The 144,179-nt window shown below is 39.3% G+C and overlaps 2 protein-coding genes across 3 annotated transcripts; one reads left to right on the forward strand and one right to left on the reverse strand.

Moving 5' to 3' along the window:
• Positions 1–2,218: 2,218 nt before the first annotated feature.
• On the reverse strand, positions 2,219–121,182 carry LOC116909618 (ankyrin repeat domain-containing protein 20B-like). Of its 2 annotated transcripts, XM_032913244.1 has the most exons (15): positions 120,560–121,182; positions 119,710–119,883; positions 117,667–117,773; positions 106,773–106,834; positions 89,723–89,759; positions 81,673–81,734; positions 61,370–61,406; positions 52,567–52,639; positions 47,950–48,153; positions 36,710–36,946; positions 34,579–34,692; positions 18,233–18,481; positions 7,287–7,517; positions 4,829–5,080; positions 2,219–3,133 (listed from the first exon to the last, which is right to left on the reverse strand). In XM_032913244.1, exons 1-15 carry the CDS (start codon positions 120,626–120,628, stop codon positions 2,582–2,584), a joined length of 2,460 nt encoding a protein of 819 aa, XP_032769135.1. In that variant the 5' UTR covers positions 120,629–121,182; the 3' UTR covers positions 2,219–2,581. The 2 variants fall into 2 exon arrangements, with proteins under 2 accessions (XP_032769135.1, XP_032769136.1); XM_032913245.1 differs by lacking the exon at positions 36,710–36,946.
• Positions 31,186–32,965, forward strand: LOC116909619 (CTP synthase 1-like). Its single transcript, XM_032913246.1, is given in 3 exon segments — positions 31,186–31,945; positions 31,947–32,144; positions 32,146–32,965. Coding segments are annotated over 3 exon segments (1,680 nt in total). The 5' UTR covers positions 31,186–31,283.
• Positions 121,183–144,179: the final 22,997 nt, after the last annotated feature.

Below are 144,179 nucleotides of genomic sequence, written 5' to 3' on the forward strand. Positions count from 1 at the left end.
AACACATGGGCACTGGAGAAAATTTCCTGAACAAAACACCAATGGCTTATGCTCTAAGATCAAGAATCGACAAATGGGATGCCATAAAACTGCAAAGCTTTTTAAGGCAAAGGACACTGTGGTTAGGACAAAACGGCAACCAACAGATTGGGAAAAGATCTTTACCAATCCTACAACAGATAGAGGCCTTATATCCAAAATATACAAAGAACTCAAGAAGTTAGACTGCAGGGAGTCAAATAACCCTATTAAAAATGGGGTTCAGAGCTAAACAAAGAATTCACAGCTGAGGAATGCCGAATGGCTGAGAAACACCTAAAGAAATGTTCAACATCTTTAGTCATAAGGGAAATGCAAATCAAAACAACCCTGAGATTTCACCTCACACCAGTGAGAATGGCTAAGATCCAAAACTCAGGTGACAGCAGATGCTGGCGAGGATGTGGAGAAAGAGGAACACTCCTCCATTGTTGGTGGGATTGCAGACTGGTAAAACCATTCTGGAAATCAGTCTGGAGGTTCCTCAGAAAATTGGACATTGAACTGCCTGAGGATCCAGCTATACCTCTCTTGGGCATATACCCAAAAGATGACCCAACATATAAAAAAGACACATGCTCCACTATGTTCATTGCAGCCTTATTTATAATAGCCAGAAGCTGGAAAGAAACCCAGATGCCCTTCAACAGAGGAATGGATACAGAAAATGTGGTACATCTACACAATGGAATATTACTCAGCTATCAAAAACAATGACTTTATGAAATTCGTAGGCAAATGGTCGGAAATGGAAAATATCATCCTGAGTGAGGTAACCCAATCACAGAAAAACACACATGGTATGCACTCATTGATAAGTGGCCATTAGCCCAAATGCTTGAATTACCCTAGATGCCTAGAACTAATGAAACTCAAGACGGATGATCAAAATGTGAATGCTTCACTCCTTCTTTAAAAGGGGAACAAGAATACCCTTGGCAGGGGATAGAGAGGCAAAGATTAAAACAGAGACAGAAGGAACACCCATTCAGAGCCTGCCCCACATGTGGCCCATGCATATACAGCCATCCAATTAGACAAGATGGATGAAGCAAAGAAGGGCAGGCCGACAGGAGCCGGATGTAGATCTTTCCCGAGAGACACAGCCAGAATACAGCAAACACAGAGGCGTATGCCAGCAGAAACCACTGAATTGAGAATAGGACCCCAGTTTAAGGAATCAGAGAAAGAATTGGAAGAGCTTGAAGGGGCTCGAGACCCCATATGTACAACAATGCCAAGCAACCAGAGCTTCCAGGGACTAAGCCACTACCTAAAGACTATACATGGACTGACCCTGGACTCTGACCTCATAGGTAGCAATGAATATCCTAGTAAGAGCACCAGTGGAAGGGGAAGCCCTGGGTCCTGCTAAGACTGAACCCTCAGTGAACTAGATTGTTGGGGGGAGGGTGGCAATGGGGGGAGGATGGGGAGGGGAACACCCATAAAGAAGGGGAGGGGGAGGGATTATGGGGATGTTTGCCCGGAAACCGGAAAAGGGAATAACACTCGAAATGTATATAAGAAATACTCAAGTTAATAAAAAAAAAAAAGAAAAAAATGCTATTGCATATATAATATGTTAATATGATGAAATGTTTAACTTTTGAAACAATGCTCTAGTAACTGAGATGTTGATGAAAAGATATGTCAGTCTTTATTTTGATTTTGCAGCAGCTTGAGGCTACACAAAACACTACCGAAGGAAGCTGTGTATTATAGCATTTTCTGGCAATTAACACTGACTATGAGAATGTTCTCTCATTTTTCTTTTTGTGTTTTTAAGACAGGGTTTCTCTGTGTAACCCAGACTATCCTAAAACTTACTCTATAGATTAGGCTGGCCTCAAACTGACAGCAATCTGCCAGCCTCTGCCTCCAGATTGCTGGGATTAAAAGCATGCACCACTATTGCCTGCCTGCAGCTACTTTTTAGCATCATTCATTCACTTGATGTTTATCATTTGACAAATTAACAGTTATTCAATGAATCTTAATCATATCTACCCGACTGTCTCTATTCCATTCCTCCTAGATACTTCCCAAATATGCCCCATCTTGTTGTCTTTCTGTACAGCCCCCTGCCCTCTGTATGAGTGTGGGGTATAAAGAGGACAGTGGACTGAGTGTGGACATTTCTTTATTTCCATATATGTTTTGGGGTCCAACCATCAAACTTGATGTGAAATCCTTCTCTCTGCTAAGTCATGTTCCTGCCAGGGAAACTCCTCTAATCACATTTTGAGACAGTCTAGCATTGCCTTTTTTTTAAAAAATATGGTGTATCTTCAATATTATTGGCAAAAAGAGAATTTTTTCCTGATACCAGGTAAAGTTTAGAAAGCCCTATATGAAGCATGGAATTTATTAATCATAAGTTTTAGTACCAAAAAAATTAGTTTTCAAGGACAGAAATCATCTTCTATTTTAAACCACTGTTTGTATGGTAACTTACCCTGATCATCATTTTTCTTACTAGTAAACAGCTTCTTGGTTAGAGTCCCCCAGACCACCCTTGTAGGATTTGGTGTATCAACCATCAGTCAACAACAACAGGAAGGGCAGATCCCAGATCTGTGCCATTATCATGATCAGTGGTGTCGCCTCTGCCACAAGCAGGAGCAGGCCTGGTATTGGTGTTCATGCTTTGGGTGAAGTGGTCATTTGAATGTGCAGCATGGGCATCTGGGTCAGCATCATTACCAGGGTCCTCCATGTCACAAGGGCCACAAAGAGGAGCAGATTCAGGATCAGTACTGAGCCTGTCACCCTTGCCTGGAGCAAGAAGACAGGAGTTAAGAGCAAAGTCAACATTGTGATCAGGGTCAGTGATCTCATCAGAACAGTACTGAGGAACAGGCTCAGGCTTAATTTGTCGTTGGCCCCCTGGGTGCTCAGTTTGAAGAGCTAAAGCAAGTGGGAGAGCCAGTTCAGACTTTTGAGCTTTATCCATGTCACCCATGTCACCTGCACCACCAGGGCAGGCAGCAGGAGCTGGTTCGATGTGTGCAGTAGCTCTCAAGGCAGCGAGTCTATGCTCAAAAGAGCTAAAATGGGGTACATACAAATACCCTGTCTTCTTTTCTTCAACCTTTAAAGAAATATTGAGATGTTACTTTCCATTAAAATTTTATGGTTTTCATTCATTTTATCATTTGTCTGTAAATGTTACAGTCTTGGTTTTAGTCCCCAGTTGCTCAATCTACATCGGTCATTACAGTCACCAATATCCTGTGACCTCTGCTTCTTTTTTGCTCGAGCAAAAGTTACAGAGTTTTCAGAAACTTAGCAGTCTTCTTTTTCCTTCTATGCAAAAATTGCTAATGGTATATGCTTCCTCCTCATTAGTAATCTTAAACCATTTATAAAAGGAATGCTTTGTTTTCCAGGACACATGACACATGGAAGAGAAACACTAAAGATGACAGAGAAAGCCCTGAAGATATTTAATTCTGAATCATTATTTACAGACAATAGTACTAATGAATTCTAGAAGACATCACTTATTTATTAGAATATGCAATTTTATATGAACTAGCCTAAAATGCATTTATTATTGTAATGTGTATATATATGTGTGTGTGTGTGTGTGTGTGTGTGTGCATTTGTGTTTGTGTGTATGTTAGGCTGCTGCATGTGTGAAGGCCAGAGGATGGCTTTCAGGAGTTGGATCCCTTTCCTAAGTGAAGTAGTTTCTCTCACTGTTTCTGTTGCTCTGTGTGTTCCACTCTGGCTAGATTGTGTTTTCCAAGACAGTTCGACTCTCTTGGCCTCCTATCTGGATTTAAAGGTTCTGGGATTACATATGTGAAACAATTGCCTCTTGTGTTTTCCAGGATGAAACTCAGATTGCTATGATGCACTGGGCCCATACATAAATATGTGTTTGTTTGTTAGCAGTTCAGAATAAAAATGATAAAGAGAAAAACCTGAAGAGCAGCAATTCCTTGGAATGCTTTTCTTTCTCTCTCTCTCTCTCTCTCTCTCTCTCTCTCTCTCTCTCTCTCTCTCTCTCTCTCTTCTTTTCTTTTTTTTTCGAGCTGGGGACTGAACCCAGGGCCTTGCGCTTCCTAGGCTTCTCTTTTTCTAAAGCAAGACATGGTCCTTGTAACCTGCTTGTGGCATTTAAAGCTTGTGTTATTTTACCTCTTTACAAAGATCTGTTAGTCTGTGATAGAGAACTGACATGATCTTGGTCTGTGATATTATACTTTTATACTGCAAGTAGCAGGTAATAGCTTCAGGGAAAGTTTCATGCTAGCTTGGTTTTGTGTTTAGCAGCAGAAAAGTGGTTGCTTTTTTGTTTTATTTAAGACACATTGTTCATTTGTTTGAAGGATGAAAACTACAGCCCTTTTGGATTAGTAGATTCAGGCATGTCTAATATCAATCTGTAATTAGTGACAATGGAGTTTATAGTCTAATCATCTGAATATCAAAGTTGTTGGTTCCTCTCATGACCATTCTAATTACTCCATTGTCTTTATATTCAACCCAATTATCATTTACTTTCTGTATTATAAAAATCCTATATTTGTATACACATCTTCTATGTGTATTAAACATGTTAACTACTTTAGTTGTTCTTACTTTCTAATGAATCTTCACTTAAGTCTTAGAATATGGCTGGCAAATTAATTTCTGTGATGAAGAACATAAGAAAGATGGATGAACATTTTCAGGGGGGTTGGTTAGGCTTGGGGGGTCTGGAACACTCACAGCATTGCAGAGAAACACCATGTATCTTACAGTAAAACAGTGTACTTTTCAATGAGGTGGGAATTACCTTTATGTGCCTTACTCCTCTAGAGTCATCAGGTGGCTTCTCTTCCTTAGGATAAAGAAGAACTTCAGAATTTTCAAATTGTTCACGAACCATCTCCTTTAAGTCTTTTTGGAAGTGCTCTTTCAGATGTTTGTGCTGTAGTAAATTCTGTTCGCCTACTGTTGCCTCATCTGTTCTCATAGGAGGCTGTGACCAGAAGGATGCATATCCGACATTGTACTCCTTCTCCATTTCTTGTTTTTGGGATACTTTCTGCACATGAGACAGTGGAGGGTTTCTGATTGATTCAACCTCATGAGTTTTGTATTTTGGGGTACCGGTTTTCAAAATGGAGTTTCTTTTGGTCATTTCATTATAGGATACAGGCCCAGAAATAAGGAGTATAAAGTGCAGTTTTTAGATGGTCTAGTTCTATTGAACACATTGCATACAACTTTCATAATAATAATTGATTTGCTGTATGGAAATGAACAACAGTGGCACAAATGGTAACGGGACCTATTGGATCACACTTTTGAGTGCTTGGCGTACATTTGGTGCAGCTGCTTTGTTAAGGATTCAGAGGCATGGTCTTGTTAGAGAAGCTATGTCACTGAAGGGCTTACCCACTCCACCTCTGCCTCATGCTTCTGGATCAGACATAAGCTCTCAGCTGCTGCTTCATTGCCATGCCTGCATGCCTGCCGCCAAGATACCAAGTATGATGGACATAGACTATCCGTTTGAAACTGTAAGCAAACCCCCAGTTTAATGCCTTCTGTGGTAAGTTGCCTCAGTCATAGTGTCTTCTCCACCAGTAGAAAATGCTAAGACTATAACCTATATTAAGAACCACTGTGCTGTTTTATGCCTTCTCTTCCTCCTCCTCTTCCTCCTCTTCCTCCTCCTCCACCTCCTCCACCTCCTCCTCTTCCTCCTCATCCTTCTTCTTCTCCTCCTCCTCCTCCTTCTTCTTTTCTCTCTCTCTCTCTCTCTCTCTCTCTCTCTCTCTCTCTCTCTCTCTCTCAACATAGACAAAGAAAACATTTTTCTAGAGACCACTAAGTAGACAAAATTACCTAAAACAGCCCTGAGTGACTGGTAAGAGGGAACTACAAATTTAACCCCTGGAAATGCTCTTTTTAGTTCAACCTGACTTAATGTCTATTACTGACACATTGTTAATAATGCCAATCTTTATTCAGATGTCTTAAATTTGAAGATACATGTATCATTTGGGAACATTATACAAATGGGTAGAAAACATATTGAGAATGAAAACTGATATGGCCAACCAACATTCCAGCATTACTAAGGGAGAGGCTCATTAAGTCTCACCCCTAGGTAAGTAGCTATAGGCAACTGATGGCTGCTAAGGGAAGAAGACAGCCTTCTTCCAAGATGCAATCCTGTGAGGCTATTCATGAACCAGTAATTTTCCATCATCTGCACTTGTAAGTGGACTCCATGTTTTTAAGAAAAGATGAATTTGAAAAAGAATAGTGTTGGTGGCAAGTAGGGAAGATTTGGAGGGGAATAAAGTATGGGTGGATCTGATTATGCATTTATAACATTTTTCAAACATTAAAATAAATTAGTTAAAAAATAATGTTCTCTTTTTCAATGGAGACAGAGTACAAACAAAGAACTTAGTGACTGGGTTAAGGAAAATAGGTGGAGCCCAAAACTGCCCCAATATCAGTATTTCAAAACAATTTATATGTCATTATTTGATTATATGTGATGTTATTAAATAAAACGGAGACAACAGCTAACAGAATAGAATAATAAACAGACATATGTACATTGTCTTCAGTTTTTCATATAAAATTTGAAGCACAGGACTTGAAAGAACCAAATCACTAGAATAGAAGGAGGTGTCCATACATGGAAAAAGTATATGGATTTAAGTACATAAATATTTGCAAAATTATTTAAACTGCAAACTTACACAGAATTCTGAAATATTACATATGAAATTCCAAAGGCAGGAGAGCCACAGATCAAGTTACCAGTGACATAGCGCTTTCCAATAGACTCACATGCTGTTTTATAATCTTTGAATTACAGGAACTACTGTTCTTATGGTTTTCTACGGTTAATTATGTTTTTATTTATGATGTACTCATTTGCATGTCAAACATGTTAGTTCCTTTCATTTCAACTGTAACTGCTCTAGAAGTCTTTTATCATCATCCCTGTTATTGTTACTTTTATTTATCACTTTAAAGGAACTGTCCCCATTTGTATAAGGAGTTTGTAACTTTCCGGTTCTTTACATTCATAGTCTAATTTGTTTTCACATAGAATTTTAAGGAGCAGTGAGAAGGATGCAGCTGGAACTGAGAGTGTAAAGGAGGTACAGGATATGGGCAAAGCTAGGGTCCTATTGTCTAAACAATTTGTAACACTGCAGACATGGGCTCATAGACGCATCTTTGCACTCAAATTAAATATACAGTTTTGTAAATTAAGTTACCTTAACTCTTGTTTTTCCTTTAAAAATGTGATGTATTCCTTCTTCCTTAGGACAAACATTGTTTTCCTGTTGTTCAAGAACTTCACAAATTTTCACTTTGAAATCTTTTTTATCAATTTCTTTAAGATGTACACACTCTACTTCCTTTGCTGTCTTGGCAGAAACCTGCTCACCAGGCTGTTGGGATTTGCTGTCATATTTATTCTTTAGCTGTTGTTCCTTAGGTATTTTCTGAAGATGAGAAAGTGGAATGTTTCATGTTGCGGGGGCTTGTTTGCAAAATGACTCAGACCTTACATATTACATTATATGGATTAAAAAAAGGAGCAGCTAGTTATTATGTATCAGTCAATTGCTAAACATCATCAAAAAGCAAAATAAGTTGCTAAATTTTACATTGTGTTGTATACTGTGTAGTTTATACTTACAAGGAATAGTGAGTAATGAACATTAACAAATATAAATTAGAAAATGAATCTGCTTCTTCTAAGATGAAAAAACAGGTGGTAAATGGCCACAGGAAACTACTACATAGAAAGGTATAAGTAGACTTCAACCAAAAGTCATCAAAAAAAGATATGGAGGACACTTCATATTCATCAATGGAAAAATCCACCAACATGAACTCTCAATCCTAAATATATATGCTCCAAATGCAAGGGCACCTACTTTCATAAAGGAAACCTTACCGCACATTGCACCTCACACAATAATAGTAGGAGACTTCCAAACCCTACTCTCATCAATGGACAGATCATGGAAAGAGAAACTAAACAGAGACAAAGAGAAACTAACAGAAGTTATGAAACAAAAGGACTTAACAGATATTTATAGAACATTTCATTCTAAAACAAAAGAATATACATTCTTCTCACCACCTCAGGCTACCTTCTCCAAAATTAACCATATAAATCAGCCACAAAACAGGCCTCAACAGATACAGGAAGATAGAAATAATCCCATGCATCCTATCAGATCACCATGGTCTAAGGCTGGTTTTCAATAACAACAATAACGACAGAAAGCACACACGTATATGGAAGCTGAACAACGCTCCACTCAACAACAACCTACTCAAGGAAGAAATGAGGAAAGAAATTAAAGACTTTTTAGAATTTAATGAAAATGAAGGAACAACATACCCAAATTTAAGGGACAAAATGAAAGCAGTACTAAGAGGAAAAAGCATAGCTCTGAGTGCCTGCAGAAAGAAACAGGGGAGAGCACACATTAGAAGCTTCACAGAACACCTAAAAGCACAAAAAGAACAAAAAGTAGCAAATACACCCAAAAGGAGTAGAAATCAGGAAGTAATCAGACTCAGGGCTGAAATCAACCAAGTAGAAACAACAAGAACTATACAAAGAATAATAATAATAAAAAAAACCAAAAAAACAAAAAAAAAAAAACCAGGAGCTGGTTCTTTGAGAAAATTAACAAGATAGATCAATCTTTTGCCAGACTAACCAGAGGGCATGGAGAGAGTATGCAAATTAACAAAATCAGAAATGAAAAGGGAGACATAACAGAATACGAAGAAATTAAAAAAATCATCTGATCCTACTACAAAAGCCTATATTCAACAAAACAGGGATATCTGAATGAGATGGCCAATTTTCTAGACAAATACCAGGTACCAAAATTAAATAAGGAACAGATACACCATCTAAACAACCTCATAACTCCTAAAGAAATAGAAGCAGTTATTAAAAGTCTCCCAACCAAAAAGAGCCCAGGACCAGATGGTCTTAGTGCAGAATTCTATCAGACCTCTAGAAGACTTCATACCAATACTGTCCAAACTATTCCACAAAATAAAAATAGAGCACCACCCAATTCCTTCTAAAAATCCACAATTATGCTTATATCTAAACCACACAAAGACCCAACAAAGAAAGAGAACTTCAGACTAATTTCCCTTATGAATATTGACTCAGAATACTCAATAAAATTCTCGCAAACTATCTAAGAACACATTAAAACAGTCATCTGTCATGATCAAGTAGGCTTTTTCCCAGGGAGACAGGGATGGTTCAATATATGGAAAACCAACAATGTAATCAACTATATAAACAAACTCAAAGAAAAAAGCCACATGATCATTTCATTAGATGCTGAGAAAGCATTTGACAAAATTTAACACCACTTCATGATAAAAGTCCTGGAAAGATCTGGAATTCAATACCCATATCTAAACAGAGTAAAAGCAATATACAGCAAACCAGTAGCCAACATCAAACTAAACAGAGAGAAACTTGAAACAATCCCACTAAAATCAGAAACTAGACAAGGCTGCCTACTCTCTCCCTACTTATTCAATATGTACTCAAAGTCCTAGCCAGAGCAATCAGACAACAAAAGGAGGACAAAGGGATACAGATTGGAAGGTCAAAATATCACTATTTGCAGATGATAAGATAGTATACTTAAGTGACCGCAAAAGTTCCACCGGAGAACTACTAAGCCTGATAAACAACTTCAGCAAAATGGCTGGGTATAAAATTAACTCAAACAAATCAGTAGCCTTCCTCTAATCAAAAGATAAACAGGTTGAGAAAGAAATTAGGGAAATGAAACCCTTCACAATTGTCCCAAATAATATAAAATACCTTGGTGTAACTCTAACCAAGCAAGTGAAAGATCTGTATGACAAGAACTTCAAATCTCTGAAGAAAGAAATTGAAGAAGACCTCAGAAGATGGAAAGATCTCCCATGCTCATGGATTGGCAGGATTAATATATCGAAAAATGGCAATTTTGCCAAAAGCAATCTACAGATTCAATGCAATCCCATCAAAATTACAACTCAATTCTTCATAGAGTTAGAAAGAGCAATTTGCAAATTCATTTGGAATAACAAAAAACCCAGGAGAGCAAAAACTATACTCAACAATAAGAGAACTTCTGGGGGAATCACATCCCTGACTTCAAGCAGTATTACAGAGCAATAGTCATAAAAAACTGCATGGTATTTGCACAGAGACAGGCAGGTAGATCAGTGGAATAGAATTGAAGACCCAGAAATGAACCCACACACCTGTAGTCACTTGATCTTTGACAAAGGAGCTAAAACCATCCAATGGGAAAAAAGATAGCATTTTCAACAAATGGTGCTGGTTGAACTGGGGGTCAGCATGCAGAAGAATGAAAATCAATCAATTTTTATTGCCCTGTACAAAGCTTAAGTCCAAGTGGATCAAGGACCTCCACATTAAATCAGACACACTTAAACTAATAGAAGAAAAGTGAGGAAGAGTCACAATCACATGGTCATTGGGGAAAATTTCCTGAATAAAACACCAATGCCTAATGCTCTAAGATCAGGAACTGACAAATGGGACCTCATAAAAGAGCAAACTTCTGTAAGGCAAAGGACACTGTCATTTGGACAAAACGGCCACAAACATATTGGAAAAAGGTCTTTACCAATCCTACATCTGATGAGGGCTAATATCCAGAATATACAAAGAACTCAAGAAATTAGATTCAAGAGAGCCAAATAACCCTATTAAAAATGGGGTACAGAACTAAACAAAGAATTCTCAGCTGAGGAATATCGAATGGCTGAGAAGCACCTAAAGAAATGCTCAACATCCTTATTTATCAGGGAAATGGAAATCAAAAGAACCCTGAGATTCCACCTCACACCAGTCAGAATGGCTAAGATAAAAAACTCAGGTGACCACAGATGCTGGTGAGGATGTGGAGAAAGAGGAACACTCCTCCATTGGTGGTGGGATTGTAAACTGGTACAACCACTCTGGAAATCAGTCTGGAAGTTCCTCATAAAATTGGACATTGTATTACCTGAGGACCCAGCTATACCTCTCCTGGGCATACACCCAAATGATGTTCCAACATACAACAAAGACACATGCTCCACTATGTTCATAGCAGCCTTATTTATAATAGCCAGACACTGGAAAGAACCCAGATGCCCTTCAACAGAGTAATAATACAGAAAATGTGGTACATTTACACAATGGAGTACTACTCAGTTATCAAAAACAATGACTTCATGAAATTTATAGGCAAATTGATGGAACTAGAAAATATCATCCTGAGTGAGGTAACCCAATTACAGAAAACCACACACTGATAAGTAGATATTAGCCCCAAAGCTCAAATTACCCAAGATACAATCCATAGACCACATGAAACTCAAGAAGAAGGATGACTGAAGTGTGGATGCTTTACCCCTTTTTAAAAGGGGGAACAAAAATAGTCATAGGAGGGGATATGGAGGCAGAGTTTGGAGCAGACACTGAAGGAAGGGCCATTCAGAGCCTGCCCCACATGTAGCCACCAAAACTAGGTAAGATTGATGTAGCTAAGAAGTGCATGCTAACAGGAACTGGATATAGATCTCTCCTGAGAGACACAGCCAGAGCATGTCAAATACAGAGGTGAATGCTAGCAGCAAACCACTGAACTGAGAATGGGAACCCCATTAGAGGAATTAGAGAAAGGATTGAAAGAGCTGAAGAGACTTGCAACCCAGTAAGGACAACAATGCCAACCAAGCAGAGCTCCCACTACACAAAGACTATACATAGACTGACCCATAACTCCAACTTCATATGTAGCAGAGAATAGCCTTGTTGGGCACCAGTAGAAGGCAAAGCCCTTGTTACTGCCAAGGTTGGACTGCAGTGCAGGGGAATGTCAAGGATGAGTTGGTAAGGGAGGTTAATGGGGGGGCACTGTTATAGAAGAAGGGGGGGAGACGGAATAGGGTGCTTATGTCAGGGAAACCAGGAAAGGGATAGCATTTGAAATGTAAATAAAAACATATCCAGTAAAAGAAAAAATATAAAGAAAGAAAAAAGATATAGAAAGTAAAAGGGTAAAAAAACAGTTTTACATGACACAGAGACTATCAGGAACAGTAAATAAAACATGAGGGCAAATGAAAAATAGGAACTGAATAAAAAACACGGTTTTAGTTCTTCCTAGAGAGTTTCGGTTTTTACATCTACTTATAACTAGTGTGTGTGTCTTATCTGAAGTAGTGTTAATTTACATTTATTGGTATACCAATTGTAAATATAAGGAATAGAACTAGTTATTGTGCAACCAGTGTTTACTCTGGTGTCCACCATAGCAAAGTCCCCGGCAAAGAAGTAGCTCTTATGGCTTACAGAGCGCTATAAGTACATGGCGGGGCAGGCATATGCACCAAATCCATGTCTTCTCTGTTTCTGCCACACAAAAATGTGATCAGTTGTTAGGAGAGTACCTTTTTTGCATGTCATATTTCAATGAAAGGAGGTTGTCAAATTAAAACTAGAGGGCACCTAAAAAAGGTATAAATAATTAGATGACTATGGAGACCAAGGGACATTAACTGGCAGGTACAACAGGGTCTAAATTGTACTTCAGATTGTATACCATTACAGTGTCCTGCACACAGTATATCTGCATTGAGTCATCTGAGATAGTGTCCACATTAGCTAATGAGCAATGTACCTGATGATCTTTAACTGTTTCTTCAGCATAATAAGGTAAATGCTATTGTGTGAATCCTAATGTCATTAAATGACTCTGTTTTCTCCAGATTAAAACACTTTAAAACTAGAACTTGGTAACTAGTTGGTGCTTTGAAGTAGGACTAGATTTACCAGCTTCTATTTACTCAAATAGAGAAAGAAGCTGACAGAGCAATGATCAGTCAAGAAAGTAGGGAATGGTCAAGGATATTGTTAGTTTGTAATCTGAAATTTAGACAACCATAGACCTCAGAAGATACAACTGTGTGGATAGGAGGATGTAGCCCATAATACATACATACATACATACATACATACATACATACATACATACATACGTACGTACATACATACATACATACATCGATATCAACATAGTCATAGATATAGATATAAATGTAGATAGATAAAAATATAGATTAGAGATAGAGATACACAGATAGGTAGGTAGGTAGATAGATAGATAGATAGATAGATAGATAGATAGATAGATAGAAAGATAGAAGTAGATGTGGCATATATATATATATATATGAATTCAAGAAGATAAACATCGGTATATAGTGCATTGGTCTTATGCTCCTTGTATTCTAATGCAAAATACTAGTTCCTCAAACTGTGGAGCCCCTCCATGAGGGATTCCTCAGGTACCCAAGAGTTGCAATGTGATCCATCTCCCCAATTTAACTGGTCAATAAAATGCTAGAGCCTGTAATTGGGCAGTAGAGAGAGAAGAGTGGGACTGGAGGTTCATGAGAGGGGGTTATAGGTAGAGAGACGGGGGAGAGGAGGAAGGAGGAGGAGGAGGGGGATGCCATGGACCAGAACCACAGGGCCAGGAGAAATGGCAAGTAATAAGGGGATTTATAGCTGGAGAGTAAGTTAATATAGGCCTAGATCTGCTCATTCTAGCCATTTGGCTTGTAAATAAAATACCTTATTTTAAATATGTGCTTGTTATGATTATAAATATATAATACATTTGTAAATGTAATTCATATTAAAAAACTGCAATATTCTGAAATATTTTAAATGTAAGGCAGAAATGCTAGGGGATCCAGTCACCTGCTAATGTGGGCTTTTCATTGGAATCATATTTTGTTTTTAAAATCACAGGATTGGCTAATCCAAGCTACCCTGACAGCCTGACATCCCAGGCAGGACTTCAATTCTCTGGCTATCTCTCTCCCACCTCCATCAGTCTCCAGTACCATACAAGAAAGCTTCCTTTAGTCACCCATCTTCCTTGCTAGCTGATCCCTCTGGGCCAAGAAAAGCTGCCCTGAGCAGCCTGACATCCCACGGGGACCTCAATTCTCCTGCTGCATCTCCTAAACCTGCATCAGACTCCTGAGTAATACAGGCAAGCTTCCTTACTCCACCCATCTCTCTTGCTGGCCGAGCCCTCTGGGCCAAGCAAACCTACCCTAAGCAGACTGACATCCCAAAGTTACCTCCATTCTCCTGCTACCTCTCTTCCGCCTCCATCAGACTCCTGAACTATACAGGTAAGTGTCTCACATACCACCTATATTCCCTGCTCTTTGAAGTCTCTGGACCAAGCTAAGCTGCTCTGAGCAGCCTGAAATCACAGGGGACACCCATTCTCCTGACACCTCTCTGCTCACTTTCATCATAACCGAGGCTCCTGAACCATACAGAACTACAGGAACAGAACCATGCAACCCAAGAATACAGGAAAATACAATTAAGTAGGTGAAGAAAATGAATAAAACCATGCAAGACCTGAAAGTAGAAATAGAAGCAATAGAAGCAAGAAAATGCAAACTGAGGAATTCCTAAAAATGGAAAGCCTAGGTAAGAGAAGAGAAACAATTAATGCAAGCATCACCAACAGAATATAGGAGACGGAAGAGAGAATCTCAGGCACAGAAGATAAAATAGAAAGAATTGATATGCTGGTAAAAGAAAATATTAAAACCAAAAAGTTCCCGACACAACATCCAGGAAACCTGGGGTACCATGAAAAGACCTAACCTAAGAATAATAGCAATAGAAGGCAAAGAGTCCCAGGCCCAAGGCCCAGAAAATATTCTCAGCAAAATCATAGAAGAAAGCATTGCCAACCTAAAGAAAGAGAGGCCTGTAAATGTAAATGTGGCCTATAGAACACCAGTGAGACCTGTAAATGTAAATGTGGCTTATAGAACACCAGTGAGACCTGTAAATGTAAATGTGGCTTATAGAACACCAGTGAGACTTGCCCAGAAAATAAAATCCACCTGGCACATAATAATCAAAACACAAAATCTACAGAACAAAGAGAATATTCAAAGCACAAAGGGAAAACAGCCAGGTCACATACAAAGGCAGATCTATAAAAATTATGCCAAAATTCTCAACAGAGACTCTAAAAGCAAGAAGAGTCTGGCAAACTCTAAAAATCCTCTACTATATGCAGTACAACTCAATAGATACAAGAAAATTGAAATAAGGCCTTGTGTCTTATCAGACCACCATAGATTAAACTTGGACTTCAACAAAAACAAAACCAATGGAAAGCCTACACACTTTTGAAAATTGAACACCTCTCTGATCTCTGGGTCAGGGAAGAAGAAAGAAAGAAATTAAACACTTTCTAGAATTCAATGAAAATTATGACACAACAACCCATGTTTATGTGTTGCATAGAAAGAGGTACTAAGAGGAAAGTTCAAAGCAATCAGTGTGTCCATAAAGAAATTAGAAAGTCCTCATATGAGCAATTTAAAAGCACACCTGAAAACTCTAGGGAAAAAAACAGAAGCAAGCACACAAAAGAGAAGTAGAAGTCAGGAAATAACCAAAATCATGGCTAAAATCAGTTAGAAACAACCAACCAACCAACCAATACAAGAATCAACAAAACCAAAAACTGGCTCTTTGAGAAAACCGACAAGATAAACAAAATCTTTGCCAAACTAACTAAAAGATAGCATCCGAATAAACAAAATCAGTAATGAAAGAAGAGAGCTTCCAGTTTCTGTCTGCACCCAGAGTTGACCCTGTGTCACAGCTCTCGGTACCTAGATCCTGCTGGGATCTCTCAGAAGTGCTAACACACCCAAAACACAGGTGATAACCACCATTTCTGCACACATTCCTGGCTGAAGAGGAACCCTTAGGAAGCCCTCTGGACACAGGAATCAAGGAGCAGTGTGGGACATGATCCTTCCGGTTTCTGCCTGTGCCTGGAGCTGATACTGTGCCACAGCTCTTTGTACCCAATCCAGCTTGGAGAAAACTGATCTCCCAGGAGTTCTGACACAGCTAAGACCAAAGGTGAGACCACCACTTCTGTTCTGAGGGACCAACCTGGAGCCCTCAGGACAAAAGAATCAAGGATCAGTCTGGAACAGAAACCTTCCAGTTTCCGTCTGCACCCTGAGCTGACACTGTACCATAGCGAACTGAACCCAGATCCCGCTGGGAGAGAGCTAGCCTTACAGAAGTGCAAACACAGAGCACAGGTGAAACCACAACTTTTACTCATATTCCTGGCCCAAGAGGAACCTGCCTGGAAATCTCAGAACACAAAACTGAGGAGGAGTCTGGGACAGAATCCTTCCGGTTTCTGTCTGAACCCTGAGCTGACCCTGTGCTGCAGCTCTCTGTACCCAGATACCTCTGAGATAGAGCTGATCCCCAGCAGTGCTGACACACAGGCTTACAGAAGGGTCAAGCCACTGTCAGAGACGGCAAGACCAGCTAACACCAGATAGAAGCAGATGGAGAGAGGCCAGAGCAAGAACCTAAGCAACAGAAACCAAGGCCACTTGGCATCATCCAAACCCAATTCCCACACCATAGCAAGCCTGAATATACCAAGACACCAGAAAAGCAAGATTTTGATTTAAAATCACAACTCATGATGATTGTAGAGGCATCTTCAGGAGAAGACATTGCCTGGTACAAAGGAAGCACCCAACACATTTTGGGAGTGACATTAGGGTATGGAACCTGAAGAGGCCAACTCCTATAGCCAGACAGGAACCCCAATGAAATAGTCACATCTACCACCCACAAAACTTGCAACCAAAAATTTATCCTGTCTACAAGAATGCAGGCATGGGGGAGGGAGCAGAGACTAAGTTAATGGCCAACCAATAACTGGCCCAACTTGAGACCCATCCCATGGGCAAGTACCAATCCCTAACACCATTAATGATACCCTTATGCTTGCAGACAGGAGCAAGTTGTCCTCTGAGAGGCTCCACCCAGCAGCTGACTCAGACAGATACAGACACCCACAACCCAACAGCGGATGGAGCTTCAAGATTCTTATGGAAGGATTGTGGGCCCCAAAGGGTATAAAACTCCACAAGAAGACCAACAGAGTCAACTAACCTGGACCCTTGAAGCTCTCAGAGTATGAATCACCAAAGAGCATACACAGGCTGAAACTAGGCCTCACAAGTCATATGTAGCAGAAGTGCAGCTCGATCTTTATGTGGGTCCCCAAAAACAGGAACAGGGGCTATTCCAAAGCGGTTGCCTGCATGTGTGATTATGTTCTTCTAGCTGGGCTGCCTTTTCTGACCTCAGTGGAAGAGGAGGCACCTTTCCTGGAGACTTGAATTGTCAGGCTGGGAGCAGGGATACCTAGGGGGGCACTGTCCAGAAGAGAAGGGGATGCGGATGGGGGAAAGATTGTGGGAGGGGGTGATCGAGGTGGGGGGCAATGAGTGAGCTGTAGACTGAATAAGTAAAAAATTAAATTAAGAGAAAAGGCACAGCTGAAAACAATATCATGATTTCTATATTTGAATTATGTGAGCCACAGTCCTTTTGGTGTACTAGACTTAGGCACATATCTAATATTCAATTTCCAGGTCATTTTATATTTGACTTATGGTGATATTTGCATAGCAAGCATATTCGTTCTTTTCATTGAACTGCAAATCCTGTAATGACTTTATCATTATTTTTCTATACTATCTTTATATAAAAATATTTTCATCTATCTTAAAGGCACATTTGTCATATTTTTATAGACCAATATTTTTCATTTAAACTTGAGAAGAAGAATGTGAGGGTTCTATGTAGTGGGTTATCCGGATGCTATTTGTATTCTGATGTTAATTCTGTTTCCTCCACAGGGGTTTGCCCCAACAAGCATGTACTCAGGTGATCTCCTTTGACCCTTCTCCCCATTTTGACTGGACAATAAAGGCTAGAGCATGTGATTAGGCAGTGGAAGAGAAAGGTGCAACTGGGTTTGAGATCTGCTGAATCTAGGCATATAGCTTATAATTATAATAACTGGATTGTAGGGGTTTTATATGGGTTTATTGAGGTTGGAAATTCCTGAAACAGTCTTGGGAATGGCAAAGTGCATGGCAAATGCAAGGCTGTAGTCCTGTTGTCTAGAAGCTCTGCAGCACTGCAGACAAGGGCTCACAGATGCATTTCCCAGAACACATGAAATGTATTGCATTTAAAATGAGAGGAATTTACCCTTAGCTGTTTTCTTTCTTTAGAGACATGAGGTAGTTCTTTCTTCAAAGAGGTATCGTATTTATTTCTTTCAAATATTTCACAAAATGCTTCTTTTAATTCTTCTTTGATGAATTTGTTTAGAGGCATACAATGGGAATCACTCTGCCTGCCCTCATCAGTTTGCATCAAGGACTCTTCTGAATGTGAAGGGAAACCGTCATGGTCGTCTTCATATTTTTTCTTTACTTTTTGTTGTAGAGATGGTCTCTGCAGGAGAAAAGATGGAGGGTTAATTTGCTTGGTTTCCCAGCAGAAGTTCTTTTTCTTGAGGTGATTGTTTTTTAAATTACTGTTTTTAAAAGTCACAGGGTATAGACCCAGAAAAAGTTATAAGTATTTAATTTTTAACACTTAAACTTTTTAAAATATACTCAGGTGGTCTTACGTCACATGACTTAACCTATTCTAGAATGAACTAAAAATCATTAACCTGTGGCCTTAATTGTGTCAGTGTTGTTTGTAGTAAACCAATGTCATGATGTGTGACATATCCAAAAACATGAATTAGATGAGATTTAACATGAAAAAACAATTCTCACATCCAAAGATTTGACCTCACCTACCTCTCTCATCAGAGAACTTGTAATATTGCCCCTTAGGAGTGTTTATTAAACTATAATTCTCTTTCTCAAATTAATGATAATGGTGTCTCAAATTAATGACTTTTTCTTGATAAACATCAATATGATATGTTTTTACTTTATACTGTTAGCACATAGCACAATTTAATTACCTTTTTTTTTTTTTTAAATCCAGCACGGGGTAGAGTTGTTTAATTTACCATTAGGTGTTCTGATCTCAGGATTCTTTTTCCTTCTTTTTATTTAATCTTGTTTTTTTACACTCCACATTTCATTCCCCTCCCAGTCCACCCTCCAACTGTTCCACATGCCATACCTCCTCCCTGCCCCCACCCATCTCCACACGGATGTCCCCCCCACCATCACCCCCCAGACTTTTAATTACATATATAAACAGAAGAAAATGACTTTTAAAAGTATCATGTAAGATTTTTCTTCAGTTAAAAACTTAGCTTAACTATTTTTTAATTTTTCCATGTTTACAACACTTTATAAAGTGCTGTTGGAGGAGTCATATTTCATTTTTAATAGCACATATCAGACTGGTTTGAAGTCACAAACAGTAGAATAGAGTTCTATTTAGTGTGTCAAACAGCTAGAGACACATGACTGTATGAATTCAGCTGCATCTGAGAGAGGGAAGAAGCAGTTTGTAAAAAAGAAAACTTTGGGGCAATGATGAATAAAGCCATGTATGCCTATTGTTCAGAGACAGACAAATTAACAAACAATAGAAACAAAAAGTGTAAGAAAGATCAAGTCTGTTCTACAAAATATTTCAGCATCAGTGTAAAGCTTTTTTTAAAAGGTGGGGGAGAAGAGATCAACAAATTCATGTCCCTTTCACGAGGGCTCAAGCAGTAGGCACAACAAACACAGAATTTTATTTCAAACTGCATGCTGTGACCATGTTGTACAGGACGATTTGTGCTACATCAAGTTCTAGTACTGTCTACTGTCCACTTGTGACAATGCAACCAGTAAATAGAGTGACTCTAACTTCAAAGGTCATATTCTGGAAAGTCAGACTCTCTTTCTAAACATTGGTGATGATTCAATTTCTCCTAACTGGGCTGCCTTGTCTAGCCTCAATAGATGTCCCTCAGCCTACTGTGACTTGATATATCAACCTGCTTGATATTAACAGAAGGGCTCTCCTTCTCTGAGGACAAAAAAAGTGCAAGACTGAGGGAAAGGAGATGTGAGAAAGGGACTGAGAGGAGAGGAAGGAGAAGAAACTGCGATTGGGATGTTAAGCAAATAATCAGTGGAAAAACCTACCATACACTTTGAAAAGAAAAAGAAGATAAACATTTGTAAATGTCTATACTAAACCTGTAATGTAAAATGCAAAAAAATGCAAATATACACAGAAGTCAGAAACATTTAACATAAGCAAGAGGGAAGATATAACAGAATTATTTCATGCAACTCTATAATCTGTCTGCATTTGTTGCTATAGAATATGGTTGTATTTTAGTCATATGATTTATTTTTTTGAAATATGTAAAATGATGTCTCGTTTTCTTAGACTTTAGCATGCACTTACTGCATACTTCTAATTCTACGTTTGTTTGTACACTTACCACTTCCACGTCTAACAAGTCTCTTCTTTCCTGACAGCTATATTTACTGTCTGGTTTGTTATTATTCCTTATTTTACATACTTGATGAGAAATGTGTGCATTTGAATTAACATCATGCTCACTTCCTAATCTGTTATTGTCATATTTCATGGACGCTGAAAATTGTTCAGTGTATTCTTGGAAATGAGAACATGAGGTGCTAGGACATGATTAAGGTTGGGTGCCTGGAGGGGAACTCTCTGCAGCACTGTAGGCTCAGGTGCACAAATGCATCTTTCCCCTGCTGACCAAACACAGACCATTCCACTGAGGAGGACCTACCTGTAAGTCTGCAGTTCCTTTAAAGGGACCAGGTAGTGGCTTTTCTTTAGGACAAATAATAGACTTTTTACTCTGTTCATGAACCACCTCCTTTAAGTCCCTTCTGAAGAGGTCCTGCTCCTGCTGTGTCTCCGTCACCTGTGCTTGCAAAAGAGCCACCTGTTCACACACATTTGCCTTAATTCATTCCTGAGTAGTTCACTAATTTTCTTCACATCCTCTCTAAGGAGTTTCCTCATCCTTGCATGCTCTGTAGCCAATTGCTCCATCAGTATTTCCTTTATGTCATTTTTGAGGAGTTCTTTCAGTTGCTCATGGTGCCAGTCAGCTTGCTCCTTTATGTATTCATTCCTCTTGACTGAAGAATGTCTTGAATGCATGTACGCATCTTTTCCTTCATGTTTCTTCTTTTTCTCTGTCATTTTCTGATAATAAGAAGAAGGGAAATTAATTTGCTTGGCTTTATTCTCAGATTTGTCGTTGTCATTGTTTTGTGACACTTGTTTTCAAAATGATTTTGTCCTTACAGGTTATAGGGAACAGAAAGGGAAAGTAGAAAGTACATTTCAAAAATTCTTCATTTCTTAGGTTACTCACAAATCACTAGGCTATCATCAGCAACTGAAAATGATTATCTACACCAAGAGTAGGAGACAAATGATGAATCAGCAAGCTTTCTCGGTCCTGCTTGAAGTAAACAAATCTTGTGGTATGTTAAATTTACCAAAAATAGAGGATGTCATTGTCCAGCATCAATAGGAAGAAAATCCCTTGGTCCTGTGAAGTCTCATTTCCCCAATGTAGGGGAGTGCCAGGGCCTTGAGGTGGGAGCAGGTGGGTGGGAGTGAGAGCATCTTCATAGAAGCAGGGGGAGCAGGGGTAGAAGGGAGAAGGGATAACATTTGAAATGTAAATGCATAAAATATCCAAGAAAAATAAAATTTTTAAAAAGTCAATAAACCAAACACTAGTCTGAAAAATAAATCTTTTATGTGAATCTACTGTTGCAGTAAGTTGAACCATTAGAGTCTGACAAGATTGAAAACTAGGTCTTAAAAATCAACCCTGCAAGACTAAAACGATATTTTTCACTTTGAGTATATTTTTAAGGTCATCTGGGACTTCAGACTGGCAGTGTGCTTTACTTTTAAATTGAAATTTGGGCTTTCAGCCTCATGTTTCAATAAGAACTTCTGTAAGCGTTCTTGTTTTCGCTCATTTAAAAGCCATAATAAATACTAAGGACATACTTTCACTTGAAGGGAATGACTTAAAATTTTCATCAAAAAATGATAAGATAGCTTGAGAGTAAAGAAGATATTACTCTTCAATCATAAAAGACTTGAAACATGTTTCAAGGTGTGTGTGAAGAACCATTGTCCCAGTGGACAGTAGATCTTGGGCACTTGTGGTTTGAACACCACCAAACAAAGGCCATTGGCACTAATGAAAGCGACTTCACCAAAAACCCCTTTCATTTTGGTGTTGCTGTTTAGAGAAAGTGAATGCTTTGATGAAACCGTTGGAAACATTCTTCCAGTTATAAATTTTATTATCAACATTATTTTAAAGGGCTTCTAAAACATAATTAAAATAACAGAATAATATTGCATGATTTATAATAAAGATTATAAGATTAAAAAATTACCAAAAATAATGAATTGTATAATTTTAACATAACAAAAAAATTCTCAAGCACAAAGATTTTTAGACCCCCTCATATCTAAAGTATTGTAATCCAGACTCTACATGCAAATATTTTCTGGACATTAGTAAACTTTGAATTTTGCAAATGATTTATAAGTCAAATCAGCAAACCCATTAAAAAAGCAAAGCAAATTTCTATTTTAGTGATGAAAATAGATTTATTCGATGGAAATAACCTGTAACATTTGAAAGTTTATGGGATCTCACAAGTCAACAGATCTGAGCTAACCCCTTCTTGACAATGGGCTTCGTATTGTTAACGATTGCTAACCTGAAGTGTCTAATGAGCATCATTGTTGCCTGTTTTAATAAATCCATTTTATTTCTTTTTATGTATGACTATGTATATATACACATGTATATGTATAAATGTATGCACACATATACATATATGTATGTACATATATAGACATTTATATATGAATGTGTGTGTTTTAGGTAACTGTGTACATATTTCTTGAATATTTGCATGTAGAGTCCGGATTACACATTTTTAGATGTGAGGGGGTATAAAAACTTTGTGTTTGAGAATTGCTTTGTTATGTTAAAATTATGAAATTCATAATATATATATATATATATATATATATATATCTTCACCATGCTAAGTATGTCAGTGTTGATTTTATCTCTAAGCACTGGCACTAATGACAATTAGAAACATGTGGCCCATACATATACAGCCACCAAACTAGGTAAGATGGATGAAGCAAAGAAGTGTAGGCTAGGGGTTGGGGATTTAGCTCAGTGGTAGGGCGCTTGCCTAGCAAGGGCAAGGCCCTGGGTTCGGTCCCCAGCTCCAAAAAAAAAGAAAAAAGAAAAAAAAAAAAGCAAGAAGTGCAGGCTAACAGGGATGTAGATCTCTCCTGAGAGACACAGCCAGAATACAGCAAATACATAGGCAAATGCCATCATTAAACCACTAAACTGAGAACAGTTGAAGGAATCTTAGAAAGGACTGAAAGAGCTTGAAGGGGCTTGAGACCCCATATGAACAACAATGCCAACCAACCAGAGCTTCCAGGGACTAAGCCACTACCCAAAGACTATACATGGACTGACCCTGGACTCCAACTGCATAGGTAGCAATGAATATCCTAGTAGGGGCACCAGTGGAAGAGGAAGCCCTTGGTCCTGCCAAGACTGAACCCCCAGTGAACGTGATTGTTGTGGGGAGGGTAGTAATGGGGGGAGGATGGGGAGGGGAACACCCATACAGAAGGGGAGTGGGAGGGGCTAGGGGGATGTTGGCCCGGAAACCAGGAAGGGGAATAACAATCAAAATGTAAATACGAAATACTCAAGTTAATAAAGATGAAAAAAAAAAGAAAGAAAGAAAGAAAGAAACAAAGAAACAAAGAAAGAAACAAAGAAAGAGAAACTAAGATAAAACTAACTCTTTAAACTTGCCATATGTGTGACTGGAAAGAGACTACAAATCTTAGTCCCAGGGAATGAACCCTTTTAGCCTACCCTCACATGCTGGTTATCACAGACACATTTTTCATAATGTCAGTAACAATCAGGAGGCTTAAACTTACCACACATATAGCATTAGGGGACATTGTATAGGTGAGAGAGTGCAAATTATTCTGAATTAAATTTACCTCAATTATAGACAGTCTACAGATAAGGTTTAGCAGAATTTTTCTAGATTCTAAGAGTTTGTTTATATAAATATACACCTAGGTGTCTTCATGCATGTGCTGGAGCCCTTGGAGGCATGAATCAGCCATCATAACCCTTGGAATTTGAACTACAGGTGCTTGTATGTTACTATGGGGATGCCGAGAATTAAACCCAGGTTCTTTTGAAATAGTAGTAAGGGTTTTCAATTCAGAGTTATCTCTCCATCCCTTTGAAAATGTGTTACAGTTTATGTGTAAACATATTATGCCTTATAAAATATTTCTAGATAATTATTTGTCAAAATTTAGTCAGAAATAAAGATACAATGGTTTACGAAGGAAAATTCAGGTATAATTGGTATGAATTGCATATAGAATGAAAAACTGTTCAAGTCATGTACACATTTCAGGAATGAAAATAAAGAGATGGATATAATATGTTTGAGAGTCATGCATAACTTGTCCAAATACAACCACTATATGCTTTATGGATATATGATTATATATAGTATATATATAGTATAAATGAAGTACAAGCATTGGATTTAAGCCACTGTTTTATGCTAGGAAAGAATTCAAATGCTGAACCACCACCACTGTCTTGTAATCGAAAGTTCTTAAATTAACAAATTCTAGCACCAGGTATGCAATCCTATATTCCAGAATGAACATGTAATTCAAACCTTCTTATATAAACTCATATAAAGCACCTTAAAAACACTAAAATCTTCATCACAGTGTATGACAAAGTGTTAAGATACTTATAGAGGGAGAGTAGATGACATTTGCTGTGAGTTGAGAGATCAGAGTAGCTACACCCACTGAGTTTTATCAACATGAATGCCTAAACACGACCTAAACAAATATGACACCAACTAATGTGGAAAGGGAAAGCATTGGGCCTCAACTCTATATGAAGAACTATGAGCAAATGCCAAGAGGGGAATAAATCGTCTTCCCCAGGGAAGAGCCTCTCTGAATGAATTTATCAAATACAAGTGGCCACCCCTGACATCATATATGTATATGTAAAATTATAATGATTGAGCATGTTGTATTTATGTCCTTAGGAATATGTATGTATGCATGTATATATGTTTATATGTATGTATGTATGTATGTATGTATGTGTGTATGCATGTGTGTATGTATGTATTATGTATGTATTTGGCAACTAAAGAAAAAGAGGCCATGGATTTGAAAGCTAAGGGTCTATGGGAGGAATTGTGGGGAGAAGAAAGGGGAAATAATGATGTAATTGTATTATTATTTCAAAAACTTTTAATTAAAACAGCACAAATTGGATCTTTAGCAAACAGATGCACATATGTGCCTCATATGTAAAAGGAAACTTGTATACACACTCAAAACACATTGGATTCAGCTCCTTGTAGGTAACTGAAAATCCATATTGTTGAAGTCTTTGAAATTTTGGTGGCTAATTCAGTTTATGTAAGCAACTATGTGTGTCATCTCTGGGACACATTTCTGTTTTAGACACGTCATTTTGAAATAGTATGTACAAAACAAATATATGAGTGTGAAATGTGTTCTTGTTTTAATATCCAGTTTTCTCTAAAGAAGTGGAAGATGAGATGAGGTTGGACTAATGGCTGAAAGGATGTCTCGGTTTGCTTCCTGATGCTGTGGTAAAGATGCATGAAAGAAAGTAACATGGAGAGGAACAAAATTACTTGGCTTCTATTTCTCAGATCAGAATCTATTGAGGGAGGTCAAGCAGGAGTTCAAAGTAGGAACTCAGGCAGAAGCCATGGATTCTTAGCTGCTCACTGGTTTGCTCCTTGTGTCTTTCTCAACCTGTTTTCATATACAACCCAGGACTGTCCACCCATGGGCAGTACTATCTATATTCAACTACCCTCCCCCAACACCAATCATTAAGCCAGAAAATATCCCCACACTCTTGTCTACAAGCAACCTGATGAAGACATCTTCACAACTAAAGTTTCTCTTCAAGGCCGTGATGTTATTTACTTGGTTGGAGAAAACAGAAGATAGAGCAGAATAATGGGCAGGCAAAATTCAGTAAAGGATAAAAGCCAATGTCTTCAGTTTGTTACATGAAATCTGAAGCACTCAGAAATGTTTCGAGCAGTTTTAATAACTCTTGCTACTGCTTTTATGTGGGACCGTGTAGCCCGCACTCTTGCCCATCCCAGCTTCCTTTTGTTCCACCAGCCTTATCTCCAGGATTGGCCACTGCTAGTCCTGACCTGGCTTCTCTTTCCACTTGTCTTTGCTTGGGGGGAGGTAGGAAGGCTCACTACCAGACCACTCCTGAGACTCTTGAATATGTGAGTAAAACACACACACACACACACACACACACACACACACACACACACACACACACACACACACACACAGCCTTATTACCTTAACTTGTTAGGGCACAATTGTTAGGAACAAATATCTCCTGCCTGGAAATATGTGCCCCTGCAATTTTATTTCCTCCGTCTCTCCTACCCTACACTTCGTGGCTTGTTCCACTAAGACCCTCCCAAATTTTGGCCTCCTGCCTGTAGTGGAGGCCACAGGCCCCTGAGGCCTGGCATGATTGCTGTCCTTTTTCCTCTGAAGCATGGCAGAAAAAGCCTTTCTCTTTCCTTGAGTCTCCCTTTTCCTCCTGGGATCCAGAAATCTCACCTGTACCTTCCACCCAGCAACCCAGCCCCTGCCAGCTTTCTTTATTGACAAATTAAAAACCAACTGAGAACAGGATTTTAACTTCAGGACCTCCCTCTACACAGAAAACTTAGAAAGCACAACTGAGCTAGTGCACACATAGTAAAAGGTGAACTTATTTGTAGAGATGTATAAGGACCTAAGAATGTATGTATCTGTAAAATTCAATAAATTTATACTTCTATGATTCAAACTGATATAAATTCTGGAATATTTAATTTAAAAATGCAAAGGAGAAACAAGTCAGAGTATTCAACTATTTGATTAGGTAAATCTAGAGTGGAAAAACTGTGGTGCGGTTTTCATTTTAGTCACATGACCCTGGATGCATTAGATTTACTAGAATTTGCTATGTGTCTACCAACTAATCCCCACTTCCTTAGAATATTGTTTGTTCTATTATCACTTGCAGAGCCTCCATGTTTGGTCTTTTCATATCAACTAGAATGATCCATGGCCTTTATTTTTACTATTATTAACTTTCAGCACATTTGTATGAATTTTTCCTCTGGTGTTTGCTTTTCAGTTTGGAATCTTCAGAGCCCCTAGAATCTATTGTTTTTGCTTAAACCTTAGATGATGACTGGCTAATGTATTCCTAGAAATGGGAGCATAAAAGAAATGAAAGTTTTTTTCATGATCTGGGTTTTTCTGTTGTTTGGAAAATATTTACCATACTGCAGAGACACGCACACCAGATGATAACTTTTCCTTCACATTCAAATATGCAATTTTTCAGATCACAGGGAAAAGAATTACCTTCAAGGGTTTTCTTTGTTTGGGCTTGTCAGGAATTGGTGCTTTACTAAAACAGACATTACTTTCAGAGTTTTCAGACATTTTACTAATTTTCTTCTTTAAATCCTGCCTGAGCAGCTTGTTAAGATGTGCATACTGGAGTGCACTCAGCTGGGCCCAACCCTCCTCCTCACTCACTTTTGCAGAAAGATGTTCTGATTGTGTAGATGTGTATTCTCTGTCACAGTTAGTCCTTACTTTTTGGTTTGGGGGCATTTCTTGCTGAGGAAAAGATGGAAGATTAATTTGATGATTGTGTTTTTCTGAGTGCCCTTTTTTTTGGAGCGCTTAAGTTTTTAGAATGACTAACTTTACAAGACAAGGTTTTGGACACAGAGAAAGCAGAAAATGGTAATTGACAGGTAAATTTATGCATATCTATGATCAGCTACACACGTCACTAGACTAGCATTAAATTCCACATTCAGTGTTTCAGCATACCACGTACACCTACACTGATGGGAAAAAATGATAACACAGAATACTAGCCAGAAAAGTATCAGGGAACAGTAAAGGACATTGTCTTCAGGTTGGTCCATGGAATCTGAGATACCCAGAATACTTGTAAGGCAAAATTGAATTCATACATGAGAAAAAGATAGCCTTAACTGTAAAATGCACATGATTTACAGAAGATATATATATATATGACACACTGACACCTGTGCCTGGAGCAGATGTGATCCCACAGCTCTCTGTAACCACATCTACTGGGGGAGAAAACTGGACTCTCAGTAGTGTACACAATCCTGAGAGCTCAGGGTAGGCCACCACTTCTGCTACATTTCTGGACCAAAAGGAACCTGCCTAGAGTCCTCTGGACACTGGAACCAAGGAGCAGTCAGGGACAGGGTCCTTCCGATCTCTGCCTGTGCCCAGAGATTAAAGCCAGTCTCTAGGAGCTCTTACACATATGAGAGCAGAAGAAAGACCACCACTTCTGCTCCAAGGGAGCCAAATGGAGTCCTCAGGTCACAGGAACCCAGGAGCAGCCTGGAACAGAATCCTGCCAGTTTCTATCTGCATCCAGAGCTAACTGTGTGACACAGATCTCTGACTAGACAAGGCTTCCCAATTATCTCCCTACTTTTTCAATATAGTACTCAAAGTCCTAGCCAAAGCAATCAGACAACAAAAATACATCAAAAGGATACAAATCGAAAGGGAAGAAGTCAACATATTACTATTTGTAGATGATCTAATACTATACTTAAGTGACCCCAAAAGCTCTACCAGAGAACTGCTAAGCCTGATAAACAACTTCAGCAAAGTGGCTGAATATAAATTAACTCAAATCAGTAGCCTTCCTCTACTTAAAGGATAAACAGGCTGAGAAAGAAAGTATAAAAACTACACCCTTCACGATACTCACAATTAATATAAAATACCTCAGTGTGTCTCTAACCAATCAAGTGAAAGATGTGTTTAACAAGAAATTCAAATCTCTGAAAAAATATATTTAAGAAGATCTCTCAGGCTCCTGGATTGGGAGAATCAATATTATAAAAATGGCCATTTTGCTGAAAGCAATCTACAGATTCAATGCAATCCCCATCACAATTCCAACTCAATTCTTCATAGAGTTTAAAAGAGCAATTTGCAAATTCATTTGGAATAACAAAAAACCCGGGAGAATGAAAACTATCCTCAACAATAAAAGAACTTCTGGGGGAATCACCATCCCTGGCTTCAAACAGTATTACAGAGCAATAGTGATAAAAACTGTATGGTATTGGTACAGAGACAGGCAGGTAGATCAGTGGAATAGAATTGAAGATCAAGAAATGAATCCATACATCTATGCTCACTTGACCTTTGACAAAAGTGTTAAAACCGCCCACTGGGGGGAAAAAGATAGCTATTTCAACAGATGATGTTGGTTCAACTGGCAGTCATCATGTAGAATAATGAAAATCAATCCATTCTTATCAGCCTGCACAAAGCTCAAGTCCAAGTGCATCAACAACCTCCACATAAACCTGGTACACTCAAACTAATAGAAGAAAAAGTGGGGAAGAGTCTTGAACACATGGGCATTGGGGGAGATTTTCTGAATAGAACACCAATGGCTTATTCCTTAAGATCAAGAATTCTCAAATGGGACCTCATAAATTGCAAAGCTGCTGTAAGTCGAAGAACACTGTCATTAAGATAAAACGGCAACCAATAAAATGGGAAAAGATCTTTACCAATCCTACATACCATAAAGGGCTAACATCCAATATATAAAAAGAACTCAAGGTAGATTCCAGAGAACCAAATAACCCTCTTAAAAATGGGGTACAGAACTACACAAAGAATTCTCAGCTGAGGAATAGCTGAGAAGTATCTAAAGAAATGTTCAAAATCCTTAGTCTTCAGAGAAATACAGTCAAAATAACCCTGAGACTCTACCTCACACCTGTCAGAATGGCTAAGATCAAAAGCTTAGATGAAAGCAAATAGTGTCGAGGATGTGGAGAAAGAGAAACACTCCTCTATTGTTGGTGATTGCAACTGGTACAACCACTCTGGAAATCAGTCTGGAGGCTCCTCAGAAAACTGGACATTGTACTACCTGAAGACCCAGCTATACCACTCCTGAACATATACCCAAATGATGCTCCGTCATATAACAGAGACACATCATCTACTATGTTCATAGTAGCCCAATTTATAGTAGCCAGAAGCTGGAAAGAACCCAGATGCCCTTCATCAGAGGAATAGATACAGAAAATATGGTACATCTATGCAATGGAGTACTACTCAGCTATCAAAAACAATGACTTCATGAAATCCATAGGCAAATGGATTGGATGGAACTAGAAAATATCATCCTGAGTGAGGTAACCCAGTCACAACAACAACAACAACAACAACAACAACAACAACAACAACAACAGCAAAAACCCAACACATGGTATGCACTCACTGATTAGTGGATATTAGCACAAAAGCTCAAATTACCCAATATACAAATCACAGATCACTTGAAGCTCAAGAAGAGGGACAACCAAAGTGTGAATGCTTCAGTCCTTCTCAAAAAGGGGAACAAAAATATTCATAGGAGGAGATATGGAGATAAAATTTGGAGCAGAGACTGAAGGAATTATATGCATACATTCTAAAAGCATATAGCCACCTGAGTTTTGACAAAGAGGCCCATATCACACCTTGTTGCAAAGACAGCATCTTCAACAAATGGCAGTGATTAAACAGGGAAGATACATTTAGAAGAATGAAACCTGATTCTTATTTTCTCACCCTGAACAAAGCTAAAATCCGTAGATATCCTGTTAGATATACATGTTTTAATTGGAATAGCCTTAGAGGTCAGCACTAAACTGACACCTAATGACATAACTATCTCATTCAGTAAGTCCATAATTAGTGTGTGTACATGTACACTCATCAGAGAAGATTAATTTGGCAACTGATGGTGATTAGCAGAGACATACAACTTGTCTCTGCAAAATGTCCTAAATGAAACACTTATCCCCCTACCCTCTCTTACGGCTCGTGAATCATTGCAGAAGAGTGGGGAAAAGAATATAAGCACCGTGCACCGCCTAGAGCCCGCCTCTCAGAAAGACGGCTGGCGCATGCGGCCTGGCTGAGCACTGGCTCCTCGAGTCACGGCGCACGCGTTGGCCTTGCTGTGGCTGACACGAGACTCTGAAGCCCGCTCCAGGTTAAAAGAAAAATGAAGTACATTCTAGTTACTGGTGGTGTTATATCAGGAATTGGAAAAGGAGTTATCACCAGCAGTGTGGGCACAATACTCAAGTCATGCGGTTTACATGTAACATCAATTAAAATTGACCCCTATATTAACATTGATGCAGGAACATTCACTCCTTATGAACATGGAGAAGTCTTAGTGCTGGATAATAGCGGAGAAGTTGACCTTGACTTGGGAAACTATGAGCGGTTCCTTGATATCCGCCTCACCAAGGACAATAACCTGACCACAGGGAAGATACACCAGTACGTCATTAACAAGGAGCACAAAGGAGATTACATAGAGAAAACTGTTCAGGTTGTCCCTCACATCACAGATGCAATCCAAGAGTGGGCGATGAGACAGGCGTTAATACCTGTAGACGAAGATGGCTTAGAACCTCAAGTGTGTGTTATTGAGCTTGGTGGCACGCCCTTCATTGAGGCCTTTCGCCAGTTCCAGGTCAAGGTCAAGAGGGAGAACTTTTGTAATATCCGTGTCAGTCTGGTTCCTCAGCCAAGTTCACCAGGGGAACAGAAGACAAACCCCACCCAGAACAGTGTTCGGGAGCTTAGAGGACTCGGTCTGTCTCCAGACTTAGTGGTGTGCAGATGCTCAAATCCTCTTGACACATCTGTGAAAGAGCCGGGTACCCTTGCTTTTAGAAGAGCAAGGGGTTGTGGACTACCTTCTTCGGAGATTTGACCTTCCTGTTGAGAGACAGTCACGGAAGATGCTGATAAAGTGGAAGGAGATGGCAGACAGATATGATCACTTGCTGGAGACCTGCTCTATCGCTCTTGTGGGCAAATACACCAAATTCTCAGACTCGTGTGCCTCTGTCAAAAGCTCTAGAGCACTCTGCATTGGCTATTAACCACAAGCTGGCGATCAAGTACATCGATTCCACAGACCTGGAGCCGAGCACCCTGCAGGAAGAGCCTGTGCGCTACCATGAGGCCTGGCAGAAGCTCTGCAGTGCTCATGGAGTGCTGGTTCCAGGAGGATTTGGTGTTCGGGGAACAGAAGGAAAAATTCAAGCAATTGCCTGGGCTCGGAAACAGAAGAAGCCTTTTTTGGGTGTGTGCTTAGGAATGCAACTAGCAGTGGTAGAACTTTCGAGAAATGTGCTGGGATGGCAGGATGCCAATTCTACAGAGTTTGACCCTAAGACTAGTCATCCTGTGGTCACAGACATATCAGAACATAACCCTGGGCAAATGGGTGGAACCAAGAGGCTGGGCAAGAGGAGAACCCTGTTCCAGACCAAGAACTCAGTCACGAGGAAACTCCATGGAGACACAGACTACTTGGAAGAAAGGCACCGCCACCGATTAGAAGTGAATCCAGTCCTGAAAAGGTGCTTGGAAGAGCAAGGCTTGAAGTTTGTTGGCCAGGATGTTGAAGGCGAGAGGATGGAGATCGTGGAGCTGGAGGACCATCTGTTTGTTGTTGGAGTGCAGTATCACCCCGAGTTCCTGTCCAGGCCTATCAAGCCCTCCCCACACTACTTTGCCCTCCTGGCCTCTGTGGAGCAGCTCCCACATTACCTTCAGAAAGGTTGCTGGCTCTCACCCAAGGACACTTACAGTGACAGAAGTGGGAGCAGCTCCCCTGACTCTGAAATCACTGAACTGAACTTTCCATCAATAAGTCAGGACTGATCTGGGAGTGCCACAAAGCACTGAGAGAGTGGCTCTTCCCTACATAACTACCTCACAGTTTAAGACAAGTGAAGCATTGATGAGGAAACACTTGAGGACTAAAGGAGGGTCATGTGGAGAACTGCTGACATCGTGCTGTTTGGCAACAGTGCACTGCTTCACTCACTGCCTTATTACACAGACATGGCAACAATATCCACACATTGTCTGGAACGCTTAACTTTATGTGGGAAGCTCTAAATTACTCCAAAAATTAAGACTTGGTTCTGTGTTTTTAAAGAAAGGTAAAATTGTGACAGAGTTGTTGAACACAGGAAAATACTGCTCTATATTCAAGAACTACCTAAAATCCACAAATCTCTTTTCTATCTCTCTGAATTAAGAGCTACAGGGAAAAAAAAGACTCAGTATAATTAGTAACCTTGGAGGAAAGAAGATGTTACTTGGAATGAAGTCAGGGAGATGCCTGGTGCTAAATAAAACTCAGTGACCAACTTTAAAAAAAGAAAAAAAGGAATATAAGCGCCAAAAGTGATGGATGACTACAAAGAAGCAATGTTTTCTGAAAGAAACAGGGCAGTTGAATATATGAGCTTCACAGCAGTTGTGATAGCTTCTGTAAGACCTGTGTGAGTCCAAGTCACAGAAGAAAAACAACCCAGTTTGAAAAAGAGAGGTGACCCTGAAGTGTCACCCCTGCTGTGGAGCTAAGGGCAGTAGTTGCTGTGAGAAGGACAGTTAGTTTTCTTAAGGGTGTAAGGGACTCATGTTCCAGTGGCAAAACAAATCTGACTCTAAGAAATTTAGAAGCCAAACTGAGGATACAAATTTGATTAGTAGGAAAGAGGAATGTAATCTTTGAGGGAATGTGTGATGAATGTGATAAAAAAAAACGTTGTATGAAATTCTCAATGACCTAAAAAGACACGTAAATCTAGAGAAATTTCTCAAACATTTAAAGTAATTCAGGGAAGGGTTGGGGATTTAGCTCAGTGGTAGAGCGCTTGCCTAGGAAGCGCAAGGCCTTGGGTTCGGTCCCCAGCTCTGAAAAAAAAAAAAAAAAAAAAAAAAAAAAAAAGTAAAAGTAATTCAGGTAGAATGTTAAAACAAAAAAAAAAAAACCAAGAATTCAACGATGTTAGCCTTACCTCTTTAATACAGAAATATGGCGTCTTCTCTCAATTACTGACTTGTTGCTTTGAAGCATATAAGCCACTGCACGTGAGATCACAAGACTTAAGCATATATCTAACATCAAATTTTCAATTACTTATGTTTTGGCTTACTTACATCAAATATCATTTCAATTATAACAATTCTCCATTCCCTCACTAGTAGTATCGCCATTTATTTTGTGTGTCAGTGCTGGAATTCCTGTTAGTGTTTAAACCATGGCAGATTTAAGATTTGTTATCCTTATAGTATAAATTATTTGCGTATAAATCTTGGATGACGACTAACAATAGTGTTCCTGTGACAAAGAGAACAAAAGTGCAAGGGCATGCTCAAGGCTGTGCTCTTTTGTTCAAAATCCCTTTGCAGTACCTCGGAGAGACCTTCTACATTCATACTTCATGAAACAGACCACTTTCAAATTAGGGGAAACTACTTACCATCGAATGTGTTCTTCCTGCAGAGGTACTGGGAAACGGTTCTTCATCAGAAGCATCAGATTCAGAGTTTTCAGTACCCTCTTTCATCCTCTCCTTTAATCTTTCCTTCAGGTACTGGTTAAGAAATGAGTATTGTGTTGCAACTAGCTGGGCCTGTTTTTCTTCATTTGAGTCCTCAGATCGAGGCTGGAAATGGACAGTTTTATATTCCCTGTCATACTGACTTTTATTTTTTTTAGTTTTAAGCTATTCTCTACATATAAGAAAGGTATAATATATATTTGCTTGTAGTACTCTCAGGGTTTGTTTGTTTGATTGTTTGTTTGTTTTGGGGCACATGTCTTCAAATGATTTCTGTGCACTTACTAACCACCAGATAATAACAAAAAAATAGAACTAATAATATTTTCATAGTTACATGTCCTTATATATACTTAGCTACTCAAAATTAATGATTTATCATTAAGAAGTAAAAATAGTTACATCCTACTCTCATGTAGCCATCTCAACACCCAAGGATATACTTTAGACCCTCATTGTCTGATGTTAGCTGATGAGTACCCTCCTTTACTCTCACCTCTGCCATATCTACACCCATAGGTATAGCTCCAGACCATGGTTCACATTGGCTTTGCCTGGTATCGGTCCAGTCTAGAAGCTCATGCACCAGCTTTTCCTGGTCTAGCTCCAGTCCACAGCTTTCATATTGGCCCTACTAAGACAGGCTAAGATCTGACACCAGGCACACAACCAAAGAAAGGCTATAAGATAACATCAGGCAAAAAAAATTCACTTGCTCAGAGATTAATGAACTAGAAACAAAACAATAGAAAGAATCAATGAATCTAAGACTGGTTTGATATTTATTTGTTTGTTTGTTTGGGTTTCAAGACAGGATTTTTCTATGTACTCTTGACTGCCCTGAAACTCACTCTGCATACCAGGCTACCCTAGAACTCTGAGATCTTCCTGTCTCTGCATACTGAGTTCTCAGATTAAAGTCATACACCACCAACTAGCTAGAGTTAGTTCTTTAAGAAGATAAATCAACAGACCTTTACCCAACAAACTAAGAAGGAAAGAGGTGAATTGGGAAACATTATAACAGGCATCAAGAAATTCAGAATATAATAAAGGAATTATTTCAAATAATGTGTTCTGTGACTCAGATGCTAAGAGCACTGGCTGATTTTAAGGCAAGAAGAAAAAGAAGCTCTTTCAAATTCCTTTCTGTGAAGCCAATATTACACTTAGAATCAGGACAGGACACAACAAAAAGTAAAACTATAAGAAAAGCAAAGATAATACAAATATAATAAATAATAATCCTAGAAAGTGAGTAGCCTTTTTATATACCAATAACAAGCATGTTGAAAAAGACAAACAAAAAAATTCAAGAAAACATATCTAGAAATAAACCTAACCAAGCATGTCAAGGAAGCCTCATTAATGAAAATGTTAAGACACCAAAGGGAGGAAACATTGAGGATAATATTAGAAGGTGCAAAGATCTTTCATGGTCATGGATTGGAAATTTTCAACATTGTGAGAAATGGCTATTTTACATAAGCAATCTAGAGATTCAATACAATTATAGTTGAAATTCCAATGGAATTATTCACAGAAATTGAGGAAAGAATTTTAATCTTCATAAAGAAGCACAAAACAACCCTAAATAACCAAAGAAATCCCAAGTAAAATGAACAATGATCTGAGTGTCACCATATATGGTTCCAAGTTATTCTACAGAGCCCTTGTAATACAATTACCATTATACTGACACAGACACATTCAGAGATTACTGGAATAGAATAGAGAACCTAATTATAAGGCCATGCAACTAAAGCCACATGCTTTTCAACCAAGACACCAAAAATATACATTGGTGTAAATGTAGCACAAAGATTAAGGCGATTCAATGAGTTTTGAATTAGACTTGAGGCCTGTTTTATAGGCAATGATTCATTCTTAGTACTGAAAACCAAGCCAAAAGACAGTGGCTAGGAAAGTAACAGACTCTAGGGAAGAAGCTAATGGTGTTGTCTTGCTAAATGAACATGTTCTCAAATTGCTTTCTAAAAATTTATGATTAATCACAGAGAAGAGCACTTTTCAAATTAGTGGGTTTTACCATAGAATATGTTTTTCCTTCAGAGGTACTAGGTAGTATCTCTTCTTCAAGAGTAACATTCACTTCAGTTTTTCTAGAGAGCCTACAAACCAACTTTGGTGTCTCCTTTTGGATGGGGCTGTCACCCTGAGTATTCTTTTGCACCAGCAACATATCATCACTGTTGTCCTCAGGAGGAAGTCCCAAAGGTACAGATTCTCTATCAAGCATCTCTATTGCTGAGTCTGTAGATAGATTCTGCAGATGAGAAGGTGAATGATTAGTTTCTTTGGTCTCAGTGCCAAACATTTTGCTGTTTTTATTTAGAAACACTTGTTTTAAAAATGACATTATCCTTCAAAGTCATAGGGGTATGGACATACCGAAATAGGAACAAATTAGTAATTAACAGCTAAATGTCTCTGTAAATGCTTAGCTATTAACACAAGACTCTTATTGAGAAGTCAGGATAATTTAAATTATCCTGGAATAGAAGCAAAACAGAAACCACAAACATAACTCAGTTTGGATTGGAATAAACAAACCTAAGTATACATTAACTTTGCAAAGAGTGAGTTGTATGGTTTTAACATGGCAAAGCAATCTGTGCATTAAAAGATTACACCATTCTCTATAATGTGGAAAACTGACTTAAGACACTTAAGTCAAGAATCCATCACAACATGAAACTACATATTTAAAGCATGAAGAAAGAACTTCTTTTCCTCAGCTCTACCATACTGGCAATCAAGGTCACATTGCTCATAACTTCAAACACCTAGATAGTGTTTCAAAGTTGATCTCATCTTCATTTCATAAGGAAATTATACACATAACTGCAGAAAGGCTATCAGGAAAAGAAATTGGCCTTGAGCCCACCCAGCCAGAGAAATAAAATCCTTCTGGTTTGTACCTGCACCCAACAGTGGAGCCTATGCTTGGAATCCTCATTCACTCATCCTACATCCAAATGAAGCTTGACCCTCAGGAGTTTTGACACATTCAGGACAGCAGGTAGGGCACCAACCCCTACCACAATGCCTGGCCTAACTGGGACTCACAGTACTCCAGGGAACACAGGATCCCCAACCAGCAAAAGACACAAGCTCCTTAGAGTTTACATCTGTACAAGAGATAACCAGATGTTGAGCAGCAAGCACAAGAACATGAGCAACAGAAATCAGTACTACTTAACAACATCAACCACTAAAGCAAGCTCTGGATATACCTGAAAAGGAAGATTCAGACCTAAAATCACACCTCAGGATGGTGATAGGACATAAATAGCTCCCTTTTTAAAAAAAATCCAGGGAAACACATTTAAACAAGTAGAAGCCCTTAAAGAGGAAAGACAGATCTCCTAAAGAAATACTAGAAAACACAATCAAACAGGTGAAGGAACTGAAAAAAATTACCCGGGATCTAAAAATGAAAATAGAAACATTAAAGAAAACACAAAGGAAACAATTCTAGAGATGGAACACCTAGGAAAGATAGCAAGAGTTACAAATGACAGATGCAAGGATCACCAATAGAATACAAGAGATAGAAGACAGAATCTCAGGGGTAGAAGATATCATAGAACTCACTGATACAACAGTCAAAAAATGCAAAAAGTAAAAGGCTTGTAACTCAAAATATTCAAGAAATCCAGGACACAGTGAAAAGACTAAACCTAAGAATAGCAGGTATTATTCCAAACTCAAAGGGCCAGTAAACATCTTCAACAAAATTATACAAGAAAATTTCCCTAACCTAAAGAAAGAGATGCCCATAAACATACAAGAAACCTATAGAACACCAAACACATTGGACCAGAAAAGAAATTCTTCTTGTCACAAAATAATCAAAGTGCACCAAATGCACAGAACAAAGAAAGAATATTGAAAGCCATAAGGGGAAATGGTCAAGTAACATATAAAAACAGACCTACCAGATTTCTTAACAAAGACTCTAAAAAACAGAAGATCTTGGAAGAGATGTCATACAGACCCTAAGAAAACACAAATGCCAGCCCATTTGCTACTATGTCTAGCAAAATTCTCAATTACCATAGATGGGGAAACCAAAATGTTTCAGAAAAAAAACAAATTTAAATAATACCTTTCCACTTACCTAGACCTACAGAGGATAATGGAAGGAAAACTCAACACAGTGACAGAAAAAAAACAATAACAAAAAACAAGAAGAAATTACTCTTTTCACAACAAACCCAAAAGAAGAGAACCACACAAAAATAATTCGACCTCTGACAAAAATAACAAGAAGCAACAATTACTGGTCTTTGATATCTCTCAATATCAATGGACTCAACTCCCCAATAACAAGACATAAGTTAACATACTGATATGTAAACAGGACCCCGCATTTTACTGCATGCAAGAAACACACCTCAATGACAAAGACAGTAACTACCTAAAATTAAAAGGCTGGAAAAAATTTTCTAATCAAACGATACCAAAAAACAAGCTGAAGTAGTCATTCTAACATCCAATAAAATAGATTTTCAACCAGAAGTTATGAAAAATATGGTAAAGAATCAAAGGAAAAATCCGCAAAGATGAACTCTCAATTCTGAACATCTATATCCCAAATGCAAGGGCAGTCACATTCATAAAAGAAACTTTACTAAAACTCTAAACACACATTAAACCTCACACATGAATAGTATAAGACTTCAACACCCCACTCTCACCAATGGAAATATCATGAAAACAGAAACTAAACAGAGACACAGTGAAACTACTAACAGAAGTTATTAACCAAAAGGATTTAATGGATTCCTACAGAACACTTCACTCTAAAACAAAAGAATACACCTTTTTTTCAGCACCTCATGGTACCTTCTCCAAAATTGACCATATAATCAGTCACAAAACAGATAAAAGAACATTGAATTGATCTCATGAATTCTATCAAACCACCACAGACAAAAGATGGTCTTCAATAGCAACTAAAACAACAGAAAGCACACATATATATGGTAACTGGATAACTATCTACCCATGATAACTTGGTCAGGGAAGAAATAAGGAAATCAAAGACTTTCTAGAATTAGAGAAAATGATACTGAAACTTATGGGACATAAAGAAAGAAGTGCTAAGAGGAAAACTCATAGCTCAGAGTGCCTCCAAAAAGAAATTGGAGAGATCCTACACTGGCAACTTAATGGAACATCTGAAAGTTCTAGAACAAAAAGAAGCAAGACACCCAAGAGAAGTAGATAGCAGGAAATTATCCAAGTCAGGGCTGATATCGACTAAGTAGAAACAAAGGCAACTGTACAAAGAATCAACAAAACTGGAAGCTGTGGGGGTTTTTTGTTTTTGTTTTTTGTTTTTGTTTTTGTTTTGTTTTGTTTTGTTTTTTGAGAAAATTGACAAGATAAATAAACCCTTAGGCAAACTAACTAGAGGTCACAGAGACAGTACTAAAATTAACAAGATGGTGCTCTAGGCTCTGTTCTGAAGCTGGGTGGTTCTGTGACCCTGCAATGAGCTCAGAGGGGTGTAAGTACAATCTAGGAAGACAGGCTATGGGGTTTTCAGCATCCAATGAGATAGTCAGGCTTCCGGTCCCACCTGTGCCCAAAGCTGACCCAGTTCCACTGAACTCTGTACCCACATTCCATGGGGGAAGAGAGTTGGACTCTCAGAAGTGTGGAGAATCCTGAGAGCACAGGTGAGACCACCACTTCTGCTCACATTCCAGGGCCAAGAGGAAACCACCTGCTGCCCTCTGGACACAGGAAACAAGCAGCACTCTGGGACAGGATCTTTCCAGTTTCCACCTGCACCCAGAGCTGACCCTGTGAGACAGCTCTCTGTACCCAGATCCCAAAGGAGAAAGCAGGTCTTCAGGAATGCTGACACACAGGCTTATAGGAGGGTCAAGCCACTGTCAGAGACAGCAAGACCAGCTAACACCAGAGATAACCAGATGTCAAGAGGCAAGCACAGGAATCTAAGCAACAGAAACCAAGACTACTTAGCATCATCAGAGCCCAGTTCTACCATCAAAGCAAATACTGGATACCACGACACACCGGAAAAGCAAGATTTGGATTCAAATTCACATCTCATAATGATGATAGAGGACTTTAAGAAGGACTTAATGAAAATAGAAAAAAATAAAGAAATCACAAAGGGAGACAACCTTGGAGATAGAATACCTAGGAAAGAGATCAGAAGCCATAGATGCAAACATCACCAACAAAATACAGGAGATAAAAGAGAGAATCTCAGGGGCAGAAGAAACCATAGAAAATATTAAAACAACCATCAAATAAAATGTAAAACACAAAGAGCTCCTAACCAAACACATGTAGAAAATCCAGTACACAATGAGAAGACCAAACCTAAGGAAAAGAGGTAGGTATAGAAGAGAGTGAAGATTCCCAACAAAAGGTACAGTAAATATCTTCAACAAAATTATAAAAGAAAACTTCCCTAATCTAAAAGAAGAGAAGCCCATAAACAAAAAAAAAGAAGCCTACAGAACTCCAAATAGATTAGACAAAAAGAGAAATTCCTCCCATCACATAATAGTCAAAACACCAAATGAACAAAACAAAGAAAGAATTTTAAAAGCAGTAAGGGGAAAAGGGCAAGTAACATATAAAAGCAGACATATTGGAATATACCAGACTTCCCGCCAGAAGATCCTGAGCAGATGTCATACAGACAGAAAGACAATACAAATGCCAACATAGGTTACTGTGTCCAGCAAAACTCTCAATTAACATAGATGGAAAAACCAAGATATTCCATGACAAAACCAATATTAAACAATATTTTCACAAATCCATCCCTACAATAGATAATAGATGGAAAAGTCCAAGGAGGGAAACTACACCATAAAAAAGCAAGAAAGTAATCTTCTTGCAACAAATCCAAAAGAACAGAGCCACACAAACATAATTCCACCTCTAACAAAAAAGTGACAGGATACAACAATCGCTATTCCTTAACATCTCTTAACATCAGTGGACTCAATCCCTCCCCAAAAAAGACGCATTAACAGACTGGAAAAGTAAAAAGGACCCAGCATTTTGCTGCATACAGGAAACACACCTCAGTGACAAAGACAGACACTACCTCAGAGTAAAGGCTGGAAAACAATTTTCCAAACAAATGGTCTGAAGAAACAAGCAGGAATAGCCATTCTAATATCCAATAAAATGGAGCTTCAACCAAAAGTTATCAAAAAAGAAAAGGAGAACACTGCATATTCATCAAAGGAAAAATACACCAACATGAAAACTCAGTCCTGAATATCTACGTTCCAAATGCAAGGACACCTACATTCATAAGAGAAACCTTACTAAAGCTCAAAGCAAACATTGCACTTTACACAATAATAGTGGAAGACTTCAACACCCCACTCTGAACAGTGGACAGATAATGGAAATAGAAAGTAAACAGAGATACAGACAAACTAACAGAAGTTATGAATCAAATGGATTTAACAGACATCTCTAGAACATTCCATCCTAAAACAAAAGAATATACCTTCTTCTCAGCACTTAATGGTACCTTTTGCAAAATTGACCATATAATCTCTTATTAAACAGGCATCAACACATAGAAGTTTGAAATAATTCCATACATCCTATCAAATCACCACAGACTAAGGCTAGTCTTCAATAACAACAAGAATGACAGAAAGCCCACATACACATGGAGGCTGAAGAATGTTCCACTCAATGCTAAATTGGTCAAGGAAGAAATACAGAAAGAAATTAAAGACTATTTGGAACTTAATGAAAATGAAGGCACAACATACCCAAACTTATGGAATACCATTAAAGCAGTGCTAAGAGGAAAACTCATAGCTCTCATTGCTTCGAAAAAATAAACTGCAGAAAGCATACACTATCAGCTTGACAGTACACTTAAAAGCTCTAGAACAAAAATAAGCAAATACTCCCAAGAGGAGCAGATGACAAGAAAATAATCAAACCCAGGACTGATATCAACCAAGTAGAAACAAAAAGAACTATACAAAGAATCAATAAAACTAGGAGCTGGTTCTTCAAGATAATCAACAAAATAGATAAACCCTTAGACAGACTAATCAGAGGTCACAGAGAGAGTATCCAAATTAACAAAATCAGAAATAAAAAGGGACACATAACAACAGAATCTGAGGAAATTCAAAAAATCATCAGATCCTACTACAAAAACCTATATCAACAAAGCTTGAAAATCTGGATACAATGGACAATTTTCTTCACAGATACCAGGAAAAACATTAAATCATGATCAGACAAACCATATAAATAGTTCCATAACTCCTAAAGAAAAAGAAACAGTTATTATAAGTCTCCTAATGAAAAAGAGGCCAGGACAAGATGGGTTTAGTGCAGAATTCTATCAGACCTACATAGAAGATTTAATACCAATACTGTTCAAACTATTTCACAAAATAGAAACAGAAAGAACACTACCAAATTTCTTCTATGAAGCTACAATTACACTTATACCTAAACCACAAAAGACCCAATAAAGAAAGAAAACTTCAGACCAATTTCCCTTATGAATATTGATTCAAAAATACACAATAAAATTTTCAAAAGTCAAATTCAAGAACACATAAAAACAATCATCTATCATGTTCAAGTAGGCTTCATCCCAGGGATGCAGGGATGGTTCAATATACAGAAAACCATCAATATAAACAAACTCAAATTAAAACACACACACACACACACACACACACACACACACACACACACGATCATCTCATTAGATGCTGAGAAAGCAATTGACAAAATTCAACACCCCTTCATGTTAAAAGTCTTGGAAAGATCAGGAATTCAAGGCCCATGCCTAAACATAGTAAAAGTAATATACAGCAAACCAGTAGCCAACATCGAACTAAATGGAGAGAAATTTAAGCAATTCCACAAAAGTCAGGGACTAGACAAGGCTGCCCACTCTCTCCTTACTTCTGCAATACAGTATTCAAAGTCCTAGCCAGAGCAATCAGAGAACAAAAAAATGATACAATTGAAGGAGAAGAAGTCAAAATATCTCTATTTGCAGATAATATGATACTATTGTTAAGTTACTCCAAAAGTTCAACCAGAGAACTACTAAGCCTGATAAACACCTTCAGCAAAGTGACTGGATATAAAATTAACTCCAACTAATCAGTAGCCTTCCTCTACACAAAGGGATAAACAAGCTGAAAAAATATGAAACCAACATCCTTCATAAGTCACAAATAATATAAAATACCTCAATGTGACTCTAAACAAGCAAGTGAAAGATCTGTATGACAACAACTTTAAGTCTCTGAAGAAAGAAACTGAAAAAGATCTCAGATGATGGAAAAAAATCTTCCATGCTCATGGATTGGCAGGATTAATATTGTAAAAATGGCCATTTTGCCAAAAGTCAATACACAGATTCAATGCAATCCCCATCAAAATTCCAGCTCAATTCTTCATAGAGTTAGAAAGAGCAATTTGCAATTCATTTGGAATAAAAAGAAACCCAGAATAGGAAAAACTATCCTTCTGGGGGAATCACCAGCCCTGACCTCAAGCTGTATTACAGAGCAATAGTGATTTTAAAAACCACCTGTTATTGGTACGGAAACAGGAAGGTAGATCAATGGAATAGAATTGGAGACCCAGAAATGAACCCACACATGTATGGTCATTTGATCTTTGACAAAAGAGCTAAAACCATCCAGTAGAAAAAAGATAGCATTTTCAACATGGTGCTGGTTCAACAGAAACCAAGGCCATTCAAAAACTCATCAGAGTCCTCAGCTCTGAAAAAAAAAAACCTCATCAGAGTCTATGACAAAAGCCTATAGTCAACAAAACTGGAAAATCTAGATGAAGTGGATGATTTTCTAGACAGATTTTAGGTACCAAAGTTAAATCAGTATCATACAAACCATCTTAACAGTTCCATAACCCCTAAGAAAATAGAAGTAGTCATTAAAATTCTCCCAGCCATGATGAAGTCCGGGGCCAGATAGTTTTAGTTCAGAATTCTCCAGTGTGTGGGCCAAACTCTTAGAGCCTCTGTTGAAGTGACTGCGCCTGACACCGTTTCTCTGCCATCCTTTGTAGATCTTAGTCAAGGAATCAACCCCAACATTACCACGGAGGTACAGGCGCTGTGCTGTGGAAGCAGTTCTCATCATATGGGGCGAGCTCTTTATGTTTGATCAGCTTGACTGTGTCCACATATTCGGGACTTTCAGCTTTCCAAACTTTTTAAGGAAGGCTGCCAGAGCTCTGACAAACTCCTGCTGGTTAATGTCTGTTAAGGTAACACCAGGCATTATGCGGTCTCCATGCTGCCAGCCAGGGGAAAGGGTTAAGATTGGTTTTTTAAAATGATTTTTGTGGTATCTGTAAATTAATACATTTGCCTATGAAGGCCTGAGCTGTTGCATTGTCTGATCCTGGATTCCAGGCAGTTATGAGTCACCTGACATGTTCTAGAAACAGGACTTGGGTCCTGTGCAAGAACAGTATGTGCTCTGACTCTCTGAGCCATCACTCCAGCTCCTTAATAAGTCTTTAAATAACCTAAATATGCTCTAAAATTCCCTACTTCTGTCATCAGGGATTGAGGACAACATGCCTGCCAAAAGACAGATTGTTAGCCATGTTTTACCTAACGTGTCATTGGCTCAGATGATGTGTCTGAGATCTAGCTCCCTGCTAAGTTCCCTTCGATCAAACATTACTGAACATCATCACATATTGTCTTAGTTAAGAATTTATTGCTGTGACAAAACTCCATGACTATAGCAACTTTTATACAGGAAAATATTTAATTTGTTCTTAGAGGTTCATGGGTTTAGTCTATTATTATTGCAGAAAGCGAGGCAGCACTTAGGCACACATAGTACTGGAGAGGTAGTTGAGAGTTCCATGTCCAGATCATCAGGTAGCAAGAAGAGAGAGAAACACTGAGACTGGCTTGAGATTCTGCAACTACAAAGCACACATCCAGAGATATCTTCCTCCAACAAGCCCGCATATACTCTAACAAGGACACACCTCCTAATAGCACTCCCTATGAGTCTATCCATGTTCATTCAACCAAGCACACATAAAATAGTGAATATTAATTTGAAAACCAATTTGAATTACAGTTCAAAGAAAGATTTAGCTTTGATTTCTGACCATTATTAGTGAGTAATGAATTCATTGGGTGTAATAATTATGTCTGACCTGCCCCCCCCTTTTCCTAATGTTGAAGTTATACACTTCAAGGCAATTAGCTACTTGCAGTGAAGATGAGCATTTGGTGTAAGTGGACTGCAAAAAGAGCTATCATTTCTGCTTGCTTTCTACCTTCTAAGTGGGCCTTAAAACAGAAAAGAGGGATATTAGTTTTTAGTTGCTTTGACAAAATTCTAACAGAAATTACATAAGGAAGGAAATCTCATGACTGCCAGAAATTTCAGTGTATTACAGTGCAGAAGGCAAATAGGTTGGCTTGGTCTGTGTCAGTTGTCGGCTGTTTCTTATACTTTGGTAGATCAGGAAACAGACAACTCAGAAAGGTGCCAGAATGTTGATGACCATTAAGATTTATCATAGGCAACTTTCTTCTGGGGAGTAGGCCATATTCCAAAGGTTAAACAATTACCCAAGACAGGAACCAAGTATTCAAACACAGAGGCCTTTGTATTTTGGTTGTGTGTGTTGTGTGTGTGTGTGTGTGTGTGTGTGTGTGTGTGTGTGTGTGTGTGTGTTAATGCTAAAATGTTTTTAGTCAGAGTAAATTAGAGGTCCATGATGAGATGGCTAAGTGGATAAAGGTACTTGCTACCAAGATTGACAACTCAAATTTGATTGAGCCCAGAGACTGACATGGTCTGAGGAGAGAAATGACAACCATAAATCATCCTTCTTACCCTATTATTATTGCAGAAATTATTTCTGCAATGGCACACATGTACACTGCCTTCTATTCTGCCAAATAATTAAGTCTAGATTGTCTTTGTACTCACAGAGGCATGGTTGCCTCTGTCTCCTAAGTGCTGGGATTAAAGGCATGTGCAACACACCCAGCTTCCTATTGCAGATCTTACTGCCATATATTCTCTGGATTTCCACGTCCATAGGAGGGAATATGGAAGCAAAGTTTGGAGAAGTGACTCAAGGAATGGCCATTCAGAGCCTGCCCCATGTGTGGCCAATATATACACAGCCACCAAAACTAGATAAGATTGATGAAGCTAAAAAATGCATGCTGAAAGGGACAGGATATAGATCTCTCCTGAGAGACACATCCAGAGCATGCTCAATACAGAGGTCAATGCTAGCAGCAAACCACTGAACTTAAAATAGGATCCCCTTGAGGGGAATTAGAGGAAGGAGTGAAAGAGTTGGAGGAGCTTGCAACCCCATAAAAACAACAATGCCAACCAACCAGAGCTTCCAGGGACTAAACCACTACTGAAAGACTATACATGGACTGACCCAGGGCTCCAACTGCATATGAAGCAGAGAATAGCCTTGTTTGGGCACCAGTGGAAGGGGAAGCCTTTGGTCCTGCCAAGGTTGGACCCCCAGTGCAGGGGAATATATCTAATAAAAATTAAAAAAAACTAGAAAGACAATGATGCCAGGGCTCCAAGGGGTTAGCAAAAATTCTAAGAATGTTTACTTATTTCCACTTCTTATATCTTTGCTTATACTGTAAACATTTGTATATCAAACACATTGGTTTTGGGGCCAAGGATATGGCTCAGTACTTTAGAACATGTGATGCCCTTGCACAGAAGCTGGGTTCAATTCACAGCATCCACATGGTGGCTGACAACCACCTGTATATCTGATTTCCGGGCACCTAATGCAACAGCCACACACATAGTACCCAGATATAATACAGGCAAAACACCCATGTACATAAAAATATATAAATCTAAAGCACAAACATGTTGATTATTCCCAATGTTAACTGTAACTACTGTAGGAGTCTTTACTATTTATTACCTGTATTTTGATGACTTCTCCTGACCTGGGTTAAAAGTATATTCACTTTCTGAATTTTTATTTCCATAGCCTAACTTATTTTTATTTACACCTTAGAAAGTGACTGGCAAGGTGTTTCCAAGAATAAAGCTGTGAAAGAGGTACAGGACATGCTTGAGGCTGGGCTCCTCTTTTCTAACACCATCTGCAATACTGCAGGTATAAGTACACCCATGCATCCCACAAACACACATATGGACACACACAAGCAAGTATATCATTTCCCAAATTAGTGGAAATTACCTTTATAGGTGTTTTTCCTTCAGAGGTAATAGGTAGTGGCTCTCCCTGAGAACAAACATTAACTTCATGTCTTCCTAAAAGTTTTCGAACTCTGTTCTCTACTCTTCTTCTGACCAGCTTGCTCTGATGTAAAAACCTCGATGAAGTTTTTATAGAGATACACTCAGTGTTGTTTATATTAATTTCTGGGTCTTTAGATACTTTCTATAATGGAAATATAGAGAATTAACTTTCTTAGTTTTGTTCCAAAATTAACTTTTGGGGGTGGGGTGAGGAGGCATATTTTTAACACTTCTTTACTCTTTCATAGTTACAGGGCATTGACACACAAAAAGTAAAAACAAAAACAACGAAATATCATCAAATATGTTTATTCATGTATTACTAGAATATCATTAAGAAGTGAAAATATTTATGCTAGGCTAGACTACAAGAAAATCATGAACTGGGAACCTTGGCCTTGTCATTGGAATTTGAATTAAACTTAATTCATTATGTTTCAAAACTTCTACACCCTGTATAAGATGATTATTAATATTAATAGTCCCATTTTCATCAATCTTTGTCTTCTTTCATGATTGTGAAGTATAAATTCATTCTATCTACCATTTGTATATTTATTTAAATAATTAAACAGTAGGTTAATTGCTAGTGTTGTCCATGTCGTAGCACCTGTGAAACTGGTTTACAAACCCATTTGTCCATTATCCACAGTCAAAAATCATGAAAAATGCAACTTATAATTCATATAAACCCCCACTTTGGGGTTCTAGGTAACCTCTAGAAGCTCATGGTTATGAAGTCACTTGAAAGTGAAATGTATTATCTAAATAAAAACCTTCTAATATTTCAAATCCTAAAGTGTAGCACAAATAGTGTAAGTTTATATTATCTCAAAATGCAAAAAAATATAAAAAATTAAAATGTTACTAAGGTGTGTGAATCATTACTTCCAAAATGGACAACTAATTAGAGGAAACTGGAGAAACTGTTTAACTGGATGAAGAGATTTAAACATAAACTTAGTGGAATCAAATAGAAAACACAGTGTAGCTTCTGGTCTCCACATGCACCCCAGAGCTCCATACAGAAATCCCAACGTGAGAGAGCTGGTGTCCCAGGAGTGCTGTCACTCCTAGGCTTACAGTTAAGATCACCACTTTTGCTCTCCTAACTGTCTAAAGAGGGACCCACATAGGGCACAGGAACTGAGGAGCAGCTGGGGACAGGATCCTTCCAGTTTCCATCAGTGCCACAAAGCTAACTCTGTGACACAGCTCTCCATACCCAAATCCCAACCAGAGAGAACTGGTCTCCAAAAAGAGTTTACATACCTAAAATCACAGGCCCTCAGGGGACAAGCTGCAGTCAAAGACAGCAAGACCAACTAACACCAGAGATAACCAAATGATAAGAGACAAGCTTAAGAACCTAAGCAATAAAAAGCAAAGCTACTTGGTATAATCAGAACCCAGTTCTCTTACAACAGCAAATCTTGAATAACCCAACACACCAAAGAAAACCAAGATTTGGATTTAAAATCACATCCATGATGATGATAGAGAACTTTAAGAAGGACATAAATAACTCCCTTAAAGAAATACAGGACAACACGGGTAAACAAGTTAGAAGCCCTTAAAGAGGAAACACAAAATTCCGTTAGAGAATTACAGAAAAATAAAACCAAAGAGGTAAAGGAATAGAACAATATCATCCAGGATCTAAAAATAGAAATAGAAACAATAAAGAAACGACAAAAGGAGAAAACCCTGGAGATAGAAAACATAGGAAAGAGAACAGGAGTCATAGATGCAAGCATCACCAATGGAATACAAGAGATAGAAGAGAGAATCTCTGGGGCAGAAGATACCATAGAAAACATTGACACAACAAATAAAATGTAGAAGGCAAAAGATCCTAATACAAAAACATCCAATAAATCCAGGACACAATGAGAATACCAACTTAAGGATAATAGGTATAGAAGAGAGCGAAGAGTACAACTTAAAGGGCCAGTAAATATCCTCAACAAAATCATAGAAGAAAACTTCCCTAACCTAAAGAAAGAGATTCCCATAAACATACAAGAAGCCTACAGAACTCTAAATAGATTGGACCAGAAAAGAAATTCCTCCTATCACATTATAGCCAAAAAAACAAAATGCACAAAACAAAGAAAGAATATTAAAAGCAGTAAGAGAAAAAAAAGTTAAGTAACATATAAAGATAGACCTATCCGAATTACACCAGATTTCTCAACAGAGACTATGAAAGCTAGAAAATCCTGTGCAGATGTCATACACACCCTAGGACAATACAAATGCCAGCCCAGGCTACTATATCCAGGAAAACTCTCCATTACCATAGATAAAGAAACCAAGATATTCCATGACATAACCAAATTTATACAATATATTTCTACAAATCCAGCTCTACAAAGGATTGAAAACTCCAACACAAGGAGGGAAACTACAACCAAGTAAAAGCAAGAAAGTAATCTTTTTTCAACTAACCCAAAAGAAGATAGCCACACAAAACAATTCCACCTCTAACAACAAAAATAACAGGAAACAACAATCATTGGTCCATAATATCTCTCAACCTCAATGGACTCAATTCACCAATAAAAAGACATAGACTAACAGCCTGGATATAGAAACAAGAGACAGCATTTTGTTGCATATAGGAACTGCACCTCAGCGACAAAGACAGACACTTCCTCAAAATAAAAGTCTGGGATAAAAGGTTCCAAGCAAATGGTACTAAGAAACAAGATGGAATAGTGATTGTAATATCAAATAAAATCCACTTTCAACCAAAAGTTATCAAAAAAGATAAGAAAGGACACTTCATGCTCATCAAAGGAAAAATCCACCATAATGTACCTTCTATTCTGAAAATCTATGCTCCAAATGCAAGGGCACCCACATTCATAAAGAAACTTTACTAAACTACAAACCAGACTTCAACACCCCACTCTCATCAGTGAAAAGATTATGGAAAGAGAAACTAAACAGAAACACAGTGAAACTAGCAGAAGTTATGAACCACATGGATTTAAGAGATATCTATGGAACATTTCATCCTAAAACAAAAGAATATAACTTTATCTCAGCACCTCATGGTAACTTCTCCAAAATTCACCACACAATAGGTCACAAAACAGACTTCAACAGATACAAGAAGATTGAAATAATCCAATACATCCTATCAGGTCACCTTAGACTAAGGAGACTCAAGAACAACAAAAATGAGAGAAAGCCCACATACACATGGAAACTGAACAAAATTTTATCTACTCAGCGATAACTTTATCAAGAAAGAAATTAAAGACTGTTTAGAATGTAATGATAATTAAGGCATGAAACGTATGGGGCACAATGAAAGCAGTGCTAAGTGGAAAAGATTGATGAAGCTAAAAAATGCATGCTGAACAGAACCAGATATAGATCTCTCCTGAGAGACACATCCAGAGCATGTCCATTACAGAGGTCAATGCTAGTAGCAAACCACCGAACTTAAAATAGGACCCTATTTGGGGGAATTAGAGGAAGTATTGAAATAAGTGAAGGAGCTTGCAACCCCATAAAAACAACAATGCCAACCAACCAGAGCTCCAGGGACTAAACCACTACTGAAAGACCATACATGGACTGACCCAGGGCTCCAACTGCATATGTAGCAGAGAATAGCCTTGTTGGGGCACCAGTGGAAGGGGAAGCCCTTGGTCCTGCCAAGGTTGGACCCCTAGTGCAGGGGAATATGGAGGATGCAATAAGGGGGATGTATAGGGGGAATACCAACATGGGGGAGGGGGTAGGGGAGAAATGGGGGCTTATGTACAGAAAATCAGGAAGGGGAATAACATTTGAAGTGTAAGTAAAGAAATATATCTAATAAAAAATTAAAAAAACTAGAAAAAAAGAAATTACATATAGCTAAATTTCCATAATTTCTGTTATTCTCCATACAGGTGTAAAGATGGGAACAGAAGTGATGCTCTCATGTGTGATACTGAAATATGAGTGTCCGAGGAGAGAAAACACCTAACTGCATTTATGCTGACGGTAAATCATTAAAGTAACTGGAGTCATTAAACTATATTCCCTCTAATGTGGATTTATTTCTGCAACCACCCTTGGTAAAATATCAGAGATATCTTTTGCTGAAGAACTATACTCAATCTCCACTCCCTGTGTATTTACAGGCCGTTCTCTTACTTAGGTACCACTAGCTACAAGAACTTACAGCTCACTTCGAATTTATAGAATATATAGAAAGGTCCACATTGGGCTGGAGAGATGGCTCAGTGGTTAAGAGCACTGACTGCTCTTTCAGAGGTCCTGAGTTCAATTCCCAGCAACCACATGGTGGCTCACAACCATCTGTAATGAGATCTGATGCCCTCTTCTGGCCTGCAGTCACATATGCAGGCAGAATGCTGTACATAAAATAAATAAATAAATTTTTTTTTAAAAAAAAAAAAAAAAGAAAGAAAAAAAGGTCCACATCTAAAAAAATGGTTTTCTCTGACCATCTTTCCAAAACTGAGATATGCAGGCTACTCTAATTTTAACAAAATTTGTAAGATAATAAACTTCACAAACTAGTATTTACCTTTATAATGGAAATACTGTCATTGTTCTCTGTTGAAGGCCCAGGAATATCAGGGTCAGGTTTGTCAGGGAGCCTTTAGAATAAAAACATAGTTTGATCATTTGAGCAATTCTCATGAAATATCTATTACCTATATATTGAGTGACATTTCTGTATTTATATAATTCAAAGTCAGCAGGTATTTTAAAACTTTTGGTTGTCTTGGTGTTCAACAGATAAATAAATACTTGGGCATGCTCTTGTAACCCCAGTACTGTGGGTGGCACAGACAGGGGTATCATGGGGACTTGTTGACTTCAAGTAAAGCTCCAGGTTCAATGAGACACCTTAGATAAGGTAGATTGATAGAACAAGACACCAATATCCTCTTCTTACCTCCAAGCGTGCACACAAATATATGCAACATATGCAGTACACATACACAGAAAGAGAGCCAATGTATTGACTTTTGCCTGTATAAATCATCTGTCTTAAAGTTGAACCGATAATTTTCTTAACAAGTACATATGTCTGCTACCTGAACTGAAATTAATCCATTGCTTAAAACAAGATAGAATATTGGCTATGTCTGCTCCAATGGCTAACTCTGGCTGAAAACTCATCTCTGCATGTCCTGTCTACTGTCTACATCTCAGTAAGATTAAGTGCCTTATTTATGTAAATTGATAAAGGAATATAAAATACCACAAGCATATCTGCTATAGAGATCTCTGTAAGGGGTTCAAATTACCTTAACACCTTTGGGGATAGGGGGAGGATGCACATGTGTATAGATATATGGGTTTGGGGTGTGTGTGTGTGTGTGTGTGTGTGTGTGTGTGTGTGTGTGTGTGTGTGTGTTCTTTTTACTGGAATTTTTTATTTACATTTCAAATGTTATTCCCTTTCCCAGTTTCCCCTCTATAAGCCCCGTCCCATCTCCCTTCACTTCTTCTATAAGGGTGTTCCCCTCCCCAACCACCCCACTTCCCGCCTCCCCACCAACATTCCCCTACACTGGGGGGCTCCAGCCTTGGAAAAACCAAGGGCTTCTCCTCCCATTGGTGCCCAGCAAGGCCATTCTCTGTTACATATGCAGCTGGAGCCATGGGTCTGTCCATGTGTTCTCTTTGGGTAGTGGTTTAGTCCATAGGACAGGGGACATCAGTGTTCTTCCTCCTTGGATTCCATCTACCACACAATGGTGTCTCACTAAAACAGGAGACAAATCAATTCTTTACCCCCACCCCAGAGGTTTGTCCTTTATTTTTTTTTACATATCCAATTTAATACAACAAACCTGTGCATTAAATACATGCCCATGTGATAATTAAAACTTGCTGAGGTCACTTGGGAGAGAGTAGGAGAGAATTACATTTCTGATACACCTGCTTTCCCCTGGCAGGTACCACATACCTCCCCATCCTCATGCTCTCTTAACCACCTGAATTCCCTTTAATGGCACTTGGTAGACCATTGGGTGCTGGCAGAGCTGGAGTGAGTCTTGGTTTTAGGGCCTCCCTGGGTTGGGTGAATTATTTAATCTCTGTAAATTTGTTTTTCTACCCCTACAAAGTGGAGCTAAACTTTCAGAGCAACTGTGATGGTCAATGGGGGTGAAGTGGGGGGTGGGATGATTGACAGCACATAAGACCATGATTAGTCTGTAGTACTTGGGCAATGATGGAGGCTGCCCCTTCTTATTTATTTATTTATTTATTTATTTATTTATTTATTTATTTATTTATTTATTTTACTTTAATATAATTATCCTTCATTTTGAAAATATTCAGAACATAACAATATTGTTAAGGTAACATTGTGTCTTTCACATAAATGTAAAATTAACTCATGTTAAATATTTTATTTATTTATTTTTATTCTTCTTTTTACTGGAATTTTTTATTTACATTTCAAATGTTATTCTCTTTCCCAGTTTCCCCTCTATAAGCCCCGTCCCATCTCCCTTCCCTTCTTCTATAAGGGTGTTCCCCTCCCCAACCACCCCACTTCCCGCCTCCCCACCAACATTCCCCTACACTGGGGGGGCTCCAGCCTTGGAAAAACCAAGGGCTTCTCCTCCCATTGGTGCCCAGCAAGGCCATTCTCTGTTACATATGCAGCTGGAGCCATGGGTCTGTCCATGTGTTCTCTTTGGGTAGTGGTTTAGACCATAGGAGCTCTGGTTGGTTGGTATTGTTGTTCTTATGGTGTTGCAAGCCCCTTCAGCTCCTTCAATCCTTTCTCTAACTCCTCCAATGGGACCCTGTTCTCAGTTCAATAGTTTGCTGCTAGCATTCACCTCTGTATTTGTCATGTTCTGCCTGAGCCTCTCAGGAGACAGATATATCAGCCTCCAGTCAGCATGCACTAGATTTGGTGGATATATATATGTATGTATGTGTATATATATATGTATGTATATATATATGTATATATATGTATGTATGTGTGTATATATATATGTGTATATATATATATATATATATATATATATATATGCTGAATCCCGAGTTGCGGTAGGTTCTAAATAGCCATTCCTCAGTCTCTGCTCCAAACATTGTCTCCATATCCCTTCCTATAAATATTTGTGTTACCGCTTTTAAGAAGGACTGAAGCATCCGCACTTCTTGAGGTGCATGTGGTTTGTGGATTGTATGCTGGGTAATTTGAGCTTTTCGACCAATATCCACTTATCCATGAGTGCATTCCATGTGTGTTGTTTTGTGACTGGGTTACCTCACTCAGGATGACATTTTCTAGTTCATTCCATTTGCCTATGAATTTCATGAAGTCATTGTTTTTGATAGCTGAGTAGTACTGCATTGTGTAAATGTACCACATTTTCTGTATCCATTCTTCTGTTGAAGGGCATCTGGGTTCTTTCCAGCTTCTGGCTATTGTAAATAAGGCTGCTATGAACAGAGTGGAGCATGTGTCTTTGTTGTCTGTTGGAGCATCATTTGGGTATATGTCCAGGAGTGGTATAGCTGGGTCCTCAGGTAGTAAGTACTATGTCCAATTTTCTGAGGCACCTCCAGACTGATTTCCAGAATGGTTGTACCAGCTTGCAATCCCACCAACAATGGAGGAGTGTTCCTCTTTTTCCACATCCTTGCCAGCATCTGTTATTACCTGAGTTTTTTATCTTAGCCATTCTGACTGGGGTAAGGTAGAATATCAGGGTTGTTTTGATTTGCATTTTCCTGATGACTAAGAATGTTGAATATTTCTTTAGGTGCTTCTCAGCCACTCGATATTCCGCAACTGAGAAATCTTTGTTTAGCTATGTACCCCATTGTTAATAGGGTTATTTAGCTCTCTGGAGTCTAACTTCTTGAGTTCTTTGTATATATTCAGTATTAGCCCTCTATCAGATGTAGAATTGGTAAAGATCTTTTCTCAATCTGTTGGTTGCTGTTTTGTTATATTGACAGTGTCCTTTGCCTTACAGAAGCTTTGCAGTTTTATGAGATCCCATTTGTTAATTCTTGATCTTAAAGAATAAGACTTTGGTGTTTTTTTTCAGCAACTTTTCCCAATGCCCATGTGATCAAGATTCTTCCCCACTTTTTCATCTATTAGTTCGAGTGTATCTGGTTTGATGTGGAGGTCCTTGATCCACCTGGACTTAAGCTTTGTACAGGATAATAAGCAAGTGTCGATTTGCATTCTTCTACATGCTGACCTCCAGTTGAACCAGCACTTTTGTTGAAAATGCTATGTTTTTTCCCACTGGATGGTTTTAGCTCCTTTGTCAAAGATCAAGTGACCATAGGTATGTGAGTTCATTTCTGGCATCTTCAATTCTATTCCATTGATCTACTTGCCGGTCTCTGTAGCAATACCACACAGCTTTTTATCACTATTGCTTTGTAATACTGCTTGAGATCAGAGATGGTGATTCCCTCAGAATTTCTTTTATTGTTGAAGATAGTTTTCACTATCCTGGGTTTTTTTTGTTATTCTAAATGAATTTGCAAATTGCTCTAACTCTACAAAGAATTAAGTTGGAATTTTGACGGGGATTGCATTGAGTCTGTAGATTGCTTTTGACAAAATGGCCATTTTTATTATATTAATCCTGCCAATCCATAAGTATGGAAGGTCTTTCCATCTTCTGAGATCTTCAATTTCTCTCTTTAGAGACTGAAAGTTCTTGCCATACAAATCTTTCACTTGTTTGGTTAGAGTCCACCGAGGTATTTTATGTCATTTGTGACTGTTGTGAAGGGTGTCATTTCCCTAATTTCTTTTTCAACCTGTTTATCCTTTGATTAGAGGAAGGCTACTGTTTTGTTTGAGTTAATTATATACCCAGCCACTTTGCTGAATGTGTTTATCAGGCTTAGTTGTTCTCTAGTGGAACTTTTGGGGTCACTTAAGTATACTACCATATCATCTGCAAATAGTGATATTTTCACTTCTTCTTTTCCATTTTGTATACCTTTGACCTCCTTTTGTTGTCTGATTGCTCTGGATAGGACTTTGAGTGCTATATTGAATAAGTAGGGAGAGAGTGGGCAACCTTGTCTAGTACCTGATTTTAGTGGGATTGCTTCAAGTTTCTCTCCATTTAGTTTGATGTGGGCCATTGGTTTGCTGTATATTGGTTTTACTATGTTTAGGTATGGGCCTTGAATTCCTGATCTTTCCAAGACTTTTAATATGAAGGGGTGTTGAATTGACAAATCAACTCTTCTAGGTTGGTTTTTTGGCAAGCCATAAGAGATAACTATAACACAGCCTCCTCAGTGATGGATAGAAACAACCATATGCAATCATGCCTGTGTTTTTATTTGTATGCTGAGATCAAACTCAGTACCCTCTGTTTATAGCAACTCATTTCATTAAAGGGTTTGTCTCCTCAGCTCCAAACTGGTACTTTCAAGAGACACTTTGATATTTTCAGGTCTTCCAGTTGGTCAGTCTAAACAGCAACAGCATTTTCAGTAGTCTTCAATTTTTGTTTTAAAATTTCGAGGGGTTGGGGATTTAGCTCAGTGGTAGAGCGCTTGCCTAAGCGTAAGGCCCTGGTTTGGTCCCCAGCTCGAGAAAAAAAAAAAAAAAAAAAAAGAATTTTGCAATAATTTTAGTACTCTAGATCTGAATTTTATTATTTTCACTGTCAAATCTGTCGTATACTCTGTTGTTGTTATCACTTCTCTAAGACTCTCACTTCTGCCCAAACTAATGTTCTTTAATCCCCACTATTCACAAATTCCTTCTCAACATCCTTTACTAGATTAACTTACTATGTCCACACTCACCCTCTTCCATGTGCCTTGCTACTTGTGCTTTTCTATTTTATTACTAAATATCCACATAACTGTGAATAAATAAAGTGACTATTTCCTTTACAACTAGAGCTAGAGTACAAATTCCATTTCTGACACATGCTGTGTTTGACATAAGTTTCTTTCATGTGTTTGAACTTCAGGACCCCCAATAGAACAATTAAACACAAGAAAGTTGTCTTGATTAGGATTTCACTACTGTGAACAGACACTATGACAAATACAACTCTTATAAGGACAACATTTCATTATCACCAAGGCAGAAACATGGCAGCATCCAGGCAGGCATGTTGAAGTAGGAGCCTTCATCTGAAATCTGTTAGCAGAATACTGACTTCCAAGCGGCTAGGATGAGGGTTCTAAAGCCCACACCCACAGTGATACACCTACTCCAACAGGGCCACAAATACTCCAACAGGGCCACACCTTCTAATAGTGCTACCCCCTGGACTGAGCATATACAAATCATCACATTCCACACCCTGGCCTCCATAGTCTTATTCAAACACATGAGTCTATGGGGGCCTCAACTAAACATAGCATATGAAAAATACATTTAGTTCAACTTCCAGAATTCCCATAGTCGATAGCAGTCTCAACAATATTACAAGTTCAAAGTTCAAGGTCTTTTCGGAGATTTATCAAATCACTTAACTGTAATCCCCAAATCAAGACAGAAAAACCACTGGGAAAACTCCAAACTCTGCATCTCCATGTCTGATGTCAAAGTGCTCTGGATCTCCAACTCCCTTTTTATCTTTGTTGACTGCAACAAACTTCTTTCTGCTGGTCTGGTTCCAATCCCTCTTAGCAACTTTCCTTAGCAAATAGCCCATGGATCTGGCATCTCAAACATCTTGAGGTCTCCAAGGCAACTTCAATGTTACAACTTCTTGTTTCAGTGTCTGGGATCCACACATTATCTTCTGAGCTCCTCTGAAGGGCTGGCTTCATTTCTCCAGCTCTGCCCTCTGTAGCACTTGATCAACTCCATAGCTGCTGCTGTCCTTGATGATCATCCCATGGTACTGGCATCTCCAATACACTTCTGCTGCAAGTAGGCTTCACCAGTAGCCTCTCAGGATCTCTTCATGGTGCCACGCCTCAAATCCTTTGCATGACTCCTTCAGTCCTGGGTGGTCAACTGCAACTGGGGCTACACCTTCACCAATGGCCTTCCATGGTCTCTTCATGGTCTCAGCTGCTCTTCATGACTCCTTCATGCCTTAAAAAATAGTACCACCTGGGTGACTTTTACACATCGCCAAGTACAGCTGCAGCACAAGGTACAACCTTGACTATCTCTGGAACACAGCTTCTATGTGCTTTCAGAATAGACTTCCCAGAAAATTTCACCTCAGTGATGCTGGTCTCTTCTTAATCACTGCTAATTTCTTAGCTCCAGCTACCCAACATCAATCGTCCCAGTAGTCTCTTTCTCCTCTTGACTCTAAAGCAGAGCCATATGGCTAAAGCTGCCAAGTTCTGCTATTTGCAGGAGGTGGAACTTGACACCTTTTTTCTAATTACACTATCACTAGCTTCGTTCTTTTCCAACTCCTTCACTGCTTAAACGTGGCTGTCCCGGATCTTGCTTTGTAGATTGATCTTGAACTCTTGTATCTGCATGCCTGTCTCCTGAGATAAAAGGTGTGTACCACCATGCCTGGATTGAAGCTTTTCTTCACCTAGAACTTGCTCTGTCTCAGGCTGTCCTTGAACTCAGAGATCTGTTTGGCTTTATCTCCTAGGATTAAAGGTGTATACCACCATGCCTGAATCTATGCTTAGCTGGGTAGGATCTTACCCCAAGGTCACTATTCCCTCAATTCAATTTACTATCCTTGAACACAGGATTCAGCTCCATTTCCTTCCTGGTGCCTTTTAATACTTGAAACACATAGTTTATATTTTTCCTACCTCATCTTGCTGCTTTTCATTAAAATGCTCTTCATAAGAGTAAACTTTAGTAATCACACAACAGAATTTACACCAGGCTGTTTTAAGACTTCTTTTGTCAATTCAATTAATCTTAGTCTCTTCACCTTAGCCTTAGGGAAACTCTTCAGACAAGGGCAAAAATTAGCCACATTCTTTACCAAAATATCACAAAAACAGTCTCTAGGTCACATATTGAAATTCTCCACTGAAACCAGATCCACACAATTTAAATCACTGTTAGTAACAAAGTTTTTCATATTCATGCTAGGATTTAAGCCCCCATTTAAAACATTGCACTGCTTTCAAAATCCAAAGTCCCTAAATCCACATTCTTCCAAACAAAAGCATGTTCAAGCCTATCACAACAATACCCTAGTTCCTGGTACCAACTTCTTTCTAAGTTAGGGTTTTACTGCTGTGGGCAGACATAATGATCAACATAACTCTTACAAGGACAACATTTAATTGAGGCTGACTTACAGGTTCAGAAGTTCAGTTCATTACCAAGGCAGGAACATGGCAGCACCCAGGTAGGCATGGTGCAGGAGGAACTAAGAGTTCTATGTCTTTATCTGAAGGCTGCTAGCAGAATACTGACTTCCAGGCTGCTAGGATGAGGGTCTTAAAGCCCATGCCCACTGTGCCACACCTCCTGCAACAGGGCCACAAATACTCCAACAGGGCCATACCTTCTAAAGATGTGACTGAGCATATACAAACCATAACAGAGGTTAAACACAAGAAGCACTAACAGGCATTTTGCTACATTTCTAAGAGTCCTTAAATCCTGAAACTGTAGATGTTTTTAATCTGTCTACAAAAGAAAATTAATGCTTAAGTTTTCACAAATGAAAATTTCACAAATTCAAGCTCTTGGGAAAACAGTTATCTAATTGGTTCTATAGAGGTTATAAGAACATTGATATTGAACATATGGTATCCTGGATGAGACAGAAGCAAGTTGTCCTCTGAGAGGATCCACCCAGCAGCTGATTCAGACAGATGAAGACACCAAACAGTGGATGGAGCTTAAGAACTCTTATGGAAGAATAGGAGGAAGGATTACAGACCCCAAAGGGGATAGGAATTCCACAGGAAGACCAATAGAGTCAACTAGCCTGGACTGTTGGGGCGCTCAGTGTTTGAACTACCAACCAAAGAATATACATAGGCTAGACCTAGGCCTCCCTGCTCAATGTAGCAGACGTGCAGCTTTTTGGGGGGCATCCCAAAAGCTGTTGCCTGTATATGTGGTATGTTCTACTAGCTGGACTGCTTTGCCTGGCCCCCCTGAGATAGGGAGTGCCTAGCTTCACAGAGATTTGAAGTATCAGGGTGGGGAGGGGGAACTAAGTGGGGAAGGACTGTGGGTGGGGTGACCAGGAGGGGGGAAGTGAGTGAGATGTAAAGTGTGGATAAGCAAAAATAAAATTAAAAAAATAGATATTTTGCAAACTGGCCATGGTTACTATAAGCAAGCATTGAGCACATAGTATTGTGCCTATATCAAAGTACACTCAACAATAATACTTTCTTACTTTGGACTTACCAATTTCATCATTTATTTTTAAATTATATAGGCTTACCTGGATAAAGACTTCTCTTCCATATTGTTATCCACTTCTAAAAGTAAATGAAAATGTATTTTAGAACAACCATGTAGGCTACCTAAAGAACTTTTCTGATCTCTCCCCAAATTTAATCTAAGTCTCATCCCTAGTGCTATAATAGAATATCTGCTGTGGTCTCCCTTCCACTCCTGTCTATATCTCCTGTGGATTTCACAGATCATCTACTCCTTACCTCCCTACCCACACTAATTGTTGTGAATAGCCTGCAACTGAAGCAGGCACCTTCTGCTCAAACACAAACCACACTTACCAGAAAAACAAGTAGGCTGCCCGCAAAACTTCTCAGCTCTCTCTGTCTCTGTCTCTCTGTGTCGCTCTATTTCTCTGTCTCTCTCTCTGTCTCTCTCTGTCTCTCTCTGTCTCTCTCTGTCTCTCTCTCTGTCTCTCTCTCTGTCTCTGTCTCTCTCTCTCTCTCTCTCCTTTTCTCTCTCTCCTCATAGACCTATTCATTCAGTCTCGTTCCTAAATTACCAGCTACATTCCCCCTTTCCCTTATCTCCTGTGGGTCCCACAGAGCATCCCCCACTCCCAGTCTTCCTCTCCTAGTTCATCATTCCACCCCAGCCTCCAACACCAGCAGCCATTTCCTGTGAACACACCAGCTAAGTAGTCCAGTAAAACAAGCAACACACAGCCATCATACTCTCCAAAACTCTGGACAACAAATAGAAATCAAAGAACAAAGCACCCACCCTGCAAATACAAACCCAGAAATCAGCACATAAGTCTAGAGTCATCCCAACCCCACTGTGCCTAGATGGCAGTGTAGGAACATAATCAATAACAGCCAGGACAAATGCGTTCACTAGAAACCATCATTCCTATCACTGCAGGCAATGAATATTCCAATATAGCTGAAGCACAAGATAAAGACAAATATATGAAGATGATAGAGGTCCTTAAAGAGAAAAATCAATAAACTCCTTAAAGAAATCCGGGAAAATAAAAACAGTTGGAGGAAATGAATAAATCCTTTAAAACCCAGGATAGGTGGACAAAACAATTGACAGAAACAAACAAAATTATTCAATATCTCAACATGGAAATAGAAGCAATAAAGAAAATACAAAATAAGGGAATTCTGGAAATGAAAATTTTAGGAATTCCAACGAGAACTTCGCCACGAGAATACAAAAGATGAAATAGAGAATCTCATTGGGTTATCCAAGGCAATGTCTTAATTTGGGTTTAATTGCTGTGAAGAGGCACCATGACGAAGGCAAACACTTAATTGGGAGCTGACTGTGTCCAGGAAAACAGTACTAGGGGAGCCTAGTACTTGATATGAAGGCAGCCAGTAGGTGACAATCTTCTGTAGGCAGCCATGGAGAGGATTTCTTCCACACTGTGCAGAACTTGGTCACTAGAAAACTTTAAAGTCCACCTACACAGTGACATACTTCCGTCCACAAGGTCATACCTGTTCCAACAAGGCCACCCCTCTAAGAGTGCCTCCCCATGGACTAAGCATATTCAAACAACCGCATTCCACTCCCTGCATCCTTTAGCCTTGTCCAAACACATAAGTCTATGGGAGCCATACCTAGATGTAACAAAGTGCAAAATACATTTAGCTCAATTTCATTAGTCCCCATAGTCTATCATAGTCTCAAAAAATGCTTAAAAGTCCAAAGTTCAAAGTCTCTTCTGAGATTCAGATAATCTCTTAAGAGCAATCTCCTATAATTTCAAAATCAAAAGCAGACCACATACTTCCAACAATACAAAATATGCATTACCACTCCCAAATGTCATAATGAGGAAATATTGAACCAAAACAAGACAGAACACCAGCTGGGTAAATTCCAAATTCTACATCTCCATGTCTGATGTCAAAGCACTCTTCAGATCTCCAACTTCTTTCACTTTTGCTGACCACAACAGACTTTGTTCTCTTGGACTGTTTCAGCTCCCTGTTATCAGCTTTCTTCAGCAGGTATCCCACAGCTCTAGCATCTTAGGGTATCCAAAGCAACTTGAATTTTACAGTTATTTGTCGTGTCATGTTCATGTCAGGGAGACACACATGATCAGGGATCCTGAAAGGGCTTCAGTCACATCTTCAGCTGTTTCCTTTGTAACACTCTAGACTCTAGTTGATTCAAGTCCACTGCTGCCATGGTACTGGCATCTCCAATACACTGGTGTCTTTCACTAAAACTAGGATTCATCAATAGGCTGTTAAAGGCTCTCTTTATGGTGCATTCTCAATTTCTTTGCATGACCACTTCAGTCCTGTGCTGTCAACTGCAACTGAGGCTGTACCTCTGTCAATGGTCTTTCCTGATCTCTCACAGTCTTAAACTTCAGCTGTTCACCAGGTCCCCTTTATGTTGCCAAAACCAGTACCACCAGGATGATTCTTACCAAGGATGATATTACCAAGTCCAGCTGCCAGCATGATGCTGATCTCTAGACCACTGCTTTTTGTGCTCTCAGAAAACACTTCCCAGAAGACTTCACCTCAGTAATGCTGGTCTGTTCATAATCACAGCTAATTTCTTAATTCCAGCTAACTCGCATCAATTGTGCCAATAACCCCTTCTATTCTTGACTCTAAAGCTGGAGGCATGTGGCTGAAGCTGCCAAGTTCTGCTGCTTACTGAGGCTGGAACATGGCCTCTTTGATCTATTACATCCCTCACTGCCTCTTCTTGTCTATCCTAGAACTTGCTCTGTAAAGTGACTTTGAACACAGAGATCTGGGCTTATATCCAAAATATACAAAGAACTCAAGAAGTTAGACTGCAGGGAGACAAATAACCCTATTAAAAATGGGGTTCAGTGTTAAACAAAGAATTCACAGCTGAGGAATGCCGAATAGCTGAGAAATGTTCAACATCTTTAGTCATAAGGGAAGTGCAAATCAAAACAACCCTGAGATTTCACCTCAGTGAGAATGGCTAAGATCAAAAACTCAGGTGACAGGAAATGCTGGCGAAGATGTGGAGAAAGAGGAACATTCCTCCATTGTTGGTGGGATTGCAGACTGGTACAACCATTCTGGAAATCAGTCTGGAGGTTCCTCAGAAAATTGAACATTGAACTACCTGAGGACCCAGCTATACCTCTCTTTGGCACATATCCAAAAGATGCCCCAACATATAACAAAGACGCATGCTTCACTATGTTCATAGCAGCCTTATTTATAATAGCCAGAAGCTGGAAAGAACCCAGATGCCCTTCAACAGAAGAATGGATACAGAAAATGTGGAACATCTATGCAATGGAATACTACTCAGCTATCAAAAACAATGACTTTATGAAATTCATAGGCAAATGGAGGCAACTGGAAAATATCATCCTGAGTGAGGTAACCCAATCACAGAAAAACACACATGGTATGCACTCATTGATAAGTGGCTATTAGTCCAAATGCTTGAATTACCCTAGATGCACAGAACACATGAAACTAAAGAAGGATGACGAAAATGCGAATGCTTCACTCCTTCTTTAAAAGGAGAACAAGAATACCCTTGGCAGGGAATAGGGAGGCAAAGTTTAGAACAAAGGCAGAAGAAACACCCCATTCAGAGCTTGCCCGCATGTGGCCCCATACATATACAGCCACCCAATTAAACAAGATGGATGAAGCAAAGAAGTGCAGACCGACAGGAGCTGGATGTAGATCGCTCCTGAGAGACACAGCCAGAATACAGCAAATACATAAGCGAATGCCAGCAAACCACTGAACTGAAAGCAGGACCCTGTTGAAGGAATCAGAGAAAAAAAAGGATTGAAAGAGCTTGAAGGGACTCGAGACCCCATATGAACAACAATGCCAACCAACCAGAGCTTCCAGGGACTAAGCCACTACCCAAAGACTATACATGGACTGACCTGGGCTCCAACCTCATAGGTAGCAATGAATGCCTAATCAAAGATCACCAGTGGAAGGGAAGCCCTTGGTCCTGCCAAGACTGAACCTCAGTGAATGTGATTGTTGTGGGAGGTAGTAATGGGGGAGGATGGGGAGGAAGCCCATATAGAAGGGAAGGGGTTAGGGGGATGTTGGCCAGGAAACCGGGAAGGGGAATAACAATTGAAATGTAAATAAGAAATACTCAAGTTAATAAAGATAAAAAAATAAAATAAAAGTTAATGCATCTCAAAAAAAATACCCAAGTTAATAAAGATGAAAAAAACAAAACAAAACGCAGAGATCTGTATGTTCCATCTCCTGAATGCTGAGACTAAAGGCATCTATACCACCTAGCCTTTCTTACATTTTCACAAGATCATTATAAGTTCTGGATTGTAGCTCAATCTAAATATAGTCAAGTTGACAACTGATAATAGTCATCACAATCCATCCCTTGTCAATTTTACACGTAATCATATCTCCTTATGTCCAAATAAAAATAACTAGTTCATAATAATACCTAACATAACTATCCCTTTTTCAACTGCAAAAGCATAAACAATAAGCTTAGCTGTGCGGGATCTTGTCCCTTAACTACATTTAATGTCCTTGAACACAGGATTTAGGTTCATTCCACTTCCCCATGTTCCTTTAATTACTGAGCCGTACATTTTGTATTTTTCCTTTTTGTTTGATACATCTGATAAAAAGGTTCTTCATAAGGGTGCACAACAGGAGAGAGTCAATGCTAGGCTATTTTGAGAACTCCTTTTTCAAAGTAATCAATCTGAATATCTTCACCTTATCCTCTGATAGACTCTCCAGAAAAGGGAAAATTCAGCCACATTTTTCACCAAAAGATGATAAAAGTGGTCTACAGGAAACATACCAAAATTCCTCCCTGTGAAACTTCTTGAGCCACGCCTCCCAAGTTCAATACCCTCAGCACCAATGTCTCCTTATTTCTACTAGGATGGCCTAGTAAGCCTCACTTGAAGCATTCCATTGCTCTCCAAATCCAAAATCCCCAAATCCACATTCTTCCAAACAAAAGCATGGTCAGGCTTATCACAGCAATATCCCAATCCCAAACCCAAACACCTTAGTTTGGGTTTTATTACTATGAAGAGACACCATGACCAAGGCAACTTTTATAAAGGCAAACGTTTAATTGGGGTTGGCTTATGATTTCAGAGGTTCAGTCCATTATCATCATTGTGGGAAGCATGACAGTGTTCAGGCAGACATGATACTGAAGTAGCCCAGAGTTTTACATCTTGATATGGAGGCAGCCAGAAAAAAGACTATCTTCTACAGCCAGGAAGAGGGTCTCTTCCACTGGGCAGAATGTGAGCAGTAGGAGACTTCTAAGCTAAGCTATACAGTGATATACTTGCTCAAGCAAGCCACATCTATTCCAACAAAACCACACCTCCTAAAAGTAGCATTTCCCATGGTCCACACTTATTAAAACCACCATAGGAATTAAAGATAAAATATACGATATGGAAACAATAATCATAAATTTAAATCTAAAATACTACTGACACAAAACATCCAGGAAATCTGGGACACTAGGAAAGAACCAAACTTAAGAATAATGGAAACAGAGGAAGGAGAAAAATCCCAACTCCAAGGCCCAGAAAATATTTTCAACAAAAATCATGGAAGAAAAATTTCCTAATACAAAGGAGATGCCTACAAAGGTTAGAAAAGCACACAAAACATCATATAGATTTAAACAAACAAACAAAAAAAGGTCCTCTTGCCACGTATTAATCAAAACACTAAACATGCACAACAAAAAAATTATAAGCTTCAAGGAAAAAAAATGAAGTAACATATAAGGCAGATTTGTTAGAATTTGTCTTAGTTAGGGTTTTACTGCTGTGAACAGACATCATGACCAAGGCAACTCTTAATTGGGCTGGCTTACAGGTTCCAAGTTTCTTCAGTACATTATCATCAAGGCAGGAAGATGGCAGCATCCAGACAGACCTGGTGCTGAGAGTTCTACAACTTCATCTGAAAGCTGCTAGCAGAATATTGACTTTTAGTCAGTTAGGATGAGGTACTTAAAGTGCATACCCTCGGTGACACACATTCTAATAGTGCCAAGCATATTAAAAAAATCATAGAACTGTACCTGAATTCTCAATGAAGTCTCTAAAAGACAAGAGAACCTGGAAAGATGTCCTTCAGACTCTCTGAGACAACAGAGGCCAGCCCAGACTACTATCTCCAATAAAACTTTCAAAAGATGGAGAATATAAGATAGCCCATGGTAAAGTAAAATTTAAACAATATATACAAAGCCAGCTCTACAGAAAGTGCTAGAAGGAAAATTCCAACCTAAGAAGGTAAATTTCACCTATGAACATTATGGAATATATAATCTCACATGAGCAAAACTAAATGAAAAGAAGTGTACACAAACCACCGTCACCTCTACTAGTAGCATCACCACTACCACCAACACTACCTACAACAACAACAAATAACAGAAATCAACACTCATTGATCATTGATATCTCTCAATATCACTTGTTTCAATTCCCTTATATAAAAAAAGATTAACAGATAAATGCAAAAACAGAATCTGTCCTTCTGTTGCATCCAAAACCACAACTCAACAGGGATAGACATCATCTCAGGGTAAAAGGTTGAGAAAAGATAATCCAAAGAGATGAATCTACATAGCTAACTGATGTAGTCATTTTAATAATCTTCCGAAATAGACTTTAAATGAAAACTAATCAAAAAAGATGGGGAAGCATACTATGTACTCATCAAAGGAAAAAATCCTACAAGAAGACATTTAAATTCTTAAAATCTATGCCACAAATGAAAGGGCACCAAAGTTTCTGAAAGAAACATTACTACAGTTCAAATCATATATTGACTGGCACATGATGAATGTTGAAGATTTTGATACTGCAGTCTCATTAATGTACAGGTCATCCAAACAAAGACTAAACAGAGAAACCATGAAGCTAACAGACATAATAAGCCAAATAGACTTAATAGGAAGTTACAGAACATTAAAGCCATATTCAAAAGAATATACCTTCTTCTCAGCATGGATCTTTTGACAAAACTAAACATATACTCAGACACAAAACAAGTCTCAAAAGATAAAAGAAATAAATCCCACCAGACCATCATAGATTAAAGATGGATATAAAGAAAACAGAGAGAGCTGAAAGCCAGTCACCAGGAGTACTGATACACATCAGAGCAGAGGTAAGACCACTAATTGTGCTCTGAGGGACCTGCAATGGAGTTTCAGGACACACAAACCCTTGAGGGACAGGACGCTCCCAGTTTCTGCCTGTGCAAGGAACTGACCCGGGGCCCACAGCCCTCTGTACTGACATCCTGATGGGACAAAATTAATCTTCAGAAGTACTGACACACAGGCTTATATGAGGGTCAAGTCTCTGTCAGAGACAGCAAGACCAGCTAACACCAGAGACAACCAGATGGTGAAAGGCAAGCTCAGGAACCTATGCAAGAGAAACCAAGACTACATGGCATCAACAGAGCCCAATACTCAGACCAAAGCAAATACATGATATCCTAACACACCAGAAAAATCAAGATTTGGATTTAAATTCACATCTCATGGTGATGATAAAGGACTTTAAGAAGGACATAATTAACTCCCTTAAAGTAATGCAGGACAACAGAGGTAACCAAGTAGAAGTCCTTAAAGAAGAAACACAAAAATTCCTTAAAGAATTATAGGAAAACACAATCAAGCAGGTGAAGGAATTGAACAAAATGATCCAGAATTTAAAAATGGAAATAGAAAATAAAGAAATCAAAGGGAGAGACAACTCAGAAGATAGAAAACCTAGGAAAGAGACCAGAAGTCATAGGTGTAAGCATCACCAACACAATAAAAGATATAGAAGAGAGAATCTCAGGGGCAGAAGATACCATAGAAAACATTGACAAAACCATCAAAGAAAATGCAAAATGCAAAAACCACCTAACCCAAAACATCCAGGAAATCCAGGACACAATAAGAAGATCAACCCTAAAGATAATAGGTATAGAAGAAAGTGAAGATTACCAAATTAAAGGACCAGTAAATATCTTCAACAAAACTATAGGCAAAAATATTCCTAACCTAAAGAAAGAGATGTCCATAAACAAACAAGAAGTCTACAGAACTCCAAATAGACTGGACCAGAAAAGAAATTCCTCTTTTCACATAATAGTCAAAATACCAAATGCACAAAACAAAGAATATAAAAATCAGTAAGAGAAAAAGGTCAAGTAACATATAAAGACAGACATATCAGAATTACACCAGACTACTCAACAGACACAATGAAAGCCAGAAGATCTCAAATAAAACCAAATTTTCACAATGTCTTCCACAAATCAATCTCTGCAAAGGATAATACATGGACAACTCAAACACAAGGAGGGGAAGTACACCCTAGAAAAAGCAAAAATGTAATCTTCTTGCAACAAACCCCAAAGAACAGAGCCACATAAACATACTTCAACATCTAACAACAAAAACAACGGGAAACAAAACTCACTACTCCTTAATATCTCTGAATATCAATGAACTGAATTCCCCAATAAAGAGACATAGACAAATAGACTGCAAATGGAAAGAGGACCCAACATTTTGCTGCATGCAGCAAACACATTTCACTGACAAAGGTAGACACTACCTCAGAGTAAAAGACTAGAAAACAATTTTCAAGCAAATGGTCCTAAGAAGCAAACTGGGGTAGCCATTCTTATATAGAATAAAATCGACTTTCAACCAAGAGCTTTCAAAAAAAGATAACGACACCTTATATACATAAAGGAAAAATCCACCAAGATGAACTCTCAGTCCTGAATATCTATGCTCCAAATGCAAGGGCAACTCCATTCATAAAAGAAACCTTACTAAATCTCAAAGCACGCATTGCACCTCACACAATAATAGTGGGAGACTTCAACACCCCACTCTCACCAATGGACAGATCATATCACTACAGACTAAGGCTGGTCTTCAATAACAACAAAAAGAACAGAAAACTCAGATACATATAGAAATTGAACAACACTCTACTCAATGCTAACTTGGTCAAGGAAGAAATAAATAAAGACACTTTAGAATTTAATGAAAATGAAGGTGCAACGTACCAAAACTTACAAAACACAATGAAAGCAGTGCTAAGAGGAAACTCACAGCTCTCAGTGCCTTCAAAAAGAAACTGAAAGAGCATAGACTAACACCTTGACAGCACACCTGAAAGCTCTAGAACAAAAAGAAGCAAATACACCAACAAGGAATAGATGGTAGGAAATAATTAAACCCAGGGCTGAAATCAACCAAGTACAGACAAAAAGAACTATACAAAGAATCAACAAAACCAGGACTTGGTTCTTTGAGAAAATCAACAAGAAAGATAAACCTTTAGCCAGACTAACCAGAGGTCACAGAGAGAGTATCCAATTTAACAAAATCAGAAATGAAAAGGGAGACATAACAGAATCTGAGGAAATTCAAAAAATCATCAGACCCTACTACAAATGCCAATATTCAATAAAACAGGCTAATCTGGATGAAATCAACAATTTTCTAGGCTGATAAAAGGTACCAAGTTAACTCAGGATCAGACAAACCATATTTCCAGTCCCATAAATCCTAAAGAAATACAATTATTAAAAGTCCCCAAACAACAACAACAAGAACAACAACAACAAAAGCCCAGGACCAGATGGGTTTAGTGCAGAATTCTAACAGACCTTCATAGAAGACTAATGCTCACACTGTCCAAACAATTCCATGAAATAGAAATGGAAGGAACACTACCAATTACCTTCTATGAAGCCAAAAATATGTTTATACCTAAACCACACAAAGACCCAACCAAAAAAAAAAAAGATCTTCAGACCATTCAGACCAATTTCCATTATGAATATTGAAGCAAGCATACTCAATAAAATTCTCACAAACTGAATCCAAAAGCACATCAGGAGTTCCCAGAACACAAATCCCATGGTGAAGAGAGCTGACCACCCAGGAGTGCAGACATCTGAGACTGCAGGGCAGACTGCCACCTCTGCACACCTCTGCCCACATCTGTGGTCCAAGGGGAAACTGCACAGTGCCTCTGGACACAGGGATATAGGAATAGACAACCGCCTGTACCCATGGTTCTGGTCTGCGCCCAGGACCAAACTGAACTGGACAAACAGTTCCCTGCACCCAAATCCCATGGGGGAGAGGGCTGGAACCTCAGAAGTGTGGATACTCCTGAGAAGTCAGAGGAGAATACCCTCTGCCCACAGCCCAGACCCAAGAGAGAATCACATAGTGCCAACTGTGCCCACTGGGTGCAAGGACCTTGGCACAATCAGGGGCAGGACAATTTGATTCCTGCCCACACCTAGAGCTGGAAGACAGTCTCCAGAGGTGCCGCCACACATGAGAGCAGAGGTAAGACCCACTTTTCTACTACAAAGTGACCCACCTGGTGGATTCAGGACACACAGAGGCAGAAGTCCTCTGGGTCTGGGCACTGCCTGTTTCTGGCTCTGCCCAGAAGTGAACTGATACCATCCCACAGGTCCCTGCACCCAATCCCATGGTGCAGAGAACTGACCACGCAGGAGTGCAGACATCCTGAGACCACAGGACAGACTGCCACCTCTGCACACCTCTGCCCACATCCCTGGTACAAGGGGAAACTGCACAGTGCCTCTGGGCACAGGGATATAGGAACAGACAGCCACCCATACCTGTGGTTCTGTTCTGCTCCCAGGACCACACTGAACCAGCCAAACAGCTCCCCACACCCAAATTCCGTGGAAGAGAGAGCTGGACCCTCAGAAGTGTGGATACTCCTGAGAAGTCAGAGGAGAATACCCTCTGCCCACAGTCCAGACCCAAGAGGGAATCACATAATGCCAACTGTGCCTGCTGGGTGCAAGGACCTGTGAGCAATCAGGGGCAGAACCCTTTGATTCCTGCCTGCCCCTAGAGCTGGAAGACAGTCTCCAGGAGCACCAACAAACATGAAATCAGAGCACCTGTTCTCAGGAAGGGCTGAAAGAAAACAGGAAAACAGTTCTACAGGAGTGCTGACACAGAGGCCTATAGCAGGGCCAAGTCACTCTCAGAAACAGCAAGACAAGCAAACACCAGAGACAACCCAAGGGCTAGAGGCAAGCACAGGAATCTAAGCAACAGAAACCAAGACTACTTGGCATCATCAGAGCCCAGTTCTCTAACCAAAGAAAATACCAAATATCCAAACACACCAGAAAAGCAAGATTTAGATTTAAAATCACATCCTTTGATAATGATGGAGGACTTTGAAAAAGACATAAAGACAAAAACAATGACTTTATGAAATTCATAGGCAAATGGAGGGAACTGGAAAATATCCTGTGTGAGGTAACCCAATCACAGAAAAACACACATGGTATGCATTCATTGATAAGTGGCTATTAGCCCAAATGCTTGAATTACCCTAGATGCACAGAACACATGAAACTCAAGACGGATGATCAAAATCACAATGCTTCTCCTTCTTTAAACAAGAATACCCTTTGCAGGGAACAAAGAGGCAAAGATTAAAACAGAGGCAGAAGGAACACCCATTCAGAGCCTGCCCCACATGTGGCCCATACATATACAGCCACCCAATTAGACAAGATGGATGAAGCAAAGAAGTGCAGGCTGACAGGAACTGGATGTAGATCTCTCCTGAGAGACACAGCCAGAATACAGCAAATACATAGGCGAATGCCATCATCAAACCACTGAACTGAGAACGGGACCCCTGTTGAAGGAATCAGAGAAAGGACTGAAAGAGCTTGAAGGGACTCGAGACCCCATATGAACAACAATGCCAACCAACCAGAGCTTCCAGGGACTAAGCCACTACCCAAAGACTATACATGGACTGACCTGGGCTCCAACCTCATAGGTAGCAATGAATGGCCTAGTAAGATCACCAGTGGAAGGGGAAGCCCTTGGTCCTGCCAAGACTAGCCCTCCAGAGAACAGGATTGTTGGGGGGAGGGCGGTACTGGGGGGAGGATGGGGAGGGGAACACCCATATAAAGGGGAGGGGGAGGGGTTAGGGGAATGTTGGCCCAGAAACCGGGAAAGGGAATAACAATCGAAATGTAAATAAGAAATACTCAAGTTAATAAAGAAAAAAAGAGAGAGAGAGAAAAAAAATCTGTCAGCTTTTTGAAACAGTTTATGTTCCTTGTCCTCCAAGAGAGTCTGATTGAAGTACATCCTTTACAATGGATTGCTGGAGTTCTGCAAGCTTTTTTCAATTTTACATGGATTTATCTCTTCAGAGAGTTTATTACTAGAATTTGAGTGACTTATTTTTTTAATTTTTATTAGATATATTTCTTTACTTACATTTTAAAAGTTATTCCCCTTCCCAGTTTCCTGTTATAAGCCCCCATCCTCTCCTCTCCCCCTCCCCCATATGGGTATTTCCCCCATACATCCCCCTTACTGCCCATCCCCCATATTCCCCTGCACTGGGGGTCCAACCTTGACAGGACCAAGGGTTTCCCCTTCCACTGGTGCCCCAACAATGCTATTCTCTGCTACATATGCAGTTGGAGCCCTGGGTCAGCCCATGAATAGTCTTGCAGTAGTGGTTTAGTCCCTGCAAGCTCTGGCTGGTTGGCATTGTTGTTTTTATGGGGTTGCAAGCTCCTTCAACTCTTTCAATACTTCCTCTAATTCCCCCCAAGTGGGTCCTGTTCAGAGTTCGGTGGTTTGCTGCTAGCATTGACCTCTGTAATGGGCATGTTCTGGATGTGTCTCTCAGGAGAGATCTATATCCGGTCCCTTTCAGCATGCATTTTTTAGCTTCATCAATCTTATCTAGTTTTGGTGGCTATATATACATTGGCCACATGTGGGGCAGGCTCTGATGGCCGTTCCTTGAGTCACTGCTCTAAACTTCGCTTCCCTATACCCTCCTATGGATATTTTTTCCCCTTTTTAGAAGGAGTAGGAACATCTGTATTTTGGTCATCTTCTTCTTCAGCTTCCTGTGGTCTGTGGATTGCATCTTGGGTAATTTGAGCTTTTTGGCTAATAGCCACTTATCAGTGAGTGCATACCAACTGTGTTTTTCTGTGATTGAGTTACCTCACTCAGGATGATATTTTCCAGTTCCATCCATTTGCCTATGAATTTCATGATGTCATTGTTTTTAATAGTTCAGTAGTACTCCATTGTGTAGATGTACCACATTTTCTGTATCCATTCTTCTGTTGAAGGGCATCTGGGTTCTTTCCAGCTTCTGGCTATTATAAATAAGGCTGCTATGAACATAGTGGAGTATGTGTCTTTGTTATATGTTGGGGCATCTTTTGGGTATATGCCCAAGAGAGGTATAGCTGGGTCCTCAGGTAGTTGAATGTCCCATTTTCTGAGGAACCTCCAGACTGATTTCCAGAATGGTTGCACCAGTCTGCAATCCCACCAATAATGTGTTCCTCTTCCTCCCCTCTTTTTCCACATCCTCGCCAGCATTTGCTGTCACTGGTGTGAGGTGAAATCTCAGGGTTGTTTTGTGTAGGGCCCCCTCCTGTGGTAGACAACGGTGCTGCGCATGGGCAGGCTTTGCACCTGGCATCAGTTGGCCGGTAATATGCTAATGAGTTAATTCATGCTCCGCCAATCCCAAAAGGACAATTAGCATAGCCTCAGCCTGCTGTCTATATAAGGCGAGTGCTCTTGCTGCTTGGGTCCCCCGTATCAGCAATGAAGGTGTCCTGCAATAAAGGCTGTTGACAAGGATCCGACGGTGTTGCGTCTTCCTTACTGGACGAGGTGGGTGCGACAGTTTTGATTTGCATTTCCCTTATGACTAAAGACATTGAACATTTCTTTAGGTGTTTCTCAGTCATTCGGCATTCCTCAGCTGTGAATTCTTTGTTTAGCTCTGAACCCCATTTTTTTTCTATTTTTTTTTATTAACTTGAGTATTTCTTATATACATTTCAAGTGTTATTCCTTTTCCTGGTTTCCGGGCAAACGTCCCCCTAATCCCTCCCCCTCCCCTTCTTTATGGGTGTTCCCTTCCCCACCCTCCCCCCATTGCCGCCCTCCCCCAAACATTCACATTCACTGGGGCTGAACCCCATTTTTAATAGTGTTATTGTGACAGATCTTTTTATGAACCTTACATACAAATACACATTGATCATCATTGCAAGAAATATGTCTTCAATTAATGACAAAAAGTTGTCACACAGTTCTCATTCTGAGGCACTTTGCACCAAATTAGGTGTTGAAACGGTTCAAATTTTTAAAATGGGAAATAATATTGTTATATGAAATGCCAAAATATTCTGATTTTCATTATGTTAAATTATTAAACAATTATTCTTCTTTAAAAAAAAGAACACATCAAAATGATCATCCATCATGATCAAATAGGTTTCAACCCAGGGATGCAGGGATGGTTCAATATATGGAAATCCATCAATGTATTCCACTATGTAATCAAACCCAATGAAGAAATGAGGAAGCAATTGACAAAATTCAACACTTCTTCAAGTGAAAAGTCTTGGAAAAAAATCAGGAATTCAAGGCCCATATGGAAACATAGTAAAAGCAATATACAGCAAACCAGTAGCCAACATTTAACTAAATGGAGAGAAACTTGAAGCAATCTCACTAAAATCAGGGACTAGAGGTTGTCCACTCTATATACTTATTCAATATAATGCTCAAAGTCCTAGCCAGAGCACTCAGACAACAAAAGGAGGTCAAAGGAACACAAATTGGAAAGGAAGAAGTGAAAATATCACAATAGTCACAAATAACATAAAATGCCTCTGTGTGACTCTAACCAAACAAGTAAAATATCTATATGACAAGAACTTCAAGTCTCTGAAGAAAGAAATTGAAGATCTCAGAAGATGGAAAGACCTCCCATGCTCATGGATTGACAGGATGAATATAGAAAGAGCAATTTGTAAGTAAAGAAATATATCTAATAAAAAACTAAAAAAAAAAAAAAGAAAATAGGTTGCTTAAAAGTTACTTATTTTATATATTTATTTATTTTATGTATATAAGTATACTGTAACTGTCTTCAGACACACTAGAAGAGGGCATCAGATCCCATTACAGATGGTTGTGAGCCACCATGTGGTTGCTGGGAATTGAACTCAGGACCTCTGAAAGAGCAGTCAGTGCTCTTAACTGCTGAGCCATCTCTCCAGCCCAAAAGTTACTTATTTTATAGCAGTAACTTTTAAAATAGTAAACTAAGGGAATGATAAAAATGTGTTAAATCATTTTTAGGCTCTGGATCAGAAAAAAAAAGAAGGAGAACATAACAATAGACACCAAAGAAATCAAGAAAAGCATAAGAACAGGTTTTAAAATCTGTTCTCCAACAAATTTAAAAATCCAGAAGAGATAGTTTTACCAATAAATACCAGTTAACAAAGTTAAATCAAGATCAAGTTTATTTACATTAAATAAACCTGTAACAATCAAATAAAGGCAGTCATTAAAATTCTCCCAACCAAAACAAGGTCAGGACTTTAGTGCATAATTCTACCAGATGTTCATAGAAGAGATACTGCTAATACACCTCAAACTATTCCACAAAATAGAAATAGAAGGAACGGGTCCAACTACCCTGATACTCAAATCAAAAAAAAAAAAAAAAAAAAAAAAAAAAAACTCAACAAAGAAAGAGAATTACAGACCAATTTCCCATATGAATGGAGATACAAAAATAATTAATAAGATGCTTGCAAACCAAATCCAGGAACACATAAAAAAGATCATCCTCCAAGATCAAGTAAGCTTCAACCCAGAGGTGCAGAAATGGTTCAACATTTGAAAATCAGTAATTGTAATCCAGCATATAGCCAAACTGAGAAAAGACACATGATCATCTCATCAGATGCAATAAATGCCTTTGACCAACTCCAACACACCTTCATGATAAAAGTCTTGGAGAGTTTATGGATACAAGAAACATACCTAAACATAATAAAATCAACTTACAAAAAGCCTATAGCCAACGTCAAATTAAATGGAGAAAAACTCAAAATAAATCCATTAAAATCCGAAACAGGACAAAGTTGTGCATTCCTCCTATATCTATGTAAGATACTACTGGAAGTTTTAGCCAGAGCACAAAGGCAACTGGAAGAGATCAAGGGGATACACATCAGAAAGGAAGTTAAAGTATTGTTATTTGCAGATGATGTTATAAAATAAATAAGTGACCCTGTATGAATTCTGTAATGGAACTCTTACAGCTGATAAACACTTTCAATGAAACGGCTAGATACAAGATTAACTCAAAGAAATTATTAGTCCTATTAGATACACATGACAAATGGATGAAAAAAGAAATCAGAAAGCAAATCCCTACACAATAGGTACAAGTAATGGAAAATAGTTTGGGGTGACTCTAACCAAGCAAGTTTCAGGTTTGAAATTTTTGGGGAATAACTTCTTAAGTATGAGTTTTTAAAAAACAACATAAGAAACAATATAACTGCAATTTATACTTCTTTTTATCTCCTGCCATGATAAGAACTATTGGAGAGATTATCTCTTAGTACTTATGCACACTGAACTATATCTTCATAGAGGGACGAATGGAAGAAACATGAGGAGAACAGCAATTTCAACAGTAGAACCTCACATGAAATATTTTTATTTGTTTCTACATATAAACCCATCATTCAGTAGGCCTTGCTTTCACTATATGCCAAGAGTCTGCCCTTACAAAGAAGGAAAAACAAGTCTTGTTGACTTCATTTACATTATGTAAAACTTCAGTATAATCTCCTTTGTCTTGCCCATAACAGCGTCAGAACATTTGTCCTATCAATAAATGGACTGGGGATGTGTCTCAGTAGAAGAGCCTACACTCAGCATGAGAGAGGCCTCAGCCAATCCTCTTTACTACAAAGAAAATTCCAATAATATTATGCCAAAATAATATGAAAAACATCATCATGTTATCGTAATGCTGAGTCTTTTCACCTTACTTCATCGTATGTAAAGGAGGTCAAACAGATTCGTCTACACAGTCCACTCCCTGGGTGTGTTTCCAAAAGCAAGGCAGGTGTGATGACAGCTGCTAAAAGCACACACTCTGAAAGCTCACACTCTGAAAGCACACACTCTGAAAGCACACACTCTGAAAGCACACACTCTGAAAGCTCACACTCTGAAAGCTCACACTCTGAAAGCACACACTCTGAAAGCTCACACTCTGAAAGCTCACACTCTGAAAGCACACACTCACACTCTGAAAGCACACACTCTGAAAGCTCACACTCTGAAAGCACACACTCTGAAAGCACACACTCTGAAAGCTCACACTCTGAAAGCTCACACTCTGAAAGCTCACACTCTGAAAGCACACACTCTGAAAGCACACACTCTGAAAGCACACACTCTGAAAGCACACACTCTGAAAGCACACACTCTGAAAGCTCACACTCTGAAAGCACACACTCTGAAAGCTCACACTCTGCAAGCTCACACTCTGAAAGCACACACTCTGAAAGCTCACACTCTGAAAGCACACACTCTGAAAGCACACACTCTGAAAACTCACACTCTGAAAGCTCACACTCACACTCTGAAAGCACACACTCTGAAAGCTCACACTCTGCAAGCTCACACTCTGAAAGCACACACTCTGAAAGCGCACACTCTGAAAGCACACACTCTGAAAGCTCATACTTGAAAGCTCACACTTGAAAGCTCACACTGGAAAGCTCACACCTGAAAGCTCACACTCTGAAAGCACACACCTGAAAGCTCACTTGAAACCTGAAAGCACACACTGAAAGCACACACTCTGAAAGCTCTACACTCAAAAGCCTGGTTTCACCTGAAAGCACACACCTGAAAGCCTCACACCTGCAAAGCTCACACACTCTGCAGTAGTGCCTTCAACCGGTGAAGTCTTAGCCAGACTCACAACCCAGGATCCCTAAAATCAGTGTTGTCCTCTTCCCAATTTTCTCTCCTCCTTTATGGCAAATATTTTCTGAAATTATATATAAACCAGTGTCATCATCCCTGTGCTGCTAATTACTAAGAGAAAAAAGGGAAAGGGTACTGGTACTATAGTCAATAGGAGAGAGGCACTTGGCCTACTCTGGTGTTTTGAATATGTCTGGCCCAGAGAGTGGCACTATTTGGAGGTGTGGTCTCGTTAGAAGACGTGTGTCACTGTGGGGGTGGGCTTTGAAGCTCTGCCCAGTGCAGAAGAGTCAGTTTTCTCATGTTTCACTTCAGAACAAGATATAGAACACTTAGCTCTTCCAGCATCATGCCCGCCTGGATGCTGCCATGCGTCCTGCCTTGGTGACAATGGACTGAACCTCTGAACCTGTAAGCTAGCCCTAATTAAATGTTATCCTTTATAAGAGCTGCCTTTTGGTCAAACTTCTCAATAAATAAAAAGCCCCAACTAGGGGAACTCAATGCTCTATAATGACAGTGTTCAATTCTAATACTTACTAAGTAAAAATAAAAATCCATTGACTTTTTAAACTTACACTAATGAGCTACCAATTAAGGGCATTGTACTATGGAAGATACTCAATAAGACAGTGTGTGAAAAATTACAGAAAGGAAAACTCAGAAAATCTTAATTACAATTATGGAAAACATAATGAAAACAATTGAATGTTGTATTTTTGGTTTACATGACACAAGACTTTATAATATATAGCAGAAAATGCAATGCATTTATTATAAAAACTGAAAAACAACCCAATTTGTAATAAAGCCAACTTGCTATTATGTGACTGTAGAGGACACATATTGTATACTAGATTAAAATTTCTTTTTTTATATGAAGATATTACATTCATCATTCTCAAATTAAATGAAAAACATGTTTCAGATGATATGTTTGAGAAAATTTCTCAGAAATGATTTAACTGATTTTGAATTTTAAGAATGTTAGGAATCAAATTAAGAATACTTTCTCAAAAGACCCTGGATAGCTAAAAATCCCATCAAAACTCAGGGTGAACACTAATCCTTTCAGGATTACAGAGCAATAGTGAAAACTATACCCAGACAGAGACAGACAGATAGACCATGGGAACAGAATCCCTGAAGACCCAGAATGAACCTACACAAAATGGTCATTGATTTCCTCTTCCCAAATCCATCCTTGGAAAAATATATTTTTTGTTGGTTCAACTGAGGTCTTGTAACATCCATAAAAAACCTGTACAGTGTAAGTCAATGGATCATTTCCATTGCAAACCAGACTAAATTTCAAAAAAAGGAAAGAAAACCTGGTATCATAGTCAATAAGGAGGAAAAATGAACAAAACTCTGGTGTTTTCAAATCAAGTCTGGGATCTATAAAAAGTAAAGGCACTATTTGGACAAAAGGTGTGGAGATTAAAAAGATCTAAATCCTACAAACAGAGCAGACTTTATATCCAAAAATATGGTTAGACCAAGGGGGAGACAAATAACCTTAATAAAAACATGCAAAGAGTCATGAGGAATTTTCTCATGAAATGTTCACTTCAGAACAAGATATAAACAACCCTTTTAGCTCTTCAGCATCATGCCAAAACCTGGATGCTGGAGAATGCGTCCTGCCATTGTTGGTGACAATGGACTGAACCCTCTGAACCTGTGAGGAAGCTAGCCCAAAATTAAATGTTATCAACATATAAAAGCTGCCCCTTGGTCAAGTCTTCATTTAACAACAATAAAACCCAGATGCCCTAACAGAGGACACCTACAATGCTCATAATGACAGTGTTCAATTCCTAATACAAAACTCAAAATCCATTGACTTTTAAAACTTACTCAATGAGCCAATTATGTATTTGCATTAAGTGGCAGATACTTAAAGATGGCAATAAGACAGTGTGTGAAAAATTACAGAAAGGAAAACTCAGAAAATCTTAATTACAATTATGGAAAACATAATGAAAACAATTAGAATGTTGTATTTTGGTTTATGACACAAGACTTATATATATACATGCAGAAAATGCAATGCATTATTATAAAACTGAAAAACAACCAATTTGTAATAAAAGCCAACTTGAAAGGCTGTTATGTGACTGTAGAGGACACATATTGTATACTAGATTAAAATTTCTTTTTTTATATGAAGATATTACATTCATCATTACCTCAAATTAAATGAACAAACATGTTTCAGATGATATGTTTTGAGACTTGAAATTTCTCAGAAATGATTTAACTGATTTTGAATTTTAAGAATGTTATGAAGCAAATTAAGAAAGAATACAATTCCTTTTACAATTGGTTTCCTTGGCTCCCTTTAGCAGGAACAAAACTTTTTACTCTTTTTTAATTAGGGTAGAGTAGAGCTTTCACTATTAATCTTACCTGTACTGATCTGGTCAGGCTTTTTAAGTATTGATTTTAGCTGTTCTGGAGGTCTTAGTTCACTGTGGAATATTTTTAAAAGTGATAATTTAATATCAATATGAAAAACATCTACAAATGGTTGAAATTCATTTCTGTTTCAGTTCTTATACTTTATGTTATAAACTTACAAACAACAACAATTAATTGCTCTTCCACACTTTGACTATTTGGGTAACTGTCCTTTCAGCGTTTTATTTTTTATTTTATTTTTGTTGGATATTTTGTGTATTTATATTTCAAATGTTTTCCCCTTCCCCTCTCTCACATCCCCACTCCCCTGCCCCTGCTTCTATGAAGATGATCCCATTCCACCCAGCCGTTTCTACTTCACCATCCAGGTATTCCCCTATACTGGAGCAGCATCGAGCTGTCACAGGACCAGGGGCCTCTCTCCTCTGCTACATATGCAGCTAGAGCCATGGGACCCTCCATGTGTACTCTTTGGTTGGTGGTTTAGTCCCTGGGAACTCTGAGATATCTGGTTGGTTGATATTATTGTTCTTCCTATGGGGTTGCAAACAACTTCAGCTCCTTCAGTCCTTTTTCTAAGTGCTCCATTGGGGACCCGTGCTCAGTCTGATGGTAACTGCAAGCATCCTCATCTGTATCAGTAAGGCTCTGGCAGAGCCTCTCAGGAAACAACATCAGGCTCCTGTCAGAAAGCATTTCTTGGCATCAGAAATAGTGACTGGGTTTGGAGGCTACGTTTGGAATGGATCTCCATGTGGGGAAGTCTCTGGATTACTTTTCTTTCTGTCTCTGCTCCACTCTTTTTCCCTGTGCTTCCTTCCATGAGTATTTTGTTCCCCCTGCTAAGGACAAAAGAATCCACATTTTGGTCTTCCTCCTTCTTGAGCTTCACGTGGTCTGTGAATTGTTTCTTGGGTGTTCTAAGCTTTTGGACTAATATCCACTTATGAGTGAGAGCATACTATCTGTGTTCTTCTGGATTGTGTTACCACACACAGGATGATATATCTAGTCCCATACATTTGCCTAAGAATTTCATGTAGTCATTGTTTTAATAGCTGAGAAGTACTCCATTGTGTAAATGTACCACAATTTCTGTATCCATTATTATTCTTCCTCCTCCTCCTCCTTCTCCTCCTCCTCCTCCTCCTCCTCCTCCTCCTCCTCCTCCTCCTCCTCCTCCTCTTCTTCTTCTTCTTCTTTTTTGTATCCATTCCTCTGTTGAAGGGCATCTGGATTTTTTCCAGCTTCTGGCTATTAAAAATAAAGCTGCTATGAACATAGTTGGGCATATGTCCTGGGTATATGTTGGATAATAGTTTGTGTGTATGCCCAGGAGTAGTGTAGCTTGATCCTCAGGGAATACTGTGTCCAATTTTCTGAGGAACCAACAGACTGATTTCCGGAGTGGTTGTACCAACTTGCAATCTCACCAACAATGGAGGAGTGTTCCTCTTTCTCCACATCCTCACCAGCATTTACTGTCACCTGATTTTTGATCTTAGCCATTCTGACTGGTGTGGTGTGGAATCTCAGGGTTCTTTTGATTTGCACTTCCCTAATGACTAAGGATGTGGAACATTTCTTTAGGTGCTTCTCAGCCACTCAATATTCCTCAGCTGAGAATTCTTTGTTTAGATCGGTGCCCCAATTTTAATAGGATTATATGGTTCTCTGGAGTCAAACTTCTTGAATTCTTTGTATATATTAGATATTAGCACTCTACTAAATGTAGGACTGGAAAAGATCTTTTCACAATCTGTTGTTGCCATTTTGTCCCACTGACAGTGTCCTTTGCCTTATAGACACTTGACAATTTTATGAGGTCCCATTTGTTGATTCTTGATCGTAGAGCATAAGCCATTGGTGTTTTATTCAGAAAAATTTCCCTGTGCCATGTGATCGAGGCTTTTTTCCACTTTCTCTTCTATTAGTTTCAGTGTATCCTGTTTTATGTGGAGGTCTTTTATTCACTTGGATCTGAGCATTCTACAAGGACATAAGAGTGGGTTAGTTTGCATTCTTTTACATGCTGATCTCTGGTTGAACCAACACCATTTGTTGAAAGTTTTGGCTTTTTCCACTGGATGGTTTTAGCTCATTTTTCAAAAATCAAGTGACTTTAATTGTGTGGGTACATTTCTGAGTCTTCAATTCTATTCCATTGATCTACCTACCTGTCTCTGTACCAATGCCATGCAGTTTTTTTTTTTTTATCATGATTGCTCTGTAATCCCCCAGAAGTTCTTTTATTGTTGAGAACAGTTTTTGCTCTGTATTCCCCCAGAAGTTCTTTTATTGTTGAGAACAGTTTTTGCTATCCTAGATTTTTGGTTATTCCAAATAATTTGCAAATTGCTCTTTGTAACTCTATGAAGAATTGAGTTGGAATTTGGATGGAGATTGTGTTGAATCTGTCTATTTCTTTGGGCAAAATGACCATTTTTACTAATCAGTCCTGCCAATCCATGACTATGGGAGACCTTTTCATTTCTGAGATCTTTTTCAATTTCTTTCTTCAGAGAATTGAAGTTCTTGTCATACAGATCTTTCACTTGGTTGGTTAGAGTCACACCAAGGTATGTTATAGTATTTGTGTCTGTTGTGAAGGGTGTCGTTTCCTTAATTTCTTTCTCAGCCTGTTTATCCTTTGAAGAGAGGAAGGCTACTATTTTGTTTGAGTTAATTTTATATCCAGTCACTTTGCCGAAGTTGATTATTAGCTGTAGGAGTTCTTTGGTGGAATTTTTGGGGCCACTTAAGTGTACTATCATATCATCTGCAAATAGTAATATCTTCACTTTTTCCTTTCCAGTTTGTATCCCTTTGACCTCTTTTTGTTGTGTAATTGCTCTGGCTAGGACTTTGAGTACTATTTGAATAGATAGAGAGTGGGCAGCCTTGTCTAGTCCCTGATTTTAGTGGGATTGCTTCAGATTTCTCTTTGTTTAGTTTGATGATGGCTACTGGTTTGCTGTATGTTTTTTGGTTTTACTTGGTTTTACTTTTAGGTATGGGCGTTGAATTCCTGATCTTTCTAAGACATGTTAATGAAGTGTTGAATTTTGTCAAATGCTTTCTCAGCATTTAATGAAATGATCATGATTTTTTTCTTTGAGTTCGTTTATATAGTAAGTTACATCGATTGATTTCCATAAATTGAACCATCTATGCATCCCTGAGATGAAACCTACTTGATCACAGTGAATGATTGTTTTGATGTGTTCTTGGATTCAGCTTGTGAGAATTTCTTTGAGTATTTTTGCACCAATATTCCTGGCAGAAATTGGTCTGGAGTTCTTTTTCTTTTTAAGATCATTGTGTGGTTTATGTATAAGCATAATTGTGAATTCAACGAACAAATTGGGTAGTGTTCCTTCAGTTTCTATTTTGAAGAATAGTTTGAAGAGTATTGGAATTAGGTCTTCTTTGAAGGTCTGATAGAATTCTGCACTAAACCCATCTGGTCCTGGGCTTTATTTGGTTGGGAGAGTTTTAATGACCTCTTTCATTTCTTTAGGATTTTGGGGACTGTTTAGATGGTTTATCTGATCCTGATTAATCTTTGGTAGCTGGTATCTCTCTAGAAAGTTTTCCATTTCCTCCTAATTTTCCAGTTTTCTTGAGTATAGGCTTTTGTATTGGGATCTGATGATTTTTTTTGAATTTGCTCAGTTTCTTTTGTTATGTCTTTTTTTTCCTTTCTGATTTTGTTAGTTTGGATACTATCTCTGTGCTCTCTGGGTAGTCTGGCTAAGGGTTTATCTATCTTGTTGATTTTCTCAAAGAACCAGCTCCTGGTTTTGCTGATTCTTTGTATAGTTCTTTTTGTTTCTACTTGGTTGATTTCAGCTCTGAGTTTGATTATTTCCTGCCTTCTACTCCTCTTGGGTGTATTTGCTTCTTTTTGTTCTAGAGCTTTTAGGTGTGCTGTCAAGCTGCTAATGTATGATCTCTCCAGTTCCTTTTTAGAGGCACTCAGAGCTATGAGTTTTCCTCATAGCACTGTTTTCATTGTGTCCCATAAGTTTGAGTATGTTGTGCCTTCATTTCCATTAAATTCTAAAAAGTCTTTAATTTCTTTTTTTATTTCTTCCTTGACAAGTTACTATTGAGTAGAGCATTGTTCAGCTTCTATGTGTATGTGGGCTTTCTGTTTTCTTGTTATTGAAAACCATCCTTAGTCTGGGGTGATCTGATGGGGGTGTTATTTGGGATTATTTCAATCTTCTTGTATCTGTTGAGACCTGTTTTATGACTGATTACATGGTCAGTTTTGGAATATGCACAAGGAGATGCTGAGTATATTCTTTTGTTTTAGGACGAAATGTTCTACAGATATTTGTTAAATCCATTTGGTTCACAACTTCTGTTAGTTTCACTGTGTCTCTCTTTAGTTTCTGTTTCCATGATGACAGTGGGGTGTTGAAATCTCCCATTATTATTGTGTGTGTTATAATGTGTGCTTTGAGCTTTAGTAAGGTTTCTTTTATGAATGTGGGTGTCCTTGTGTTTGGAACATAGATTTTCAGAATTGAGAGTTCATCTTGGTAGATTTTTTTTCCTTGATGAGTATGAAGTGTCCTTCCTTATGCTTTTTAATAACTTTTTGAAAGTTGATTTTATTCGATATTAGAATGGCTACTCCAGCTTGTTTCTTGGGACCATTTGCTTGAAAAGTTACTTCCTAGCCTTTTACTCTGAGGTAGTGTCTGTCTTTGTCACTGAGGTGCTGTTCCTGTATACAAAAAAATGCTACGTCCTGTTTACATATACAGTCAGTTAGTCGATGTCTTTTTATTGGGGAATTGAGTCCATTGATGTTAAGAGATATTAAGAAATAGTGATTGTTGTTTCCTGTTATTTTTGTTGTTAGAGGTGGAATTATGTTTGTGTGTCTCTCTTCTTTTGATTTTGTTGCAAGAATATTACTTTCTTGTTTTTTCTAGGGTGTAGTTTCCCTCCTTTTGCTGGAGTTTTCCATCCATTATCTTTTGTAGGACTGGACTTGTGGGAAGATATTGTGTAAATTTGGCTTTGCCATGGAATATCTTTGTTTTTCCATCTATGTTAATTGAAAGTTTTCATAGATATAGTAGCCTGGGCTGGCATTTGTGTTCTCTTTGGGTCTGTATGACATCTACCCAGGATTTTCTTGCTTTCATAGCCTCTGTTGAGAAGTCTGGTGTAATTCTGATAGGTCCGCCTTTATATGTTACTTGATCTTTTTCCCTTATTGCTTTTAATACTTTTCTTTGTTTTGTGCATTTGGTGGTTTGAGTAGTTTGTGACAGGAGGAATTTCTTTTCTGGTCCAATCTATTTGGAGTTCTGTAGGCTTCTTTTATGTTCATGGGCATCTCTTTCTTTAGGTTAGGGAAATTTTCTTGTATACTTTTGTTGATGATATTTACTGGCCTTTTATGTTGGGAATCTTTGCTCTCTTTTATATCTATTATCCACAGGTTTGATGTTCTCATTGTGTCCTGGATTTCCTGGATGTTTTGGGTTAGGAGCTTTTTGCATTTTCTTTGATGGTCGTATCAATATTTTTTATGGTATCTTCTGCTCCTGAGATTCTCTCTTCTATCTCTTGTATTCTGTATTCATGTATGCTTGCATCTATGACTCCTGATCTTTTTCCTAGGTTTTCTACCTCCAGTGTTGTCCCTCTTTTTTATTTCTTTATCATTTATATTCCCATTTTTAGATGCTGGATGGTTTTGTTTAATTTCTTCACCTACTTGGTTGTGTTTTCCTAAATTTCTTTAAGGAATTTTGTGTTTCCTCTTTAAGGGCTTCTACTTGTTTACCTGTGTTCTGTATTTCTTTAAGAGAGTTATTCAAGTCTTCTATCATCATCATGAGATGTGATTTTAAATCCAGATCTTGTTTTTCTGGTGTGTTGGAGTATCCAATACTTGCTGTGGTGGGAGAACAGGGTTCTGATGATGCCAAGTAGTCTTTGTTTATGTTGCTTAGGTTCTTGCACTTGCCTCTTACCATCTGGTTATTTCTGATGTTAGTTGATCTTGCTGTCTCTGACTGGAGCTTGTCCCTCCTCTGGACCTATAAGCCTGTGATCTTAGGAGTAAGAGCAGTCCTGGGACACCAGCTTTCTCCTGGTAGGTTTGGGTCCAGAGGGCTATGGGACAACCTTAGCTGTCCCAAGTTGCTACACTGTTCCTGAGCCCTGTGCACCCCTGTCAGATCCCTCTTGGGACAGTTAGTGAGCCAAAAGTGGCGTCTCAGCTCTGGGCTCAGGAGTAAGACCACTCCTGGGAGACCAGCTCTTTCTGGGCAGGTTTGGGGTCTGGAGGACTGTGGGATAGCCTTAACTCTGCTGCTGATGGAGACCAGAAGGTCCTTTCATCTTTTTCTTGTGTTAAAGAAAAGGAAAAATTCAGTCTACAAAAACTCAACAACAAAAGCAAATAGAAAGAGAGACAGAGATAGAGAAACACATAAGGAGAGACAGACAGAGAGAGGTAGAGGCAGAGAGAGACAGACAGAGCGAGGTAGAGAGGCAGAGAGAGACAGACAGAGCGAGGTAGAGAGGCAGAGAGAGACAGACAGAGAGAGGTAGAGAGGCAGAGAGAGACAGACAGAGAGAGAGAGACAGAGAGAGACAGACAGAGAGAGGTAGAGAGGCAGAGAGAGACAGACAGAGAGAGGTAGAGAGGCAGAGAGAGACAGACAGAGAGAGGTAGAGAGGCAGAGAGAGACAGACAGAGACAGAGGTAGAGAGGCAGAGAGAGACGGACAGAGACAGAGGTAGAGAGGCAGAGAGAGACAGACAGAGCGAGGTAGAGAGGCAGAGAGAGACGGACAGAGAGGCAGAGGCAGAGACATGTGGTTCTTTGTTTGCTGCGGTAACTGATGGTTTCATATTTACATGCTCAATACAATTAGTTCTCAGACTCCACTTATCATTCTGTGTCCCAGAGTAACACAAGACCTTCTTTATCATACTTTGTTGGCATTTCAGTGATTGTTACCTCCCAAGAGGTTGGTTTGTAGACCATGGAATAGATTCTTGGTTCTGCTGACACACTTACTTGCCAGCATCTCTTTTGTTTTGTTCAAGCTATTTCTTGGTAGCCCATTTATGCATTAATGCAGAAACCACAGTCTGGCTAAACAAGCATTTCTACTAATACTTAACAAGGTAATAACATGAACAGACCAAAAACAAAAAATAGTGAATAACTTTTGTTATACACTTTGGAACTGCTCTGAATCCAAGTAGAATTTAGCATATGATTATTTGCAAAGTGTGCCTTTGGACAGTTGTAGTACAAAAAAATTATGAATCTTCACTTCCTTGTCCAAATATTATGGAAGGAAATAACTTGCTTTATAGACAGATAACTAATAGTTATGTTGTAATTTGTCTCTTTTCTGTTCAGATAGCCTACTTGAGTTTCAGAGAATTCATTATGGTGGAAAACTGACCACTTGAGGAGAGAAATGATGAATGGACCTCTTCTGGTGTAAGGATAGTGTGTGTGTGGAGGAGGGGTTCCATCATTTATGGAAAGGTGCTATACCTTATCCAAGGGGAATTTGCATTAAAGCTGTTGTCAAAAGAAGAAAATCAAATATTGGCTACCTATGATACTGTCTGATAATTCAGAATGATCCTAAATTATGTATGCTCTCAGAGAAGATAAATGCCTCAAAGGACAAATACTAATGAAGTTATACATTCCCATTCTGACTTTAAAAAGTTTATGAATGTGTGAGAAGAGTCAGTTTGGCATCAATAACTGTGAATAACACTAGAAGGCTCCTTTTCCAAAGCAGAGAGTTAGTACTTCAGAAATGATGGTTGAATATGTAACTCAATTTTATATAAACAAAAAGGAACACGTTTTCAGTCTAAAATAACATTCCATAAAACTGTGTGGACTGTAATACACAGCAAGTATTAAGTATATAAAACAGTATCTATCTCAGAGCACACCCAACAAGAATTAGTTTCTTATCTGAAATTTCCCTAATGTTAAATAGGTATTGTTAAATATATTAAATCTTACCTGCAGCAAGACTTCAAACCAGTATTGTAGTGCACTTCTAAAAATAAAGACAAAATGTGTTTTATTACAACTCTGTAAAATATATCAAAATTATCAGACTCATTGTTAGTATCAATTCCTTTGAGACAAATCTGGAAACTATTATAGAGACAATATGCATTTGTATCCAATTAATTCATGGAGAACTCTTCCATTCTCTGTATTTTTAAAATCAGAGAGAGACCTATCAAGCATCGGTGCCTAAAAATAAACTCCCAGAAACAACTGTGGTGATATTAACTAAACACTCTCAGACAGAGAGTGTGGTAACCTAACCTGAGTCAGGATCACAAGTTGGCTGTGTCACAAAACATTCTTGTAGTTGTTGCTTAACTCTTGGCCAATAGTATTAAAAAGAATTCTAGATTAGCTGTTGTGGTGCACATCTTTAATCCCAGCACTTGGAAGGCAGCAGAGGCAGGTGAATCCTTAATAGAGAGAAATTGTCACACACCAAAAGAAAAGAAAAAGAAAGAAAGAAAGAAAGAAAGAAAGAAAGAGAGAGAGAGAGAGGGAGGAAGGAAGGAAGGAAGGAAGGAAGAAAGAAAGAGAAAAGGAAAGGAAGGAAGGAAGAAAGGAAGAAAGAAAGGAAGAAAGAAAGAAAGAGAGAAAGAAAGAAAGAGAGGGGGAAGAAAAGAAAACAGAAAATCATCTAAGACTGTATAATCTTTTTTCTTTCAGAAACAAAAGAAGTTTGTTCATCTTTATAGTTGAAATTGTTCAGTTTAGAATGTAAATCTGTAGCATAAGAAGGTAGATGTAAGGCAGTTGTCCTTTGCAGCATGTTGAAGCATAGTAGACAGAAACAGAGCAGGAATGAAAACCCTTACAAAAAGGTAGAGAGAGAATAATATACTTAATCTACTCATCTTCTTAGTTCCAGCTCTGTTTCCAATCTCCTGTGCGGCTGAAAACATGCTCATGACAGTGTCCATTATGTCTCATGGTAAAAATTATGGGAAAGACTCCTCCCTTGGGAGTTATGTACCCTGAGCTCACAAGGAAAGAGCAACAGAGAAGCAGCAACGGTGTGGACTAGCACATTCATTCCATGGGCCACTTTCTGACATGCAAACAAGTTACACATTTACATGCACAAATTATGAGTTCACTCAAGTTTTCACTGTATAACAGTGATTTGTTTTTCATAAATGAAAATTATTCCTTTTATTTATTTATTTTTTTTTGGTCTGGTTTAAAAAAAAATCTCATTGTATCATCTTAGCATTCCCTATGACTCAGGAAGAGCTTATTTCCCTCTAATTAATGGGCTGGGACTGTAGCTCAAGGTTAAAGAATACGCTTATGGCAGGAGAGGCCTCAGTCAGTCATCATCATAAATGCAAAACAAAAAAATTCGTAAAAATGTCATATAAGAAAATTACCTCTTTTATCATAATCCTGACACTTTGCATTTTACATCTTTGTAGCAGGAATGGTGGGGCCACCTCTATGCAAATGCCAGAGGCCTTTGCAGTTGCAAAAGTATTTCCTGAAGGAAGACCTAATTGAGGACTGCCTGAGAGGCCAAAGATTGCTGGTGCAGACAATGTCAGCCAATCTGGAACTGCTGTATAGAAGAGATGCTTTCTTGGGACCAATGGGGCTTGGGTGGGGGGTGTTAAAGGAGCTTGCAGCAGTGCTCAAGTGAGATTGCTTTGGTGTTTCTCACCTGTGTCTGGAGTCATTTCATTGACTCTGCATCACCTCACCTCCTATCCCCAAGGGCAGGTAGGGTAAGGCAGCAAGTAGTCCTGGGCACAGGCAGCATCTAGCGCCCAATGTGGTTGATGGACTATTTCATCATCCTCGCTTTGTGGCTGCTTGTGAACCTCCTTTCTCGGGGCTCATTTTTTGCCCGTTGCTGCAAGGACTATACTTGTGGTTTGACCTGGTCTGCTTTTCTCCTCGTGGTCCTGCTATTGTGCCCCGTTCAGTTGCTTCTTTGGTGATGGTTCCTAAGTGTTTTCTGTTTTCTTTGTCTTTTCTGTTTGTTTCAGTGACGTCACTTTTGATCTTGGTTAGTTTGAGGGTAAGCATGTAGTGACCATCTTCTCGTTGTTCTTTGTCTTTGGGTGAACTTGCTGTGGTAAGCTTGAGGTGGCCAATTTTTTCTTCTTTGTATTTGTATAGATGTGCATGCAGTAGCCACCTTTTCTGTTTTCTTTGTCTTTGTCTGCTCACTTTTACTTTTGGTCTGGAATCATCCTGGTATCTGACACAGGGGCCAGTCTCCCAGGTGGTAGTATCAGGGATCAACTTCCAAATGCCTTTTCCATCCTGGGAGCACTGTGCAGGCAAAGAACCTTTGAGCTACAACTGAGGAAGTCCTCTGCTTAATAAGTGACTTTTGTCACCTCCTCCGTCATATTTGTCATATCTTTTCATGTTTGTTTCCTTTGTGCTTATTGTCATGGGTTCTCTCCACTCCAGCATCAAGGAACCCTACAGGAGGACTCTGAAAACCCTTCTGGTTACTCATGATCTCAAGGTTAAGACTTAATGACCTAGACCAATTTTGGAAGGAAGCTACTATTTTGGTCCCCTGGATATTGCCAGAGAACATGTGGGACCCTGACCTCTGGATGTATGTTCTCTTCCTTGCCCTCAAGTACAATGTACAGTCTGGGATTACTCCTCCCTTGTTCTTTGTCCTCATCCTCCACGCAGTCATTATCAGTCTTAAGAGATCTTCCCCAGAGTATGTGGTGGCTGCTTACAATAAACACTGCCAGGATCAGGCTAATCATTTTCATTACTGACCCTGTCCTACTTTCTCTGGGCAAACAGGCTGATTTTAGCAATGAGAATGACAATGAGGATGAGGAGAGAATGAGGATGAGGATGAGGATGAGGATGAGGGCACCTTGGCTCTAGCCCTCTGGCCATCATGCTCCAATGTCAATGATGATGTAGAGGGTACCTGGAAAAGAATGGGGGACAAGAGATGCGAAGAAGGATGCCAAGAGTCTGATCAAGGCGACAATTTTATTTTTTCCCAAAGCTGAATTTATACCATAACAGGGTAACAGAGAGAGGGGGAAAGTGGGAAACATTTACACAGACCAAGGACACAGTATTCGTGTGGTCAGGGGATCAGCTGATGTTGACAGGATGTTAGAACATATCTATTTGTCATATCTATTGATCAGCAGGATATTGGTTTTTCAGAGAGGTTACAGGTCAACACATTGGGTATCTTGACATCAGATGTATTTCTCAGCAAGGTCAGAATTTTATCATATCATTATTCATCCTGACCACCAGATTTGTATTAGTTTTCTGCAGGTGGCTGGGGATTTTCCATGGACCTAGTCATACTTAATTCTAACCATAATAATAATATCAATAATGGAGGGTTTCAAGGGCATCACTCTCAACACTCCAAGCCATCCTGTAGCCCCGCTGTCCCAGATCCCTCACTCACTAGCCCTTCTGCTCCTGCTTCATCAGAGGTACCACCAGCTTACCCTTGGCATGATTTAGGGGGACTTTGCCTTCCAGCAGGCACTCCTGCAGTGGTCGTTCCTACAATACCTGTCCTTCCCTAGGGGCCTCAATCTCCTCAGATATATCTTGAGGCTTTCCCTGTCAATCTTGTCCTTGATGCAGTGAGTAGGCCCTGGATTCCTATTCCTCTGGCAGACTTGGCATTAATCAGAAAAGCTGCCAACTACTCTGATGCAAATTCCCCTTATTTTGAACAAGTACTGAAGCAATGGACAATGCATCTCTAGACCTATTAAAATTGGTATAATCTTAAGACAGTGCTCAACCCTGCTTGTTTTCTTAATATTTATTTATTATATGTGAGTACACTAGAGCTGTCTTCAGACACACCAGAAGAGGGCATTGGATCTCATTACAGATGGTTGTGAGCCACCATGTGTTTGCTGGGATTGCTGGAACCTCTGGAAGAGCAGTCAGTGCTCTTAACCACTGAGCCATCTCTCCAGACCCCCACTCTGTTTCTTAACTGGAGCTCTTCATATCATGACTTGGTTGAGAATCAGGCTAAACTTAACCTGAGATATAACCTTAATGCTAACTTTGATATACTTACTGGCCACAGACCAGGGGTGATAAAGGAGCCAAAAGAAGACCAGGACCAAGAGACATAACGTACATACCGTGTCTATTAATTTTTCTTCAGCCTGGGAGGGCTAATGAGCTCTGGGCTTTGGTGCCCTTGTCCCCCATTTTTTCCCTGGGGAAGTTAATTCCCTGACCTACCCTGTTCTTTTCTCTTCCAATGTGAGTTTGAATTTGTCATTCATGGACTTAGTCACCACTATATGACAATTAGAAGGAAACTGGCCCACAGAGGAAATTTTCTGCTTTACGCACAATGTCTCCTCCATTCGCTCTTGATCCAGCTATGCAATGTGACCATGGGGAACTTTCATAGTAATCTAACCTATGGCACCAGGTTAGGCATGAAACTTCACATTCCCCTCACTGATTACAAACCCCCAAAGGATTCCCCAAGCATATCATGTCCACACCTGCCTCATTGTCCAAGGGTCTCTCAAATGCCCACTTTTGTGGGCCTTCATATCCCTTGGGAGCCTACACTAGGTGTAAAATTCACTGGGGATTACCCAGTATTGTCATATAACCTCACACTTGGCATGTGGTTTACATCACACGATGCTTACAATATTACTTCCTATGTTAACAGGGATACAATTAGATTCCAGTATGACCCTATTGTGAGAAATAGGGATTTATGGGGCCCTTCTGTCTTGATTTATGTCCCCTTACTCTCCTAAAAGGTGTCTGCCTTTTTAATGGGATGTATTAACACATAAAATGGTCCGCAAAACGTGGACTGGGCAACCCATGTAAATGTGACCCATTGGCAGCCAGATTGGCTGGAAAGCAAGCCCAGTCAGTGTCCAACCTCCCCTTTTCTTTTTTGTTCATTTCTTGTATTGGATATTTTTTTAATTTACATTTCAAATATTAATCCCTTTCCTGGTTTCCCATCCATAAGCCTCCTATCCCATCCCCTTCCCCTTCTTCTATAAGAACCACCCGCCCCTTCCCACCTCCCCACCTGTGGGGCAGTGTGCAGTGAAAGGCACCCTGATTCCTGGTCAAGACAGGTTAAATCCCCGGGAGACCCTAAAAGGGACAGCGGGTGCATTCCCAGCCTTCCAGATCAGGGCCTCACAAGCTGCAGCGCCTCCCCCCTCCCCCATCCCTGTAGAGAGATTTGAGACAGACCTGTCACAGAGAGCAATGCCCCAAGCCCCTCCTCCACAGGTGAGGACATGACCACAGGTTACATAGGTTCAAGACAGATCAGTCCGTAGAGACAGGACCACGCCCCCGAACATGTAGATGAGGTCTTCCCAAGCTCTCAGGCCAAACCAATAGGAAGTACCTGCGGTCAGACACTGACCCATCTAAAAACTATTTAACTGTCGTGTTCAGAAGTAAAGGTGTGCAGGGATTATTCCATCTTCTGAGAGCTTCTGTCAAAGGAGCTGTAACACCGCTGCTTGGGGAATAAATCCGCTCTCCCAAAATCGCTGCCAGAAGCTTCCCTGTGCCCCTTGCTGGCTAGTCAGTCTCCCGCTGGCTCAGTCCAGGCGAGCAACCAAAGTGGCAAGCAGCGGCAGAAAGGAAAAGGACTGGCAGCTGGGGGCGCAAAAGCTGTTCCCCTCCCTACCCGAGTTCTCTCTCTCTCTTGCCTGAACCCACGCAGCTCGTGGGGTGAGAGATCTCCGTGGGAGATCATCCCAGCACTAGAGCCCTACAACTGGCGCCCACAACTTGGTGCTTGAACCTGTGACAGACTGCACAGATACTGCGGAAAGGTGAGCCCCCTTACCCCAACTCTGGAGACAAGCAACCTATCCTTTCCTGCTGTGCTTTCAGTCAGCACCATCGCGTGGGTTTGGACAAGCTGAAGAGGCAACTGAAGCCTCTGGCCAGAGCTACTCTCTGGTGTTGGCAGAAGGTCCCTCTAGCTCCTGTCTAAATCCTGACAGCCCACAACAAGTGTTAGCAAAGTCTCTTCATCTAACCTTTCCTTTAAACATAAAGAAAACCTGGTAATGCAGCAGTCACTTAAAAGCCACAGGGTGACTGCCAGTTCTTAAATCTGCGGGAAGGCTTAGCGTTTTGGACCTCTGTGGAATCCTCCAAAGCTGATAGATCAAAGGAATGTTCCCAGTGGACAAAGCTTTTCTCCTCTTTCTGTAAAGAACAATTCACCACCACAACCACAAAAAAAAAAAAAAAAAAAAAAAAAAAAAAAAAATCTCCCAGACCATGCTCCCCACCCCCCACCCCCTCCCCAGCAGTGTTCCTGTCACTTACCACAGCCTAACACTGTCCTGCAGTGGCAGCAGTGAGCATGGTCAAACTTCCCTCATCATGTGTTCCCTAGCAGTTGTGCCCTGAGGTGGAGCAGACACAGGACCCCTCCCCCCAACCCCACTCCCAATGCTACACAGGAGACCCTAAACAAACTGTCTGCTTCTCCTGCCCCTCCCTCTCCCACCCAAGGGCAGGGCTCCATTAAAAAACAAAGGAGCTTGCACCTGCCTCTCCCCTTACTCTGCCTCCCCACATCCAACTAGGGAGATCTCTTAAAAGCCTTAGAGGTAGTTCTTACAGCCCAACCAGAAAAGACCACATTAGGACAGAAGATATTACCTATAAAGACAATGGAATACCCAAGGAGACCCTAAAAACTCTCTTCCAAATCACCCCCAATTCCTTCTAATCTACATTTAGAATTTACCAGCCAAGGAAAAACAAATGGGTAAAATACAGAGATCACCCTGCTTAGAGCACCTCAGCTGCAGCACAGCAGAGCAGGCCCCTCCCCGCTACAAAGGCCGGCCAAAGACAATGGAAAAACACACCAGAAAACTCAAAAGTTTTCAAGCTTTGTTTAAATGCTTGTTTTCTCTTACAGGAACATCTAAGACAATGTCCGTGCTTCTCAACCCAAAATTTTCGTGTCTTTATTTAAATGTTTATTTTCTCCCTAGAATTCGTGATTTATGTCCAAAAATTTTCCAAATTTCCTCTAAGGTTTAAAAGTCATCTAATCTACTCCCATGGGTCAAACCACCTAATTCTTAATTAACCAGTTTCTTTCACAAATTGTTACTGCCTATCCCAAATACATAATTAACATGATATTTTCTCCTCGGCCATCCAAAGCAGATTTAAAGGATACCTTCCATGACTTAAACTCCTCAAGCATCCTTGCTTTTCTAAGATCATAACAGACCATGATGTGCTCCCAAGCAAACCAACACAGGCTTAACCCACGCTACCCATCCCGTGTAGACACCTCCCTGCTGGGGTTCTGCTCCTCTGTTGTGATCGCCCTACAGGTTTACCTACAGTGCTGCTCCCACAGATCCAGCCGAGACTGAACGCCATCTCCTCGGACCTGCCTGGGACAACAGAGGGGCCTTCCTCCAGACACCTCATCTGATAAGACCCACAGATGACAGCTGAGACCCAGACTTGGGACCTTCCAGCTATAGATGAACTCTCTTGCCAAAGCCAAATGGCTACTGAACTTGGGGAAAGTTACGTGATAGTAAGGAAAACATGATGTCTAGCTAGATTAATCTAATGTTGTTTAAAACCACTGTTATTATCCTCAAACTGTACAACCCATGAAACAGTTACTTGGTTCAATCATCCTTTGTCCTCCCAACACCCACCCTCATCCCTTGTTACCACTCTAGCTTAGTTGCACTACCCCTCTGGCCTATTTACTGTTTTCTGTATCCATTCCTCTGTTGAAGGACATCTGGGTTCCTTCCAGTTTCTGGCTATTATAAATAAGGCCGCTATGAACAGAGTGGAGCATCATTTGGGTATATGCCCAGGAGTGGTATAGCTGGGTCCTCAGGTAGTACAATGTCCAATTTTTGGAGGGACCTCCAAAATGATTTCCAGAGTGGTTGTACCAGCTTACAATCCCAGCAACATTGGAGGTGTAGTCCTCTTTCTTGCCATCCTCACCAGCATCTGTTGTCACATGAGTTTTTGATCTTAGCCATTCTGACTGGTGCAAGGTGGAATCTCAGGGTTGTTTGGATTGGCATTTCCCTGATGACTAAGGATGTTGAACATTTCCTCAGGTACTTCTCAGCCATTAAATATTCCTCAGCTGAGAATTCTTTGTTTAGCTCTGTACCCCATTTTAATAGGATTATTTGGCTGGAGTCTAACTTCTTGAGTTCTTTGTATATATTGGATATAGGTTTGGTAAAGATCTTTTTCCAATCTATTGGTTGCCATTTTGTCCTAATGACAGTGTCCTTTGCCTTACAGAAGCTTTGCAATTTTATGAAGTCCCATTTGTTGACTCTTGATCTTAGAGCATAACCCATTGGTGTTTTTGACAGGAAATTTTCTCCAGTGCCCATGTGTTTAAGGTTCTTCCCCACTTTTTCTTCCACTACTTTGAGTGTATCTGATTTGATGTGGAGGTCCTTGATCCGCTTGGACTTAAGCTTTCTACAAGGCAATAAGAATGGGTCGATTTGCATTCTTCTATATGCTGATGGCCAGTTGAACCAGTACCATTTTTTAAAAATGCTATTTTTTCCCCACTGGATGGTTTTAGCGCTTTTATCAAATATCAAGTGACCATAGGTGTGTGGATTCATTTCTGGGTCTTCAATTCTATTCCATTGGTCTATCTGTCTGTCTCTGTACCAATACCATGCAGTTTTTATCACTATTGCTCTATAATACTGCTTGAGATCAGGGATGGTGATTCCCCCAGAAGTTTTTTTATTGTTGATGATAGTTTTCCCTATCCTGGGATTTTTGTTATTCCAAATGAATTTGCAAATTGTTCTTTCTAATTCTATGAAGTATTGAGTTGGAATTTTGATGAGGATTGCATTGAATCTGTAGATTGCTTTTGGCAAAATGTCCATGTTTACTATATTAATTCTGCCAATCCATGAGCATGGGAGGTCTTGAAGGGTTAAAATTTCTAAAAGTTAGTCATGAACAAAGACTGACTATGCCTGAGAGAATTTGAGATAGGGCTCACTGGCCCGACTATCAGCTCCCAAGGACACTGGCCATCTGGAGCCACCCCCTCCCCTTCCTTCACTCCCTGAGGATGGGTCATCCCCCTGCTGCAGTGAGATGAGTTGCCCTGCCCACATTGCTGAGATGCTAGATTACACGTATGCTTTGTTGATGTAACTCCGTGCCAATAGTAACTGTGCACCCTTTGTATTAGCCAATTATGTGTATCCACACGAAACCCCTGGTTTTCCCTATATAAGCTCCTGCCTAGAGAGGCTCGGGGCTGGACTCAATCTCCTGTGTGGGATATGTGTCAGCCCGAGATCTCGTAAATAAAACTGCCTCTTGCTGATTACATCAAGACCGGTGTCTCGTGTTTCCTGGGGGTACCCCAACCCGTGACTGGAGCGAGAGTCTCCCCAAAATCTGGGGGTCTTTCAGTCTTTCCATCTTCTGAGATCTTCTTTAATTCTTTCTTCAGAGACTGGAAGTTCTTGCTATATAGATCATTCACTTGCTTGGTTAGAGTCACACTGAGGTACCTTATATTATTTGGGTCTATTATGAAGGGTGTCATTTCCCTAATTTCTTTCTCAGCCTGTTTATCCTTTTTTTTTTTTTTTCCGGAGCTGGGGACCGAACCCAGGGCCTTGCGCTTCCTAGGCAAGCGCTCTAACCACTGAGCTAAGTCCCCAACCCCTCTGTTTATCCTTTGAGTGGAGGAAGGATACTGATTTGTTTGAGTTCATTTTATACCCAGCCACTTTGCTGAAGTTTTTTTTAATCAGGCTTAGTAGTTCTCTGGTGAAATTGTAGAAGTCAGATAAGTATAGTATCATTTCATCTGCAAATATTGATATTTTAACTTCTTCCTTTCCACTTTGAATCTCTTTGACCTTCATTTGTTCTCTGATTGCTCTGACTAGTACTTTTCAGTACTATATTGAATAAGTAGGGAGAGTTGGCAGCCTTGTCTAGTCCCTGATTTTAGTGGGATTGTTTCAAGTTTCTGTCCATTTAGTTTGATGTTGGCTACTGATTTGTTCTATATTGCTTTTCTGGTATTTAGGTATGATCCTTGAATTCCTGATCTTTCTTTCCATGACTTTAACATGAAGGGGTATTAAATTTTGTCAAATACATTCTCAGCATCTAATGATCATGTGGGTTTTTTTTCTATGAGTTTCTTTACGTAGTGCATTATGTTGATGGATCTCCATATACTGAAGCATTCCTGCATCCCTGGAATGAAGCCTACATGATGAATGATCATTTTGATGTGTTCTTGGATTCGGTTTTCTAAAATTTTATTGAGTATTTTTGCATCTATATTTATATGGGAAATTGGTCTCAAATTCTCTTTCTTTGTTGGGTCTTTGTGTGGGTTAGTATAAGCATAATTATGCTTCCATAGAAGAAATTGGGTAGTGCTCCTTCTGTTTCTATTTTGTGGAATATTTTGCACACTATTGGTATGAGTTCATCTCTGAAGATCTAATAGAATTATGCATTAAACCCATCTGACTCTGGGCTTTATTTGGTTGGGAGACTTTTAATAACTGCTTCTATTACTTTAGGAGTTATGGGACTGTTTAGATGGTTTATGTGATCCTAATTTAACTTTGTTACCTGTATCTGTCTGGAAAATTGTCCATTTCATTCATATTTTCCACTTTTGTTGAATATTGGCTTTTTTAGCAGGATCTGATGATTTTTTGAATTTCCTCAGATTCTGTTGTTATGTCTCCCCTTTCATTTCTGTTTTTGTTAATTTGTTATTGTCTCTGTGCTCTCTGGGTAGTCTGGCTAAGGGTTTGTCTATCTTGTTGATTTTCTCAAAGAACCAGTTCCTGGTTTTGCTGATTCTTTGTATAGTTTGTTTGTTTTTTTTTTTTTTTTGTTTCTACTTGGTTGATTTCAGCCCTGGGTTTGATTATTTCCTGCCTTCTACTCCTCTTGGGTGTATTTGCTACTTTTTGTTCTAGAACTTTTAGGTGTGCTGTCAAGCTGCTAGTATATGGCCTCTCTAATTTCTTTTTGGAGGCCCTCAGAGCTATGAGTTTTCCTCTTAGCATGGCTTTAATTGTGTTTGGGTATGTTGTGCCTTCATTTTCATTAAATTCTAAGAAGTCTTTAATTTCTTTCTTTCTTTCTTCCTTGAACAAGTTATCATTGGGTAGAGTTTTGTTCAACTTCCATGTATATGTGGGCTTTCTGTCATTTTTGTTGTTTTTGAAGACCAGCCTTAGTCCATGGTGATCTTCTTGTATCTGTTGAGGCCTGGTTTATGACAGATTATATGGTCACTTTTGGAAAAGGTACCATATGGTGCTGAGAAGGTATATTCTTTTGTTTTAGGATGAGATGTACTATAAAAATATTAAATACATTTGCTTCATTATGTGTATTAATTTCTCTATTTCTCTGTTTAGTTTTTTATTCCATGATCTGTTCATTGATGAGAGTGGGCTGTTGAAGCTTCCCACTATTATTGTGTGAAGTGCAATGTGTGCTTTGAGATTTAGTAAGGTTTCTTTTATGAATGTAGGTGCCCTGGCATTTGGAACATAGATATTCAGGATTAAGAGTTCATCTTGGTGGATTTTTCCTTTGATGAATATGGAATGTTCTTCCTTATCTTTTTTGATAACTTCTGGTTGAAAGTCAATTTTATTTGATATTAGAATAACTACCTCAGCTTGTTTCTTTTGACCATTTGCTTGGAAAGTTGTTTTCTAGTCTTTGCCACTGACGTGTGTTTCCTGTATGCAGCAAAATGCTGGGTCCTCTTTACATATCCAGTCTGTTAGTTTATGTCTTTTTATTGGGTAATTGAGTCCAATGATGTTAAGAGATATTAAAGAATAGTGATTGTTGTTTCCTGTTATTTTTATTGTTAGAGGTGAAATCATGTTTATGTGTCTTTCTTCTTTTGCTTTCATTGCAAGATTACTTTCTTGCTTTTTCTATGGTGTAGTTTTCCTCCTTGTGTTGTAGTTTTTCCATCTATTATCCTTTGTAGGGCTAGATTTGTAGAAAGATATTATGAAAATTTGTTTTTGTCATGGAATGTCTTTGTTTCTTCATGTACGTTAATTGAGAGTTTTCCTGGATATAGTTAGTAGACTGGGCTGGCATTTGTGTTCTCTTAGGGTCTGTATGACATCTGTCCAGGATCTTCTGGCTTTCATAGTCTCTGGTGAAAAGTCTGGCGTAATTCTGTTAGGTCCGCCTTTATATGTTACTTGACCTTTTCCCCTTACTGCTTTTAATATTTTTTCATTATTTTGTGTGTTTGGTGTTTTGACTATTATGTGATGGGAGGAATGTCTTTTCTGGGTTCTGTAGGCTTCTTGTATGTTTATGTGCATCTCTTTCTTTAGGTTAGGGAAGTTTTCTTCTATAATTTTGTTGAAGATATTTCCTGGCACTTTAAGTTGGGAGTCTTCACTTTCTTCTATACCTATTATCCTTAGGTTTGATCTTCTCATTGTGTCCTGGATTTCCTGGATCTTTTGAGTGAGGAGCTTTTTGTGTTTTACATTATCTTTGATGATTGTATCAATGTTTTCTATGGTATCTTCTGCCCCTGAGATTCTCTCTTCTGTCTCTTGCATTCTGTTGGTGATGCTTGCATCTACGACTCCTGATCTCTTTCCTAGGTTTTCCATCTCCAAGGTTGTCTACCCTTGTGCTTTCTTTATTTTTTCTATTTCAATTTTTAAATCATGGTTTTGTTCAATTCCTTCACCTGTGTGGTTGTGTTTTCCTATAATTCTTTAAGAGATTTTTGTGTTTCCTCTTTAAGGACTTCTACTTGGTTACCTCTGTTTTCCTGTATTACTTTAAGGGAGTTATTCATGTCCTTCTTAAAGTCCTCTATCATCATTATGAGATGTGATTTTAAATCCACATCTTGCTTTTCTGGTGTGTTGGGATATCCAGTATTTGCTTTGATGGGAGAACTGGGTTCTGATGATGCCAAGTAGTCTTGGTTTCTGTTGCTTAAGTTACTGAGCTTGCCTCTCACCATCAGGTTTTCTCTGGCTAGTCATACTGTCTCTGACAGTGGCTTGACCCTCCTGTAAGCCTGTGTGTCAGCCTCCTGTAGTCCTGTTTTCTTTCAGCTGGATCTGGGAAGAGTTGCTCCTGGGTTTGTGTGTCCTGACGCCTCCAGGCAGGTCACTTGAAGCAGAAGAGTTGGTCTTACCTCTGTTCTCAGTTGTGTCAGCGTTCTAGGCAATTGGCATCCGGCTCTTGATGCAGGTATAAACCAGAAGGGTCCTTCTTCTGACTGCTCCTAGGTTCCCATATCCAGAGGGCACTAGGCAGGCTCCTCTTAGTCGAGGAATGTGAGCAGAAGTGGCTTTCTCCCCTGAGCTCTCAGGATTGTTTACACTTCTGAGAGTCCAGCTCTCTCCCCCACAGGATTTATGTACAGGGGGCTATGGGAGTGGTTCATCTCTGGGCACAGGCAGAAACTAGAAGTGTCCTGTCCCAGATGACTTCTGCCTTTTTGTGTCCTGAGGCCACCAGGTAGGTCACTTGGAGCAGAAGAGTTGGTTTTACCTCTGCTCTCAGGTGTGTCAGCACTCCTGGCAACTGGCTTTCAGCTCTCAAGGCAGGCAGAAACCAGAAGATTCCTGCCCCTGATTGCTTCTAGGTTCCCATATCCCGATCTACCTTTTTCTTTCTGGTCATCAATACCTTCATTGTCAGAGACAGTCTTAACTGCTTTAATGAAAAATGTCTCCCGACTACCTGCTGGATGGGGTATTCAACAATGGTATTCTGAGGAAGAAACAAGCCACTAATTGGATGCTGTGGCAAATACCGCCCACTTTCATGCTATCACTCTGATGGCCTAGACTCACTCACAACCCCTTCATTTTGGAAAGAGGTGTTTTGGTGTTACAGCTGCCATCATTGGGGCCATCATTGTAGGCATTGCCAGAGCGACAACTGCTGTTGCCTTGACCTAGACAGCCACTATAGCAGAGATTGTCAATGCTGTAGTCTCTAAGCCAGCTGAGGTGCTACAGACACAGGAGTTACTAAATCAACATTTTTATCAAGTTATCCACATTTTACAACAACAGATTAACTTACTAACAGAAGAGTTGACTCTTGATAGGGACATGTCTCTATTGGCCTGTGACCTCAGGTTTCACTCAATCTGCCTAACCTATTACCAGGTACATAATGCTACTAAAGCTTGACAACTGTTGGCTTGAAATCTTGAAGGTAGCTGATCAGAAAAATTCCTTAACTATTCTGTACTGCTAATGAAGAGCATTGTCAACCGCAATGTGACCAGGATATCTGTGCTTTCCCTAGATGCTGGATTCTTGGGAAAAGTGTGAGACAGTATCCTCATGGATAGCCACTTAATGATGGGAGGGATTTTTATATGAATAATTATTTTAAGTGTCTGGCATAGCATATCTCCAGGCAGTGTTTCATAAATAAGGTGACCCTCCAGGTGATGATGGCTCTCGAAAATCCTGATTGCACATCACTAAGGAAGTGATCAAATCATGGATAGCAGAGATTCAAGAGACCACCATATTGGCTGTTCCTCATCTCCCCCTTGTGTGCCATGCCTCCAGAGTGATATCTCTTTGAGAGCTTGTAGTCGATGACAGGTAAGATCCTGGAAGACAGAACAGCCTAAGACAAGCACAGTCCAATGTACTAGGAATCCTCTGAGGAAAGGTCAAAGATATTAAGGCAATGGCATCCAGGCTCCCACTAGGCTGTTAAAATCTGAAATCAAAGGGGTAGAAATATAGCTGGAATGGTGGGGCCCCTCTACATGCTGGGGGCCACACAGCTGCAAAATTACCTCCTGCAAGGGAACTTAATTGAGGACTGCCTGAGAGGCCGAGGACTGCTGGCACAGACAATGTCAGCCAATCAGGAACTGCTGTTTAGAAAAGATACTTTCGCCTTATTTATAATAGCCAGAAGCTGGAAAGAACCCAGATGCCCTTCAACAGAGGAATGGAAACAGAAAATGTGGTACATCTACAAAATGGAATACTACTCTGCTATCAAAAACAATGACTTTATGAAATTCATAGGCAAATGAACTGGAAAATATCATCCTGAGTGAGGTAACACAATCACAGAAAAACACACATAGTATGCACTCATTGATAAGTGGATATTAGCCCAAATGCTTGAATTACCCTGGATGCATAGAACACATGAAACTCAAGAAGGATGACCAAAATGCGAATGCTTCACTCCTTCTTTAAAAGGGAAACAAGAATACCCTTGGGAGGGAATAGGGAGGCAAAGTTTAGAACAGAGGCTGAAGGAACACCCATTCAGAGCCTACCCCACATGTGGCCCATACATATACAGCCACCCAATTAGACAAGATGGATGAAGCAAAGAAGTGCAGACCGACAGGAGCCAGATGTAGATCGCTCCTGAGAAACACAGCCAGAATACAGCAAATACAGAGGCGAATGCCAGCAGCAAACCACTGAACTGAGAACAGGACCCCCATTGAAGGAATCAGAGAAAGGACTGGAAGAGCTTGAAGGGGCTCGAGACCCCATATGAACAACAATGCCAACCAAGAGCTTCCAGGGACTAAGCCACTACCCAAAGACTATACATGGACTGACCTGGGCTCCAACTGTATAGGTAGCAATGAATATCCTAGTAAGAGCACCAGTGGAAGGAGAAGCCCTTGGTCCTCCAAAGACTGAAACCCCAGTGAACGGGATTGTTGGGGAGAGGGCGGTAATGGGAGGAGGATGGGGAGGGGAACACCCATATAGAAGGGGAGTGGGAGGGGTTAGGGGGATGTTTGCATGGAAACCGGGAAAGGTAATAACAATTGAAATATAAATAAGAAATACCCAATTTAATAAAGAAAAGAAGGAGGGGAAAAAAAGAAAAGTAAAAATGCTTTCTTTGGACCAATGAGTCAGGGTGTAAGGAATTAAAGGAGCTTACCAGCACTGTTCAGATGAGCTTACTGTCACATTTCTCACCTGCTCTCACCATTAACCACCTTACCTCCAACCCACCAAGGGCAGGTAGGATCAGGCATTGAGTTGTCCAGGACACAGGCAACACAGCTTAAGGAAAGAATTTCATTTAGATGCACTACCTAGGTGGTTACCAATGGCAAGTTAGGTATTAAAAGATATTGTGATGACAGTTGATAAAAATGTGAACTCTGTAGAGTGTTCCTTCCACTGTCAGAAAAACTATTCAGACTCAGTGGATGTACAGTTAATGCTTTGAAATACAGAATAATGCCTTCTGAACTCACCTCTTTGTGCCCAACTTTTTTCTGGAAATTGTGCTTTACAGCAAGTTAAACCATGTTTTATCATACCCTGATCTATTTAACAAAAACTAAAGTGAAAAAGTTATAAAGATATTATTAATAGGAAGGGTACATGCCTAAAATGTTCACAAAGCTGGTGTCAATCCCAACCACTTCAAAAAAAAAAAACAAAAACAAAAACAAAAAACAAAAACAAAAACAAAAAAAAACAAAAAAACCCAAAACCAATGAAAGAAGAGAAGTGATTGAATATTAAGTTTTATTTGTGGCATAATTACATTTTAGTGACTTTGAACTATAAACTCATATAGTACAAAGTACATTCATTTGCTATGAAAACTAAAAGAAAATCAGTTTTTACAACAGTCCAATTTGCTACAATGTGACTCCTGGGATCCCTTGCCAAATTGCTCTCTTATTTAAATAAAGACAGTACATATATGAGTACCAAAATCAAATATATGACATTTTGACAGTACATTTTCATAGTTAAAATTGCTTATAAATAATTAATTCTGACTTTCTAGAATATTAGAGAAATATTAAAACAACATAACTGCATTTATATTTGATTTGCTTAACTCCATTTGGTGTACTGAATTTTTACTCGTATTTATTTTGTTTAGGGTAGGTAAGAGCAAAAAGAGTAATTAATTATAGAAATCTTACCTTCATTGAACCTGATATGCTTTTTACTTCTTTGTTCTGGCTGTTTGAAAGATGTTTCTTCACTGTGACACATGTTAAAAACAATCATTATTTTACTTTCCATATGAAAAACATTTAGCAGGTATTCTAAATTCTTTATTTTTGAGTTCTTATCTGATGCAGGAACTCACTATGTAGCCCAGCTGGCCTGAAACCCAGAATGTGAACCATGTTAACTCACAGATTTGCCTGCCTTTTGCCTCCTGAGCTCTGGGATTAAAGGCATAGACAAACACATGGCACAAACAAGTTTGAATTCATTCTTCGAAAGTCGATTATGATTGGTGACTGCTGTCCTTACCATCTTTCTTCATGTAGAATGATAAAAATTTAGTTCTTGATTAATGAAACAAAACTACACACACACACACACACACACACACACACACACACGCATGCACAAAAGCACATGCACTCACCCATACATACATACACAGGCACATACAGGGAAAGAAGACAGTAATAGTCCATGTTTTATTCTGATGGCTGTAGTAACCTTATATTTATGTGTTCATAGATTTAGTGCTCCTGTTTCATTCAGCTACCCATGTCTCTAGGGCATGAAGTCCTATCTCTGTCTTGACACTTTGGAGGCATTACGCTGAGTGGGGTGCTCTCTACAAAGAAGGGGGGTTCCATATATCATGAATCTGATTCCTATCCTAAACATCCCTTTGCCAGAACTCTCAGAAGCCATCACATTTTTGTTACTTTCAAGTGGTTTTGTAGTAGTTTATTTGAGTAAATGCTGAGACCACCACCTGGGCGTTTCTTTCAATAGCATTTCTGTGTAATGCTGAGCCTTTATAACTAACAATAGACTCTAAAGTTCAAGAAAAGTGATGCTCTCTCCTCAGCTACATTCTCCCTGGACAAAGCTAAAATGCTAATCTTTATTAAGATCCTCTTGCTGATGAACTACGGTGCAACAGATTTTTCTAGGTTCTGCTTTGGGTGTCACCATTGTCTTGGAACTGGTTATGGGACCTTTGAACCTGCTGTAAAAATCTTCTCCAAAAGTTGTGGCTGAAGTGCAAAACCTTCCCAGATTCTCCTGAACTTTCATCCTTGACCTATTTTCAGTGCTTTTAGCAGATAATTATCCCCTACTCATACGCAATCAGTTCCCTGACATGGTGTTTAATATCCATGTATGATATGTATTCCTGTTCATACGTATTTGTTGTCTATTGAACATGTGCCCCAGTGCATCAGAGGTCAGCCTTGACAGTCAGACCTTGCCTTCTTAGTTTTGAGGCCTCTTTTCCTACTGTTTTGACTTCCTGACCTAACCGGTTGGTCTAAGCAGGCACATTACAGAAAGGAAAGGCCCTTCACTCCTATGTTGATTTCTAGGTGACATGAAAGATAAAATCCCCTTTAAACACAGATGAAGAGTCATGGCATAGTTTGACTCTTAAATCCAAAGAATATACTTGGATTGATAGAATTCACTGCTGGGAAAAACAGACCACTTGAGGGGCAATGGAAAGGTGGCATCCATCTGGGGTTAGAGCAGTATAACTGCATCAACGAAGTTGCTGCACAAGATTTAAGAAAAGACTTTATCATGAAGATCCGGTGTGAAAGAAGGCAAGCAACTGTGCTGTCTTCATAGCCTGATCTGAGACTGAGATGGCCCTAACTCATGTACTCTGCCACAGAAGACAAGAAAAGACCTCAGTCTGGTAACTCCCTGTGAAACTCCAGCTCACACTGAGCTTCACAGAAGGTTTGGAATATGGTGCTGGAGTGAGGACTCAGTAGTGAAGGGAGCTTGCTGCTCTTGTAAAGAACTCAAATTTGGTTCCATGTTCAGTTTCCAACACCCATGCTGGGCAGCTCATTAAACATTTATAATTCAAAAGCATATGATCTTTCTCTACTGGCCTCTTCAGATACCACGTTCTTGGGGAAATACACATATACACATTGATACACACAAACTTTAAAAATAAAGTTTTTAATAGGTGAGGAGAGTTAGGTTGATCTCAGAAAATATGAATAATTATAAAAAGCTCATCTTCAGGGTCTGGAGAGATGGCTCAGTGGTTAGGAGCACTGACTTTTCTGCCAGAGGTCCTGAGTTCAAATCCCAGCAACCACATGGTGGCTCACAACCATCTGTATTGAGATCTGATGCCCTTTTCTGGTGTGTCTGAGGACAGCTACAGTGTACTTGTATATAATAAATGTATCTCTTTCTTTTAAAAAAGGCTCGTCTTCAAGCAGAGAGCTGTTACTTTGGAAATAACAGCTAAACATAATATGTACTGAAATGGAACTTTTCAGTATATTCCATTGTATGTGGCATATGGATCCATAAAGACAAACTTCCTTATATTTAAACATTTCCAGAATTCAATTTTTATAATTCTGAAGTACCAGATTCTGCAGAAAAGCTAGCTATATTTCCACTTTTAAAGTTCCATCTGAAACTCTAAGAACAAAATGTCTATTTTGTACTGCAGACTCTTCAAAAGTTCTGTATAATTCTAGGATGATGAAATTAAAAGCTACAAGTGAAAGGTAATTTTCTGCCAAGTTGGACATTTCAAGAGTCAAACAAATCACTGGGAAACTCTATTTGTTACCCATGGATATGGACGGTATATTTCAAAAGAAATTGCTGATTCTTTAGGTATTAAAAGAAGAGGTCATAGAATTCCTAACTGTGAACGTACTTCCATGATGCAACATATACCAACAACATATGAGGCTCTGAATTTAGTGACACACACTGTCAGACAGCAGAGCTACTTACTGCAGGACATCATCCAGCTACATCGATCTGGCTTATCCTTTTATTTGGTTGATAAAAAATGAACTATCTAATTGCTCTTGCAAAACTCTCCACACCACACTAAACTTAGATCAGTTGGTCTGAACAGCAAGTGTTACTCAGTGAGCTACCCACTACCCACCAGGGTTTTTTCCACACGAGATCGTTCATTAAACCTGAGACTTATTAACTGGATAGACTGCTGCCTGAGGGCCACAGGGATGGCAAATACAATTAGCAACAACCATCTTTTAAGTGGGTTCAATATGAACTTGTTTGCTAAAACTTTACCCACAATATCTGTAACTCAGCTTTCTGGAATAATTTTAATATTTTTAAATATAAATTTTAAAATATTGTTTTCAAACTTATACACTGAAATGATATTATGTTTATGTTTCTAAAATGCAAGTGAGCACAGGCCATTGTTGTTCTCTTCAAGCTCTCTTTTGCACTGTTAACTCATGCCCACCTTCCTCTATATGGCTACCTTGATAATTCCACATTTATTCTCTCCATGGCTTCACTACATACATTCTAACTTTATTAGATTCTTAGATTCTGGTGGATAAATAAAGAGACTAACCTTACACTTAAAGAGCTGTACTGAAAGATACCTCATTTCTAACTTTTACTATATGCATGTTATATTACTGTATATAAACTTTAGGTATATGTCTCTAAGAGTCCTTAAAATCTTGAAATTGTAGATTCTTTTATGTGCCTTCAGAAGAAAATAAACATTTAACTTTCAGGAATGGAAAAAAATATAGGCGAAAAGGCAAAAAATCAAAAGGTAAAATTTTTTAAAAGGAGTATAATAATAAAATGAAAAACCAAAATAGGAAGGGAACAAAAATATCCCACAGAATCATAGTAAATAGAAAAATCAATTTTAAATCCCTCTAATGAGGTGCTAACAACTATTCTTCAATTATCATACAAACTCCTCTACAGGATTTCCCTGATTTTGCATAAGTAAAATCTATGAATATCTGGCCAGAGCTAAATCTGATCTGCCTTAAAACCGGTGATGACAAAAACAAAGTATTGGTTATAGCTGCAATTGTCAAAAATATCAAGACAAGCTATAGGGTCATATAACGGGGTTTCATTCAGAGCTGCATGGCACAATTTAGTCTAACTTTCTGAACTGGTATGAAAGTATGTCTGCTTCTTGACAGAGAGCATGTGCATCTCAGTCAGTCTGGGCAAGAGATGCACGGGGAAGCCAAAATCAATTATAGAATCGTGGCCAATTAGTCAAGCTCTCTGTATTTGGTTCCCTAGAAAATGGGAGCTTACAGGGATAGCAATACTTACTCCACAGCCCTTATCTGATTGTTTGAGGCATATATAATGTGTGTTGCAGAAGTATTAGCTTCTTATCTTTGCTTACCAATGACATCACATATTTAAAAGCCATGAACTCTTACCTAGGTAAAGATGCATGTTCAGTACTGTCATCCACTTCTAAAATGAGGGAGAATGTATTTTATAATAACTGTAGAAAAATATAGTATATTAAAATGGCAAACTAACATTTTTCAGATACTCCTTGGAGACCATTCTATATTATGAAGAGTATTTTATAGTAAATGCTGCTTTATAGGTAATTAATACATTAAGAAATCTTGCTTATATTTTGTTGAATCAGTCGAATGCAGGGAAAAGAAAGTTAATGACATTTATAGCTGAAAATAAATATCTGTGACAATGACTCTGATCCCAACTGACTACTGATTGCCAAAAAGTGGTATTTACTGGTATAAACTGACAATGACAGCACATGGGTATTTTTGTTGTTGTTGTTGTTGTTGTTGTTGTTGTTGTTCTTATTGTGGTAATGGTGGTGGTGTGGTGGTGGTAGTGATTTTGACCAATGGTGCTAGCAAAAATTTTAAAAGAGTAGAATTATTTTACTAAAATATGAAGTGTTTTCTATTTGCTCAGTGGAAAATTATTCACTTTAGAATAGAAATGCCATGTACAAGGAAGATGGATGAGTGGTGACTCTCTTGCAGCATGGCAAAACTCAGATGACAAAAATAGACCAGGGACAATCTTTGCAAAAATTTCCAGCTGCCATTGCAGCAAATTTCAGCAGGTTCACATTCCCTCCCTTTCTGGGAAAGACACTAAGAGTCTCCTGCACTCTAGTCTCGCTCTTCCTGTTCTGTGCAGTGTAAGAAATTTCATGATCAGCTTTCATCACTTCCCATGACAAGAACGAGTGGAAAGACACCTTAGTAGTTCATCAACCTGTACTACGTTTATAGTGAAAGGGAAGAAGAGCATCAGCCTTGGGGACAGAGAAGGAAGTTCCAAGAGTAAGGTAGGACACAACAAATATTTTAATATGGTTATAGATAAACCATTCATTTACTCGTTTTTATTCAATGCCTCCATTTTACTCCCCCTAGGGGATAAAACAATTATGTTTTAAAACTTCATTATAAAAAATGTGTAAAAGCTCAGTGAAAATTTCTTAGCATTTCCCATGACCAGGATAAAGCATTTGAACCCTCAAAACAAATAGACTTGTATTGTGGCTTAATGGCAAAACTTGTCCTCAGTATGTGGGACTCCTTAAGTTAATCCTCATCCACACAAATAAAAATACAATAATATTCATAATAAAAAATACAAAATAAACTCCCCCTTGTTATAATCTGACCCTGTCCATTTCATCTCTTTAGAGAACAGGATCATTTGGATTGGATTTCAGTATTTCCTCACAGAAACATGCTTTCAAGACAAGGTAGAAAGATGATACGAAGACAGTGTTCCTTCCATTGTTAACAAGAAGCTAGTAAAACTCTGTGGACTAGGACAGTACAGTTAGTGCTGTGTACTACACAATGGTGTCATTGGTTCAATTTTCCTTCTGTGAACAATTGGAAATCATGTTTTGGAGCTTGTAAGTCATGGGCCAACATATCCTACATTACATTAAAAATTGCTACAATGTACCTATACAGAAGACATACAAAGTACTATATTAAAAACCCTTTTTCTTTTGTATTAAGAGATATTTAATATACTCTTAAATATCTAAAACTCATATTCCTTGGACAATATGGTTTGATATATAAACTTTTGTAGAAATTATCTCTGCATTTATACTTTATTTTCTTTTTCTGGGGAACTTAAATTTTTAATCTTCATAATTGTGTATTTCCTTAGGATAGACCACTTAGAGCAATGACTTTCACCTATCCCAATTCGACCCTTTAATACAGTTCCTCATGTTTCAGTGATACCCCTAACCATTAAATTATTTTTGCTGCTACTTTATTACTATATTTTTGCTACTCTAATGAATCATAATCTAAATATCTGATATGTAGGATGATCTTAGGTGACCATTCTACCCTTAAAACGTTGTCACTCACAGATTGAGAACTCTGCCTTAGAGTAAAGCAGTATCAGAAGTCCTACCTGTATTGATTTGTGCATCATAAATAAGCATTGATGTTGACTGTTTGCCAAGTGAAGCTTCATTGTGATGTAGTTAGAAAGTAATAGTTATTTTAATATCCATATGAAAAATATTTGCCAAATGTTTGGCATAGGTATATTTTTGAATTCCTAATATAGCTTACATTAGATATTTATTTATTTATAAATAACTTAAACTATGTCCCAACACTGAACTATGAGTCTGTTGTTCCATCCCAAGACACATGACTTGGAGGAATTGGAAATTAATCTTACTTATAAGCATTAATCTGCCAGCACTCTCACCAGCCATTATATGTATAACAACAAACAGGCTTACTGCTTTTGTTACTTACCTATTTGCTACTAAATGTCAAAACATCACCAAATATTGTTATGTGGTGTTGAGTTACATCCTGTTCCAGAATTGACAGAAGAGGAACACAGTCCCTCCATATCCATTTTTTCCTGGCTAAGCTCCATATTCCTGAGGTTTTTAGTTGGTGAACTATGATGCAATAGCTCTCTTTGCTTCCACATTGGTCTTCAATTCTGTTGTATGATCCTGCTCCACAGAACCATTTCCAAAAGCCTCAGCTGACGAGATCCCCAGCAAAGTCAAGGAACTTGAGTCTTAGTTCTTTGTACTCAACATCCTAACCATGGATATTTCAGGAGTTACAGTGCATAGCTGACTAACACAGCAACAAAACAATTCAGAGAGGACAGGAACAAAAGAATACCATGAGTAATAGCATTTAATTGCTATGATATTTTTGACCTAATGTATTTTGACTATTTAAACACCATTCAAAGCAATGAATGATCAGAGACAGCATGGTTTTCTAAACCTCTTAATGTTGAATATAGCATTTGAAAGGAATATATGTAAGAAACAAAATGAAAATATAAAAAGTGATTATAAATTTCATGGTCAATAATGTCAAACTAGGTAGATAATTTTCAAAATAAACATCATTAATGTGTAGTTGACATAAGTAACATAAAATAACCGGTAAAGCTGTGCCACAGCTCTCTGTACCAAGATACCGCTGGGAGAAAGCTGGTCTCCCAGAAGTGCTGACCCACCTGAGAGCACAGGTAAGACCACCATTTCTGCTCACATTCCTGGCCCAAGAGAAACCCTCCTGGAGCTTTCTGGACACAGAAACCAAGAAGTAAACTGAGACAGATCCTGCTGGTTACTACCTGTGCCCAGAGCTGACTCTGTGCCACAGCTTTCTATACCCAGATCCCCCTGGAAGAAAAACATCTCCCAGCAGCGCAGACAATCCTGAGAGCACAGGTGAGAACACAACTTCTGCTCACATTCTTGGCCCAAGAGAAACCCGTCTGGGGCTCTCAAGACACAGGAACTGAGGAGCAATCTGGGACAGGCTCCTTCTGGTTTCTGTCTGCACTCTGAGCTGACCCGGGGCCACAGCTATCTGTACCCACATCCTACTGGGAGAGAGCTAGTCTCCCACTAGTGCAGATACACAGCCTTACAGGAGGGTCAAGCCACTGTCAGAGACAGAAAGACCAACTAATACCAGAGATAAGCAGATAGCTAGAGGCAAGGACAAGAACCTAAGCAACAGAAACCAAGGCCACTTGGCATCATCAGAACCCAGTTCCCCCACCACAGCAAGTCCTAAATACCCCAACACACCAGAAAAGCAAGATTTTGATTTAAAATCACAACTCATGATGACGTTAGAGGGCTTTAAGAAGGACATAAATAACTTGCTTAAAGAAATACAGAGTAACAAAGGTAAACAAGTAAAAGCCCCTAAAGAGGAAACAGAAAAATCAACCAAAGAGGTTATAAAAATGGAAATAGAAACAATAAAGAAATAACAAAGGGAGACAACTGAGGAGATAAAATATCTAAGAAACAGATTAGAAGTCATAGACACAAGCATTACCAACAGAATACAAGAGATAGAAGTGAGAATCTCAAGAGCAGAAGATACCATAGAAAATATTGACACAAAAATCTACTAAACAGATTATAAAAATAGAAATAGGAAAAAATAAACAAACCACAAAGGGAGACAACCCTGGAAACAGAAAACCTAGGAAAGAAAATAGAAGTCACAGATGCAAGCATCACCAAAAGTATACAAGATATAAAAGAGAGAATCTCAGGAGCAGAAGATACCATAGAAAACATTGACACAAACATTAAAGAAAATGCAAAACACAAAAAGATCCTAAGCCAAAATATCCAGGAAATCTGGGACACAATGAGAAGATCAACCCTAAGGATAATAGGTAGAGAAGAGAGCAAAGATTCCCAAATTAAAGGGTTAGTAAATATCTTCAACAAAATTATGGAAGAAAACTTCCATAACCCAAAGAAAGAGATGCCCATAATCACACAAGAAGCCTACAGAACTCCAAAAAGATTGAACCAGAAAAGAAATTCCTCCTGTCACATAATACTCAAAGCACCAAATGAACAAAACAAAGAAATATTTAAAACAGTAAGGGAAAACAGACAAGAAACATACAAAGGCAGACCTATCAGAATCACAACAGACTCCTCAATGGAGACTACGAAAGCTAGAAGATCCTGGGCAGATGTCATATAGACCCTAAGAGAACACGAATGCCAGCCCATGATACAGTATCCAGCAAAACTCTGAATTACCATAGAGAAACCAAGTTATTCCACAACAAAACCAAATTTATACAATATCTTTCCACAAATCCAGTCCTACAAACAATAATACATGGAAAACTCCAATACAAGAAGGGAAACCACACCATAGAAAAAGCAAGAAATAATCTTCTTGCAACAAATACAAGAGAGCCGCACAAACATAATTCACAATTGCTATTCCTTAATATCTCTTAACATCAATGGACTCAATTACCCAATAAAAAGATATAGACTAACACACTGGATATAGAAAGATTTTGCTGCATGAAGAAAGCACACCTCAGTGACAAAGACAGATACTACCTCAGAGTAAGAGGCTGGTAAACAATTTTCCAAGCAAATGTTTCCAGGAAACTAGCTGGAGTAGCCATTCTAATATTGAATAAAATCAATTTTCAACCAAAAGTTGTCAAAAAAGATAAGGACACTTCATATTCACCAAAGGAAAAATCCACTAAGATGAACTCTCAATCCTGCATATTTATGCACTTAAATAAATGATCAACATGCTTAGTCATCAGGGAAATGCAAATTAAAACAACCCTAAGACTCTACCTCACACCAGTCAGAATGGCTAAGATCAAAACAGATGCTGGCTAGGATGTGGAGAAAGAGGACCACTCCTCCATTGTTGGTGGGATTGCAAGCTGGTACAATCACTCTGGAAATCAGCCTGGAGGTTCCTCAGAAAACTGGACATTGCACTACCTGAGGACCTATCTATACCACTCCTGGGCATATACCCAAGTGATGCTCCAATGTGCAACAAAGACACATGCTCCATTCTATTCATAGCGGCCTTTTTTATAATAGGCAGAAGCTGGAAAGAACCCAGATGCCCTTCAACAGAGAAATGGATACTGAAAATGTGGAACATCTACACAACAGAGTACTATTCAGCTATTAAATAAATGACTTCAGGAAATTCTTTGGCAAATAGATGGAACTAGAAAATATCATCCTGAGTGAGGTAACAAAAGAACACCTATGGTATTGCTGGATAAGTGGATATTAGCCCAAAAGATAGGAATACTCAAGATTCAATCTACAGATCCCATGAAGCTCAAGAAGAAGGATGACCAAAGTGTGGATACTTCGTCCTTTCTAGAAAGGGACCAAAAATATTCACAGGAGGAAATAGGGAGACAAAGTTTGGAGCAGATACTAAAGGAAAAGCCATCCAATCTTGAGGATTCATCCCATATACAGCCACCAAAGCCAGACAATATTGCTAATGCCAAGAAGAGCATGTTGACAGGAGCCTGATAAAGCTGTCTCCTGAGAGGCTCTGCCAGAACATGACAAATACAGAGGCAGATGCTTACAGCCAACCATTGAACTGAAAATGGGGTCCCAAATGGAGGAGTTATAGAAAGGATTGAAGATGCTGAAGGGGTTTGCAACCCCATAGGAATAACAACAATACCAACCAACCAGAGCTCCCAGGACTAAACCACCATCTAAAGAGTAACAGGAACAGACCCATGGCTCCAGCCGCATATGTAGAAGAATATGGCCTTGTTGGGCATCAATGGGAGGAGACGCCCTTGGTCCTGCCAAGGGTAGATGTCCCAGTGTAAGGGAAGGTTGGAAGGGGTGGGTGGGGGAACCCTTACCCTCATAGAAGTAGGGGTAAGGGGATGGGATAGGAGACTTATATGGATGGGAAACTGGGAAAGGGGATAACATTTGCAATGTAAATAAATAATTATCCGATAATAAAATCACCAGTAAAATCAGATTATGAATAACAAAGTCAGTATCCAAAGAGGAGCTGGACCCTAGTGCATTCTGTGTTCTTGATATGGTTGGTGTAGTTCTTTTCCAGGTAACAATTCATGGTGTTCCTTACAATATACCTTCAAATTTAAGGGAATCTTCCTCCTATCAGTTTGGTGTTTCTGACTTAAGCCATTGTCACTAACAAGAACAACACGAAGATTGAGAAAAAGAAGAAACCATACCTATTCAACTCAATGACTTCATGTACATCTGCACCCCTCTCTGTTAAAAACTCTGCCATCTTCTCTCTTTTTTCAAATACAGCAAGGGAAAATGGTGTGAAGCCATGCTAGAAAAGAAAAAATGTTTATAGTACAACGTGTTTATCAACTGAAAACCCATCACAGATGTTTATGTACATAAATACATACTCTCCCATAGACCTTATTAACCTTAAGAAGAAGGAAGATCCAAGTGTGGACGCTTTAACTCCACTTAGAAGGGGAGACAAAATAATCACAGGAGGTAGAGGGAGGGAGGACCTGGGAGGGAGGGAGGACCTGGGAGGGAAGGGGGGGGACAGGGTCTGGAATGGGGAGGGACAGAAGTGAAGGACAGAGGGTCAGGAAGTTGAATAGAAATGTGTAGCAGTTGGGGATGGGGAGCTGGCGGTAGCCACTAGAAAGTCCCCGACACCAGGGAAGTGAGAGATTCCCAGGACTCAACAGGGATGACATTAGCCAAAATTCCCAACAAAAGGGAGACATAACCTTCCATGGCCCCCGGTTGAGGGATGGGACCACCCACCCATCTCAAAAATTTTAACCTAGAATTATTCCTGTCTAAAGGAAATGCAGGGACAAAAATGGAGCAGAGACTGAAGGAAAAACCATCCAGAGGTCACTCCACCTTGAGATCCAACCCATCTACAGACACCAAACCCTGATACTATTGCTGATGCCAAGAAGCACTTGCTGACAGGATCCTGGTGTGGCTGTTCCCGTAGAGGATCTGCCAGCACTTGACTAATACAGATGCAGAACTCACAGACAACCGTTGGATTGAACCTGGGGACCCCAAATGGAAGAGCTGAGGGGAGGACTGAAGGAGCTGACGGGGATGGCAGCCCCATAGGGATTACAATATCAACTAACAGGACCACCCAGAGCTCCCAGGGACAACCACCAAACAAAGAGTACACATGGAGGGAGCCATGGCTCCAGCTGCATCAAGGCAGAGGATGGCCTATCTGGCATAAATGGGAGGAGAGGACCATGGTCCTGTGGAGGCTTGATGCCCCAGCAGAGGGGAATGATAGAGCTATGAGGTGGGAGTGGATGAGTGAGTAAAGGAACACCCTCATAGACACAAAAAGGAGGACAGCTGGGGTGGGGGGTTGCTGAGGAGAAACTGGGAATGGGACATTTGAAATGTAAACAAATAAAATAACCGTTTTTGTAAGAGTCGTGATGAGTAGATTTTCCCTCCCTCTGCCTCATTTCCCCACACACAGGTGCCTCCTTTCCTTTGACACACCTATCCCCTGCCCCACACCTCCTGTGAACACCACTCCTCTTCAGTACTTTTCCCAAACATTCACTGATTCAAAGACTCTTACCTAAACGAAGTTTTTCCTTCACTACCCAAAACCCAAAACATATATGGTTCGCATGTCCCTAATGAGTGAATGAGCCCAAGTGGGGTCTCTGGGGCAGAATGCTTCGACCTGTATTTCAAAAATACTTCTCTTCTAGACTGAGAATTATTAACTCCCAAACTGAACAGCATTTCTTATGTACACATACATTTGAAAAAGTTTTTAAGTCTACGGTCATACCACCCTGAACGCGCCCGATCTCGTCTGAAAAAGTTTTTAAAACCTTGATATTTTTTAATGATTAAGTTTCAAAATTGGCCTATGTGCCTTTGACTGTATCTTTCCTTATTTTTCATTCCTGCCTCATCTCTGAGAGACAACCCACCCCTATAACCTCTAACTGCTACAGATTTCTGTTTATTTAAAAATATTTATCTTAAAATTTTATTTATTTTTATTGTTCATGTATATGTGATATAGGTGGGCCCAAATCCACCAATTTTATTTTTGAGTTTTAAAATTAAGCCCAATTCTCAGAAAAAATGTGCTCTTTTCCACTACCACAAATATGAAAAACACATTTGGAGAAAAAATATTTTACTCTTAACAGAATCAGTGAGAATGCCTGAACTTTGGCATGCAGAAAATGGATCCTAGGGTCACTGCTAGTATATATTGGGGTCTTTACCTTTGTTGTGGCGTTAATATCTACTTTGTACTTGAGCAGTTCACTGGCTATTGCTCTGTTTCCATTATACACTGCATAGTGGAGGGCTGTATTTCCAGTAAAATCTGCCATGTGTGGATCAGCACCATGCTTCAGTAATATAGAAACACATTCCAGGTTGTTTCGCTCTGTGGCCTGTAGGTGTTGTTCAAAAAAATTGCTCTTCAAGAAAGGCAAGATAAATATTCTTACAATTGCATTGAATAATTACCCTTGCTTAAGTTATGTATATTACCCCTCTCTTTTGAGACAGGGTCTTGTAAAGTACCCCAGGCTGTCCTAAATTCAAAATCCTCTTACTTCAGTTTCCCAAATGTGAGAGTTTTAGAAGTGTTCTACAATACCGAGATCTATGCTAGTTGACTGGTATTGGGAAGGGAAAGTTTGTTTTGATAACTTGACATAGGCTCCAAGTAGCCCAAGAGGGGAAGCCTAGCTTAAAGAACTGCTTCTATCAGATTAGCCCATGGGCAAATCTGTGGAACGGTTGATTGATGTAGGAGGGACAAGATTACTGGGGCCACGGCATGACTGAACAGTGGCCCTGAGTTGTATGAGAAAGCAAGCTGAGCAGGCCATGGAAAAGGGTGTGAGAAAGCAGCCTTCCCCTGTGGTATCTGCTTCCGTTCCTGCCTCCATTTCCTGACTTGAGCTCCTGCTCTGATTTCCCTTGATGATGGACTGTGATGTGGAAGTGTAAGCCAAATAAACATTTGTTTCCCTGAGCTGTCATTGTTTTATCACAGGAACGGAAAACAGACATGGACAAAGTCTTACCCATTTCTTATTAAAATTGCTGTCCAATAGCTACCTTAATCAAGGGTGTGCAGCCTTCATCGTCCTGGGCATTAACAGTGCAGTTGCTCTTGATTAACAGCATCACCACTTCTGGATGGTTATGAGCACATGCATAGTGTAGTGAAGTCCTACCAATTGAAAGGATACTTTAGGAAATTATGGAATACTATGACAAATGCATTCGATTGTAAATAGAATGTAATTTGTTTCCATCTGAAGTAAGAGTTTCACCTGGGATTTGCTTATTTATTTATGTCTCTACTCAAGTGTTCACTTGTCTTACTAGGGATACAGTGCATGGCTGCCCAATTCAACTGGTCTATCACAAGCTTCATTCCTGCTCAGAGCAGCCTATTTAAATAACAACTCTCAGAAAATTGAACACAGCTTATATTTGAATCCTTCTCTAGGTACTTCTTAGGGTTTCTATGACCTCCAAAACTCAGTTTCCCCATCCATATGATAAGGAACAAACAGTAACTGTCTTACATGGTGCTGCTGTGATGTTTCAGTTCAAGTCTACACAAAGCGTGTACAAGTGTTTCCAGCACCAGACAGCTCAGCATTTGGTGGATAATGATGATTATTCTTGCTACTGCTCTCAAATACAACATCTTAATAAATACAAATTAAAAAATTGTACAGATACATTTTTTATTAACTTGAGTATTTCTTATATACATTTCGAGTGTTATTCCCTTTCCCGGTTTCCGGGCAAACATCCCCCTCCCCCCTCCCCTTCCTTATGGGTGTTCCCCTCCCGACCCTCCCCCCATTGCCGCCCTCCCCCCAACAGTCTAGTTCACTGGGGGTTCAGTCTTAGCAGGACCCAAGGCTTCCCCTTCCACTGGTGCTCGTACTAGGATATTCATTGCTACCTATGAGGTCAGAGTCCAGGGTCAGTCCATGTATAGTCTTTAGGTAGTGGCTTAGTCCCTGGAAGCTCTGGTTGGTTGGCATTGTTGTACATATGGGGTCTGAGCCCCTTCAAGCTCTTCAGTTCTTTCTCTGATTCCTTCAGCAGGATCCGTTCTCAGTTCAGTGGTTTGCTGCTGGCATTCGCCTCTGTATTTGCTGTATTCTGGCTGTGTCTCTCAGGAGCGATCTACATCGGCTCCTGTCGGTCTACACTTCTTTGCTTCATCCATCTTGTCTAATTGGGTGGCTGTATATGTATGGGCCACATGTGGGGCAGGCTCTGAATGGGTGTTCCTTCAGTCTCTGTTTTAATCTTTGCCTCTCTATTCCCCTGCCAAAGGGTATTCTTGTTCCCCTTTTAAAGAAGGGGTGAAGCATTCATATTTTGATCATCCGTCTTGAATTTCATTTGTTCTAGGCATCTAGGGTAATTCAAGCATTTGGGCTAATAGCCACTTATCAATGAGTGCATACCATGTATGTCTTTCTGTGATTGGGTTAGCTCCTCAGGATGATATTTTCCAGTTCAACCATTTGCCTTGAATTTCATAAAAGTCGTTGTTTTTGATAGCTGCTGAGTAATATTCCATTGTGTAGATGTACCACATTTTCTGTATCCATTCCTCTGTTGAAGGGCATCTGGGTTCTTTCCAGCTTCTGGCTATTATAAATAAGGCTGCAATGAACATAGTGGAGCACGTGTCTTTTTTATATGTTGGGGCATCTTTTGGGTATATGCCCAAAAGAGGTATAGCTGGATCCTCAGGCAGTTCAATGTCCAATTTTTTGAGGAACCTCCAGACTGATTTCCAGAATGATTGTACCAGTCTGCAGTCCCACCAACAATGGAGGAGTGTTCCTCTTTCTCCACATCCTCACCAGCATTTGCTATCACCTGAGTTTTTGATCTTAGCCAGTCTCACTGGTGTGAGGTGAAATCTCAGGGTTGTTTTGATTTGCATTTCCCTGATGACTAAAGATGTTGAACATTTCTTTAGGTGTTTCTCAGCCATTCGGCATTCCTCAGCTGTGAATTCTTTGTTTAACACTGAACCCCATTTTTTAATAGGGTTATTTGTCTCCCTGTGGTCTAACTTCTTGAGTTCTTTGTATATTTTGGATATAAAGGCCTCTATCTGTTGTAGGATTGGTAAAGATCTTTTCCCAATCTGTTGGTTGCCGTTTTGTCCTAACCACAGTGTCCTTTGCCTTACAGAAGCTTTGCAGTTTTATGAGATCCCATTTGATTCTTGATCTTGAGCATAAGCCATTGGTGTTTTGTTCAGGAAATTTTTCCAGTGCCCATGTGTTTCAGATGCTTCCTAGTTTTTCTTCTATTAGTTTGAGTGTGTCTGGTTTGATGTAGGTCCTTGATCCACTTGGACTTAAGCTTTGTACAGGGTGATAAGCATGGATCGATCTGCATTCTTCTACATGTTGACCTCCAGTTGAACCAGCACCATTTGCTGAAAATGCTATCTTTTTTTCCATTGGATGGTTTTGGCTCCTTTGTCAAAAATCAAGTGACCATAGGTGTGTGGGTTCATTTCTGGGTCTTCAATTCTATTCCATTGGTCTATCTGTCTGTCTCTATACCAATACCATGCAGTTTTTATCACTATTGCTCTGTAATACTGCTTGAGTTCAGGGATAGCGATTCCCCCTGAAGTCCTTTTATTGTTGAGGATAGTTTTAGCTATCCTGGGTTTTTTGTTATTCCAGATGAATTTGCAAATTGTTCTGTCTAATTCTTTGAAGAATTGGATTGGTATTTTGATGGGGATCACATTGAATCTGTAGATCGCTTTTGGTAAAATGGCCATTTTTACTATATTAATCCTGCCAATCCATGAGCATGGGAGATCTTTCCATCTTGTGAGGACTTCTTCAATTTCTTTCTTCAGTGTCTTGAAGTTCTTATTGTACAGATCTTTTACTTGCTTGGTTAAAGTCACACGAGGTACTTTATATTATTTGGGTCTATTATGAAGGGTGTCGTTTCCCTAATTTCTTTCTCGGCTTGTTTTCTCTTTTGTGTAGAGGAAGGCTACTGATTTATTTGAGTTAATTTTATACCCAGCCACTTTGCTGAAGTTGTTTATCAGCTTTAGTAGTTCTCTAAGTGGAACTTTTGGGATCACTTAAATATACTATCATATCATCTGCAAATAGTGATATTTTGACTTCTTCTTTTCCGATCTGTATCCCTTGACCTCCTTTTTTGTTGTCTGATTGCTCTGGCTAGAACTTCCAAGAACTATATTGAATAAGTAGGAGAGAGTGGGCAGCCTTGTCTAGTCCCTGATTTTAGTGGGATTGCTTAAGTTTCTCTCCATTTAGTTTAATGTTAGCAACTGGTTTGCTGTATATGGCTTTTACTATGTTTAGGTATGGGCCTTGAATTCCTATTCTTTCCAGGACTTTTATCATGAAGGGGTGTTGAATTTTGTCAAATGCTTTCTCAGCATCTAATGAAATGATCATGTGGTTTTGTTCTTTCAGTTTGTTTATATAATGGATCACGTTGATGGTTTTCCGTATATTAAACCATCCCTGCATGCCTGGGATGAAGCCTCTTGATCATGGTGGATGATTGTTTGATGTGCTCTTGGATTGGTTTGCCAGAATTTTATTGAGTATTTTGTGTCGACATTCATAAGGGAAATTGGTCTGATTCTCTTTCTTTGTTGGGTCTTTTTGTGGTTTAGGTATAAGAGTAATTGTGGCTTCATAGAAGAATTTGGTAGTGCTCCATCTGTTTCAATTTTGTGGAATAGTTTGGATAATATTGGTATGAGGTCTTCTATGAAGGTTTGATAGAATTCTGCACTAAACCCGTCTGGACCTGGGCTCTTTTGGTTGGGAGACCTTTGTGGCTGCTTCTATTTCCTTAGGAGTTATGGGGTTGTTTAACTGGTTTATCTGTTCCTGATTTAACTTGATTACCTGGTATCTGTCTAGGAAATTGTCCATTTCCTGCAGATTTTCAAGTTTTGTTGAATATAGGCTTTTATAGTAAGATCTGATGATTTTTTAATTTCCTCTGAATCTGTAGTTATGTCTCCCTTTTCATTTCTGATTTTGTTAATTTGGACCTCTCTGTGTCCTCTCATTAATCTGGCTAAGGGTTTATCTATCTTGTTGATTTTCTCAAAGAACCAACTTTTGGTTCTGTTGATTCTTTCTATGGTCCTTTTGTTTCTACTTGGTTGATTTCAGCTCTGAGTTTGATTATTTCCTGCCTTTCTCCTCCTGGGTGTATTTGCTTCTTTTTTTGTTCTAGAGCTTTTTAGGTGTGCTGTCAAGCTGCTGACATATGCTCTTTCCTGTTTCTTTCTGCAGGCACTCAGCGCTATGAGTTTTCCTCTTAGCACAGCTTTCATTGTGTCCCATAAGTTTGGGTATGTTGTACCTTCATTTTCATTAAATTCTAAAAGTTTTTAATTTCTTTCTTTATTTCTTCCTTGACCAGGTTATCATTGAGTAGAGCATTGTTCAATTTCCAAGTATATGCGGGCATTCTTCCTTTATTGTTATTGAAGACCAGTTTTAGGCCGTGGTGGTCTCATAGCACGCATGGGATTATTTCTATCTTTCTGTACCTGTTGAGGCCCGTTTTTTGACCAATTATATGGTCTATTTTGGAGAAAGTACCATGAGGAGCTGAGAAGAAGGTATATCCTTTTGCTTTAGGATAGAATGTTCTATAAATATCCGTTAAGTCCATTTGGCTCATGACTTCTCTTAGTTTGTCTACGTCTCTGTTTAATTTCTGTTTCCATTATCTGTCCATTGATGAGAGTGGGGTGTTGAAATCTCCCACTATTATTGTGTGAGGTGCAATGTGTGTTTTGAGCTTTAGTAAGGTTTCTTTTACGTATGTAGGTGCCCTTGTATTTGGGGCATAGATATTTAGGATTGAGAGTTCACCTTGGTGGATTTTTCCTTTGATGAATATGAAGTGTCCTTCCTTATCTTTTTGATGACTTTTTAGTTGAAAATTGATTTTATTTGATATTAGAATGGCTTCTCAGCTTGCTTCTTCTGACCATTTGCTTGGAAAGTTGTTTTCCAGCCTTTCACTCTGAGGTAGTGTCTGTCTTTGTCTCTGAGGTGTGTTTCCTGTAGGCAGCAGAATGCAGGGTCCTCGTTGCGTATCCAGTTTGTTAATCTATGTCTTTTTATTGGGGAGTTGAGGCCACTGATGTTGAGAGATATTAAGGAATAGTGATTATTGCTTCCCGTTATATTCATATTTGAATGTGAGGTTATGTTTGTGTGCTTTCATTCTCTTTGTTTTGTTGCCAAGACGATTAGTTTCTTGCTTCTTCTAGGGTATAGCTTGCCTCCTTATGTTGGGCTTTACCATTTATTATCCTTTGTAGTGCTGGATTTGTAGAAAGATATTGTATAAATTTGGTTTTGTCATGGAATATCTTGGTTTCTCCATCTATGTTAATTGAGAGTTTTGCAGGATACAGTAACCTGGGCTGGCATTTGTGTTCTCTTAGGTCTGTATGACATCAGTCCAGGATCTTCTGGCCTTCATAGTTTCTGGCAAAAGTCTAGTGTGATTCTAATCGTCTGCCTTTATATGTTACTTGACCTTTTTTTCCTTACTGCTTTTAATATTCTTTCTTTATTTTTGTGCGTTTGGTGTTTTGACTATTATGTGACGGGAGGTGTTTCTTTTCTGGTCCAATCTATTTGGAGTTCTGTAGGCTTCTTGTATGCCTATGGGTATCTCTTTTTTTAGGTTAGGGAAGTTTTCTTCTATGATTTTGTTGAAGATATTTACTGGTCCTTTGAGCTGGGAGTCTTCACTCTCTTCTATACCTATTATCCTTAGGTTTGATCTTCTCATTGAGTCCTGGATTTCCTGTATGTTTTGGACCAGTAGCTTTTTCCGCTTTACATTATCTTTGACAGTTGAGTCAATGATTTCTATGGAATCTTCTGCTCCTGAGATTTCTCTTCCATCTCTTGTATTCTGTTGGTGAAGCTTGTATCTATAGCTCCTTGTTTCTTCTTTTGGTTTTCTACATCCAGGGTTGTTTCCATGTGTTCTTTCTTGATTGCTTCTATTTCCATTTTTAATTCCTTCAACTGTTTGATTGTGTTTTCCTGGAATTCTTTCAGGGATTTTTGTGACTCCTCTCTATGGGCTTCTACTTGTTTATTTATGATTTCCTGATATTCTTTCAGGGATTTTTGTGTCTCCTCTCTATGGGCTTCTACTTGTTTATTTATGTTTTCCTGGAATTCTTTCAGGCATTTTTTTGATTCCTCTCTGTAGGCTTCTACTTGTTCTCTAAGGAGTTCTTCCGTCTTTGTTGAAGTCCTCCAGCATCATGATCAAATATGATTTTGAAACTATATCTTGCTTTTCTGGTGTGTTTGGATATTCCATGTTTGTTTTGATGGGAGAATTGGGCTCCAATGGTGCCATGTAGTCTTGGTTTCTGTTGCTTGGGTTCCTGCGCTTGCCTCTCGCCATCAGATTATCTCTAGTGTTACTTTGTTCTGCTATTTCTGACAGTGGCTAGACTGTCCTATAAGCCTGTGTGTCAGGAGTGCTGTAGAGCCGTTTTCCTGTTTTCTTTCAGCCTGTTATTGGGACAGAGTATTCTGCTTTCGGGTGTGTAGTTTTTCCTCTCTACAGGTCTTCAGCTGTTCCTGTGGGCCTGTGTCTTGAGTTCACCAGGCAGGTCACTTGCAGCAGAAAAGTTGGTCTTACCTGTGGTTCCGAGGCTCAAGTTCGCTTGCGGGGTGCTGCCCACGGGCTCTCCGCAGCGGCAGCAACCAGGAAGATCTGCGCCGCCCTTTCCGGGAGCTTCCGTGCACCCGGGTTCCAGATGGCGTTTGGTGTTTTCCTCTGGCGTCCAAGATGTGTGTGCAGATTGCAGTCTCTTCTGGTTTCCCCCAGATACAATTTTTTATTCAAATAAGTTTACTATTTTTAAAAATTATATTGCCAAGGTTGGCCTTGAACTTGATAATTCTCCTAACTCATTCTCCTAGTAGTTAAGTTTGCAGGCCGGATAACTACTACCTTACTCTTCATTCACATTTTAGCATCTCTGGAATAATTCTAATGATTCATGACATTTTACAACTACAATTGGCAATATTTTTAAATTTATTATTGTACAAAATAAGATCGTTGTACTTTACATCAAGCAATATAGAACATAATCCATAGGTTCATGGTAAATCTTGTATCTATGTAAATTTTAGCTCTTAAAACAAATTTAGGTAAAGAGATTAAAATAGCAAGGACAAAAACCAAAAATCTAAACTCTCAGTCATCAGTACTTTGATTTTTTTTTTCATTTTTAAAAAGATTTATTTATTGTATATGCGTACACTGTAGCTGTCTTCATACACACCAAAAGAGAGCATCGGATCTCATTACAGATGGTTGTGAGCCACCATGTGGTTGCTGGGATTTGAACTCAGGACCTCAGGAAGAGCAGTCTGTGCTCTTAACCACTGAGCCATCTCTCTAGCCCCTCCTTCTTTTCACTCTTAATGTCTACAGATAACCTCTCCATGTTTGCAGCCAACAGGAACATAGCCTAGTCCCCAGGTTATAACCACATGATACTCTAGACTCCAATTGTTAGTAAAGAAGATCATCTTTGGTTGCCTTCTAGTCATTTATGCATCTATTGACTCACACCAAGACTGAGCCTAGGATTAAATGAGCACTGCTCATTTTATTTAATATTTAAATTTATAGACTATAAAGTCACCTATTATTTTAATATTTAATATCACACTTAAGAGGACATCATACATTTAAGGAATTTTTTATAGCATGTGATATAATTTTACTAAAGGATAGTTGTGTGATTATTTTTTTTACAATCTTCTACCTTCAAAACAATTGTTGTATTTGTTTTTGTATTTGTCGTTTTTTGTAGAAAGGGAGAGAAGTTTCTATTAAAATTAAGACAAGTTTTAACTTTCTTAACTTCTTGATTCAGTGGTGAAATATAAAGGCTTAAAAATGGAAGGATCTTAAGAGACAGTAGAATGTATATGCTGTATAGTAGATATCTAAGTAACATGTAGAAAATAAGTAGATTCACAAAATGGATACAGTTGGAAAATTCATTTTAAGAAAACAGTTATAAATCAAAATAATATTTTTGAAACAATAATTTATTCTTCTATGTCTTATATGTATGAAGATCCAACTTAGAAGACTAAGGAACTCCTGAGATCTACACTTTTGACTAAAGCAGTATGTGGACTATGGAATATCTACTGTTGAGTGACATTGGCATCCCTTGGCTTGAAGTAGGAACAAAAGAGGTCTGAGGCAACAACTCAATTAATAAAAAGCTCATCCTGTAATTTGGGCACTTGTGTTCAGAATCCCCTGCACCTTGGAAAACTAGTTTGTGGAGGCCAGATGATGCTGGAGCTGACTTGTGTGGAAGTCTAGATGATGCAGTAAAGTTCAATACACTAAATCAAATACAGTGGACATATGGGTTAGTGAAATAACTTGTCTCAAAAATTGAGGTCTAGGGTCCACTGAGTGGCTCAGAAAAGACCCAAGGGGAGGCCTGATGGCCTGAGTTTGATGAGCAGAACCCACAATATGGCAGAACCAAACTGCCAAATAGAGTCACCTACTGACCTCCATGCACTTACCTGTAGGACATACACTCACACAATTGTGCATGTAGGCATGCAATGCACACAGATTTTGTTAGTAAGTGAAAAGCAATAGAGAAAGAGAATATCAACCTCTCACCTTCACATCTGTATCACATGCACCCGCGTGCACGCACACACACACACACACACACACACACAAATAACATGTACCCTGAGAAGGGTCACACTGGATTTTCTTTGGTGACTTGTCTTTTTAGCCTTAACCTTAATATTCTATAGAAAATTTATCTCATGATAGAATTTTTTGCAATGTATAATATATATTTATATATATATAGTATATATATATATATATATATATATATATATACCCCACATTCAATACCCTCTTCTGATGCACTTGGTGCATAGAAATTACATGCAAGCAAAACATTCTCATACATAAATCTAAAAATTCTTTAAATATATACTTTAAAAGAAAATGCATGTCATCTTATTGCCAATATTATTTTAAGGTGTCCAATAAACTACTTGTAAAGGAAGCAATGTAAAAGGATTAAGAAACAAACTGAAGTTTATTGTTTTGCTTCCCTTAAAAGAAGGACTAAGATATGCACTCATTGATAAGTGGCTATTAGCCCAAATGCTTGAATTACCCTAGATGCATAGAACACATGAAACTCAAGACGGATGATCAAAATGTGAATGCTTCACTCCTTCTTTAAAAAGGGAACAAGAATACCCTTGGCAGGGAATAGAGAGGCAAAGATTAAAACAGACACAGAAGGAACACCCATTTCAGAGCCTGCCCACATGTGGCCCATACATATACAGCCACCCAATTGACAAGATGGATGAAGCAAAGAAGTGCAGGCAACAGGAACCGGATGTAGATCTCTCCTGAGAGACACAGCCAGAATACAGCAAATACAGAGGCGAATGCCAGCAGCAAACCACTGAACTGAGAACAGGACCCCGTTGAAGGAATCAGAGAAAGAACTGGAAGAGCTTGAAGGGGCTCGAGACCCCATATGAACAACAATGCCAACCAACCAGAGCTTCCAGGGACTAAGCCACTACCTAAAGACTATACATGGACTGACCCTGGACTCTGACCTCATAGGTAGCAATGAATATCCTAGTAAGATCACCAGTGGAAGGGAAGCCCTTGGTCCTGCTAAGACTGAACCCCCAGTGAACATGATTGTTGGGGGGGCAATGGGGGGAGGATGGGAGGGGACACACATAAAGAAGGGAGGGTGGGGTTAGGGGGATGTTGGCCTGAAACCGGGAAAGGGAAATGTAAATAAAAATAAGTTAAAAAAAAAAAAAAAAAAAAAAAAAAAAAGGCCCAAGAGCAAGATCTTTCCAAGGTGTGCAGGTCCCAAATACTTAGGGGTCTACAGCCAGCAGAAAGCACAGCGAGCTCATTGAAAGCCGAACCAGACCTTACCCTCTCCCCTCTCTTAGGAAAATTCTTGGAAGGTGGTGCTTCTCCATGATTCGTCTTGACTGTCCCTAACAATCTCTGCTTCTCCTGCTCATCTCCCCTCCGAGACCACATTACCTGTTCCTCCTGTCATATTTATCCACATGGTATCTTCGGGAGGTGATGAAGTGCTCTACTGTAGACAAATCACCCATGCTGGCTGCCTTTTGGAACTGCCCCACAGGTTCATATGGGATGAGGTAGACAGGATATTCATCCACTTGGTAATCAAGGCACCCATAGCCCAAGCAGCAGGTCCACAGGCGCCAATACCAGTGTGGCTGCTCAGAGGTGTTCAATGTCTGGCCATCAAAATCGATGTCCTCCGGCATGATAGAGGCCTAGGGCCACGGAGGCCCGTGCTGTCGTCCCTTCCCTCTCCTTTTGTCAGCTACTTCCTCCTAAGCCCCACACTAAAACTTAGAAAAACAAAAAGAATATCCAGCCAGACCAGGTCAGTGGTTCAGTTTGAGCAGAATCCCTTTTTGTTGCCTAGCAACGAGGAAGCATGCTGCACGTGAGTGCATGTGCTCACAACTGTGTACTACACTTGTCTGCGTCAGACTCCAGCGACAGGAACCTCACCTGCCTTGCACAGTTTACCTGCAAAGCCCTGCTAATTGTTAACTCTGGAGTAGACTACCACTCTAGCTTTCAAAGGCAATTACTGAGGGGAGCTGAGTGATAGTTCAAATCCTTTATAGCCCTGTTATGATCACCAGCTCAGAAGGCCTAGTTATTGCATTCCTGATGCCCTGAGATTGAACCCTGCAAGGAACTCTTTTCCTGATACTAACCTGTCATTCATACCATTTGTGTTCTTTTCTTGGCATCTTTTAACATTTTGTAGGTGTTGCCCATCAGTCAATCTGTCATGTCATTCTTATTCCCTAAAATTAAAGTGTGAGGCCCCTTTTTAAATTTGATGTGCTTGGATTCCTAGAAAGACTAAGTTTACAAAAATCTGTTTTGATATTTCTATTCTTTTCTAATGCTTAATTAAAAATTTGTGTTTCTCAACTCTTAGCTGTGTCCAAAAAAAATCCTGCAAGCACAGACAATATAGAAAGGGTATGACACTTCTGCCCTAAAATTCTCCCTTAAAATTTTCTTTCTTTAGGGATAGTATTTAAATTAAAATTTAAATTAAAATTAAAATAAACATTCAACAGTGTGCAGAAATACAGTATAGATTATATTTCTGTCTTTATCTCATATCCTAAAACACTACTGAAGAAGTTTCTGAAGAGGAGGTTCAAAGTCCACTCCATCAGATCCTCAGCAGAGGTGACAAAAAGTGGAAGAGAGGAAAACGAAGCTGTTATCTCAGAGTTTACTAACTACAGCTCCTGGAGTCTGAAACTCTTAGCTACAGTCAGGAACACAGTGAGTCAAAGGAAAGAAGTGTTCTCCTGTGGAGTTTTGGCCCGGGTTCTAAGTTATAAGGACTCAGTGGTACACAGAAATGCTTGTTGAGCACAAAACCATCCAGTTGATGGTTTCAGTATTTACTCATGAGTGACTTAAAATTCTGAATGTGCTGGAGAGGGATGCTTGGAGGCAGGGGTCAATTTTGTAGTTTACCACTACTTGGGAGAGAATATTAGTCTCAAAGAAATGCTAGGCAAGCTATCGAGACAGAGCCAAGGTTGAATTGCTCTCTAGGAACATGGAGGATGAATGAAATAGGAATACTAACTTCATGAGCATGTAAATAAAACACCATCAGTTACTGCAGTCACCAGAACAAAGCATGTGGAAGAACCACAACCCCCCTTCTCTGCCTGTATTTGTTGGAGGGTGGGGGGGTGAGTGCTGTTGCTTTAATTGGGGGTTAATCTCTCTTGATATCTTCAACATAACAAAAAATTGTAAGGAAAGCAGTGACTGATCAAAATCAACTCCTGAAACACAAGTTTAATATATGTGAAAACTTCTAATGTGAGGTACATTGGGAAGTCATAATAAGAATTCAGAATACTTACTAAAAGAGTTTTTATATGAATGTTAAAAGCATTTTAATATTTCATACTGAAACAATAACTAAAAAAGAGCCAAAACCAGCAGCTGAAGAGTCTGTCCATAGTGTTGCTGGTGAGCTGCTAGAGGGGTGTTTCCACCCTAGTCACAAGAGTAAAGATCAAAGGTCAATTAGTCATATTCTTTCTCAATTGTTTCTTAACATATCTGTAATGATGACTTAAGAAATTTTAAGTCTGGAACTACATTGTCTGAAAATTTTGAGCTTGTTTTATTTTGTCCTTAGGTATATTTGTTGCATTTGTACAGATTAGACGAAGATCCTTTACCTCAAACCTTGTATATGTCATCTGTATTTGCAAATAGCACTTGCTATACATTAAACTTCTCTTCCAGTTCTATCACAATGAATCATATTTTGCACATGAATATCATTATGTACTCCAATATCACTAAATTTTTTACACTACAAAGAGATAAAACACTACTCATTTTTCAATGTTGATTTTATTCTTAATAATGTAGTCAACACCTTCCCTACATTTAGTCCATTTTACACAGTATTTTCATCCTCAGATACCTCTTTCCTTAATTATCTCCTGTGTTAAGATAAGGTGTCTATGGTATACCACAATATTTTATGCTAGACTGACTAATACTTTTTAAATTATTAATCCTTTTGTATTCAGTATTTCTGGGACTTCAATGCTTTGGTGGCATTCCAGGCAGTTGCTCTCTTCCTATTAGCTATACATCTAGCACAATTCTTTATTACTTTTATTTTTTTTACAATGCAGCTGTTATTCTCCCTCCCAGTCCATCATCCAACTGTTCCTCATCCCGTTCCTCCTCCCCCATATCCAAGAGGATGTGTCCACTCCCCCAAACTTTACCCCCACCATACCTCCCACTCCTGGGGCCTCAAGTCTCTCAAGGGTTAGGTGTACCTTCTCTCACTGAAGCTAAACCAGAAAGTCCTCTGTTGTATATTGTCAGGAGAGTCAGACCAGCTAATGTGTGCTGCCTGGTTGGTGGCTCAGTGTCTGAGAGATCTCAGGGGTCCACGTTAGTTGAGACTGCTGGTCCTCCTCTTCAGCTTCTTCCAGCCTTTCCCTAATTCAATGACAGGGGTCCCCAACTTCAGTCCTGGATGTAAGTATCTTAGTCTGTCTCAGTCAGCTGCTTGTTGGGCCTCTCAGAGGACAGCCATGCTAGGCTCCTATGTGCAAATAGACCATAGCATGAGTAATAGTATCAGAGCTTTGAGCTTCCCCTTGAGATTGATCCCAAATTGGGCCAGTTGCCCACATCAAACTAAATGGAGAGCAACTTGAAGCAATCCCACTAAAATTAGGGACTAGAAAAGGCTATTCAATATACTACTTGAAGTCCACAAGCAATTAGACAACAAAATGAGGTCAAAGGCATACAAATTGGATAGGAAGCTATCAAAATGTCACTATTTGCAGATGATATGATAATATACTTAAGTGACCCCAAAATTCCACTCCTAAACCGAATAAAATACTTCAGCAAAATGTCTGGATATAAAATTACCTCAAAGAAATCAATAGCCTTCCTCTACTCAAAAGACAAACAAGCTGAGAAGGAAATTAGGGAATGACTCCATTCATAATAGTCACAATTAATATAAAAATACCTCGGTGTGACTGTAACCAAGCAAGTGAAAGAGCACTATGATGCGAACTTCAAGTCTCTGATGAAAACAATTGAGGAAAATCTCAGAAATGGAAATGGTCTCTGAGGGGAGATGAGCAGGAGAGACAGGGATTGTTAGGGACAGTCAGGACGAATCATGGAGAAGCACCACCTTCCAAGAATTTTCGTGAGAGGGGAGAGGGTAAGGTCTGGTTCGGCTTTCAATGAGCCCACTGTGCTTTCTTCAGATTTCTTCTCCACCACCACTCACTCCCCCTGCTATATCACTGTTATATTAGGACTTTGAAAGCTCGGAGTTCTGACATTAATCAATAGAATTCTGATAAATTATTAGCCTAACTCTGATAAAATATCACACTACATTGTGGGCTGTGTATTGGAGGCTTCCCACAGAGATCTCTGGCCCAGCCAGGTGTGAGGGTTCAGGGAAGGCGAGAGAACTCAGCAGGGGAGGGAAATTGCCTCCACCGTCTCGGCTGCTGGTGCTGCTCGACCTCTGTTGCCACTGTGGCTTAGTCCAAGTCATCAGCTGGGCTGAGCCAGCAGGAGGCTGACTGGCCAGCAAGGGGTGCAGGGGAGCTTCTGGAGTGATTTCCGGAGAGCAGATCTCTTCCCCAAGTGGCAGTGTTACAGCTCTTATGACAGAAGCTCTCAGATGATGGAGTAATTCTTGCGCTCCTTTATTCCTTCTGGAAAAGATTCTCATTTATAGTTTTGGAGTGTGTCAGGGTCTGACAGTGGGTACTTCCCTCTGGCTTTGTCTGGGAGCTTGGGGATACCTTATCTACATGTGGCAGGGCTTGGGATGCTACTCCTAAGTGACTGATGGTCACAAACCTCTCTACAGGGGCTATGTGACAGGGGCCTTGTTTCCTGGGAGTTTAGGAAAACACCTACTGTCCCTTTTAGGGTCACTAGGGTTTCAAACCTCAGCTCAACCAGGAACCAGGATACCTTTCACAACCCACCGCCCCATTACACAATCAACTATCATAGTCACAAATTCAAGTTTTCCTTGGTTGTCTTTTAACTATAGACTTAAAGGTGTTTCATATGCTAAATTTATACAATCATAGTCACAAGCTCAAGATTTTAAGTTTATCTTTAAGGCTATCTTTTATACTAAATTTATGTACATTCCATCTTCTGGATAAAGGGGGAAAATTCCCTCTTGTCCCTTCTGTTCCACAAAAGGTTTCTGCTTCTGTCTGTTCCACAAGAGGTTTTTGGAGTTTTTTTCTCCCCTGAGGTTACCTTAAAGACCATTCATTCTGTTAACAAATTTATCTCCTTTTGTAAATTCAGAAAGATTCTTGTAAGCTTCAGGAAACCTATTCAGATCTGCCTGTCATAGGTCAAGTGAACTTCATCAGAATAAGTACCCTTACCAATCAACAGCCTAAGTTCTCCACCTGTTGCATAACCCAGAGGGTGGGATTCTTCCCCCTTTCACTGGTTTTGGGACTCCTCTCTCCTAGCCACTATGGGTCTAAAGGATTGAAGTGTACACCTAAGAAAAAGGCTTTTTCCCAAACTTACTTTATTTTCAGCCTCTAGTGTGTATATGTGTTTCAGCATCCTGCTAAATCCAGGCATTTACTCAAAATCCACATCCAAGACTACTTCAGAGAACCTCTGATGTCAGGACACAAGATTTACAATCTTGAAGTTAGGGTAAACCAAGCAAAATCCCTTGATAGCAAGGTGCAAGACTAACACCAACAGCCTCTTCATGAAGGTCGTTGTTTTGTTTGGTCTTAATCTGGTAGGGAGCAGTACAGGCTCTTCAGGTCTCAACCCGGTCTTTGTACTGCATAGACAAACATTTTCCAGAATGTTTGCAGTCAGGTTGAACCTTAATGTGCAATAGGGTACAGTTATGGATCAATTAACTAAGAGATATAAGGGATGTGATATAAGAGATTTGAAGACTTTTCTGGGGTCAGGAGCAGTCTCTGCCTTTAAATGAGGCCTTGTTTGGGGCTTGAAGATGAGTAAAAGAAAGAGAATGGGCATTTTTTATGTCCACGTGTAGCTTACACACAAAAGTCTATGATGCAGTCCTGACTCACCTTTGGTAGGATGTAGTCTTGAAGTTCATTTGGGCAATGCCATTTATTTATTATCCAATAATGCTGGTAGAAGTGAGGGTTTGTTTTTTTTTTCTTTTCTTTTTTTTCAGAGCTGGGGACCGAACCCAGGGCCTTGCGCTTGCTAGGCAAGCGCTCTACCACTGAGCTAAATCCCCAACCCCGAAGTGAGGGGTTTTTTTTCCCAACCTTCTTTGAGGCCTTGTTGTTGGTTAACATATACATGAGATCAACTTCTATATGATTTTTTAGATTTTCTCAGTGTCTGTGGTATGTCCCCATTTTCGTTCCTCATTTTGTTAATTGGGAATTTCTGGTTTTTAGTTAATTTGGATATGGGTATGTCAATTTTATTGATTATTTCAACTGATTCTTTGTTTAACTGATTCTTTGTACTGTTTCATTGCTGTTATTGTTATTTTTATTTTGCTGATTTCCACACTGAGTTTGATTATTTCTTGTCATATCCTTTTAGGCATGACGACTTCTTTGTGTTCTAAAGCCTTCAGTTGTGCAATTAAGTTGTTAGTATGAGATTGCCCCAACTATATATGTATGCACTTAGTGCTATGAACTTTCCTCTTAGAACCACCTTCATTGTGTTCCATAAGTTTGGCTATGCTGTGTGTTCATTTTCATTCAACTTTATAAATTCTTTAATTACTTTCATTATTTCTGTCTTTTGTTATTGATATCCATCATTGATAGTATTGATGTGATAAGATGCAGGATATTATGTCTATCTTCTTGTATCAGTTGAGAGTTGATTTATGTCTGATATATGGTCAATTTTAGAGAAAGTTTCAAGAGGTACTAAGAAGAAGGTATATTCTTTTGTGTTTGGGTGAAATGTTCTGTGGACGTCTGTCAGGTCCACTTGGTTTATTACAGCAGCTCCAGCTTTTATTTAGTTTTTGTCTGAATGACCTACTAGCAAGAATGAGATATTGAAGTCTCTCACTATCAGTGTGAGAGAATCAATATGTGAGTTAAGCTATATTAGTGTTTCATTTACAAATTTGCTTCAGACACAGTATCCTTGTATCTGGAGCATAGATATTAAGAATTGAAATGTCCTCTTAGTATATTCTTCCTTTGAAGAGTATGTAGTGTTCTTACATTTCTTTTTATTAGTTTTGATTTAAAGTCTACATTATCAGCTATTAAAATGGCTATATCTGCTTGTTTCTTAGGTTCATTTGCTTGAAATATCTCTTCCCAACCTTTTATCCTGAGGTTATATCTATTCTTAATGTTAAGGTGTGTTTCTTGGATATAGCAGAAGGATGGATCTTGTTTTCACATCCATTCAACTGTGTCTATGTCTTTTTATTGAGGAATTGAACACCTTGTTGATGTTGAAGAATATAAATGACCAATTATTGTTGATTCCTGTTTTTTTTTCACTTTGTTTTGTGTATATCCACATGACATGTGTGTGTGTGTGTGTGTGTGTGTGTGTGTGTGTGTGTGTTTTATTCTCTTCTTTTGAGTTTTCTGGTCTGGGATTACGTATTCCCTTTGTCCTCTTTAAGTTGGAGTTTTCCTTCTAGCATGTCAGGAGCCATCAAGCAGAAGCTAAAATCTAATGGATGATCTTCTTGATATAGTTCTGCCATGGACTATAATTCTATGACACTTTTGCTTCTTTAGGAAAGGCTGAGGAGATTACATCTGAGGAAAGATTCCTGCTATTAATGTGCTTTTCCAGTTGTTCTTAAATATATATAAGAATCATGAGGTATTAGACCATCCTTTTCGGCAGATGTCTGCAGAGCAATGAAGATGTACTGTCTTGCAGTGATGTTACATAGACAAATTGATCATTTCTAAAATTATACTGTAATTATTAAGATCTTTTATAATAGGGCATCTATTAAGTCCTTTCTGATGTCAAAACTGCAATGAGAACTCTATCAATCTTCAAGTGTCATGAGTTAATTGCTTCTGATGTAGAAAGTAACTTAGAGTACATTCCAAGAGGTTGTAAAACAATCAACCAAAGTTCATAAAAAGGAAACTAACACTTTACTATAGGTGCTAAGACTGAAGATAAAATATTGATGTGGTTTATCTCTACAAAACTTCAATAATAACTTAGTTATGGTCTTTAACTCTCCAAGAACCTGCAAACTAGTGACAGATAATTAATGTTTAGCTAGATAATTACTCTTAATAGATATGCATGTAAATAATCTCTGTTGTAAAGTTCTTATTCAATTTATGATTTGAATTTATGAATGAACATCTACTGAACTTTTGTAAAAAAAAAAAGATGCAAGGAAAAACCATATGATTTTTTTCTCCTAGAAAAAATACAAAAACTAGGAAACATTACATTGCATGGCAATTGTGAATAAGGCATTGGGAGTAAGTGCATAATTATTGTTATATCAGAGCAGGAGGAGAGAGCAAGATTAGAAAGTGAATTCAGATGCTCCAACATAAAACAAAAACACATGCTCCACTATGTTCATAACAGTCTTATTTATAATAGCCAGAAGCTAGAAAGAACCCAGATGTCCCTCAACAGAGGAATGGATATAGAAAATGTGGTACATTTACACAATGGAGTACTACACAGCTATTAAAAACAATTACATTGATTGGGTGAGACAGCTGGACCCTCAGAAGTGTGGGCATTCCTGAGAGCTCGGGGAGATAGACACTTCTGCTCACATGCCTGGCCCTAGAGGGACCTGCTTAGTGGCCTCTGGATACAGGAATATAGGAGCAGTCAGCAGAAGGAAACTGCAGGTTTCTGTTTGGGCCCAGAACTGAAATGGTCCCACAGCTCACTGCACCCAAATTTCATGGGGGAGTGAGCTGGACTCTCAGAAGTGTAGACAATCCTGACAGCTCAGAGGAGACAACTACTTCTGCCAACATTCCTGACCCAAGAGGAACCCACCTAGTGCCCTCTGTGCCCTCTGGGCACAGGGACCCAGGAACAGCCAGGGACAGGACCATTTGAGTTACTGCCTGTGCCAAGAGCTAAAAGCCTATCACCAGGAGCGCCTACACATCTGAGAGCAGAGGTAAGATCAACTCTTCTGCGCCAAGCAACCCACATGGCAGCTTCAGGTCACTCAAATTCAGGATCAGTTTTCTGGTCCCAGATCTGACTGAAAGTAGGAGTGCTGACACACAGGCCTACAGGAGGGTCAAACCACTGTCACAGACAGCAAAGCAAGCTTACACAAAAGACAACCTTATGGTGAGAGGCAAGCACAGGAACCTAAGCAACAAAACTCAAAACTCCTTGGCATCATCAGAGCCCAGTTCTTCCACCAAAGCAAATACTGAATATCCCAACACACCAGACAAGCAAGATTTGAATTTAAAATCACATCGCATAATGATGATAGAAGACTTTAAGAAGGGCATAAATAACTCCCTTAAAGAATAAAGGACAACACAGGTAAACAAGTGGAAGCCATTAAAGAACAAACACAAAAATCCTTTAAAGAATTACAGGAAAACACAACCAAACAGGTGAAGGAATTGAACAAACACATCCAGGATTTAAAAATGGAATTAGAAACAATAAAGAGCCCATGGAGAAGAGAACTGACCACCCAGGAGTGCAGACATCCTGAGACTGCAGGGCAGACTGCCACCTCTGCACACCTCTGCCCACATCCCTGGTCCAAGGGGAAACTGTAAGAGTGCCTCTGGAAACAGAGATATAGGAACAGACAGCTACTGGTACTCACGGTTCTGGTCTGTGCCCAAGACCAAACTGAACTGGCCAAACAGCTCCCTGGATCCAAATCCCCTGGGGGGAAAAGCTGGACCTTCAGAAGTGTGGATACCCCTGAGAAGTCAGAGGAGAATACCCTCTGCCCACAGTCCAGACATAAGAGAGAATTGCATGGTGCCAACAGTGCCCGCTGGGCACAAGGACCTATGAGCAATCAGGGGCAGGACCCTTTGAATCCTGCCCACACCTAGAGCTGGAAGACAGTCTCCAGAATTGCCGCCACACTTGAGAGCATAGGTAAGACCCACTTTTCTGCGACCAAGTGACCTGCCTGGGGGATTCAGGATACACAGAGGCAGAAGTCCTCTGGGTCAGGGCACTTCCTGTTTCTGGCTCTGCCCAGAAGTGAACTGATACCATCCCACAGGTCCCTGCACCCAAATCTTGTGGGGAAGAGCGCTGAACACCCAGGAGTGCAAATATCCTGAGACTGCAGGACAGACTGCCACCTCTGCACACCTCTGCCCACATCCCTGGTCCAAGGGAAAACTTCAGAGTGCCTCTAGACCCAGGGATATTGAACAGAAAGTCGCCAGTACTCGAGGTTGTAATCTGCACCCAGGACTCAACTGAACCGGCCAAACAGCTACCTGCACCCAAATCCCATGCTGGGGGAAGAGCTGGACCCTAAGAAGTGTGGATACTCCTGGGAAGTCAAAGGAGACTACCCTTTGCCCTCATTCCAGACCCAAGAGGGAATCGCATAGTGCCAACTGTGCCCAATGGGTGCAAGGAACTACAAGAAATCAGGGACAGGACCCTTTAATTCTTGCTCACACCTAGAGCTGGAGGACAGTCTCCAGGAGAACTGACACACCTGAAATCAGAAAACCTGTTCTCAGGAAAGGACAAAAGAAAAGAGGAAAACAGTTCCACAGGAGTGCTGACACAGAGGCCTACAGCAGGGTCTAGTCACTCTCAGAAACAGAAAGACAAGCAAACACCAGAGAGAGACAACCCAATGGCTAGAGGCAAGCACAGGAACCTGAGCAACAGAAACCAAGAGTAGTTGGCATTATCAGAGCCCAGTTCTCCCACCAAAGAAAATACTGAGTATCCAAACACAACAGAAAAGCAAGATTTAGATTTAAAATCACATTTTTTTGATAAAGATGGGGGACTTTAAGAAAGACATAAAGAACTCACTTAAAGACATGCAGGAAAATACAAATAAACAAGTAGGAGCCCATAGAGAGAAAACACAAAAATCCCTGAAAGAATTACAGGAAAACACAAACAAACAGGTGAACGAATAGAAAATACAAATAGAAACAAAAAATAAAGAGTAAAGGGAGACAACCCTGGATATAGAAAACCTAAGGAAGAGACAAGGAGCTGTAGATACAAGCATCACGAATAGAATACAAGAGATAGAAGAGAAAATCAAAGGAGCAGAAGATACCATAGAAAACATTGAAACAACTGTCAAAGAAAATGTAAAACGCAAAAAGCTCCTAGCTCAAAACATACAGGAAATCCAGGAAACAATGAGAAGATCAAGCCTAAGGATAATAGGTATAGAAGAAAGTGATTATGCCCAACTTAAAGGATGAGTAAATATATTCAACAAAATTATAGAAGAAAACTTCCCTAACCTAAAGAAAGAGATGCCCATAAACATACAAGAAGCCTATAGAACTCCAAATAGATTGGACCAGAAAAGAAACTCCTCCCGTCACATAATAGTCAAAACACCAAATGCACAAAACAAAGAATATTAAAAACAGTAAGGGAAAAAGGTCAAGTGACAGACTTAAAAGAAATACACCAGCCCCTGTGCTCCAGACACAACCCACACCTGAAAGACCGGATCAACAGTTCTCTGCACCCAAATCCCATGGGAGGGAGAGCTAAATCTTCACAGGGGCAGACACGCCTGGTAAGTCAGAAGAGACTACACTCTGCCCACATTTCTGACTCTAGAAGAAAACACCTAACTCCATCTGGGACCCCGGTGCACGGGGCTCCCGGAAAAGATGGCACAGGCCCTCCTGGTTGCCGCCCTCACGGAGAGCTCAAAAGCAGACCCCCACGAGCAACTTGAGCCACGGGACCACAGGAAACACCAACTTTTATGCTCCAAGAGACCTGCCTGGTGGACTCAGAACACACGCCCACAGGAACAGCTGAAGACCAGCAGACAGGAAAGACTACACGCTCAAAAGCAGAACACTCTGCTCCCATAACTGGCCGAAAAAAAAAACAGGAAAACAGATCTACAGCACTCCTGACATACAGGCCTATAGGACAGTCTAGCCACTGTCAGAAATAGCAGAACAATGTAACACCAGAGACAACCTGATGGCGAGAGGCAAGCGCAGGAACCTAAGCAACAGAAACCAAGACTACATGGCATCATTGGAGCCCAATTCTACCACCAAAGAAAACACTGAATATCCAAACACACCAGAAAAGGAAGATCTAGATTGAAAATCACATTTGATCATGATGATGGAGGACTTCAAGAAAGACATGAAGAACTCCCTTAGAGAAACACAGGAAAACATAAATAAACAAGTAGAAGCCTATAGAGAGGAATCACAAAAATCCCTGAAAGAATTCCAGGAAAACACAATCAAACAGGTGAAGGAATTAAAAATGGAAATAGAAGCAATGAAGAAAGAACACAGGGAAACAACCCTGGATATAGAAAACCAAAGGAAGAGACAAGGAACCGTAGATACAAGCATCACCAACAGAATACAAGAGATAGAAGAGAGAGTCTCAGGAGCAGAAGATTCCATAGAAATCATCGACACAACTGTCAAAGATAATGGAAAATGGAAAAAGCTACTGGTCCAAAACATACAGGAAATCCAGGACTCAATGAGAAGATCAAACCTAAGGATAATAGGTATAGAAGAGAGTGAAGACTCCCAGCTCAAAGAACCAGTAAATATCTTCAACAAAAAATCATAGAAGAAAACTTCCCTAACCTAAAGAAAGAGATGCCCATAAACATACAAGAAGCCTACAGAACTGCAAATAGATTGGACCAGAAAAGAAACTCCTCCCGTCACATAATAGTCAAAACACCAAATGCACAAAACAAAGAAAGAATATTAAAAGCAGTAAGGGGAAAAGGTCAATTAACATATAAAGGCAGACCTATCAGAATTACACCAGACTTCTCACCAGAGACTATGAAGGCCAGAAGATCCTGGAGAGATGTCATACAGACCCTAAGAGAACACAAATGCCAGCCCAGGCTACTGTACCCAGCAAAACTCTCAATTAACATAGATGGAGAAACCAAGATATTCCATGACAAAACCAAATTTACACAATATCTTTCTACAAATCCAGCACTACAAAGGATAATAAATGGTAAAGCCCAACATAAGAAAGCAAGTTACACCCTACAAGAAGCAAGAAACTAATCGTCTTGGCAGCAAAACAAAGAGAAGAAAAGCACACAAACATAATCTCACATCCAAATATGAACATAACAGGGAGCAATAATCACTATTCCTTAATATCTCTCAACATAAATGGTCTCAACTCCCCAATGAAAAGACATAGATTAACAAACTGGATAGGCAATGAGGATCCTGCATTCTGTTGCCTAGAGGAAACACATCTCAGAGACAAAGACAGACACTACCTCAGAGTGAAAGGCTGGAAAACAACTTTCCAAGCAAATGGTCTGAAGAAGCAACCTGGAGTAGCAATTCTAATATTGAATAAAATTAATTTTCAACCAAAAGTCATCAAAAAGATAAGGAAGGACACTTCATATTCATCAAAGGAAAAATCCACCAAGATGAACTCTCAATCCTAAATATCTATGCTCCAAATACAAGGGCAACTACCTACATAAAAGAAATCTTACTAAAGGTCAAAGCACACATTGCACCTCACACAATAATAGTAGGAGATTTCAACACCCCACTCTCATCAATGGACAGATCAAGGAAACAGAAATTAAACAGAGACATAGACAGACTAAGAGAAGTCATGAACCAAATGGATTTAACAGATATTTATAGAACATTCTATCCTAAAACAAAAGGATATACCTTCTTCTTACGACCTCATGGTACTTTCTCCAAAATTGACCATATAATCGGTCATAAAATGG

This window comes from Rattus rattus, chromosome 9 (genome assembly GCF_011064425.1).
Source record: "Rattus rattus isolate New Zealand chromosome 9, Rrattus_CSIRO_v1, whole genome shotgun sequence".
NCBI lineage: Eukaryota > Metazoa > Chordata > Mammalia > Rodentia > Muridae > Rattus > Rattus rattus.

Excerpts from the sequence above, each read along its gene's own strand:
- LOC116909618 (XM_032913244.1), bottom strand. The coding sequence starts at position 120,628 with ATGCTGTTAATCAAGAGCAACTGCACTGTTAATGCCCAGGACGATGAA. Across the intron at positions 106,835-117,666 it reads GAAGTCATTGAGTTGAATAG|TGAAGAAACATCTTTCAAAC; the intron begins GTATGGTTTCTT and ends CATGTGTCACAG. Across the intron at positions 61,407-81,672 it reads GCCTGACCAGATCAGTACAG|AAGTGGATAACAATATGGAA; the intron begins GTAAGATTAATA and ends ATTTACTTTTAG.